This window comes from Camelus bactrianus, chromosome 12 (genome assembly GCF_048773025.1).
Source record: "Camelus bactrianus isolate YW-2024 breed Bactrian camel chromosome 12, ASM4877302v1, whole genome shotgun sequence".
Taxonomy (NCBI): Eukaryota; Metazoa; Chordata; class Mammalia; order Artiodactyla; family Camelidae; genus Camelus; species Camelus bactrianus.
In genome coordinates this window covers 60,367,356-60,511,534 of record NC_133550.1, presented here as the reverse complement: position 1 = coordinate 60,511,534, position 144,179 = coordinate 60,367,356, and the positions used below count along the sequence as shown (strand labels likewise).

Genomic DNA, 144,179 nt, shown 5'->3' with positions numbered 1-144,179 from the left:
CCCACTCCCTTGGCAGATCTCAGCAGAGCCTCGTTCTCTGCCCTCACTCTCCCAGAGTTTCCATGTGATGGGACTCCCACCCCAAGAGAATAGCTGGTGCCAGATATGGAAGAACAGATGCCCAGATGTGGGCCTTGAGCTAAGGTGGGGTGGCCGCTCTCTCGCGGTGTGGCATGAGCAGTCCTGGGACTTCACACAGGACTTACCCAGCGCCAGACCCATCCACGGGCTGCAAAATCAGAGTAAAGGCCTGAGGGCAGCCTCCCTGGGCCCTTGGAGGCGAGAGACAAAGAGAGCGAGAGCCACGTGGGGCGGTGGAGGCTCCGAGACCCCGGGACTGTAGCTGGGCGGGGTAGGGAGGCGCCTTCATCTGCCCAAAGCTCCCATCACGTAGTTGGAAAGATACAGGCATGAGATGTCCCAGGGCACATTGCTGCTCACACACAGTGCTGCCTTCCCTTCCCTCCCTCCACCCCCTGTGACACGGCAGGGCATGCTCATTTGAGGGCCGAGGAAATCAAGGCCCAGGGAGGTGAAATGACTTGTCCTAGCCATGCAGACAGCAAGGAGGGAAGGCAAACGAGCCCCTAGCTGGTGCCTCCTCTGTGCCTGGCATCTCATATCCTTCATCCCTTCATCCTCACAACTGCTCTTCCAGGTGGGCGTGGTTTTGCTCGCTCTACAGATGAGGAAACTGAGGGTCAGAGAGGTAAAGCCAATGGCTCGAGTTCGGTCGGAAAACAGAACCCACGTAGAGCCCATGCTCTTTTGGCCACTAAGGAGCCCTGGTGGGCAAGCAGGTACCCAGCAAGGACACCGTGGCTAAGAATGCTCAAGGACAGGCCTTCCAGGAAAGCACTGTCCTGGAGGACAAGCAAGGAAAACCCACATAATAAACACCATGAACTTGGGGAGTTGGAGAAAGGCCCTCCCGAGAAGGGTGGAGGTCGGTGTTATGAAGTGATGGAGAAGGGCAGGTAGGAGCCCAAGGTTACATTTACTAAGGACCCAGCTCCCAGTAGGGCCTCAGGAAAGGTGAGTTCCCTGGACCTCCTCCCAAGGGAGGTCCTACTGCTACCACAAGCCACCTAGTGAGGGCCTCACTGTGCGGTCAGGTACTCCCCGAGGCATCTGTAGGGTGGCCCGCACCCCCTCACCGCACTCTCCCGCCTCCCTCCCACCCTCCAGTCTTGCATCCACTGCACCAGAGCCCCCGGGATCCATGTCCTGCACAGCCAGTGCTGCTGGACGTCTGGGTCATATCACATCACACCTCGCCATGCTGCTCAGTGCCCCCAGCCAGCCAAGCTTGTCAGCTTCTCCAGGACAGCAGCAAGGGCAACAGAGCCCAGAGGAGGCAGAGAAGGAGAATATGGGACCGGCAGACCCTCCTGACCCCATTCAGATCGTGCTCGCTCTCGAGACCATCTGCTCAGGCAGGCTCGGGCCACACCGGGCACTGGGGCAGAAGCAGCTGGCACCAGGCTGGCCACGTGCTGGCCTCTGGGGCCTGCCCCGGTCAGGAGGGCCGGCTGGCCTTCCCACTGCAGCTGCCAGCCCTGGCTGGGCTGTAGGGAGTGCCAGGCTCCAGGCACAGACCCTCCCTGACAGAGGTCCCGGGGGTGGGGGGCAAGGAAGGACTGTGTGACCTCAGAGGAGGGAAAAGGGGTGTGCGGAAGGGAGGAGCTGCGGTATCCAGTGTGTGTTTCCTCTTGAGGGATGAACACTGCAGGCTGGGTGCAGGGAACAGAGCCCCTGTGATGCCCGGATACTCCCTGGCCTTCTTGGTGTCCCCCAGGGCTCCAGAGACCATTGAGTGAACTCAGTGCCCCCCGGCTGACTGCCAAAGCCCCCACCCGTCCCCTTGCAGCCCTGTAATCCTGGTTTGCCTCAGTCACCACGGTGACGCTGTCCCAATATCAATCTGAACATGTCACCCCATCTGCATAAAGCCCTTCTAAGGCTTGTCCCTAAGTTAATGACCCAAACCCTTGTCCTGGCCTGCACATCCATCTCACCTTGTCCCATCTTGTCCCATCTCAGACACACACACACAGACACACACACACACACACAGTTGGTGTTTTGGTTTCAAAGAGCATCTTTTGATTCTGTGTTTACTTAACTCTTCCGTGTCTCAGTTTCCTCATCTATTAAATGGGATGTTTAATACTGTCTTAGTTTTAGTTACTCCCCAAAATAGGCCCGGAGACTAGGGTTCAGGAGCAAGTGGTTATTTTGGAGGTGACCCCAGAAGCATAGTGTGGGACGGACAGAGGGAGGGCAAAGCCAAGGAGGTGGTCATTGATGGGGTTTTCCCTGCAGCACGGGGCCTCCATATTGCCTGGCGGCCTCTGAGAGGCAGTGTCTGGCTGCCTGGAATTGCCCACTAAGGGAGAGGAAGCTGGGATATTTATCCTCCAATTCCCATCAGTCACTGGGGAGCCCAGTCCTGGGAAGTGTGGACTCCCCAGCATTTCCAGCCAACAGAAGCTGCCGGCAAGTATGAGAACTGTCCTCAAGGCAAATGGGATTGGGAGAAGCAATATGGGCAGGGCACTAATGGCTTCTGCAATTGTGAATATCATTCTCATAGAGAATTAACTGATGTAATACATGTAAACTGCTTAGTACGGTGTCTGGCACATGGTAAGTACCCAGTCTGAGCTATAATAATAATAATAATGTCATTATCGTTGTTGTCATGACTGCTATAAAGCTCTCTCTGACCTCAGGGCATTTACCCAGGCTGTTCTCTCTGCCTAGCACACTCTTCTCTGCTCACCCTCCCTCTACCTGGTTAACATCTGCCTTGCTCAGGCCACATCCCAAATGCCACCTCCTCAGGGAAGCCCTCCCTGATCACTGGATGATCTGTCAGGTCTCTCCCTTAAATGTGCTCAGAGCATCTACTCTGCCCCTTCCTTTCAGGGCACTTAATCACTTGTTATTTTAAATTTAGTTGCAAGATTGTGATTCTCTGCTCATCACTGGTCTCTCCCGCTGGACTGCAAGCTCCCTGAGGACACAGGATGGGTCTGTTTTGTTCACCAAGACATGCCCAGGGCCCAGCATGGTGTTCCTGCACAGGAGATGCCAGAAAAGAAGTTGGTGGAGTAGAAAGAGGAATTTGACTATGAGTGGAGAAACAGGCACAGAATGAAGAAACACAGGGATGTCAGTGCCAGAACAGAGGTAATTACAAAGTGTTCCAGGAATGTGCACAAAAGACAGATTCACTCTTTTCTTCAGTAGCTGTCTCTAGAATACCTATTCTGTGCTGAGCGTGGGGCAGGCAGTGTTATATAAGACAGGCGTTGTCCTGGCCCTCAGGGTGCTTCCCATGCCATGGGAGGTATTCATGCAGGGAGCAAAGCCATGGAGAAAAGGTATGGAAAGACAAGGCTGTGTGCCAAGGAGACCCTGCTTCACTGCCGTCTGAGACAGAACTACAATTCCCAGCATCCTTGCAGCTTGGTAGGATCATGTGACAAGCTCTCACTAGTGGAATGTGGGAGGAAGTGAGGTGCAGCATTTAGAGGCCTGGCTGGTAGAAACCTACCCCCAGATCTTCCACACTCTCTTCATAGGCCTACAGAGCCCAAGAGCAAGGGTTAGCAAATGTTTTCTGTGAAGGCCAAAGGGCAAACATTTTAAGTTTTGTGGGACATCAGGTCTCTGTGGCAGTCAGCTACTCAATGCTGATGTTCAGGTGCCAAAGCAGCTTAGAAGATGTGGAACTAATGGACTTGGTTGTGTCTCAATAAAACTTTGTTTACAAAAACAAGTCCTAGAGGATGGTAGAGCCACTGGACAGAGGATCTCAAGCTCCCATATGACTGTATAGAGCAGAGGTCACCTACCTCACCCCAGCCAACTTTGACTCAACTGTGCTTTGAATGAAAAATACTCTTATGTGTTAACCACTGTGGTGTTGGGGTGTTTTTATAGCAGTTAGCAAATGCTAATGAATAAAAAACCCTCACAGAAGAGATGGCATTCCTGGCCTTTACAGATGAGTAAGGCACTGTCAAGGAGGGTGAGGTGAGGAAGGGCATTCTTAGGGAAGATGGGACCCCTGTGAGCCAACCCATTGAAGAGTGGGGTGGAGTGTGGAGGATATAGTGGATCTTGTGCTGCCAAAGGGACATAAAAAGTGGTCCCAAGGGACTGGGAAGGAGGAACTGGACGTTTGGAGGTAAGGCCAAGGGATAGAGAGGAACCATGACCTTGGAGACTTGCTGTTCCCTACCGCACTGTGTGTTTCTCCCATTTCATCCATGTGGTACCCCTGCCTCACGTGCCCTCCCTTCTCCCACCTGCTTTGACCCCAGCCTTCCTTCAGGACTTAATGAAGTCCCTGCGTGCCCCAGCGGGCAGAGAAGCAATAGGGTTTCTCAGCAAGGGCGCAGACTTCTAGAACAGAGAGTACTGGATGCAAATCCTACCTCTGTCAATAAGAGAAGCCAAAGAACAGACTAGTCAGTATGAAGGAGCCAGGACTTGCTGGGTTTGCAAACTTTTCTCATTCCCAGTCCACCCACATGACAAACAGTTCCCAAAAGGAGAAATGACTTCCAGGCAAAGGTCAAAGCCAGGGACACCATCAAGAAAATGGTGTAAAAATGAATCCAAGGTGTGACTATAAAGGCTTTTGTTAAGACCTCAGAAAGAATTCAAGTGCCTCATAGTCCCTCTCAAACAGACAAAGGCCTTCTGAGGATCTTGGCAGCATATCCTGTAGAACATTTTTTTTTAAATATTTGAGCTTTAAAGAATCTTAAGGGTTGCCCTTGCCAGGAGCCCAAAGTAAAAAAAAGATTCGTGGGTGTGCCTTTTGTTAAATGGAATGAATTACAAACTGATTCATGAGAAACCCAAAAAGTTTTTAAAAGAATTGTTTGGGCTATGAATGAATAGGACAGAGAGAGCACCAAATGAAAAGAGAGCCCTTTGGACCCACAAGTCTCTATGGGCAGAAGGCAGGCTAAGAAAATTACTCAGCTGTAGACATGGATCATTTCTTATGGAAATACAAGGATGACTCAGAGAAAAGAACCAAGACGCTAGAGGGCAGAGTCAAGAGCCACAAGAATCATTCTCAGGTAGGAGGACGAGTACTAGTCAAGAAATTGGCAACATGTGCCCAGATGGATTTCAGAATTGCTATGGACCAGTGACTGCTGTGTGCTTCCTGCATCCCCCCTTTTAGTGGGGTTGTCATATGCCTGTGCCACCACTGTTTGCTGGATATGGAGAAGGCAGAGAACTTGTTTCTTTAGCTCACAGATCTTCCTATTGAGAGGAGTGGTGTTCAAGGAGCTTCACCCAAGGATCTCTGCCTAAGGAGACATGTTTCTGCCTGCACCTGGCTTAGATGACAAGGTCTTGGGAGAAAGGAATGACTATCTTTTGCATGTGGAGGTGTGTATTAGTTTACTAGGGCTGCTATAACAAAATCACTGACTGAAGGGCTTAAACAGCACAAAGTTACATCCTGACAGTTCTGGAGGCTTGAAGTCCAAGATCAAGACCTTCTGAGGGCCATGCTGTTCCTGGCCTCTCTCCTGGGCTTGTAGATGTATGTCTTCTTTCTGTGTGGATCTGTGTCCAAATTTCCTGCTCTTATAAGGACACCAGTCAAGTCATTTTGGATTAGGGCCCACCCTGAAGACCTCATTTTAACATAATCTTCTCTTTATAGATCCCCATCTCCAAATACAATCATGTTCTGATGTACTGGTGTTAGGACTTCAACATATGAATTTGTCAGGTGGGGAGACACAACTCAACATAACAAGGGGATATGAGCTGTTGTGAATTATTCTGGCCAGAGGGCACACTATGGAAGAAGTCTTTTCCAAGGATGTTCCCACATAATCTTCTTACAAGTGACCTTTTGACTCCCCTACCAAGAGGTGGGGTCTATGTCTTCTCCCCTTAAACCCAGATGGAGTTTTGTGAAAGTCTTAGGCTATAAACTATTGCCAAGAGAGTCTGACATGAGCGACAATATATGACTTCTGAAGATAGATCATTAAAGACAAAACAGCTGCTTAGAACCCAGTCACCATGCTGCAAGGAAGCTCAAGACAGCTGGAGAGGCAAAGAGTGGCCAAACTGCCAGATGGGGTCCAGCCACCAGACACAGAAGAGAGGCCTTCAGAAAGACTCTGGCCTCAACCTCAGCCACTATCTGACTGTGACCCACTGAGACCCAGGGTAGGAACTACAAAGCAGAGCCCAGTCACCCCCAGAACCATGAGCCATGAGCAATAATAAGAATAATATATGACTGCTATTGCCTGACACTGCTCCCCACCATTGAATTCAGAACGATTTACAATGCAGCAAAACTGACTGATGCACCTGGGGGTGATTATGGGAATGAGGGCAATGAGAAGGGAGGAGGCATCAATGGGAGGAAGGAAGAGGAAGAAAGAAGGAAAGAGAAGAGCCCCAGGGCAGGGATTTTGTGCGTCTTATTTTCTGAAAAGGCCTGGCACACCCTAGGCGCTCAGTTAATACTCGTCAACTAGTAAATAAACAAAGGAAGGGGGAGAAGGAAGTACTGTAGCTCAGAGTGAACTGAGTTTCTGGATGCACATTTGGAGACAAACCCCAGGATGGACCCAGGAGAGACAAATTCCCAGACAGAGCCCTTGGCTGCACAAGGTCCTCTGTGTGACAGTTGAAGAAGAAAGAAATCGAGTCCAGGTGCATGACCTGGGGCTTGGAGGGCAGTTGGCTCTTGAGCAAACAGCAGCAGGGCTCCCTAGACTGATGACCTCGGGGCAGGATGGGGCAGGTGCCAGGTCTGGGAAAGGTCCTGCAGAGGAGCCAGGCTCTGTGGGCTGGACATGCCCAGGATGGGCTACAGCATCACCCAGCTCTCAGAGGCTGGTCCACCCACTGTCCAAGGCCCCCAGCTTCCCCAGACCTGCCCAAACTTGCTTTCCATCTTGTCAACCAACCTTTTCTCCCCAACACTCCCGCCTTGAGGTCTTGTTTTATCTCACATTCTCTGTTTCTATTTCCAACAAACGGCCCAACCTGATTTTCCAGGTGGTCTATTTCATCCATTGTTTCATTTCTTTTGTCCCCTTCATCCCGTTCTGCCTCTTTCACCAACTTTCTTCTAGGTCTGTCTTCTTCTCTGTTCCATCCACTTACTGTTCTTTCTAAGGCTTTCATTTGTTCTTTTCAGTATTTTAGTTCCTCTAACCCCATTATCTCCCCTGAATCTCTTTTGCTAATTTCCCTTCTCTCCCTTGTTTTGGCATCTCTCCTCTTCCTTACCCATTTCTCCCCCATCTTTCTCATATCATCCACCCTCACTCTTTCAAATTCCTGAGCATCTGCCTCACTCTTTCCTGCTCCCTACTCCTCTCTGCATTTTCTCCTTTTTCTTCTCTTTCTCAAACTGGGTTGTGAATGCCGTCCGCCTCGGAGCAGAACACGCTGTAAAGCTGAGGTTCCCCGAGGGCCAGGTTGTGATCATTTTATTTTTACAACGTCCTTGGATGGATCGAGGTGTTTGTGCAGGATGGGGTCGCGTGCTGCGTGGGAGGGGACCAAGACGGCGAATAGCACTTGCGATTAATGTAGGTCAGTTGCTGAGCAGTGTCCCAGTGGTCCCGGGGACGGGAGAACCTTGTCATCTGGGGCCAGCTCTGCAGAGGTGACTGCGGTGCTGTCTCGGGAACGCTGCTTGGAGGGGACCTGGTGGGAGACGGAGATGGGCGGGCTGCTCTTCTGGAAGCAGAAGAGCTCCTCCTGCTTCTCCTGGGGACCTGGGAGTGCAGGAGGGCCTTCTCTAAGGCAGGCACTGCTCCTTCAGACAGGAGGACCACTCCCCATTGGCTGGCAGACGCAGGAGGCAGCCTGATCTCACCCGAAATGCAGAGAGCCCATCTTCTACCCAGCTCTGCCGCTGTGTTCTTGAGCGAACTGCTTAACTTTGGTCCTCAGCATCCTTGTCTGCAAAATGGGAGCAAGGACATTTATAAAATGGGGAAGAAATAGCATTTTCTTTATATCGTCACCGTGCCAGGCACTTCCATATCTTATCACATCTATCCTTCCAGCATATGAGGCAGCCCAAGTTAGTCTCATTTTATAGATGATGAAATCGAGGTTTAACTGTTCCGAGAGCTAAATGAGATTAGAGATCTGAAAGAGCTCTAGAACTACTGCTGGTTGACAACCGCATCTGGGGCAGATTCTTTCTCCGTGGCCCTTTCTAGCACGGGACTGGAATGGGCAGTTTCAGGCATCCTGGGGAAACAGCAGAAACATCCTCATTTGTTCAACTGAAACTGCTTTGTGCCCAGGAACCATGCAGGGGACAGGGACATGAGGGTGGGCAGAGTAGACAAGGATCCTGTCCTCACAGAGCTCACATTCTAAGAAGGAGACAGACTTCAAGACAAAACCAAACCATACGCACAAGTAAAAACTCAAATGACAGATTATGCAGGGTGGAGGAAACACAGAGTACTGCAAAAAAGAAAAACCAGGGAACCTCATTTAGAGAGGAGGCAGAAGGGAACATCCTTTAGAAAGTTTCTGTTGCAGTCTGAAGGAGGAGCTGGTGTTGTTCAGGCAAAAAGCATGAGAAAAGTATGCTCCACGTTGAAGGGTGAACATGTGCAAAGGCCCAGGGGCAGGAAAGAGTACAGTGTGGTGAAGGAACTGGAAGGTAGCCAGGGGGCCACAGAGAAAGAGCTAAAGGCAGGGGCAATGGCAAGAGGCAGACCTTGAGGGGACAGGCAAAACTAGGTCACACAGGGGACTGAGGATGCATGTGAACCCAGTTAAAGGTTTTAAGTAAGGACTTGACATGAACTGATGTCTGTTTCAAAAACAATCCCTCTGGCTGCTGCGCAGAGAAGATGCTGCAAAGGAAGGAGCAAGAGCAAACAGGAGAAGATATCTGAGCAGATGACAGCAGTTTAAATAAAGAAAATACTCAGACCTTTGCAGTTTGTAAATCTCTTTCACCTGCCCCTCGGAGATCAGTGTGATTGTGCCCATTTGACATATGAGAAAACTGAGTCTTCAGGAGGTTAAATTGGTTTGGACAACATGACTCATCTAGGAAGTGCTGGACTCTGGATTGTAGGTCCAGGTACTCCTATGCCCAGTCCACACATCTTTCCTTTCTGTCATGTGGTCCTAGAAAAATTAAAGACATGGGAGCCAGGGGAGTGCTCAAAAACAAGCTGTTGGGCCTTTGAAATGTGCAAGCTTTGTGCCTCCTTCTTGTTTTTTTCTTATGTTAGCCTTTCTAACTCTTCCTAAATCTTGGTTTCTTCATCTGTGAGATGGAGATAATGACCTTCCCTTTCTTCCAGGGCTATTGTAAGAATTAAATGATGATGAAAGTAAAGCCCTTGGGATGTCTGGCACACAGTAGGTCTCAATCAATGTCAGCTCTCCTTTCCTTTGAAGAGGATGGAGGGTCCAGCCTTCCTGCCTTCAAGAGCCAGTGATATATGCCCACTATCAGGCCATGGACCATGGGTGACAGATTTGACAATCAGCCATGCTACGTGCCCAGCCCAGGCTCCGACCAATGGCAGGAAGGCTGAGTCAGTCCTCCAGGTGCATCCCCGTGCTCTGGCCATGAATGTGTAGAGGAGGCACCAGTCACAGAGCTGCCCTCTGGTCAGGATGTCCCTGCATCGCCCCCAGGAGCAAGGCTGGTTCCTGATTCCATCTCCTTCCAACCACATGCCCATCTCTTGGATTCAACCAAAGGACAGGTCTTTCCTGGGCCCAGGAAATGCAAGAACCTGAGAGCAGGGAGCTTGTCCTTCCCACAGGGGACTTCGTCATCAGCACACGTTGAGTCTGTGCTCCCACGGAGCCTTACAACCGAGTCCCAGGGGCACGCTGGGTCAGGGACTCGCAGCCACCTGACTCGCCCTGTGTTCCTTGTCCATGACACCCTCCTCCTCTCCTCACCCCACCCTTGTCCAGATCACATCCCTCCTAAACACCAAGCCAGGGTCAGTGACAGCCACGTGAAAGGAGCCTATGTCCCTGGATGACCAGAGGGAGCAGAGCCCCCACTCCCCTTGCTGCTGAATGGACTTTAGGCAAATAAATAACTTTCTCTGTGCTAAGGCACTGGGGTTTGGGGGTTTATCTGCTTCTAGAATTACCCCCATTTAATCCTAACGATAACTGCAGTCCAAGGAATAAAGAGCTGCTCAGGGAAAGCTGCTCAGGTAGGTAAGCAGAGAGAGGTAAGAGTGGGAGTCCAGGGGAGCATGGATGCTTATGGGATGCACAGAGGAAGAGCTATCTCCCAGGGAGGCTGGGCTGGAGAAACCAGAGGTAGAAGGAAACCTCAAGGGTGCGGTAGCAGATAAGCTGAGGGAAGCAAGGGGTTCTGGGAGGGAAGAGGCATCAGTAGGTCCAGTGCTACCCAGAGCGCCAGGGACTGAGGTCTGAAAGCATCCCCTGGAGTTAGTAACGTAGAGGTACCTGCTGTCCTAAGCATGCCAACAGCAGGTTAATGGAGGGATGAGGAAGCGGGTCTCAACGGAAACAATTGCTGAAAGCCTGGCTTGAAAGCGCTAGCTGCAGAGGGGTGGGGGGCTGAGCGGACTTGGAGGCGTCCTCCTTCAGAGTGGGGCATGTCACACACCAGTGAGGAAGAGCCAGTTGTAGGAAAGAAAGGCATCATTCAAGATGCAGGCTTTGTTTTGTTTTGTATCTGCGCCTTTCTTCTCAGGCTGCCCCAAATCCTGTTTGAAAGTAGAGTATAAATGAATGATCCAATAAGAAGACACTGTTCATTCCCCACCAGCTGGTGACCTTGAAAGGGTCTTCAGAACCGCCTCCGTCCTCTCCTGGCTTGCTCCACTGTCAACAACAATCAAACACTGACTGGGTGGGCAACTGCCACGTGCCAGGCCCTGGGCCAGCTCGGGAAACAAGGCCAGAGCCCAGCCTCCACCCTCCAGGAGCACACAGTCTGATGGTGCAATGGACGTGACCCCAACGGGACACACAACCCACACAGAGAAATGCACTTGAGGTACAGAAATCATTCTCTCAGAACTTAGGAAGGTGGAGGATAATAGAAGACCTGAGGAAGAGGCAACACCTAATCAGGAGTGCATCATGCAGAAAGAGGCACTGCATGTGCAAAGGCCCTGAGGTATGACGGAGCAGGAGCTTACAGGGGCTTTGACATTGGAGGAGCCTAAAAGTGAGAACTAGAGTAGATGAGATGAGCCTGGAAGTGGGGAAAGGGCCAACCCTTCTTGCAGGATCACCATTTCCTGGAGATTTTAACAATACCTTGCTCAGGGGCATGAATGGATGCTCCCCTGTCCCCAGTTTCAGGGAGAAAGTTGAGGGAATCAGAGGGAAACTATAGAGATTCATTCATAGAGTGTCCACTCTATGCCAGGCCATGTTCCAGAAGCTTGCAGGTGGGCAAAACAGGCAGAGAGCTTCGCCCCTGCGGAGTCGACAGGCTGGCATCAGGAGTCAGACAATAAATGGTAATCCTAATTCTTCTTAAGTAAACTGTATAAGATGTCAGAAGGTGATGTTTGCTATGAAACCAAGAAGACGTAGGACAGAGTGAGGGGGACTGGGAGTTTGGGGTGTCAGTAATGCAGTCCATGTAGTCAGGGAGGAAGGGGCCTGTCAAGCAAAGATGCAGAAGAGGTGAGGGGTGAGCTGCACATATTTGGGACAGAAAAAGCAGCCAGTGCAAAGGCCTTAAGGCAAGAGGACAGCAAAGGGACCCGCATGGCTGAGCAGAGTGGGCGGGGAGGAGCTGGGAGGTATGAGGCCAGGTTAGTGATCCTGGAGACCTCTACAAACCTTTGATTTTATCCAGAGTGAAATGGGGAGACATCATCCAGGCTCAGGCAGAGGGGGGACATGGTCTGATTTATGTCTTCAAAGGGTCATTCCAGCTACTGTGTCGGGAACGGATGGAGGCAGAGCCAGGACAGAAACGGAGAGATCAATTAGGAAGCTAATGGGATAATCCAAGCAGGAGAGGAGGGTGGTTCAACCAGGGTGAAAGCAGAGAGAAGTGATTGATTGTGAATATAGGATTTCCTAATGGATTCGATGTGGGGTGTAAGAGAGAGAGGAGCCAGTGATGACTCCAGGGCTGATGGGTGGAACACAAGAAGGCTGGAGACACTGGGAATCAAGGTGGAGGGAGCTGCAGGAGAGGCAGGGTCGGGGATGGAGGAGACCTGGGGTTAGGATGCATGGAGTTCCAGGTCTCCCAGATAGCCCAGTGTAGATGAAGCGCCTGTGGGAGGTAAGAGTGCAGGAGAGGTCTCTAGCTGGAGGTCGTATCATTGATGGATAGAGGTCATTGGTGAGGATAATGCTGTTTGTCCCCTTATGGTTACCAGAGGGGAAAAGGGGTGGGAAGGGATAAACTGAGAGTTTGAAATTTGCAGATACTAACTACTGTATATAAAAGAGATAAACAACAAATTTCTACTGTTTAGCACAGGGAACTATGTTCATGTCTTGTAGTAACCTATAATGAAAAAGAACATGAAAAGGAACATATGTATGTATATGTATGACTGGGACATTGTGTTGTACACCAGAAATTGATGCAGCATTGTAGGCTGACTAGACTGAAAGAAAGAAAGAGAAAGAGAGAAAGAAAGAAAAGAAAAAGAAGGAAGGAAGGAAAGAAGGAAGGAAGGAAGGAAGGAAGGAAGGAAGGAAGGAAGGAAGGAAGGAAGGAAGGAAGAAAGAAAGGAAGAAAGAAAGAAAAAGAAAGAAAGAAAGAAAGAAAGAAAGAAAGAAAGAAAGAAAGAAAGAAAGAAAGAAAGAAAGAAAGAAAGAGAAAGAAAGAGAAGGAAGGAAAGGAAGGAAGGAAGGAAAGAAAGAAAGAAAGAAAGAGAGAGAGAGAGGGGAAGGAAGAAAGGAAGGAAGGAAGGAAGGAAGGAAGGAAGGAAGGAAGGAAGGAAGAAAATACTGTTTGTCCCCAAAGGATCCAGATGTGGCTCAGGGAGGAGATGAAGTCCCTGTTAGTATCGCAGAGCCAGGATGATTTTCACAAGGAGAGAAATAAAACCATATTAATAGTAACTGGAAAAATTGTGCTTTACAGTGGAATTTGACACAACATTGTAAAATGATTATAAATCAATAAAAAATGTTAAAAAAAAACCCATATTAATAGGAGTAGTGTGTGTATTTCACGTGGTGATCAAACTGCTGTCTCTGGAAGAATCAAATACTTCTGTGTTTGCCTTGAAGAAACTCAGAAGAAGCCAGGCACAGTCACTGCTGAAGAAGCGACCCCTTCCATGTCTCCCCAATGCCATCCTTCAGCCTCAACTTATTTATCTGCAGTATGGGCATATGCTTCCTCATAGGAGCTCTGGGAAAAGTAACCATGATAATGTAGGTTGCTGCTGCTTTTATGATTAGAATTGTCCTTCTCCTAAAAGACCTGGCACATGGTAGGTGCTCAGAACAATAATGATTGTCACTCTTAATAGCAAGGCTGAGGATGACGGTGACGAGGAGCATGGTGAGTCTGGCCCTTCCCAGCTGAGATCCCACCTGCCTATCAGAGAGACCCTGTAGAAGTGGGGAACAAGACGGCAAGTCCCCAGCTTGAGGCCCCTGGAACATAGCAGCAGGGCCAGCTTCCCACCATCACGCCCACCTGCCAGCCTCCCGAGCCTGCTGCCACGCCGTAACATGGTCAATTAGTGCAGTTGTGGTGAGCGGCCATCTGATGTGACTCGAGCATCTGCCTGGTAAGCACTGAACCAAGACTTGTTCAGTCAGGCTGAGGGAGGCTCACCCACAGCCCCGAGGCCTCAGGACCAGGCGTGGCCACACACCCTGCCTGGATCCGACCTGAACCAGCGCCCAAGAGGAGAACAGTAATGCTAACAGCCATGGTCACTCCCTGGGTGCCAGCCTGCACTGGGCCCTGTCCTGAGCGCTTTATAAGTCAGAACTCATTGAGTCACGGAGAACAGAAGGATCCCATCAGGCAAAGGGCAGGACCCCCCAACACCACACTTAGGGTACCAGGCAGGATTATTTGATTGCAGACAATGGAAACCAACTGTGGCTGACTGGAGCTAATAAAGTGGGGAATGGATTTCGTGGAAGGATGTTGGCTACTTCACTGAAGTGTCAGGTGAGCTGGAGAACTAGGGTCCAGAAAGGGCAAGAAATGCAACAGTTCCAGCATCCAGGAAGCCTGAGCTCCTCATCAGCCCATCAGAGCAGTGCTGGAGTGAACAGGCGCCAACTCTTCCTTAGGGCTGGTCTCTTGCTTTTTATTTGGGGGAGGGGGAGATGCTTGTCACTGTATCTCTTTGTTCTTCATGCAAGGTCCGGACAGAGGGTCTTATAGAGACGAGTTGGAGTCATGTGTCTAAGGGAGAGCAAAGAGTACCTGAATTTCGGTACCCCCAAGACTGTGTCCAAAGGGGAAGAGATCATTGCCCCAAAAGAAATCAGGGTGCTGGTACCAGAGGATGAGGAGTTGATTCTGGGTGGCCCCAAATAACTAACGCCTACCACTTCTGGGCTTTGAAGACAGGCCGACCTGGATTCAAATCTTGCTTCTGCTACCTTCTGCCACTGCCAGTTCAGGCAAGCTACTTTACATCTAAGCCATGGTCTCCTCATCTGTAAAATGGGGATAATAAACTCACTGTGAGGGACGTGAGAAGCGTCAACAGATAATGTTCATCAAGAACCTGACAGTACCTGGAGCAGACTGAGTGCTCAGTATAACAGGATGCCATGAATCTGTGGCTCCCCCTGCCCCCTCACCCACCCTCCCTGTTTTGGATTCTAAATGTTCATGGTGGAGAACAGAGGGACTAAATTGTCCAGGGCCATGTCAAAGAAGGTCTGATTCCTGGAGTCCTCAGACTTCCCACAGCCCCAGGGGCAGGAGAGACCAACCTGGTCGGGCAGGATTTACCAGTAAGAGAGCTGCCTGGGGAAGGAGTGCAGAGCGCATGCACAGGTGCCTTTCTATGAGACCAGAGCGTCTGAAACCACCTCCACTGCCCTCCTCCCTAGGTAAGCGAGTCTCCTTCTCTGATGGTTCTTAGCCATTGAACCTGCAAGGCATCCCATGCTTCCAAGTTTGACAATCCCTGGGGACACAGAGAAAGGGACGGAGGAGATGGTGGGGTGGAGAGGAGGGTGCCCACTGCTTGGTATGGCAAAGACTCATGGGTATGCAGTGGCTCGAATGGACATCAAAGTAGGTGGCAAGGACTTAAGTCCACAGGCTAGCCCACCTCCAAGACCAGGTGCCTGGGAGTCAGAGCTTTGAGATGGACCCCCACTTGCCCATGAGAACCAAGAAGAGGAAGGAAAGTCTGAGCTCTGAGCTACCTCTGACCAATACCTCCTCCCTAGAGATTCTGACCTTGGGTACCAGCCTCACAGAGGGAGCTGACAGCTACTGTGTATTGGACAGAAATACAAGCAATACAATGATGGGGGGCAGTGTAGCAAACTCACCATCCCTGACACAGGGCTGTCTGCAGAGGAAGCAACAGGTCTGAGCCACCCAGGCGGGCACAGCCCACTCACCAGGTGCAACAACATGACGAGGTAACCTTCCCCTGGACCCGACTCCAGAGGATGCCCACACACACGGAACCCCTGGTGGTGGGGAGCTCCCAAGTTCCATTTGAGATTGACAGTTTAAAGTGAACAGGAGCCTTAATAACCAAAATGAAATTATTCTTTCTAATAACTGAAAGTGATTGCAAAGTTATGGAAGCAGCCTGAGGTGTCCTGAAGGAAACCAGCAAGAACGACAAAGCTTGACAGAGCAGAGCGGGAGTAGTTATTAGAAAAAATAATACACAACCTTTTCTGTTGACCTGGCAGGCTGAGGTTTCTCTCACAAACTGGCTTTATTAATTACTATTATCGCCCTGTTTCAGGCTGGGAAGCTTCTTTGCCATCCTTCCAGGACACAGAGGAAGCTTCCATTAAGTTGGGAAACTGATGTGTAAACCAAAAAACTGGTAAATTGGAGGCAGTCTTACTGCAGCCTAGTTGATTTCATATCACAAAGTATGTTTGCAGAGAAGTTCACCAGTCTGAATGGTCTAAAGAAACTTCTATAACCAAGATCCAGTAATGTTCCCCTTCTTACAGTATAATCTCATTTCTCTCCTATCCCCAGGCCTTTCCATTTCCTCCCAAATCAAGCAGAGCGTAAGAAGGAGCTGGGAATTTGGAGGCAACAGATACAGATTGAAGACCCAGTTCTGCAATTTACTAGCTGTGTGACCTGGGACAAATCACTCCCCCTTTCTGATCCCAGAAATCTTACTTGCTGTGATCATAATACTCAGCTCAGTTAGTCTGTATGAAAAGCAGATGAGAGACGCTGTGCGGGAGAGCCCCCTGTACGTGGTAACCCACAGACGTGTGAGTTACTACCTTTAGAAACAATTTCAGAACTCCAGCTTCTTACCTGCAACCAGTAATCTGATCCGATACTATAGAAATTGACTCATTCATTCAAGACCAATGGAGATCACTGAAAGATTTTACTCCTGTCTTCTAAAGAGACAGGAAATTCTCTCCACTTGGCCCTAATAAAAGAAGCTTCCAAAAGTTTTTATTTTGCAAGCGCCTATTTTGTGCCTGGCTCCTACCAGTTGTTTAGACACCCTGCTGCTCGGGGGAGCCCCATGATAACAAATACCCCCACTTCACACGTGCGTGTCAGTGGGATTGCTCCAACAGCATGACAGGGGTTTGACCTCAGATCTGTCTGCCCCAAGCCCAGGAGCCCTCCCTCACCTCCCCTGTCTGGCTGCGGATGCTAACGGGCTGGCCTGGCCGAGGTCTCCACTAGTGTGAACTTCTGCTCTCTGAGAGGGACTCTGCTCGAAGGACGTGCCATTCAGGCGTTTCCTCTGATTACTGCAGGATGAGTTTTCCCCACTGATCCTCCTGCCTGTGAATCAAAGCTTGTCTTTTTTTTTTCCTGCTCCCAGCCTAGAGTTTCCGATTTCGCCGTTAGCTCATTGTACAGTGGCAACGTTCCCAAACCTCATTCAGGAAGACTCCATCTTCTGCAGGACTCAGAGGGAGAGCAAGGAGGCAGAGCCCAGGGTCTGGAGTGGCATGGGAATCAGACCACTCCCCCTGGGGCCAACCCAAGGGTGGGGCCTTAGGCCCAAATGTGACACTCTCAGCCTCCGTGTCCTCATCTGTGAGTCGAGGGTCAGCATCCTTAAACCCCAGCAGACCCTTTATGATGTATAAGCTGTAAAACACTAGAGGTGAGTGAGGGGTAGACATGTATTGTGTAGAAATAAAGGTCTTTGGATGCTGTGAATGCTACACCCGTGCCAGGCGTTAGTGGTTTTGCAAACACCGGGGAGCTACTGCAATGTGCCTTTAATGATGTCTAGAAAATGCCCCCTGGACTGGGCCTGTGAGGGTGAGACAGGGGCAAGATAATTATTGGAATTTTGAAATCAAAGACACCAGGAGGTGTCTTTGGGGCCGCTCAGGTCCCCAGTTGTCTGGGTTGTTATTAAATGAGAGAATAATGACTATGATTACCATCTGCTCTGCTGAACGCTCTGTGTGCTTCTATCCCCTCAACGACACCACTGTGGAGAAGATGACGTCACCCCCTCCATTTGACAGATGGGCAAACTGAGACCTGGTGAGTAAGTTTGCCAAGGTCACACACTGGGGCTTGGTGATCCCAGACTCGGATTGACCAGCTGACTCCAAGGGAGCCCTCTTAACCTCCGACTGGTGTTGAGGGAGTGGCCCAGGGAATGTGGCTTCCCTATGCTTCTCACATCATGGATAGGGGGAAAGTGTCCAGCTCAAGCAAAGGAAAGCTGACTCTGCCTCTCCTGGGAGTGGACGAGAGACCAGGAATGGGACTATGGTGGCTGGGAAGGCAGGGAGATGCCTGCAGCAGATGACAGCAGCGGGATGAAGAGGATGATGTGCACTCAGGAGGCGTTAAGAAAGCCCCAGATGCTTCAGTGAAAAGAGTCCTGCGGTCACATGAGATTGGACACCTGCATTCCACGTCCCCCTTTTGGGGAGCCTAAACACACACGAACACCGGCAAGGCACAAAGACCCGCAGCCGTTGGAGCCTGTTGAGTGCACTTTAATGCAGATTCCCAAACTTGATTTGCCACAGAACCCTCATGTCCTCATTTTAATTCTGACTCCCTAGTTACATACAATTCCATGGAATTTACTATGAGGAAGCAAACTATGGGAATAGACTGAATGAGCAGGGTGACTGTATTGTTCTGTACACGTGCATGGCACGTGGTAAGTGCTTACATGACGGTTTGTTGGATGGACCAATGGGCACAGGTGAAGTCAGTGGCCACCTGCTGGTGAGGTCCAGGGCCCAGTGAGAGGCTTTCTGCCACGTCCTCTCTCCTCCACTGCAGACCTTTTTCATCATGGCATCCATTGACCTTACTCTGTGCCAGGCACTTTATTCCATGCTTTGTTTACAATATCTTCTCACAATCGTACCTCAACCCTCAGAGGATCTGAGAGGACAAGAAACCAGATCACAGTCACCGAAAGAAAAAGTGCCAGAACTAGAATTTTGATCCAAATTTGACCAACTCCAGAACTCTCTTTCTTAGCTGCTAGATCTTACTGATGCTCAAAACTCCATTCTCATGCCTTCACCCCTTTGGCTTAAACATCTGCTGTCAAAGATAAATGTGTGATCTCTTCTTTACACTATCTTATCAGACATTTACACTGTAGTATGAATGTATGTGTTGAAAAGAGTATCTGACATGTGCTTATACTAGTACAAATGCCATTACTGATTTCACCACTAGCATAAAATACAACTGTTATCACTACAAATAATGTCTGTAATTCATTGAGCACATGTTACATGCCCAGTACTACTATAAGCACTTTAAAGTTATTAACTCATTTAACTTTCACAACAAACCATAACTTAATGTGATTGGTAGAATTTCTGTTCAACAGAGATTCACTCCCTTCCCCTCCCGCTAGGGAGAGGGTATACTTCCCTGCCCCACTGACCTGCTTTAACCAATCGGATGTTAGTAGATGTGACTCAGTAGGGGCTTGATGTGTGTTGACATGGTTGGACTTGCCCTCCTATGCTCCTGTGTTTTGCCACGAGAACATGCCCAGGTAGCCACTGGTAAATATGGAGAAGACCTATCCTTAATCTACAGCTCAGAGCCCACCTAGCAAGCCCCCCTAGATAAGCCAAACCCAAGCCCACCTGCACCCCGCAGGTGCATGAGTGGAAGAGCAAAGCTTGTTGCTGATGTCACTAAGTTTGGGGGTGCTTTGACACACAGCAATAACTAAGACAAAAAAGTACTGCTGTAAATCCCCATTCTACATATAAAAAGCCTGAGACACAGGGAGATGTAGTAACTCACAGAACTAGCCAGTACCAGAGCAAAAATGTAAACCCAAGTGGTCTGGTTCCAGAGCCTGTGAACACAGGGTAGGGGTGAGAACCTTGAAGAACAATTTCCAAAACCTTGTTAACAAAACAAACCAAAAAAGCAAATAACTGGTCTGTTTATGTTCAGACTTGACGGAAGTTAGAACCTCCAGGCCAGAGTCTGAACGTGTTGGGAAAAATCCCAAGATTGAAGTGAAGTGGAAGAAAGGGGTTTTGCCCTCATTTAGAGCTTCAGGGGCTCTTCCGAGAGAAGAGGTGCAGAGGCGGGGGTGTGGGTTCCATGGAGGGAAGTTCAGGGCACAATGAGGCATCAGGGTAATTAACAGTTGCTAAACATCCATAAAGTTGGCGGGCACCCTCTGGGAAGATGTCACTCACAGAATGCATCCTCCTCCAGCTCTCCGAGGAGGAAAGGAGGAGACACTGGTCCAGGGGACAAGGGAGCAAGGAAAAGAGGTGTCTGCATTCAAGGGTGGTGTGGAAGGAAGCTCTGTACCCTGGGCCATAGAATTCCTCTGTCAAAGGAACTTCATGAACCTCACTTTGTGACTCCCTGTGTCTCAGTATCCTTGCTGAGCCAATAGAGTAATCAAGGCACAGAGGAGGAATATGACTTACTCAAGATAAAATAATAATGAGGAATTTTCCAAGTCAGTAGGAATTCAGATCTCTCTAGAGTCTTGGATCAAACACAGTTTGAGGATGCTGTTAGGTGTCTGAATGGGAGAGCCAGAAAGACCGTTTTTGCTCCTCAGGTCTATGTTCTGAAAGATGGGGAAACAGAAACTCAGAAGGGCCACTGACTTGGCGAGAGTCACAGGGCAAAGCCCACCAGGTTACTCTCTCCCCGAAACTCACTGTGATTTTCACTTCTAGGAACCTACCTTAAGACAAAACCCAGAAACCATTTATGCACCAAGATTTTCATCTCAGCATTATTCATATTCATGAAAAATGGGAACATTCTTAATGCCAATAGTAGGAAAATTAAATCACATTTTTTCCCAATCACACATATCCTAGATTTGAGGTCATTCATCTGCTCTCTGCTTTTGGAAGACTCCTTGGCATTTGAAACCCCTCTATCTTGGCACTTGTTACTCCCTCTGCCTAATATTCCCTTCCTTTAATCTCTGTCTGTAAGCTCCCATCCACCCTTCAACACACACCTCAAAATTATCCACAAAGATGAACAGTCTATCCTTACATGCCCAGCACCTGTCTCAGACCTGGCAGACGAAATTGCTCACTCAGTAATCTACTGGGTGAAGGAAGGGACCGTCTAGTGAAGCAAGGACTAATATGTAGGTCTCCTGACTCTATCTAGAGATGGTTACTTTTTCTGGCTTTTTTACCTAACACCTAAAATCAAAAGACATTTTCTAATGTCTACATTTATGGCTTGGCGTAAACTTTCACTAAATCTCTGGCCAATCTAGCATCTTTGCAGAGCAGTTTTCCCCTAGCATCCTCTCCTTTGAGCCTGTAGCCTTGTTGAAGCCATGACCCATGTGGTCCAGGCCACAAAGAGGTGTAATAGTCAAAGAATCAATCCAACAACCAAAAAATTCAAGATAACTCAAGCTCCTTAGTTATGCTTCTCAGACACTATAAAGGAACGTGTTATCTCCAATGACGTTTGTTAAAATCCACCTTTCCATTCCCATCTGCTTCCTTTATTCGCCCTGCAGTTCCTCCAACATGCTTTCCTCCAAAGCCATGAAAAATTCTCTCAGAGCCCCAGTGGACAGTTTCTTGTCTATTTCCCTCTGCCCCATTTTTTTCATTATTTCTTATTTTACTTTCTTTTTTATATATACTTTTATTGAAGTATAGTCAATTTACAATGTGTCAGTTTCTGGTGCACAGCACAATGCTTCAGTCGTACATGAACATACATATATTCATTTTCATACTCTTTCTTACCATAAGTTGCCTCAAGATATTGAACATAGTTCCCTGTGCTAGTCAGCATCAACTTGTTGTCTCCCTCGCCCCCATTCTTGTGGTGTGTGAAGGCTATACTACAAATGTGCATGTGTCACCAGCCATTTTTCAAGGGAAACACGGCGCTTGGGCACATATTATCTACAGATTGAACTTGACATTGTCAGATACCTACAGATACAAACTAGCAGGGACCGTGGGAAATATTAAGCATACACTCATGAGTTTGATGCAAGCAGTTACCACCAACTGCATCCTTGAGAATCTGCCTTGCAGACGCTCCTCTGACATTTGGGCCACTGGACCACAGGTAAATTCACCTTATCAGAGGTCATCCATGCCTGGTCCCCAGCCTGTCACACATAGTTTTCTGCCTGTCAGAAGTCACTAACCATTTGCTTCCTGTGCTCCCAGTTGATCTGGCATTTTATAAGCAGCATAGATCAATTGGAAAAGTGAATTATCTCTGGTTAGTGACTAATAATAAGATAATAGTGCTATAACCATCCAAAGAAGTGTGTAGGAGCTGCAGAAAATGTGGCAAGAGCAGAAAAAATTGAATCAAGTTATGCAAAAAATAAAAATCAGAAGTGGGTGACTTTGTGAGAAAGCAAAGAGCGGTTAATTTGGCTTCAGAATTAAATTATTCCTCTGTTATAGATGAATTTAGCACTGCAAAATGTAGGAAAATGTATTTAAGTGATCATTGAGCTAATAAATCCAATAAATCACTTTGCTCTTACTGCGATGTCTTAGTGCCTTTGTTTGAACTTATAAACATGCCTTACTACAGTCTGCAGTAAGATCTCATCTGCCACTTTGCTTATATGGCCTGCGTCCTCATCAGCTGTGATCCAGCTCCATCAGACTTCTATTTCTATCTCAGAGTCTCTGCATTTGCTCGTACGCCTGCTTGGACGTCTGTCCCGGATCTCCATGCAGCCTCCCCACCTTCATCCTCACCGAAGGAGGACCCCACCCCCTCCATCTTCAGTTCCACTTTCTCCCACTAATAGTCTTTCTTCCACAGTCCTACTTTAGATCTTTCACAGCCCTTCCTGATATATGAAATAATCATATATATATATATTTAGATAGACAGACAGACAGACAGACAGACAGACAGACAGATTTTCACTTACAAGTTCATTGCAATGAAGAGTAGACGTAAAAGATGTGAAAGGAGGACATGCTGCTGGAGAGCAGGGCCTTGGGGCCAGACAGCTCTGCCACTTACTAGTAAGTTACTGGGTAAGTTACTGAATTTTATGGAGCCACGTTTTTCTCATCTGGGATGATAATATCCACCTCATGGGGCTTAATATGGACTGAACTGAGGTCCCTCCAAATTCATATGTTGAAGCCCTAACCCCTCAATGTAACAGTGTTTGGAGCTGGGGCCTTTGGAAGGAGCTCTAATGATGGAATTACTGCCCTTCTAAGAAGAGCTCAAAATCCCCTCACCCTTCCTCCCTCTCTCTCACCCCTCCTCCCTCCCACCTTCTCTGCATTGTGAGAACACAAGGACAATGTGGCTGTCTGCAAGACAGAAAGAGGATTCCAACCAGGAACCAAATCTGCCGGCACCTTGATCTTGAACTTCCCAGCCTCCTGAACTGTGAGAAATAAACGTCTTGTTTATGCCACCTAGTTCACTGTATTTTGTTACAATAGCCGAAGCTGATCTAAGACAGGGCTATTTTGAGGATTTGATGAATTAATAGAAGTAAGGAGATTAGAACAATGCCTGAAACATAATAAGCTCTGAATGCATTTAAAAACTTTTTTTATTATGGAATATTTTGAATATACACAAAAGTAGAAAGAAGAGTATAATAAATCCCCATTAAGCCATCATTGAGTTTCTATAATTATCAATTCACAGCCAATCTGGTTTCATCTATACTTCCATCCATTTCTCCCACCCCTAGCTTATTTGGAAGCAAATTCCCAGACTTAATATAATTTTCTTCATAAATATTTCAGTATTATCTCTGAAAGACAAGGACTTCTAAGCAAAACACATTATCATGATCACACCAAAAAATAATGAACACGATACCATTGTCACACTTTAAAAATCAAACTTTTGCCTTGGCCTTGGCCACCACTATATCCCTAGACCCAGAATAATGTCTAGTATACAACAGGTATTCAATAAATAGGTGTTAACTATATGAAAGACTTATCTCGTTGCTTTAAAGGTCTCAAATTGTCATATTGGACACACCCTCCAAGTGTCTCAACATCTCTGAAGCTTTCTCTAGTTAGATCTGTCTACCCTGTATACCTTTCCATGCTAACTAGTTTTGGCCTGAGTGTCACCATTTGATACCTCTTCTAGTCCTGCAGGTGGAGGGATAAGATGCAAAAGGGAAAGACAGGAGTATCAACAACAGTTAGCAAGTATCTCCTGCTCCCCAGCTGAGTGCTTGACCCCATGCAAATCGCTGAGATCCAGTGGTGACCAGATCCTATGAAAGAGAAGAGTATTAGGAAAGAACTTGGCTTCTTAGAGATCAAAACATATTAGGGTCTCCATAATCAAGTCCAAATGCTGCTGACGAGGGAGTGATACATAGATCAGTGGAACAGAACAGAGAGATCAGAACTAAATCAACACAGCCACGAGAATCCAATATGTGCAGTGATGGTGTTGGTATCTCAGTGCAGTTGGAAAAAGAGTAATAGTTTAATAAATGAAACTTGCACAGCCAGCTAGCTTTTGTAAGAAAGTTGAAATCTGATTTTACATCATATAAATAAACCCCAGATGGATTAAAATGTTAACAGCCAAAAAATAAAATTAAATAATAAATACCTTAGAAGAAAATGCAAAGATGGCAAGGGCAGTCACATAAAAAATAAGAAAGTCATATTTAAACAGACATTTTACTCCACAGAATTATTTTTGTGGGAATAGACATCATTCACAAGGTCAACATAAAAACAAGAAATTTGATTATGAAATTATTTGCAGCACAGATATCAAATAAAAGGTTAATATTTATAATATGCAAAGAGCTCTTACAAACTAACAAGAATTGAATGAGGAAGATTGGAGTCAGGCAAAGGATAAGACTAGACAGGACATGGTGCAAATCCAAACAGCCAACAAACGTAAGGAAAGGTGCACAAGCTCACTAGCTGAACAGGAACTTGAAATTAAAGCAACTATGAGATTTTGTTTTATCCCCATCAGACTGGCAAAAAATTAAAAATAATACTAACACCTATTGCTAGAGTGGATGTGGGGAAATAGCAGGCTCATGAATTGTTGGAGAAAATACGACTTGTTACAGCATTTTGGAAAGCAGTCTGGCAACATTGCTGAAATTAAAAAAAAAAAAAATACATACACCCTTCGATTGAGCAATCCCACTCCTGGGGATCCAATCCATCGAAATAAAAATGCCAGTTGAAAGGATGTATGTACAAGGATGTTTATTGCAGCACTGTTTATAGAGGGCGGGAGGGAGAAGGAGCAAGAAATAAAATGAATGCCTGTCAGTAGAAGGCTGGGTAAAAAAATGACAGTAATTCCTCACTATGAAATATTATGCTGCCTTTAAAAGAATGAATTAGATCTATTGCGGCTGACTCGGAGAGAATCCCATGAGTGTTGTTGTTTGAATGATAAAGCAATATGCAGGAAGGGTGCCTCATAGGATCCCACTGTGTGAAACCACCCGTTGACCTGTGAATACACACCTGTAAAGTACAAGTGTGTATTTACATGCAAAAGTTATCCGCATGTATAGTTTTGTTTCCATTTGTGGGAACCTGTAGAAATACGCATGTTGTTAATATGGCAGTGAAGGAGATGGGAGAGTGATATATGTCAGCAGGAGGGAGACAATCCAAAGAGAAAAAAGTAGGACTGAGAGAGAGCTGGCATGCCCCACATCATCGCGGTGATGCCCTCTTGCAGGTTATCTCCATGTGGATTTACGTAGAAAGACAAAGGGAAAAGTGAGAGAACGGACCACGCAGAAGAGCATGGCTTGTCCAGAGAAAGAAGAGGAGTGTGGCTGCAACAGTGTGCATGTGGAGACGGGGAAAGAGGGACTGATGTTGGGGGGACAGGTAAAATGGTGGGTGAGATCGGAGGACATGGGGCAGGTCTGGCTAACCATGTGGAGACTCCATTGCAGGCTCTAAGCAGGGAGGTGCTACCATCTCACACATTTCCGGCGCATCTCTGTGAACCACGCAGTGCTGCGTGCTTAATATAAATTAACCCATACTATCCTGAGGGCGTCGCTATTAGTCTTCTCATTTCTCAGATGAAGAAATTGAGGCTCCAAGGGGGAAGCAGTTTTCCCAGGGTCTCTGGGGACTCTAACCCAGGCTTCTAACTCCAGACTCCACGCTCTTTGCAGTATCCATTCAGTTTTGCCTCCACAGCTAAATATAATCCCCATAGCAGAAGGGACAGGCCCAGGTGTGAGCCCAGCAGCCCCCATCAGGACAAAAGACAAAAAAAAAGACAAGAGTTCAGTAGATACCTACTTGTCACCGAGTTGAGGGGAAGGGAGGAGGCAGGTGAACCTCTCCCCACTCAGGGGTGCTGACTACCTGCTGACCAAGACCGTGCCAACGGGCAGAGCTGCGTGCACATCACAAATATGCTGTTCCCTGGCTGTTTGGCTTGGCATGTTCATACCCTGAGCTTCAGTTTCCCCAGAGTTCCTGCAGCTTCATAGGAGAAAGGGTCTGGCACACCATAGGCAATCTTCAAATCAGCAGCTCCAGGGTGTGAAAGCCTCAGAGCTGGAATCAAGACTGTCACCTAGGAGCTGTGTAGCCTTGGGCAAAGCTCTTAACCTCTTGGTACCCTATCTGTGAAATGAAAGCCACAGCAGAACTTCCCACGAGGGCTGGCTGTGGAGATTAAATGACTTCAGCCGATGTGAAGTGTCCCTGGCATATAGGCCATGCTCCGCAAATGTCGTGGGAACTGGATGATCAACAGGATCCCCATCATTAAAGAAAACATGCTGCTGTTAGCCCTTTTTCTCCTCTTCTCTCTACTTCCATGTACCCCATCCCATTCACCAATGAACACAAATTGAGGGCCTGTTCTGTGCCAGACTCTGGGCACGATGCAGAGGTCACAATGGAGAGCACGAGGGACAAGGATCCAATTACTCAGAACTTAGGGCTTATCAGGAAAGACATGAAAAGGTATTTGAGGCAAGGGGGTGAGACCCAAGGGAAGGAGGTTGCGGGAGCCCAGTTAAGGTACCAAGCCTGTCCTGGTCTGGGGACAGGACCCCACCCTGGCTTGTGGAAGCCCCACGTCCACCTGGGAGACAGTGAATTTCAAGCATGTCCTGGAGACGGGTTGCCCTGCTAGTGCACAATGAGTTACTTGGCTCAGATCACAGACTGCTCACAAACGTGCAAGAGACTCCCACTGATGCTGATGGGGAGATTCAGGTACCCATGGCTGATGAAGTGGAAACTGGCGCCCTGAAGAACCGGCATCAGGGGCCAGTGGGCAGGGTCATCGTCCACCGTCATCAGGTTTGGCCAAAGCAGGACATGGTCCTGGGCTCCATCCTATAGGCATTCAGAACTTGGCTACCCTCCCACCCTCCACGGAGCCGCCTTGGCTGTTTTGGCCATTTCCGTAAGGAGCCGAGTCAGCCACATTTATGGAATTGGTGGTACACTTGGCAGTACATAATAACAAATCACTCGTTATGAAAACTTACCAGAGGAGAGACCCCAGGCCAACCCAACTCAGTCCTTATGATTTCAACAGCCCCATGAAGCCACCATTACACCTGTTTTACAGATGAGCAAACAGAGGCACAGAAAGGTCAGTAACCTGTCCTGAGCTCACATAGCTTGGGATGGAGGGGTGGGTGGAGCCAGAACACTAGAGTCTTGGCCCCACCGCCAGGCTGTCAGTGCCCCCACATCCTGGTCTTTGGATCTATACATTAGTGTAATGTCAATTCCTCCTTTCCTTGCATCCCAGGCCTAGAGAAGGAACTCTGTCAGGCTCAGAACCCTTCGCTACTAAGCCACCCTCGGGTGTGACTAATGCCCCTTGAAGCCTATAGGAAAGAGAAAGTTGGCTCCTGAAAGGCAGGATGGTGGGCTTTGGGACTGCCATTCAATTGAAGAAAGGAGCAAAGGTCACTTCCTCCAGGAAGCTTTCCCTGCTTGTCATTTTCCATGCTGTGTTCTTGTTGCACCATAGACCTTCCTCTATCAATTCACATTAAGTCCTTGGTTCCTGCAATGACATGCTTAGTATTGTTCATCTTTGTATACATCCCAAAAAGCTTGGCACACAGTAGGTGTGTTCAGTGCAAGGCCTTCCTTGACCTGGTCCACCTCCCTTTGCAGCCTGATCTCTGCCAGTTCCTCCAGGCACTTTGGCAAAACGGAATTACCTGTAGCTCCCATAAGTGTATTGTGATTGCAATTAAACAATCAATTGTGTAATCAGTGACTTAACGTCTGCCTCCCAGGCATGTGCGTTCCTGGTGGCAGAGGCTGCACCAGTCTTGTTCAATCATGTGCCTTAACACATAATAGGTGCTCAACAAACTTTTGTTGAGTGAATGTTCACATTCCTTACCTTCACATCTACTGTTCCCGCTGCCTAGAAAACCCTTCCTGGCTTTCTCTGCTCTTGTCTTCCACTCCTCCTTCAAGCCCTTGCTGAATAGCCAGGTGGTGTTACCTGCCCTCTTGTGGTGCCCCCGTGCGCCTCCCTCCACCCCCATCCACCTTATATTGAGCTCCGTTGCAGGTCTCACTCTGCTGATTATTTCTGAGCAGGACCCACATCTTTTTCATTTTTGCATTTAATTCAAGGCACATAACACTCAATAGGAGCTTGATGCGTAGCTAATATTTACTTAGGGCTTACTATAAAGGAGGCACTGTGAGTACTCTTTTATTTCATTTTGTTATCAGAACCGCAACTCGAGGCAAGCGTGCTGCCCCATTTTCCAGACAGGCCAGCTGAGACTTGGGAACGTTTGGCCACTTGCCTGAAGCCACACTGCTAGGAGGCATCAGAACTGGGACTCGATCCCTGGGCTCCCCAGTCTGCCTGTGGTCCAGCCCTGCCATCTCAGCAATGCCTCCTGCTCAGTCTGCCTGAAATCTGCATGGACAGCAGTATCCTCCATTTTCTTCCCTACTTGTCACCTCTCTGGGTTCCACCTTGTCCAGGAACCTCTGAAGTGCCCCCCCTAATCCTCTCAGAAACCTCCAGCACCTTCTCCAGAATATACCATTGGCATCTCTGTGCAGAGTTTCAGGCCAACTCTCCCAAGATGTTCCAACCAGGCGGTCCCCATTTCCTTCCTCCTCTTGCCTGCTTGAGCTTCTGTGTTGCTCCCTACTGACCCAGGGGTTTTACCATGCAGTCCACACCTATGTGGTAAGCACCTACTATGTGCCAGACCCCACGTGAGAGGCAGGGAATGTAATAGCAACACAACCAAGCTCCTACCTTTATACTATAAATAAGAAAATAAATGCATATTCGAGGTGAGAGGCACCGCAAAGGGTTACGAAGAGAAATTAAACAGGTAAAGAATGAGGATGAGGGAAGGGGGCAGGTGGGCTTTTATATCGGGTGGTCAGTTGAGCATACTGTTGTGGAAATAAAGGATTGAATCGGCTGCCAGGAGATGAGCATCCCAGGTAGGGGAGCTGTAATGCAAAGGTCCTGGGGTAGGCGTGGGGCCGTAGGATCCAGAATAGGAGTCTGGTTTGGCTGGAGGAGACGGAGGTAGGAAAGGAGAGGGTGAAATAGGAGAGGCTCTGTGGAGGCCCAGCCTGATCACGTAGAATATTCAAGACTCATACTCTCCTCTCCCAAACTTACTCGCCCAAGTGCACTCCCTTCATCTCACTTTCTCCATCAATGGTTGGATTCCTGCTCCCCTAAAAGTCACTGAAATCACCTTTTCTCTCTGCCCTTCTGCCCCTTAACATTCTGTTTCTTGCTTCTCCTCTGCATCCTTATGTGTCTTCTTTATTTTTTTAACTCTGTAACTTTCTTATTAATTTTCTATCATAATTTTCTTTGCTGTAGCTCAGTTCCTGATGAAATCCCACACCAGCCCCAGAGGTGGGGGGGGGACGACACTGGGTGGGGAAACATCAGACTGATTCAGACCTCAGACTGAGGGTTGAAATCCCGGTGGGAAAGCTACTTCTCGGTGGGAATTCTTGTCATGAGCACCACTATAGATGGATTTTTCAGGCTCAGAACTAACCACACACCCTGTTTCTGAGCTGGGCCAGCCCTGCTCCACTCTCCCAGACCCTCTGACAACAGACACTCGGGGCTCCCTGAGGTTTCCTCGGCTGCTCTCAGCTCTGCCAGAAGTAAAACCTGCCCTGTCTCCTAGTATCTCCTTTCCTCCTCATCCCAGAGCCTGAGAGCCCCGTCTGGGCCTCTCTGCAGCGGATGCTCCAGCATAGGGCTGAGCAGCCTTGCAGGTGGGAAGCCTCTGGTGATTCACGGCGGGCTGGATTTGCGATCGAGGGAGCAGAGCCGTCCAGGGAGGAGCAGCCTGGAAGCCAAGTCAGTGCTGACCTCCCACGTCTGACTCCGGAACTGCCTCACCCGCTGTCCGCTCCCAGTCCTCTCAAAGCAGCTGGGGGCCCGCTTCCACCTTTCCCAGCTGCACGCCCCATCCCCACCCCCACCCACACCTGCCAAGCACCAGGGGCTTTTAAAGACCTGTTCCTACTATTTTCCAAATGCATATGTGTTGCTTAATCCCCTTAACCATAACCTTAATCTCATTCACTCAAAAACCATTCATTGAGCACCTACACTATCCCAGGCACTTTCTAGGCACTAGGGATGCCGCAAGGAACAAGACAGGTGTGCGCTGACGTCCTGAGTGAGGTGGGTGTGTAGGGAGAGATCTCAGATAATAAACAAGGGAACACCAAGTTGCAATAAGTACTGTGATGAAAACAAAACAGGTCAATGTCATAGAGACTGACATTTTAAATTGTGTGACCAGCAGTGCCTCTCTGGGGGTGATACTTCAGCTAAGACCTGAGTGATAAGCTAGACATCCAGGATTCAGGGTGGACAGCACCCCAACAGAGGGAGCAGCAAGGGTAAAGAACTTCAGGTAGGGACAAACAGACGAGGAAGCTCAGAGCGGTTAGATCACAGTCCAATGTCACACAGAGAGTCAGCAGCAGAGCTGGGATTCAAAGCCAGGTCCTTCTGGCTCCACGGCCTGCTCTCTTTCCATTTCATAGCTTCTGTCTGGACAAGGACATGGATGCCAAAGGATGTCTCACCACCCCACACACAGCATTCTCTCTGGATTCAGCCCCAACCGCCTCCCTGAGGTTCCTGATCCTGCTTCAAGTCTGTTTGCGAGGCCCTCCTCTCTTCCTTGACCAGTTGTGATCTTTTCTCCTGGCATTTGATGGTAAGCTTGTCACCAAAGCCATCTGAGACACTCCAAGACAGAAAAAAATATTTTCTGCCTGGACTTCCATAGCATATGTCTTCATTTTGTTCATTCATTCATCAAATATGTCCTGTGGACCTACTATATGCCATTCATGAAACAGAAATCCCAAATCCAGAGAGATTTGCCACAAGAGGAGAAGCTTGGAGCTCGGGGGCACGCAGAGGGGAATGCCAGACACCCCAGATCTTCCTGGGCCTGGGTTGCACTGTCTTGGAATTAACTGACTTCTTACTAATCTCCCTGATTACAGTATTTCAATCTTAACTGCCTCCATACCACCTGAGCACGTTGCCAGACCCAGAGCAGGCATGCCTTTGGGTTTTGATATCAATAAAGTAATTTGTTTTTATCAAGCACCTGCTGTGTGCTAGGCACTACTCTAAGTGTTGGAAATACGGCAAGAACACAGCAGACCCAGATCCCTGCCTTCATGAGGCTTAATTCAAGTAGGGATAGAATGTCACTGAATGGATGGTTCTCATGTCCAATTACTTAGTGGACATGCTGAGGAGAGATAGAAAGAGAACAGAGAGGAGGCAATAGCATGGAACAACACTGTGCACATGACCAAAGCAGAATTCTCCATTTTCCCTGTTTCATGCAGCCCCTATGCTCCAATCTGCCTCTTCCTCAGAGCAACGCATCTCAGTCACGGACACCAATATTTATCAATTTTCTCCGCAATATTCCCTAATTCCTCCACTTCTTTCCATCCCCGTCGCCACATGCTGGTCCAGGCCACCGTTGTCTCTCACTTAGAGTCCAGTAATAGCTGCCTTACGGTCTCTCTGCCTCTAGGTTTGGTTCTCACACTTCTTATCCCACCAGCCTCCTCCAGGTGGCTTCTTCTGCTTCAGCCTCCTTCCTCTGGCCTCCAGGCTCTTAGCCTAAAACATTTCCCATCATTGTCTTTAGATCAGACATACTTAGCACGTATTCCCTAAAACCAGCCAATCCTCTTTTCCCATGCATGCACACTTCTGCACTTTTGCACGTGCTGTTCCCTCAGCCTGGAATGCCCCTTCTCTTCTCAGCTCTCCTCCGTCCTCCCATTCCCATCTTAGCCTAGCTGACTCTGAGTTAATCTCAGTTTAAATGTCCTATCCTCCGAGAGGATGTCCCTCACCCCCTAGGTTGGGTTTAGTCTCCTTTTCTGTGGCCCCATAGCATCCCTCACCTAACATTCTCCTCAGCTCAGCATGGTTATTCCTCACCTGTCTGCTCCTTCTGCTTGTCTTCAGGCCCTTGGAAGAAGGGACCACATGTCTCCTGCTCAACATCCCCAGGAAACCTACTCTGTGTACCTGACACATAGTAGGTGCTTGATTTGTTAAAAGAATGGATGAACAAATGAATTTAAACTGTGAGACTTGGATTTCATAAAACTTGAAGCAAAATGTTCAAATCTCTGCTGTTTCACTTAACTTGATATATGACCTTGGGACTTGGTTTATAGCCTCTCCAAACCTCTGTTCCCCTATAGGAAAAGATAGTAATATGCAGGATTGTTAGAATGATAAGTGTGAAAATCTGTGTGAAAACAACTTGCATCTAGAAGTTACTCCCTAAATGCTTGCCAAATCTGTGGATGAGAAGCAAATAGCTTTGGTGTGATACTCTCATTCAGAAAGGTCATATCTTGAGTCAAGGCACAGTGGTTAAGATATAGTCTCTTTGATGAGCTGCTGAACTAGACTCAACTCTTCCACCCACTCCCTATCATTCAGAATCTTAGGCCAGCTATTCAAACCATTATGTGACTCAGTTTCCTCATCTGTAGAATGTTTCCTTCCTCCACAGGATTGTTGTGGGACTCAGCTTAGATCGGTGCCTGTTGTCATTACTTTTAACACATAACACTGACAACCACACTGCAAGGCACCTGCCAGTGGTCCTCCTTAACAGATAAAGAGAGATTTCTAGAGAGGTGAAGTGACTGCCCAAGGTCATACAATGAGGAAAAGGCAGCCTTGTGCTTCAAGGCCGGGTCTGCTGCACCCAAATCCCATATTATTTCCACTCCATCAAAAAGGGAGCTCAAAATAGGCCTGTGGCATTTCAGCTAATTTCTCTAAGCCCTTACCAAGTCACCAACCACAGGCACACAAAGCTGCTTCCCTAAGAGCATCCATTCAGCAATTGCTAAGTATGTGTGCCTGGTGGATCCAAACCGTCTAATGGGGTTTGCACCAAACCAGCCTGGTCTGCAGAAACCTCAGGAGAGAGCTAGGTTAAGATGAGGGAAATGGAGTGGTACATAAGTTAGATGGAAGAAGAATTTGGAGACCAATCTGGATTTAAATGGGGGGAGGAGAAATGCAAGGCAAGCCACGTTAATTGAGTGCCTACTATGTACCAGATACACCACTTAAACCTCACTATAATCACTCAGCCCTTATTTATCAAGCATCTATTATGTATCAAGCCCTGCACTAGGTCCCAAAGACATAATGGTGAACAAGACACAGCTATTGACCTCAAAGGGCTCACAAGTCAGTGTGAAGCTGACACATGCATGAAATAAAGTGCTACAGATGGGATGGTAGAGTCGGAGCAGGGCGCAGTCCTGCTGAAAAGCAGGGAGTACCAGGGAACAACTTCAGAAAGGAAGAGGCAAAACTAATGTGCTCATTTTACATATGGTGAAACTGAGGCTCTGGGAAGCTGGCTTGTTTAAATCGCACAGAGGCAGGCTGTTCCCCCAGGCCTGCTGTGTCTCCAGAAGTGTCTGTTCTCTCCACACCATCTGCCTAAAGCTGTTACATCCCCTCCATCAGCCCCTTTCCTTTTCTCAATGATTATCTGGCTAGAAGATTAATCAAATGCTGCTAAAGCTGCAGCCACTGTCCGTGGCTAAGATGTTAGCAGGTTCTGTGGACAAACAGAGGCTTCTGAGCCTCTGTTACTGAGCAGAAGATTCAGGGGTTGGTCAGAAAGGGATGGGGGGAAGGAATAAGAGGGAGGGCTCTATCTCTAGTCTGAAGGGACTTCTTGGACAAGTCAAAGGCAACCAAGGTGACAGGAGTAAGTGAGAGCAAACTTCTCAGGCTCATGTGGCTGCACCCAAAGCTCTCTTCACTGCCCCCAAAAGGTCCAGCCCATCTAAGAGGCCTTCTTGCTGGCCCCTCACTTTTTCCTCAAAGATGGAAGCCAAGAAAATCACTCACCTGAACCACTCACTGAACTTGCTATTTTCCTTGGTGAATGAGATCAGCAGATCAGTACCTCTTCCATCCCAATTCCCACCCATATCCTCAAAGGACATGAAACCAAACCAGAGCAATCCTCAATCTGCAAATGTAGCTCTTGCTATACCCTAAAGGTACTTTAGCAGAGTTTGCTGAAGCCTTAGTCCTGTTCTCCAGACACCAGGACCCTCTCCCAGGTGCCAGGAGCACAGCATTTACCCCTCATAGGAGTCCTTCCCTTCTGAGAAGTGAATACAGAGTAAGAGAAGGAAGTTTTATATAGAGTGGAGAGATAGGTAGTTTTTCTACATCAAAAAGGAAAAATGCACCAGCTGTATCTGCAGACCAACTCTGGGCTAAGGGAAAGAAGTTAGCAACACCAAAGAAAGTTTGTTTTGAATTCAGTCATCTTTCATATGCTCTTTGATAATCACCAAATCACTGAGAAATTGTCAAGCAAATGATCTCCAGACAAAAATGGAAGGGAGAAGAAATTATAGAATATTTGAGCTATGAAATTGAAACATCTCTAACCCCCAATTGACCCATCAGACTCACACCTCTCTCTAGGCTCCTCCCCACCAAAATTAAAAACAGTGCACCTACATCATGCCTCATGTGCTCTCCCCACCTAACTATGAAACTGATCAGAGAGAAATACAATCAGTAGCAGAAGGAATCTAATGGACTTCTTTTTCCAGGGGTCACATTATCGAAAATTTGCACAAATAGAAACAAGAGATGACGCTTTAATTAGCCCAGGATAACGATTCTGCTGAAGAGGGGAAGGTTGCGATGTGTCTCAGTATTCACAGCAGGGAGATTCTTATCTCTTCCAATCCAGTTTACAAATGACATGGGAAACTTAAAAGGACTCACGTTTCACCCAGTTCCCCGGCAAACATATTTATCGTTGAGATGAAATCATTGCCCGAGCTCCAACTGCCAGCCAGTCACCCTTTTGCACACTTTTCCATGAATAATCTTTCCAAAATGTCTCCTTGTAGGAGGAAGATTCAGAATTTCACGGAAAACTACAGAGAAACACACACAGTGCACTACACACCCCTTGTTAGCCAGAAAGAGACAAAGAGATGAGAGAGGAACGACCAAAGGGAGACAGAGCTAACAAAATAAAACAAATCCTCCAAACAGCAAAGTGAAAATGATTTAAAAGACACATAGAGACGGTATCTGTAATTACCCATCCAGGCTATATTTTCACGGCTTCCAGGCAAAGAAACGGCTGGTTGAAGTTTTGTGCCCGTCTAATTGTGATGGGAGGGTTGTATTTGAAGCTCTGGGCACGTAGAGATGGAATGAGAAGGAGGCTGAGCTGGAAGAAACACCGAGGGGGGAGGGATGGGGAGCGAGTGTGAGAGAGGGAGAGGGAGCGGAGCTATCTCTAGCTACGCCTTCCTCTAAGCTCCGGGAGCCCAGAAGAGCGCTCATTTTAGGATTTGGGAGAGGGGTAAAAAGAGGAAAGGCAGCCCGTGCTCCGCCCTGGCCTTGCTGTCCCCGAAGGGAGGGAGGACTCTGGCCCGCGCCCCCCTCCTGGCGGGCCGCCCCGGGAGCCGGGGAGCGCGCGAAGCGGGCGGCGCAGGGAGCTGTCCAGTTCAGCACCACCCGGTAATGCAGTAGGTGGGAGCGCCTCCGCCGGGGGCCGAGCCGGCAGGGAGTGGGGGGGGCAGGCGGGCGGCCCATCCTGCAGCAAGACGCCGGCTCCCTTGTTTCCAGGAGCTTTGCAGATAGGGGGAGGGAAACCCGCCTCGATTCTCCGGGAGAAACCCCCTCCCTCCCCCACTTCGCCAACACTACCACAGCCACCAACAACAATAACCGCCGCCGCTGCTCGTCCTGCCGCCGCCGCCGCCGCCGCCGCCGCGCCTGCCCGCCCTGCTGCCACCGCTGCCGCTGCCGGGGCAAAACCATGGAAGGCGAGACCCCCGCACCTGTTCAACTGACATCAAGGGCTTACAGAATACTGGGAAGTCTGGTCTGAAACGAAAGCGCCAGAGACCTCCCAAGGAAGAGAACTGGCGGAGCAAAGGATTTTCATGGCGCAGGCCGCAGAGCCGAGAGCGAAGACGGAAGGTTGCATCTCGGCTTTTACAATCTCTAACTGTCTAGGTCCCGACCATGAGAGATTGTGTTGAGAATGCGGCTGTTCCCTGGTTCACTGTGGAAGCCATCTCCAAATTAGCTATCACATATGGAAACTGGAGACCAGAATTTTAGGAAAAGAGATTAAGGCATCTCACTTGGGGGGGTGGGGGGGTGTCTTTTTATTTTTTCCTTTTTTTTTAAATCACTGCAGCTGGAACAGTTTCTGATCTCAAAAGGCAAGCCTCTCTTCCCGTGTGATCTTTATAATTTACACTCTTTTCCGTGAGCTTTCTTACCTCCTTTTTTTATATCTCTCCATATTCTCTATTCACACATATAGCCATTATATTAGTAGTGGAATTATTTTTATTTTTATTTTTTTGCTTTAGTACTCGCACCCTCACACACACTCTCCCGAGAACCAGAAGTCGGTTGGGTGTTTATATAATGAAGAATTATGGGGCTGTTTGATCGAGGTGTTCAAATGCTTTTAACCACCGTTGGTGCTTTCGCTGCCTTCAGTCTGATGACCATAGCTGTGGGAACCGACTATTGGCTCTACTCCAGAGGGGTTTGCAAGACCAAAAGTGTCAGTGAGAATGAAACCAGCAAAAAGAACGAGGAAGTTATGACCCATTCTGGATTATGGAGAACCTGCTGCCTGGAAGGTATTTGATTTCCCATCTCCTCCCCTTCTCCACCCCCCTCCCCTTCTCACTCCCCCTCCCCACCCTCCTCCAAATAAGTCCCCCTTACATTCCACCATTTTCTTACTTCACTCCTTCCACCACAGATCAAGGCTGGTTGGGTTAGTTTCAGAAGAAAGAAAATCAATAAGCAAAAACCATACTCAACTCTCAAGCCTCTACCACCCCCCTTCCCCCAAACCTCTTCATTGGAATAATCTCTGATATGATCAAGACAACAAGAGATTGTCTTTAAAAGTCAAATGTGCTCCACCTGCTTTGGAATCATTAGGATTTGCCTTTTGAAGTAGCATTGCCATCTATGAGGGGGTAAAAAATAATTGCATCTCTCAACTCTGCTTCTCTTTTCATAATGAAGAATTCCAAAATGCTCTCCCTATTCCCTCCTCCTCCCTTTACTCCCCAGAAGTCCCAGACACAGCATCATCTGCAAATCTCCTTTTAAAAAAATCTGTTGTTTCTAAGAAACCTTATTTGGTAAATCCTAATTATTCCAGGATCGCAAGTTGAGTTCAAGAGCATTTCGTAATGTCTATGAGCCACACATATCATTCGTTCGAGGCGACCGGCTGCGTCTGTGTATGTGTGTTTTAACGTTTACAAAGTCTAAAAATACGTACGTCTCTCACAGGAAACAAGCCCAAGTTCTAATAAACAGCAATTCACTGGCAGGTTAGGCTGAGAACCAGTTCACTTCCACGCAGAGTGACATGTCTGTTATCCAGAAGAGAGTAGAGTCAGCACTGCAGCCAGCTTGGGAATCAGACATTGTGCAGGGAGACCGGGAGGGAGGCGAGGGCTTGGGAGGCTGAGGGAGGACAGGGGGGAGCAGTGGGGCGGGGGTGTCAGCTGTTTGCCTTGATCTTGCAGGATCATTGGGACATGTGTGCCTGTGCATGTGCTGTAGGCAAAGAGGTCCCCACAGTGTAAAGGCTGGGAGATCAGGGTACAGATGAAAGCATGTGCTTCTGAAACACATTAATAAGCACAGGGGAAGAAGAAAAACAACTCCTGCACGTCATACAACCTGCATTTAGCAACAGACTTTAATATGAGGGACTGCATTTGAGAGACTATGTCTGTGTGTACAAGCCACAGCCACCCATAGAAAGACGCACAGATTTACATGTTTCTGAGTGGAAAGGAAAGCTTATGTTCTATGCTTCTGATATGAACCAATACGGAGGCCGTTTGAGGCAGCGTCGGGGAACGGGGACTGCAGGATTGTTTGTTAAGCTCAACATGGGATGGTGATGCAGGGAGTTGAAGCCAGGAGATGGAGAAGAAGAGAGGGAAACAGAAGGAAGACGATGGGAGAAGGAGGACTGATGTGGCCCCAGGGTCTAACCCAAACTGAGCAAAAGCCACTCTTTGGGAAATGGTTACGTCTGGGAAACGGCAACAATTCCGTGCCCCCGCTCCCAACATTCTTGGTGCAAATGGTTGAGTGATGGCTGAACATGTTTTGAATAGCTAAGTGACTTCATTGAGCGATGGTCTATTTGACGCATACTGCATTTGGTGCCCTTTCTCAATCCAAACTGCTGCCTTGAACATAGTCTGCAGAGGAGCTCTAGGCTGAATACTATATGCTCTTCCCCAGCCAGAGAATCAATATCGGGAAATTAATAGGCACTGTTTTAAACATACCGCTCCTTTAAAAAATGAAGAGCCTTTCATGCAGCTTGTCATTCACAGTGGAAAGACTTCCATTTAATTAAACATTGATGGCAGACTTTTATTCCAAAAGAGAAGAAAAGCAAAGTGAATGAGGATCGCTATAGGGAAATGATCATAGTAGCAATTTACCTTCCTCGGATTTTAGTTAGACAGATGGAGATAGGCAGCCAAGAGATTAGAGGAAAGACAGGACATGGTTTTAGGAGAAATATTCCCAGAAATTGGTGAGTTGGTATAAATTACTTTCTTATCAGGGTTTTATTTGCAAAGTCTTAATACTGTGATCTTTTAAACATTTTATAATTCCCGGAAGGCAAGAGGACTAGAGGTAGCTTTGGATCACTTGTGCATTAAAAGTCTTAAGTATGTTCATTAAAATTTTGCTTGGCATCCACATTCCCAAATGTGCTGCCCACCCCATTCACCTCTCTCTCCAAGTCGCAACCCCAACTCTTGCTCCCTGAATCATCCCTAAAAGGGTTGGAATTGCAGCACTTCCCAAGAATTGTGTGATGTGCACGGGAGCCCTGCGTTTGGCTCCTCTCCCCAGGATTGGGCCCTCCAGGCAATGGGGAAGCAGAGGGGGCGAGGGGGCCGGACCAGCTTCCCTTCAGAATTGCTATTCCTTTTCCACTTGCAGCCAAGGCCCAGGTAGGAAGGGTGGGTATTCAGGGCCCCAGTTCAATCTGACCTTTAATTTCCAAAGCCTCTGTCTATATGGGGTTTTATAGGCCTGGGACCCCTTTAGGAGATTGGGCCTTCATCACTTAGGAAGTGGTTTGAAGGTTTTAAGCCACACATTTTCAAAGACTTGCCCTGATTTCCAAAGACTACAAGTGCCCTAATTCCCAAAGGTTGGCGTAGATGGTTCTTGTGGGGCGTTTGTGTGCTGGCTTTTTCGAGCATTCAGAATAGGGTCGGCTTTTATAGAAATCAAGTTGTCAGGATCCCCCAAACTATGTATTTTTTGTGAAAAATTAGACTTTCACAGAAGTTCCCCCACTACCTGTTTCTTGTGTTCCCTCCCTGTACCCAAAAAGTTGTGAACAGATTTCAAATCTTCTCCCCAGGATGCTCCTAATGACTCCAGGTGAAAAACAGCCCTGTCTTCTTATGATCTCTTTGGCTCTCGGGGTTGCATTAGGGCTTTTTGTATCCTGAGATGATTTTTTTCATTCACTTCTTGATAAAAATTAAGAATCAGAAAATATTTCCTTGCCTCTCTGGCTGCTTCCTTTGGAATGAATTCATCTGCTGAGGAATGAGCAGGGACAGGACCACCTGTTAGTGGGAGACACAGCAGGGAGGGGAGAGGAATCAGGAAGAAACCACAACATTTTTCCCCCTCTGCAGAGTAAACAGCAGTAGTGTCTCTGTGTGTGAACTTGAAACTCCTAGCAAACGAGTGACCTTAATGGGATTTGAGGGGGTGGGAGATGGTCTGCACATGGATGGATACAGGGAGGTGGAGAGCGATAGGAGAAGTTCTCAAACTTTTCAGGAAAGCTGCTTTAAGAGCCTCCAAATGGAAAGATGAATTGGCTCTTTCAGGGAAGAGTTCAATAAAATCTTCAACAGGAACACTAAAACGGCTTTCCCAAGCATGATGTCTCTGGGCCACGCACTGGCTTGCTGCTCAGGATATTAACCTCTGTTGTCACCAAAAGGAATCATTGTCTCCAGGGGCAGCAAAAAATTCACTCTTTGTGTTTATTCTCTCCTGCCCTCTCCTGCCCACTGTCTGGGCTCCATGCCTCCCCCAGAGGATTCCCAGCCCTGCAGGGGAGGAGCCAGCAGCAGTACAACATGGTCCATAGCAGAAACGCAGCCTCCTCTCTCCCTCTCTCACACCCTTCCTCGCTGTGAGGCAGAGCAGTCATCTTTCTCTGTCTAGACTGTTCAAGTCCTTCTGTAGAATTCCTAAGCTCCTCTGCCTTCCTGGCTTCTCCTCTCTTCCCCTCCACATGCTGCTTACTCACAGTGGCTCTGCCATCCGTTCTCCAACCCTATTCTCTTTAACTCAGAAGTGTCTCAATCTTCCTGAACTATCTTTCCCAAGTTCCCAATTGCAAAGCCTTTGCTTGGCCCGCAAGGTGGCGAGTGCACCATGCTGGGTTCAGCCACGGCTCTCTTGTTCTGCAGAAGGAAATCTTTTATTTTAGGAATGCCCACTGCCTTTCCCAGACACTCTTTCCTTTAAGTGTGGATAAGCTGAGTTTGGAAGTTATTAATGGACCTTCATACCGTGTACATATCTCTCCATAATCTCCAAGATAATTTGACTCTCTTTAGGTACGTTACATACAGTAGGTGCATAAAAAATGTTAATCAATTGGATGATTCAGAAATTCTTAAAATGATTGAAATGAATTCAAAGATCATAAGGACATGTGGCAACCAAGTAATCCAGAGACAGAGAGAAAGGGATGAGGAAGTCAGGATGATTTATTTGTTCTTCCTGGAACTTCTCTTTTAAAAGAATAATAATGAGTCATGAATTCAGTATTACAAAATAAGAGAATTCAAAAGGAGTCAGTTAGTGGGTTGCCCAGCTCCTCATTAGCTAAAGAAAAATTATCAGTACATTCAGCCTCTACAGGGAAGGAAAAAAATAACCCATTGATTTTCTTCCCTCTTCAGCTTTTATAGTATGCCAAAGTCTAGTTTGATCTTAATACTCATCAGAACAGACACTTCGGGCAGAGAGCAGGCATCATGGACCATCCCTGTTTAGCTTCCCTGAAACCTTCCCCAGAATTGTTCACTAAACCTCCCCACCAAGTTCCCAGGACCTCGAGAAATTTGCCCAGGATCTTAGGTTCTGATCAGCAGTTTTCCAGAGAGCCAGGCCCCACATTCCTAACCCTTCTCACCTTATAGGACAAAGCTGACTCCTTTACTGAGGAACCAGCCCTGCAAGCCATAGCCCATTCGTATTGCCCTCCTGCCCCTCCCTTGATAGGTAAGCAGACTGGGGCACCAGGTGTGATGCCAAGGCCACATGGGCAGAAGGTGGCAGAGCCAGAACTTGAATCCAGGCCTCTTATTCTACCCTGCCAACTTCCAGAAGGCTCTACGCACAGACTCTGGTCTTCTGCGGTCTTGTGTTCATATTCACTGCCAGCATGGATTCTATTCTGTCTGCGATCTCACTGAATGTCCCCACTGAGCGCCCAGCCCAAGCATACCCGGACACCTGAGTTCTGACCCACCTGACTCCCCAGCCTGCCACTCCCTCCAGCCACCCACATCTTTCAGGGTGACAACTCTGTCATAATCCCCTCAGTCCCATGAGGCTGAGGGAATGCAACATTGAACTTCAGGCCAGACTTACCATACGCCTCCTTGGTTTCGCCCTTCCATTTTGAGAGTGTCCTCCATGTAAATGACCTGTGAGGTTTATGTTTGCAAGCATTTTTCAGAAGATGGCAAATTTATGTCCCCTGAAGTCATGGAATTTTTCAGATGCAGCTTTGTGATGTATGGTCCTGTTGAAAGAATTTTACAGCCACCCAGACCTGGGTTTGCTTCAAGCACTGCAGCCTTATGAGTTATGTGAGTTGGGGCAATTTACTTAACCTCTCCAAGCTTCAGTTACCCTTTCCACAAAAGGAAGTATAATAGCCTTCTCACAGAGTGGCTGGTGGCTTAGGGATTAAACCAATGCGTGTCTGTCATCTTCTTTCGTGACCACCAGGTTTGAAATTACAGTCAACAGCCCTACCGCATATCCCTCATACATCCTTTTGTTTTGTTTTGCTTTTTTTTCTTTTTTTACATAGTACTTCCCACCTTCTGGCACACTATGAAATTTAGAAATTTACTTATGCTGTTTGTTGCCTGTCTGCACCACTAGACTGTCAGCCCCATGAGGGTAGGGATTTTTGTCTGTTCTGCCCATTGCTGTAGCCACTGCAGTTATGATGGTGCAACATGTTAACCCACCTTGGTTGGCAAATGAACAAGCCCACCACTGTCCACTACAGGGAGGGCACTGAAAAACGGTGGGCCCTTCGTATCATCAAAGGATTGTTTTTAAATTACAGACCGTAAGCAATGGTGGCAGAAGCATCTTTTTTTTTTTTCCTGACATTCCAAAAAATAAATAATGGACTCAACACAGAGAAAAGAGAGAAGAGGGAGACAGGGAAGGAGAGAAAGGGGAATGAGAGAGTTTTGACACACAAGGGACAATAACAAAGAAGGATAATCAAAAAAGAAAGTGATCGGAAAGAAAATAAACACTGAGAAGGAGGCGCTGGGGGGTGAACGTCCTCTAAATAGATCCTGGCCATGCTTTCCTCTGTCCACATCATCCAGAGTGTCTGTCACAAAGCTCCTCGGGGACAGCTTCCCATGAGTGTTCGCTTTCAGGTCAGTGGGGGAGGAGGAGGTATATAACCTGACTGATAATGCAAGAGATTTTTTAAATGGCTCAAATTTCATTGGTTCTATTTGGCCATGAATATATATATAAGTACTTTGGCCCCAAAACCCTTATTCAGATGAAATATGCATTTTTAATTTCCAGATTAGTTTACAGCCACAGATCAAGCAATTCCATCACTTGTTTATTTTGTTTGTTAAATCTTTGATGAGTCCCTGCAACATGCCAGGTGCTGGGCCAAGGATTGGGGTCGTGGTAGGAAGTCGCTTCCTTCAGGGTCACTGCCTTCAGGGTCCCTAGAGCCTTCTGGAAGAGACAGATCCTACTTCAAAGCTTTCTCCAAAGTATACAGAATTATAAGACTCAAGGCCGGTCACATGAGACTGTGAGTTTATGATATTAAGGCCATTCTAATCAGAGAAGGCTTCCCTGAGGAGGTGAGAGGTGAAGAGGTATCTGAAGCATGCATAGAAGTAAACTGGGTAAAGAGAAGAAGGAACATTCTAGGTTGGAGGGCAGCAGGCGCAGAGGTCAGTGAGGAAGAGTAGGGGCAAGTAATGGGAGGAGGCCAGGGTGGCTGGAGGACCCAGATTCAGGGAATACCTGGTGGGGGGATGATGCTGGATGGAGGCCGAAGCAGAAGTAGTTAGGACTCAAAGGTGTGGACTTTGTTGGTCTTGATAAAGAGTTTTCTTCTTTGACTTCTGGCTTCTTGCTTATAAGCTGTGTGACCTTGAGCTGGTTAATTCTGTCTCTCTGCCTCATCTATCTAATGAACCTAATAACGCCTGCCCCTAGGGGCACTCCCCTTTTCTTCTTTGTCATGCTCTTACTACTTCCTCCCAGATCTGAGCCTGGTGGTCACTTTGGCCTCAAAACTTACCATTACAGTGCAGAGAAGGGAGGAAATAGATTGGTTTAGCTCCAATCAACAAAATTCAGTGGAGGTGTTGACAACTGGTGCCAATTCTGCACTAAACATCGAGAGGCAGTGGTGAATAAGCCTCACCCTCCCTCAGGGCTGTCCAGGTGAGTCCCAGCAGGGAATCCCAAAGAACAGGCATCTCACAAAATGACTCCACTCCATGCAAGACATCTGACATCGCCTGCTGCCATCTCTCCTTATCACCCTGCCACAAACTTAGAGAGATTCCAGGCATCTCTTACAATCAGTTAGGATCATCAAGGATTTGAGCTGGAATTGGAATGAAGCTCAGTCAAATCCATCAGATTTTTTTAAAATAGGAATGAGAATAGAGAGATGCGAACTGTGTTCCCAAGGCCAAAAAATGCCTGTTATGGAATCGTCGGTGAGATCTATGACCTCGCCAGAAGCCTGGCCCTTTCTCCTAGGTATCTAAAGGGCTCTCATCTCCCAGTTCCATCTTCTCTTAGTTCTGACGCCATCAATTACAAAAATGAACTATCTCCTTGAAGAGCTTTCAAGGGAGGGGAACACAAATTTAATGTACACATCAGCTGTAAAACACTGTAATTTCAGAAACCTTTGAAACTTAAAACATATGCCTCAGCATCAAAGGAAGATGGTAAGCTGTCTTGCTGGCAGAGAGAAATGCAGGCGAGGTGCTGAGAGAGCCCAGGGAATATCTCATTGTGTAGTAGTGCCTGTCCCATGACTCAGGAAGCAGCACAGAGAAGCATGTGGCCTTATGAGTGCTTTTCTTGACGAGGAAAAGGGCGATAGTTGATCTTTGTTCCACAGCTGTTCCCCGACTACTTGCCAGGTGCTGTGTGAGAGTCTAAGACAGAGTCAAAGTCTCAGTCTCCCCTCAAGGAACTTCTAGTCTAGTAGAGAAAATATACCAGTGAACAGACGATGATGATGGCCCAGCATGAGTCAGAAGCACAGGGGATTCTGGGAGCACAGAGACGGGGGAGGAGGGGATGCCAGGGAAGATGGGGTTCTGAAGGATGTGTAGGAGTGAGCAAGTTAGGGAGAGGAAGCGCACTTCAGACAGAAGGAACAACATGTGCAGAAACATAGATGCCGGAGCGGCCATGCCAATGGTTCAGTGTGGCTGGAAGGTAGAAGACAGGGAAGGCACAGTGTGGGAGGCAGTGGAGACGTGATTTCAAAGGGACAGAAATGGCTCACAGGACAGTTTGTGTTTCCGCGTGGAAAAAAAGGGAGGCCTATAGAGGTGGTAAGCAATGAGGGTCGCAACTGGCTTTGCCCACTAGTGAGATCACTGTATGTTCAGAGACCCTAATGGATGTGATCGGAGTGGGTGAGACTTAAATGGGAAATTGTGAGGGGGGAGCCTTCCTGACCAGCCTGTCTAAAGTAGCCTCCTGTCCCATTACCCAATTTTATTTCCTTTTCTAACATTTTAACATTGACTTTTTTCTTTTTACTTGTTTATGATCTGTGTCCCACTAGGAGACCATGAGTAGAGGCCAGAGGCTGTGTTGGCCTTGGCAATGAAAGCGTGCTTAGGAGCTGAATGTTGAGTGAATGACTAGGGAAATGGTGCCTGCCCTCAGGGAGCTCCCAGCTGGGGAGGGAGGGAGGTGGGCTTTTCAACAAAAACTCCAAGCCTCCTCTTGACCCATTGTCCCTCTCAGGTTTGGCTGGAACTGCAGCAGAAGGACACTTGAGAAGAGGCTAGGGTTTCCCTAACACCCCGCAATCTGGGGTGCTCTCTGGGTGCCTCCTGGGCCACAGCTTTGCCACAAAGCTTCAGGAAGCTGATAAGCCACTGCGAGCCTGTTCCCTCCTGGGCAGCTGTCCCCTTTGCTCGCAATCCAAATCCTTGCGTTATCACCTGGCCCGGAGGTACTGACTTAGCCCTGGGTCAGCCTCTGAGGAGCTGCCTCCCCTTTTTCCTTATTGACACTATATTTATTCACTCTTCCCTGAACTTCCTTGACTTTGGGGAGTCTTCCAGCTGCTCACAAGGATGCGAAGGATTAGGTACAGATCCCAGATGCATGGTTGCTAAGGGATCAGCACCTTGCTTTGCTGCTGCATTCACCGTGCAATCAATTTACACATCCCAGGGCCAGCCTCTCCCCAGTCTTGCCTTGGGGCAAAATTCACTGACGACTGGCTGTTCCTGAACCCTAGACCTTTCTTTGTCCCAGCTTTGTCCCCATGCTCTCCTTTCTCACTTTCTCTGCGTAAAGTCATTCATTCTTTTCTGCCATGTTTTTCCCTCAACCTGGATCTCTGTCTGCACGAGTCATCTTCTTTATCCTTCTTGACCTTTCCCTAAGACAGAACTCTGTTCCTGAATTTTCCTCCAATGTATTTTGCAAAGGTTATTTTGAAAAACGACTATTCTGGCATTAACACCAATAATAACAATAATAATAACAAATCACTCATTGAGCCTTTCCTTTGGGCTGAGCATTGTTTAGATGCTTTCAAGAGATTAGCTTTTATTTAATCTTCACAATTTTGAAGGTATGTGCCGTGATACCCATTATCTCCATCTTAAGAGGCTCAGAGAAGTTAAGCAACTTGCCCAAGGTCACACAGCAAGTGGCAGAGCTGGGATTCTGACCCAAGCCTGTCCAACCCCAAAACCTGGGCACAACCTTCTATTATATGAATTATATTTACACCTTCCCCTTGGTCCCCAAACCTATAAATACATTTCTTTGAGAAGCTGAAGACAAGGCTGAGCAGAAAGTGCTGTTTGTACTCTGTGCATGATTAAGAATTCCAAACTTTGAAGCTTAAATTAGGATGTGCTCTTTACTCAAGGCTGAGTAGGGAAAAGTGGAGGGGTTGTCAGGTTTTCCCTTCGGCTTTGAAAACAGAAGGATGCCTCAGTGTGCATGAACAGCCCTCTCTCTGCAGTTTGTGGAAGGGAAGGAGGTAAAGTCATGATATTCCCTCTCCCTGGCCGTCTGCCTAGAGGTCCACCCCAACCGCATTCCACTTGTCTTCAGGACTCAGCTAAGTTGTCACTTCCCTTAACAGTTCTGCCACCTCCCACCCTGTTTCCTCCCTCTTTCCTTCCACAGCATCTATGCATGCCTCCAACACAGCATCTTCCGTCTTCTCTGTTGCCTGTTTCCATTTCTGCCTCCACCTCCAGACCACGAGTTCCCAGGTCCATTTCTTCAACAAAATGTACTCAGTTACTGCTGTGCGCCAGTGACCGCCCTAGGCTCTGGGGCCCCGCCCTCTAGGAGCGATGGGGACACAGGCAAGCACACACAGGGGTGGAGAGATTGTTCCAGGAAGAGGTGTGAGAGGGCATGGGGTGTTTGGGGGACCTCAGAAGGGTTCTAGTATTGCTGGAGGACCAGGTGTGGGAGGAGAGGAAGGGGAAGGTATTAATACTGAGAAGTGAAATTAGACAGAGATGGTTCACATGTAAAGAAGCCAAAGAGGAGAATTTTGAGAAGGAAATGATAGGATCAGGTTTGCATTTTATAAGGATGGCTCAGGAAGCCGTGTGAAGTTGAGATGGGAAGAAGAGGAGGACAGAGCAGGGAGTCCAGGAAGGAGATGATCACAGAGACCGGTGAGTGATGAGACAGCTGACCCAGGGCAGGGGCAATGGGGCTGTCAAGCAGAAGAACAGACATCAGAGGGTCCACAGGACCTGGGATGGTTGCTTGTGTTGAGTAAGGAGTGACAGTGAATGACCTCCACTGAGACAGGTCAAACAGGAGAAATTTGCAGGAAGAAGATGGTGCCTTTAATCTTGGATAGAGTGATGCCACACCTGTGTCTCCAGAGCTTTGCCCAGTGCTTGGCACATAGTAGGTACTCAGTCACTGTTGAATGAATGAATATAGGGAAAAAAACCTTGCATCTGAGATTATGGTGCATATTTAATCTCAGATTTTCCCCAGCATCATCATAATGAAAATGCGCATTATGTTCTAGCCAGGCCTGGAGTTCGGGTCAGCTCTGGCATCGGACAGACTGGGTTCAAATCCCGCCCCCCCACCCCCACCCCTTGATCCCTTACCAGCTTTGTGGCTTTGGACAAGGAACTTCACCTTTCTAAGTTGATTTCTCCGGGTGTAAATGGGGGAAAGTGTATCTCACGCATGAATTGGTTGTGAAATTTTAGTAAGATGCTCCGAGGAAAGTGCTTAGCAAGATGCCGGTCCATAATAAAAACTCAGTAAATGCCAGGCGCTGTTATTATCGGTGGGGGGGGGGTTACTATTGATCATACCAACAGTTGCCCACGGGGACCTGCAAGCGAGTTATGTTTGGCCCTCAAATGTTCTACAAATTGAGAATTTTCCTATAAAAGCTCTGTCTTTGGCTTCCCTTGGGGGAAAAAAATGTCAAGAGTTTTGTAACCCTGGGCCCCCTTCTGGCTTGGAAAGTCCCCAAAGCTCCCGAGTGTCTTTTGAGGCTGCTGGGCTCCCCTGGCCTTCCCCTGGCCTTCCCCTGGCCTCTGTAGGCATCCGAGTTTGCAAACGCTCCTCTCTGCCAATGGCAAATTACAGGCAGAGTCTTTGTCTTCTGAGGGCTGAAAACGTAAGCAAAACACCACCAGCCCAGGCGGAGCGTCGCAGCTAACAGAGTGAATAAAGCCATGCATCTGGAAATAAATGCATCAACGTTCAGCATTCCAGGCAGTGCTTGCTGATAAGATTCAGGTGGAAGGCGATCCTCATCTACTCCCTTTTACTCAGCATCTCTAGGGTAAGTTGTTACTTTTAAAATGAGAGGCTCTCGCCCATTTTGTGCCACCCTCACAGCTTCTTTTTTTCCGAGGCTGACATTTTCTGACCTTGACCCCAGTTCGGAAAGTGCACCCTGTTGTGCCGATCACGTGGTGGGCTTTATTCAATAACTAAATGGTAGACGCCAGGGAGACAGTCTACCGTTGTTTGTGCTAGCCGAAGAGAGAGAGAGAGAGGCGGGGGTATTTCCGGAGAAGGTGGGATTCGCTACTTAAAATTTTTACCTCCTATTAAGGAGACTTCATAGAGAAGAAGGGAATTTCACGTGTTTCTTAGTAGAAAAAAAAAAAAGCCTAGCAATATCTCTGAAAGGACGTGAACTTAAAGACACGCAGTTTGATCTGGGAGAATGGTCAGATCTGATCCAATCTGACAGTTTTTGCATGTTTGATACGTTGGGCCCCGTGTTAATTCGTGAGGCACAGAAACAAGTCAGCTCCTATGGGGGCTGATCTGCCTGATCCCCTCCGCTAACAGTACCCAGCGTGTTCCCAGTCTCTCTTGTCTATTTTATTTTCTTCCTCACAGTTTACGTTCCCTGAATTTGCCTACAGTATATATTATTTCTTTTCCAACCAGAATATAAGGTCTATGAAACCAGGACCCTTTTCAGTCCTATTTACTCCAAAGCCCAGGACTAAGATCAGCACCTGGCACCTACTAGGTGCTTAGTCAATGTTGATTGGATGACAGAAGACATATCCCTGCTCTGAAGAAGACTGAGGCATAGAAGAGACAGGCATGTACTGAGATCATTCCCAGCGATCTCAGGCACTGTGAAGGCCTGTGTCAGGGCCAGACAAAAGAGCAATTCTATTTGGGGAGGTGGGGAAGGGGTCCTAAGGAAGCGCCCTCTGAAGTGGGTTTTGGAGGATGAATAGGAGTTTGCCAAATAGAACAGAGGAGAAAGGCCCAAAGCAGATGAAAGAAATTAAATCAACTGAGGCTGCCTCTTAAAGAGTAAGGGCAAGGAGAGAACGGAGCACTTCTGGGTCTAAAGCAGTACTTCTCAAATTTCGGTGTGCACAGTGATCCCCTAGGGATCTATCTTGCTGAACTGCAGACGCTGATGCGGAGGTCCAGGTTGGGGCAGAGCCTGTGTTTCTGGTTCTCAGGTGGGGCTGATACCACACTTTGAGAAGCAAGCCTTTGGAGCAGTGGGCTCTGATGAACATGGAGCTAAATCCTACCTCTGCCACTGGCAGACTGGCCCTGTTTCCTCAGCTCTAAGAAGATGATGACCACCTTCCTCCTAGGCACCAAATAAATTCAAAGTGCCTGAATTTGGAAAAGCTGTCAGTTCAGCCCTGAGCACTTCATATCAGTGTATTTCAGCTAATATTGGCATTAATGGCTAAAGGTGATTGACTAGAGGTGTAAGAGAAAGGGACGATTTTCCCTAAGAACTAATGTGTTTGAAAGTCCCCTGTGTGTTGGGCCCATCCTAGGGACCACTCATGCATCACCTTCCTCAAGCCACACAGCACTCTATAACGTGGGGGTAGTATGGTGTCACTTTGCCAGTAAGAAACCAGGGGCTGTGTATTCATTTCCAGCATTCCACACGTGCGTTCGCTGCTGTAACAAATGACCACAAATTAGTGGCCGAAAATGACACAGACTTATTGTCTTACAGTTCTGTAGGTCAGAAGTCTGAAATAGGTCTCCGTGGGCTAGAATCAAGATGTCAGCAGGGCTCTGTTCCTTCTGGGGGCTCTAAGGGAAAAGCTGTTTCCATGCCTTGTCCAGTTTCTAGAGGCCACCCACATTCCTTGGTCAATGGCCCCTTCCTCCATCTTCAAACCCAACAAGTCAGACAGAGTCTTTCTCATACTGCAGTCCTCTGATGCTTATTCTTCTGCCTCCCTCCTCCATTTCTAAGGACTTTTATGACTATAGGGACTCCTGGGTAATCCAGGATAATCTATTTTAAGGTCAGCTGATTAGCACCTTTAATTCCGTCTGCAAATTTGATTGCCCCTTACTATATGAAACATATTCACAGGTTCCAGGAATTGGAACCTGTACATCTTTGGCAGGTCACTATTCTGTCAAGTACAGGGAGTGAGTGCTTAAAGAACTCCCCTAATGTCACAAGCTTAGAATCTTTTCCCTGGTAGGGATTTTGGAGCTTTTATCAGAATTAGATTTGACTATAAGCAACAGGAAAAAAAAAAATTAACAGTGGCTTATACAACAAAAAGTTTATTCTCTCTCAAGTAGACTAATCTGGAGACATGAAATACAAGGCTTGTCTGGAGGCTCCACAAACTGGTTAGCAGTTCAGTCTCCTACCAGCAACCTGCCCCACCATCTGTAGTGTGTGGCCTTTGACCTCACAGTCCAGAGTGGCTGCCAGAGCTCCAGCCACTGCCTCCACATTCCAGGCATCAAGGTGGAGGATGGCACAAAGACACAAAGGCAAAAGGCACCTGTTGCATAGCTCTTAAGAAGTTTTCCTGGAAGATATCACACAACATTTTTGCTTCGGTCTCATTGGCCAGAAGTTTGTTATGTGGGACCACACATTAGCTAGAAGGAAGTCTGGAAAACATAATTGTTATTCCAGATAGCCACCTGCCTTGTGAAAAATGAGAGATTCTATTGCTACAAGGGAAGGAAAGAAGGAAGGCAACTAGCGATGTATCCAGGAAGCTCACCTAGTCCAGACCCTCACCTTATAATCCAAGAACTTGAGGTCCAGAGAGGGGAGAGACCTGGTGCCATGGAGCCAGCTTGCAAGAGTGCTGGGTCTAGAACCCACATGCCTTGGTCCCAGTCTAGCGCTTAGCTTCCAGCACCTCACACAGTGCCTGGCACACCATAGGAGGTGAGTAATGCTTGTGTAACTGAAGGGATCTGGCCGTTCCAGTGCACCAGCAGTCCCCTCTGGACCGCACACTCTGCTGCTGCCTCTTCAGGGCAGATGCAACCCCACATTTAGGAGGCCTGGCCAACTTCACTCCAGGATCTCTTCATCCTCCTTCCTCCCAGCTTACATCCCTGCTTGCACTGTTGGATAAGCTCTGGGCTTCTCTATCTGTCCCACAAAGTCCCATGAAAGGGCAGTGGGATTTGGCAAAAGAGAATTCCCAAATAGCACTGAGAAATGGAGATTATTTTCCCCTTTGGGATTTTCTGTATGACCAGGAGATTCTACTTAGAGATTTATATCTGGGGTGGGTTGTGGCAGGAAACAGTTTCTATCATCTTGGCATTCCAGTTTTCATTCTGACACAGTGAAGGGAGGGATGCGGACTGATCAAAGCCAGAAGCCACGTGGCAACCCTCGCCTTTTTCCCACGGGCTGCAATGCCAAAGGAGCGCCACTGGCAGCATTTGCTCCCCTGCCAGTTCAGACATGCACAGAGATCTGTGTACTCTCCCATACCTCTCTGTTTTCAAGTCCTTGTCCACCCAACCAGACAGTAAGGGTCCTGAAACATGATGGTGTCAGGTTGGCCTCTGTGCCCCTTGCCTGGCGTGGTGCCTGGCACACGTGGACACTTGGTTAAGAAATGGGGGATTGACCAGTTGGAATGAAGCAGCTAAGGCAGTGTCTGGCACATGGTGGGCTCTCAGCAAAATCTTTCCATGAATAAAGGAAGAAAATGAGGACAGGAAGAAAGGATAGAAGGACAGATGGAGGGAGGGAGGGAAGGAGGAATAAATTGGTTGAAGTCTTGGCTTGCCATAGAAGCAGCAGCTCAGAGAAGAGGCGACTCTCCCGCCTTCGGTCCTGGAATAGCGAGTCCCTCCCCCAGGGACCAAGTTCACAGGAAAACATGAGAACCCAGAAGGTCTGTTTCAAAGGGCTTCCCCTCCAGCTTGAGAGCACTGTGCCTTTCAGGCTTCCCAACAGGCCTCCGCGGCCATGGTACCTGATGCCAGGGCTATAAGGACGTGACCAGAGGCAGAATGGGTGGGGCGGCTGATATGAGGGAAAGAGGGATGTAGGGGAAAAGGAACCCCCTCCCCAACCCCATGCCTAAGTCAGTGGCTTTTCAAGCCAAGGGAGAGGAGGAGACAGGGACAGGAGGGATAATGGGAGGCAGAAGCTCAGCACAACGAGGTTGGTGGGGGAGGGGCGAGAGCATGGAAAGGATGGGCAGAGGAGACCTGGGCATGGAGGTCTGTCTGCTCTTGGAGCAGATGGAACATGGGGGCCAGAGAGTCCAGGACAGCTGGTCAGAGGGAAGAGGAGCAGCACAGAAAGTGGGGAGGGGCCTGCCTCTCCCCAGGCAGGGACAGACACCCTTTCCAGCTCCAGAAACACTGCAGAAGGAGAACTCGCTGAGACCCGGAGAGCAGAGAGAACCACTGGGCAGGGCATAAATACTTGTGGAGTGAGTGATGAAGCCACAGACCCTGTGGCCAGGGCTCAGGCTAAAATTCCAGGCCAGACGACAGAACCACACACTGGAGCAGCCCAGGACCATAGATTTTCCTTAGAACCCAACCACTTCCTGCCCTAGTTTCTTCCCAGATGGATTCGGCAGCAGGATCCAGCAGAAAGAGCCCTGTTTGGGCATCAGACGGGCCTGGGTTTGAATCCTGATTAGCCCTGGATCCTCAGGCAGGGTGGCTAATCTCACTGAACGGCCATTTCTTGCCTGCAACATGAATAATAATATTTAGCAAGCAATGTGTTATAAAAATTAAAATAATCTGCATAAGGGATTTGCACACAGAATAGGGGCTCAAAAGATGATTGACGTTGTTTTAAATCAAGATATCCCATCCTTCAGTATTTTGGGTACCACCTGCATTATTTTTGCCATATCCAGGTACCACCTATATTGTTATTAATCAAACACCTATTTTTAAATTGATCTCAATTTTAGCTTCATTCTAAGCAATAATATCTAAGGAATCCCTGGTTTAATGCTCTAGTTACATTTGTGACACACATTAAAAATACTCAGATTAAATTTGTTTAAGTGTTCACCCCTAAACCAACTAAGTTCATCTCGGATACCAAAATAGCCCACCACTCACTTTGCAAGAGCACCATTGTGACTAATAAACCATCCACCAGCTTTGAAAGAGGGAGAGACGAGTGTCCATCCATCCCCATTACTCATCAGCTTTTTTCTTTAGATGATAAAGGGGCAGTATGATGGAACGCGAAGAGAAGGTCAGAGGCCAATCCTTAGAAATTGCTTGAACTACAAGAGCCGTTCGGTGGCATCAGGAACCCTTAGCTCTTTGTTACAATCTGACCCATTCTTCCCTCTAGGAAGGACAGTGGTGTGGGTTACAGTCCACAGAGAGAGAGGCCGTGAACCCGCTTCCCTTGTTGACACGCTGGCTTGAGCTAGAGGGTCTTCCCTTTGTCTTCCTGCAGGGTCTTCAGGAGATGCCCCCTCCCAAGACCACCAGAGTGAGAGGAATTAGCTCTTCCCTCTGCATCTACCAGAGGTGAAGGGATTTCCTTCTTTACGCTAGAGTCTTTTAAACATAGAGGGATTTGCCCCTAGAGTGAAGAGGCACTATGAGATTTCTCAGTAATGATTGTGACCGGGGGCAGAGGGGGAGAGGAAATTCAACCTTTTAATAACAATGACAACTGTCTCATGACAGCAGTGGCAGAAAGGATTTGGGGGCATATAGGATGGGTTTGAAATAATGTGATCAGAAGAGTCTTAAGGGTCAGGAACCCAGATGTGGGGTCAGAGCAGGGAACACCGGTATCTCCTTCCTTACCTTTGGTCCTGACTCAATCACTTTGTTTGGTGGGCTTCACGCCCCTCACCTAGGAAGCACGCTCTGAACTTGAAGTGTTGAACTTCACCCCGAGCCTGTTTATCGGGAAGATCCAGCACTGTCTCGTTAGAGTTTAGACTACTGAGAAGAGACAGTGATTTCTTAAACAGTTGAATGAAGTAACACATTTATTAAAGATATAAACTAATTTCTGGGCATTAATGTGAGGGCCTGGAAATGAATCACAGGGTCTGTGCAACCGTGAATGGAGAGACCAGGAAAGAAAGGCAGGAGGCCTCAAAGAAAGAGTCGGGAGCAGCATGCCTCCCCTTCGGAGGGGCCTGAGCGATCATGGACTAGTTGGCTCTAAGAGCCCCCTTTGGGATGGCAGGCGTGGGGGAAGTAAGTGTTCTCGCAATGAAGCTGATGGGATTTTAATAGCCAGACAGATGGTCTGAGAAAAAAAGAAGATTTTTTTTCAAATGAGGGAAAACACTTTCATAGCTTCCCTTCAATTAAAACAAAATGAGAGCCCTCCGTGTTGGGAAGATTTATCACCATTATTAGTATTGTCACTTTGGAGGTCTTCTTTTTAATAATTGCATGATTGAGCATCAATGATAAACTAGGGTAGTATTTTCAAACAAATCAGAGGGTGTATCTGTCCACTTTCAATGCAATTATTATTTTGGCTTCATTGGATCTCACAGTTTAATGATTCCCAATCATTGTGTGGTTGTCCTGATTTATGTAATCAAACATTTATCACTTATTGGATTTTTTAGTGGCCAGTCTCCTAACGACTGCAGGTTCCATACAAGCCATGTGTGAGCCACCAGCAATTCTCAAAATCTGTTATCACAGAACCTGGGAAGAAGAGGAAATGCATAGAAAGGAAGTCTTCAAAAAGAAAGAGGATAGAGAGGGAAGGAAAAGGAGAAAAGCAACACCTATTTGAGCACTCAAATGTTTTTATTTTATCCTCAGACCAACATGCAGAGTCTGCTTTAGGAGCCCCATGTAGCCGATGAGGAAACGAAGGAGCTGAAAGATTAATTGCCCAGATTCACACAGTTAACAGGTGCAGAGGTGAAAGTCAGGTTTAGGACTCCCTCTTTGCCCTCTTTACTCCAGCCTGGGACTTTCTTCTCTAAGCATCACCAAGCTATGGGGAACATCCCCATCCGTGGAGATGGGCTGTGTCATAGGGCTCCTACAGTGAGTAAAGAGGCAGCAAATTCACCTGGGAGCACTGCCTGCTGGCCTGCCTATGTCACATTCCCCTAATTCAATGATCAGATTCCCCTATGGGCTGAGCACTGTAAAGATAAGTTGATGGTAGAGGGAGAATTGAGCCCCAAGAGCCAAAGCCAATGCTTTGGCTGTACCAGAAATACACACCATGGAGAGAGGAGGAAGTGACATTCCACATGAAACATGCATGTGCCGAGCACACATCTACCATGGGCTGGCCACTTTGGGGGCTACTGTGTATACCTTATTTCATTCAATTTCCACAACATTTCCTGTGTAGCAGTGATTACCGTGACAAAGATGAGAAAACTAAAACCAGAAGAAGTTAAGTGATTTTTTTTTCAGGCTAATTATTGGTGGAGTTGGAATTTAAACCCTATCAACCCAATGGATTCCAAATGGTCAATTTTGCTTCAGCATCTGGGTCATGAATTTTGCTAAAAGACAAAAGGAAGAAGTGGGAGAGATTAGGGATATGACCCAAAAAGAGATTGAGAATAAAGGCGGCCCAAGGGGCTATGGATTTAATTCCTTTCCAGTCCAAAAGCTGACACTCCAATTCAATTCAGCAGGCCTTCACTGGATGTCACCAGTGTGCACATCATGGTGCTTAGGTACCAGAAGCTGATCAAAGATTTGGATTACTGCCTTCTTCCATTTTAGAAACATTTCCTCTAAATGAAGAATTGTACTTTTTTCCTCACAAATGATTAAATAATTTAGTTGCTCTTCATCCTGCAGTTTCCAAACATAAAGAGTCTGGTATCTTTACGAGGACATCGGGAAGCATTTTCAATATTCTCAGGTGCTGCATCAGTTACTTTAGACTGAGGTTTAAACCAACTACAAGTGATGCTGGAGGAATGAAGAAAAAGGAAGAGTCACAGAAATATAACCAAAAATAGAAAAAAAATGAGAGGGAGAGAGAAAGAGAGAGACAGATCTTGAGCTTCGAACTTATGAAGAAAAGATAAAAATTCTTAAAATAATTTTTAAAATAGGAAAAGATTTTTTCTATTTTTCTTTCTTATTCTTTATAAAGGCTAGAACTGCAAATATAGAGGATGACAGGGGGAAAGAATATAAGAGGTAAAGATCAGGATCGGAGATGTTCACATACAGTGGTGGTAACGGTAGTGGTAACAATGAAGGTTGTGATGAAGATGGTGATGGTGGTGGTGGTGATGCCAAAGGTGACTAACTGGGTTGAAACTGGTGGTGATGGAGCTGGTAGTGATGATGCTGATGGTGACAGTGATGAAGAGGTAGCCATGAAGGTGGTGGTGCTGATTATGATGATACTAGGGATTAACATCGTAACAATGGCTAACATTTAGAACATTATTCACAGTATCCAAAGCCTCTCAACTTGCATGACTTCATTTTAGAAGAAAAATCCTATTCACATCAATATGCTAGATTTTTTTTAAAACAACAACTATTTCTAATCCTACTTCCACCCTAAGTATCGCCCCAACACAACCAAGTTCAGAGAAAAAGAAACAGTGTGACGGACTCTTTCTGCATCAAGCATTAGTGGACATTTAGACAAGGATGAATGGACAGTTATGGAAACTAGAGCAGTGCCACAAAAGCCTTCTCCAGTCTTCCCTCAACCAGTCGCCCCTTCCCCAAGGTTATTCATCCAAATTAGTGCCCAAAATTGATAGTGCGTAATGCCCTTGTCAGCTGATGGCTCTTTAGCAGCTTTTATAAAATGCATAAATGATTGTGGTCTGGTTCCAGTGGATAAATAAAAATCATTTGTGATAATTGAAACATATTTACTTTTTAATTAGGTAGCAGCCAAGAATGAGGAGTCCACGGAGAGTCATCTCCTATAACCTCTTAAGGAGTCCTACTGATGTAGCAAGGGGGGTGTTCAGTGGCAGGTGCATTTATTTGCTCTTTTCCACACTTTCCAGTAAGGACCTTTTTGTCCCTGACTGTCAGTCACCCCACTTCACTGGAACTATTCACACATCATATTTTTTATAAAGAAAGAAAATTCAAACTGCTGACAGATATGCTGTCAACAAGATGATTTCTTTAAAAATAACCTAATAACTGCATATCAGATGAAGTCACAGGCAGCTGTACCGTTTCCTCTGGCCATGCCAGGTCCCACGGTAATTGTGTGCTCTGGGTTGTGCTGCAGACTTTAATTGGGAATGTTGGCTGTGTCAGAGGGCTGGACATTCCAGCAATAACACAGAGTGTCCTTGGGAAGAGCAGGGGCAAGGAGATGGGTGACCTGAGTAGGGTTTGTGGAGTGGGAGAATCAGGTCATGTCACACCATCCCCGTGAGTGTTCTCAAGCAGAGAAAAGGTTGACATGCAGAAGTGAAGCTGGGTCTTCAGTACTTTTAGAGAAGGGGCTAGTGTCCTGTGTGCAGGATGAGGAGGTAATGGTTCTGGCTCCGGTCCATTGGGATGGAAGGTGGGGAACAGGTGTGAATGATTAGCATGGAGGCGGAAATTAGGTCAGATCCGTAGTGTGGGGAGGTGTAGGGGGAACGTTATCGCATGTGCATGGCGAAGGATGGAGGCAAATTGGGTCACGTCTTTGTGGAAATGATGAGAGAATTGGGTCAGAACTGTGGGGGAGAAGGCTCGAGAATTGGGTCGAGTCTTTGGATAGAAGGGGGAACTGGGTCAAGTGTGAATGTGTGGACAGAGGGTAGGTCTAGAAGGTGATCTAGAAAGTGGGCTGATTCTCTAAGATCAGAGGTGGAGGAGAATGAGGAAGCAACTTTGACTCACACAGGGGTTAAAACTTGAACTTCTGAGTTGTGGTCATTGCCTCCCAATTCCATTAACTTGTTGGCTATCCTCCTGTAACGTTAGACAAAGTAAGGTTTTCTTACTCTTACCCCGAATTAGGTGTCTTAAATCTCCACCAGCACAGGATGCAATTCACTCTTCTGTACTTTGCAAGCTAGGTTGGCGTTTGGGAATGTAACAGTTCCATAACTTGATGTGGCCTCATTCCACCTGGGACGTATGTCTGGTGAGCAGCCCACCTCCCCTCCGGGTTTCCACTCATCAACAAACCCAACACCAATTCCCTCTTCTCTTCAACCACCAGCATCATCATGGCATGATCACCACATGACTTGGCGCCTCAAAATACATTTTGTAAATAAAAGCTGAGTAATAAGTTCATTTTAGCAACCTCCACACTGGCTTTGTTTGAATCCATGCAATCATGGGGCAGTCGAACCACAATAATACTCTAAATTGTACCTAAAAGGAATGTACTTTTATTAATTAGCTGCGTTCCCATTGGCTACTTGGTTGAATAGAACTATTCTCAAAGCCAAAACAGAAATGGGCAATTCACAGCTCTGTCTGCTGTGAAGCTCTACAGAGAAAATTGATTAAATCCACAGAACTTTATTATGATTGAACAGAGAGCCACAGGGTCAGCAAACGCCAGTGTATATTTCTCTGGTAATTTCAGTTTCATTTATGCCCATGTGGGTTAAGTAGGGTTTCTATTGAAACGTACAGTACACCCATGACCTGCCATGTCCTCTGGGGACCTATGTAAGGAGTTATAATGAATCTGCTTAGATAGGGCTACATTGGTTAAATCTGCATTTCAGCTTCTTCCGAGAATTCCCTATTGATGTGGCTCACAGTGATTAATGGGATAAGCTTGTAATAGGCTTCTGTGGCATATGGACCAGTCTGATCATCCCAGAGGAAGATGAACGTGTGGACAGTACAGAGGTGGGGAAACCGTATCATTCTCCGTGGACCAGAGAATGCTTAAGGGAGAGATTAGAACGTCAATGCTTCTTATTCTTAAGATGACATTGGTGGTATTTTGGAATTACCAGGATAGATACCTGACAAATAACACTTTTAGATCAGATCATTTGACTGGTTTTTCTTGACTCTCAGAATCTTTGGATATAGAAGGATCTTGCAGATTCTGAAAGCCGTCGTCACCAGGAAATGAAGAGAGAGAACAAAAAGGGAGTCATTCTCTCTGCAATTCAAATCAAACCTTCAGTTTCTTCAGCAGAGTTATTTTAAGTCATTCATTATTATTTTTGCTCTGAAGCGGAGGCTGTTTGATACTGTAAGAATGTTAGAACCAGGAAGAGTAAAGAGGACACTGAAGTATTATTCTTGCTGCAATTTCAGATGAATCTGGTGCTGACAAAAGATTTTTTAAATACACACACGCGTGCGAGTGCGTGCATGCATGCACAGAGACAGACACACACACACTTCATGTTATAAGAAGCAGAAAGAGAGACAAGTCTTCCACCAGGCAGCTGAGGGAAACGAGGTCCCTGCCGTTTACCCAGGACACTCACCGAGGCTGGCCCCAGGTGTTCCCAGCAGTGGGGTAGACAAAGTGGCGCTGGATGTGGAGGCAGAGAATCTGGGCTAGAAGGCGGTCTGCATCTTCCGCTTCTGAGCATAAGGACCTTGATCAAGGCTCTTCACCTCGCCAAGCCTCCATTTCTTCCTCTGACAGACAGAGAATGCAGAGAATATCTAGCACTTCAGAAGCAAAAGGCGTCCAAACCCCTTCCCAAAGAGCCCCACAAGTCAAACCTCACAGTAGCCCCATGAGGAAGGGGATGTTGACACGATGGTCTAAGGCAGGGCTCCACAGCGTGGATCTGAGCATCGAATGACTTTAAATAGGAGCCAGCTGGTGTCCTTAGGCCAATGGTTTAGCCTCTCTGAGCCTCACGTTTTTTGTTTGCAAAATGAGTGCTGTTGAATGAGGTCCTAAACTGGGATCTATGAGTGACAGGTGGTCGGGACATGTCAATGGTGGCCATTTGCATTGGACAGGTGGCAAATACTCTTCTAAAGAGAGGGCCGTGGTCCCAACCAGAGAAGAATCTGCTGCCGCCAACCTAGATTTGGGTTTGGAGGGACTTCCAAGACAGTTGTAATGAAAGGTCAAAGTGCACGACAGGAAGGGCAAGAGCAACTTTGTCTGCAAAAATGCACGTGGGGCAGCAAATATTCCATGTCTGGCCTTCCCAAGAGATAGCCCAGGAGGACCCCACCCCACAAGGATTGGAACCACACAGTGTTCTGTATCGCACAGGCCTGGGGTGGCTGGTCAGCATCCACCGTGGCCCAGGCATGTGGATGTAAATCTAGTGCATCTCTCTGTGCCTCCCAAAATCAGGGATGGGAGCCACATCGATTTCCTAGGGTCATTGCGAGGATTCGGCTTGATAGTGCCAATGGCACACTTCCGGAGGAACCGTGGCCACTCCTGTCACTGTGTTATTATTGCTGTAGTCACTGTTGTTAGTGGTAGTAAGAGAATATTAAAACCAGCCTTTCTTTTCCTTCTCTCTCTTTTTCAAATATCTCCCTATGGAGAGAGAACAGGTGGGGCAGGATGCTGTAGTCACAAGGGAAAAGGTTTAAGGCAGGAGAGAGAAACAGCAGTCAGGGAGCGTGTGCTGGGTACTTCGGAGCCCTGACACTGCTATGACAACTGTGCCTTCCACTCGCAGGGTGACATCAGAACCCTAAAGTAGCCCAACAGGCCCCCTGGATATTTGATGGCACATGATTCTTACTACTGTTATCCAGACAGTGAGACTCGCCATCTTGGAAGTACTCCCAGTGCTCTGAGAAAAGTCAACATAAAAAAGTGGAGTGTGTGTGTCACAGGATGGAACTCAGTCCCACCTGGCTTTAGAATCTGATCGGAGCTTACCTGTTGGGTCAGAGAAGGAGGAGCGGGGAAAGGACTATTCATTTTTGATCTCGCATCTTGGAATCTTTGGATATAGAATGATCTTGCAGATTCTGAAAGCCGTCGTCAGAAAATCAAGACAGAGAAGAACAAAATGACTTTATTTCATCCTCTCACCAACCCTATGAATAATGAGAGTGAGCATTGATTGAGCACTTACTGTATTCCAGGCACAGTTCTAAATGACTGACTTGTAGAGCCTCATTTTAATCTCCAGAACAACTTTTGAGACAGTTATTGTTAGATTATTGAGACAGAGATGTTATTGTGAGTACTTTTCATTACGACTGTGTTGGGAGCCCCTGCAAACCCGAATCTAGGCTGGCAGCGTACACATAAAATTATGGCAGCATAAATATATACTAAAACTTGTCTTACAGATGAGGAAACTGAGGCTCAGGGAGATTAAGTGACTTGATCAAGGCCACACAGCCTTAATTAGCAGGGAGCGGGGATTCAAGTCCAGCTCCAGAGCGCCCACTTGGAGCCTCCATCGCCCCCTCTCCCCTGCAGCCTGGCACAGAGAGTCAGAGCATGGCCTAGGGAGTCCAACTTCCTGTGTTCAATCCAGCTCATTCAGTGGCCTGCACTAGGGTCCCAATCACAGGTATGGTTTAAGAATTAAAAGAGAATGAGTGAGTGTATCCTGGCTTTATCTGGAGGAAGCATTTGCCAGAAGAGGTGGAACAGTTTTCCCATGGTTGCCCTTCCTCCTGCTCATAAGTAAGAGAGCTAAGAACACAGCCTGGTCTGAGCCCACCACGTGGCACCCTCAGCCGGGACCAACAGTAGCCCACAGCTCTCAGCTGCAGAGTGGGTACCAGCTAAGCCATCTCTTCCATCACCAGGGCTGACCTGGTCAAGCACGGGTGCCACCAAGTCTGTCTTCAACTTGATCATGAGGGAGGATGGCCACCAGCGGCCCCAAGCCCTGTGACCCACACACCATCGAGTGCAATCTAGAAAAATTCATATGGGACGCCGCTATCAAATCACCCTGTCCCCCTTATTCACAGGCATATCCCCCTTCCAGAAGCACACTGCCACCTCTTCCGCCTGCCTGAGTTTTTCACCTCCTGGAAGTGACAAGTTGAGGGTACATGTGTGAAAACTCCAGTGCTCCACAAACTGTAAGGTGCACTGCTCAAGAGAGGTCGTGGTACAAAGGCTGGGACCTCTGGGTGGAGTCCGCGGCCCTTCTCTCCCCATCTGCGCTCACCTTTCTCCATCTTTTGGCAACAGTGCAGCAGAAAGGAGGCCAGCTCTCATTTGCTCTCTCCCAGGGCTTGGGACCCAAACTTCCCTTCTCTCCCCTCTCCTGCCTCTCTATCTGCCTACCCTACTCCAGACTATTCTTCCCACTGGAATGATCCCTCCATGGAGATGCGTTCCCGCAGCATTTAAGAATTTGTAAGAGATCAATATATGTCTTCTGCAAGACGTCTGTCTCATAGGCAGGCTACCGTCCACATAAGAGTTTTACCGATAGTTCTGACATTATTTGAGTTCAGAGAATTCAACTTCCAGCCTTCTCTCTCTCCTCCTAATCCTTACAGCCTACTCAGATTGATTGATGGCCTTCCTTTCTTTCCCGGACCCCCCTTCCCTGCCCCCACCATCTTTGCTCCTGTAGAGATCCATGCTTTCCCTCCTTCAATGCATGTCTATTAAGATGCCAGTACATGTCCAGCCCTGTGTTTCGGGATCAGAACAGTAAGGTAGGCACCGTCCTGAGCCCCGCACGGAGCTTGCCATGCCCAGGTTTGCTTCTCAGACTTCGATGTGTGCCAGTCTCCTGGGGTCTGATTCAAACACAGTTCTGGTTCAGTTGGTTTGGGGTGGGGCCCTGCTGTAGGGAACCCAGTGATGAATAATGACAGTGATGTCCTGGGAAGCAGAGGGTTTATTGGGAGCCTGGGGAAGGAGGACTGATCGTGTGAACTGAGAACTGGAAGGAAACTGAAATTGCTCCCAGGTTCAAGGTCACCCCAACAAGCTGGGAAATCTGACATCTTAAGACCCAGCTAATCAGAGTGGCTGCTATCTGCACAGAGCCTCTCTGAAGCCAGCCTGTGGAAGCCCCTTCACTGCTTGTGGTTTCTCAGTCTCCTGCCCTATTCAGAAGGTAGCCCCACCTGGCGTCCCTTCCTGGCTTCCCTGCCAGGTTTTCCCAACAGGTGTAGCTTCGAGGTCTGTGTTCATCTTCTCTCTCTTACCTCAGGTCTGAGGAAGTGTTTCTTCTCTTTCTGAGAATTTGGTCTGTTTCTTTCTTCCCATCACTCCTTGGTGCCCTCCTTCAAAAGTGCCCTTTTATTTTGGTTACCACCATCTTACCCCTCTCAGCCCCTCTCCCCATCTCAAACCTCTTATCTCCAGGAGCATACCTCTTATCTCCAGGATCATACCTCTTTTCTCTTCTCTTCAAAGAGGCTAGCCATTTTGCCCATGAGTCCTGGGCAAGCAGCTGGGAGAACTTGGAGTTCCCCCCATATTAATAGCAGGAGATATTTGTACCAGTGAGCCTGGAAAGGCGATGAAGCTCCGTCCTAGAGAGCCAGGAGGCGGGGGCTCCATGCAGACCTTTGGAGTGTGCAGCTCCAGCCAGAGCAGTGACTTAGAGCGCAGATGTCTCCATGTGTCCCAGAAAACACGGCCAACCCTCTCCTTTTGGTCACAGGAAAGCTAGGAACACACGTATGTTCAGAATACCCCAAAATTGCTTTACAAAAGTGAGATCCTGACAGAGATTTGCCTTAAGATGCTGGGGGAGGTGACTGTTTGAGCCTCTCTCTGGAACATGTCAGCCTGTAATCTCCCATCAGTCACAGCCCTCATCAAGCAAATGCCAACTCTAAGCAACGGCCTCAGGAGAGAATATGAATTATTTAAACCAATCAGCTGTCAATGAGCGGAACCATTATGGGGGTCGAATCCAAGGGGAACATAGAGGTATTTTTCAGCCTGCTTGGAGATTGTCAGATTAATTTTCACTTATTTATTTCTGGCCTTACAGAAAATATATTACTACAAGGTCAAAATATCTTTCTATAACTTTAGAACTTCAGAAGTAGAGAGATAGAAATCAGTAAAGAATACAGATTTTGGACCTAACCTGCAATTCTGGCTGCCCTGCCTCGTGGGCAAATGATGTAAACTCACTAAGCCTCAGTTTCCCCTTCAGAGTGGTAGGTATGAGGAGTCCCATCCTGGGAGGGTGGTCTGGACATTAAGCAACTTGTTAGTGAAGCCTTGTATTTTAAAAGCTCAATTATACGGTTATTATGATAATCATTCTTTGCATCACAGCCCAGCAAGATTGCCCTGTTACAAAGATACAAACTTAAAAATAGATCTCTCCAAACAAGCCAACTAGTCAGAAGGTGTTAAGCTATATAATCTATATTTCTACTTCATATTTAACTTTATTTGTAATTGACAGCATGATTTGTTAAGTTAGGTCAAACTTGGCATCATGGAACTTTGGGTTTCAAAAACTACATGGGCACGAATCTATTGGTTTTTCCTTAATTCTCTCTTCACATTTGCTTGTCCATCAACAGTCAGTCAGGGTCTAGCCCAGCACCCCAGTGCTGGTTATGGTGTCTGGTATACAGTAGATGTTTAATAAATGTTTGCTGTTGCTTTTTTTCTTAATGAATGAAGCGTGTCAGGAGAATCTTCTAGTTTGATCAGTGTTCTGTTGGAGCTGAGAAGCAGAGAGAGAGAGACTTGATACCTATATTCATATAGTTTATAATCTAAATATGGAAAGGAAGTGATCACACAAGCATGCACACACACACACATACACGCCCACTCACGCACGCACATGCATGTGCACACCACCCCTGAGCTGCCTAACATTAAAGCAGGTGGTTTGGACACCGAGTGCAACAGGAGCTCAGAGAGAACTTTCTGGCCAAGTCAGGATACAAGCCACACCTTGGAGGATGCATGGGGGATACAGATGGGAGGTAGGCGGGCATCCTGGGTTGGGTGGGCAAGAGCACAGGGTGGCAGGGACCCTGGATCACCATCACCCTGGAGCTCGGGTTTATGCCTGGGAATCCACGTGCTCTGCATGACCAGAATGAAGACTGGGAGTGGGAGCTGGGAGATAAGGATGAGGAGGAAGAAGGGGTCTGAGAGCCACGCAGAGGCGCCAAAGTCCCCGGAAGCAGTGATTCTCGGTCCCCTGCCTGTAAACCGGGGATAATGGTATCACCTGCCTCCCAGATTGTGCAGAGATCTGAGGAGTCCGTGGGCCTGAAACACTTGGAACAGCACTGGGCATGGGGCTGGAGCTGGGAGCCTTGCTGTTTGGTGGTGGTGATTAACCTCTTCCCTGAAGGCTTTGAGAAGGAACAGCGTAGATGAACTGTTTTAGGAAGCCGAGTCTGGCAAAGCAAAAAACCAAGATAATTACCAGATATTTAGGCCAGAAGAGAACTGATTAGCATAGCTCTGTAAGGCACACTTAACAACACCCAGTGACCTAATTTCTCAAAGGAGAAACACGAACCCTCGCTTTCTTCCTCCCGGTTACAGAAGTGATGGGAAGGCAAAGGCAGCGCTCCCTCCCCCGGCTCTTCGTCTCAAAGGGTTTTATCCAGCGAGATAATCGGAACAGCCTTTCACGGTTCTGCGTGGACTTCACATTTCCCCATAACGGGGCATGCGCTCACTTGTAACAATAGCAGGTTGCAGGGGCCCCTTCTGGCCCGCACGTTCTCCTTTTTTAATGCTCCAGATCCATTCAGCAGCACGAAGGCACGATGCTAAGAAGTGGGCAGGACAGGGAGTTCAGAAACAGCAGGGCCTATGTCCTAACTGTCGAGTAAGGGGGACGGTCATGTGAACAGCTCAAAACAATGAAATTATGAAGGAACCTGGGCAAACCCTCTGGAGGGCTCAGTACAGGCACAAGAGGGAGCAGTGAATTCCAGGGTGGACAAAAGGGTCAGAAAATTCTCTCCAAGGAGGGTGTTGAGTCTCAAAGCTGACTCCATGTGGCATATGGGCAAGAGTGGGCGGTCCTGGCAGAGGAAGAATTACCAGCAAAGCGCAGAGAGTAAAAAGCAAGGTGCTGGTAGGAGCTGCTGGTCATTGAGTCCAGTGGGAATTCAGGGATGGACAGACAGAGCAGTGATACAGAAAACTAGAAAGTCCAGCAGAGGCCAGATCACAAAACACCTCAAATGCCAATCTTTCCTCTGAAGGCAACCAAGAGCCTCCACTCATGGTTTTTAGAAATGGGGGTCATATACACAAAGGTCAAATAATGACAACACCTCGTGTTAACTGAGAATCTACTATGTGCCCAGCACATTGGTTCATTCGATCTTCATGACAACCATGAGTACGGCACTATTTCAGTCCTCACTTGGAGATGAAGAAATGGATGCTCAGAATGGGCTAGTAATCCGCCCAGGGTCACACAGCTTAGGAAGGGCTACACTAAGCTTCAAAACTAGGCAGCTTGGCTCTAGGGCCCACATGCTAGTCACTAGTCTCTACTGTTGCCAGGAAGATCACTTTGCCTGCCCATGAAGGGGACACTGGGAGAACAAGCTGGAGGCTTGGAGAGGTTGGAGGAGGAGTTTGAAATAAATCCAGCAGGTCACCCAGATCTTCACTATCGCTTGCCTCCAGCAACTCTCCTTCCTTTTGACAATTCTCTTCCCATCAACCTCTCTGCTCCATCCTGGTGTCCTTCCGGTGGGACCTCCCACCCTCAGCATCTCCCTCCAGCCACCAGCCTGGTCTTTCCTGGGGGGCCAGTCTCTCAGGGTACCCAGCATCCCCTCAAAAGAGCTGAGTTACATAATCAGGAATCGATTTCTTCTGGGTCTATTCTCTTTACATTTCAGCCTAAAACACGTGCTTTTCTCCCTGGAAATTCCTGTCTTAATTTTGCTTTCTTGTTCAGTAAACATTAGGAGATGATGCTTAAGAGATGACTCCGTTTTATTACATTGCAGCCTAGCAAACATAATCGAATTAGGCAATGCCTTATTTGAGCACACTTCAGCTGCATTCTTTCTCCCGGACTGCACTGTCTCTCTCAGCTTGGCTTTCTTTTTTTTTTTTTTTAAACATTTTTTTTTTATCGAGTTATAGTCAGTTTACAATATTGTGTCAATTTCCAGCGTAGAGCATAATTTTTCATTTATACATGAGCATACATATATTCACTGTCACATTCTTTTTCTCTGTGAGCCACCACAGTATCTTGTATTTCCCTGTGCTATACTCAGCTTGGCTTTCTTACTTAGCTTTGAGCAGTAAGTAGAAAGAGAAGGGGCCTGGAATCTAGAATCAGATTCCAGGTCCACAAACCTGGACAGGCTGATCTCTCTGAGCTTAGATCTCTTGTCTAGAAAGTAGGGGTTCGGGTGGTGTCCACCTGGTTTACTTTATAATGTGAAATTAACCCTATGACATCCCGGCTCCTGGAGAAACTCTCCCACTAGAACCCTGAAATGAGTGTAAGCTCCAGGACAGTGAGAACCTTGGTAGTCTTGTCCACTGCTGCATCCCCAGTGCCCAGGACAGAGCTTAGCACCGAGTAGCTGATCAATAAGTATTTTTGAGTGAATGAATGAATGTCAAAATACGCCTCTCATTTCTCAGTGCACATGCACGCACGTGTCTGTGTCTGTCTGTCCCCGCAGTTTTCTTGGCTCTTGAGTCCTTACCGTAGAACTTTTCAATTCTGTTGTGCTCTCCTAAACCTACCTTGCATTTCCTAAGTCAGTGGAATGAGGTCTGCCTGATGCCAAGTTGCAAATTTAGGGGGCCACCTTCATGCAATGCCCAGCCGCAGGGAAGGAGGCGTGGGAAGCAGCATTCAGCTAGGCAGTGACAGCAGAGCTGCGGCGGATGGAGATGCGGGCACTGGTGACTGGGTGTGCTCCTCAATGAACTCAGGTGTGACCCCTCCTAGGCAATATTGGTGCTTGTCCCTGCAACGGACAGCCTGGTTCCTCCTGAGTCTCGTCAGGGCATCTGTGCCCTTGGTTACAAGCGGGCCCATGTGACCGAGGCCCGTGTCCTGGATTCCTCTTGTCTTCCAGCCCCCCACAGATGGGAGCTGGGTTAGAGCCGCCTTGTTCTTGCCCAGGACACAGCAGGTCCCCGTGACGCGGCCCTGCTAGACTCTGAACAGTATCAGACAGTCATCTAAGGCGCCCAGGGATGCTGAGGACTGTGAGCGATGCAAACTCTTTGGATGTCTGCTTCCCACAGCTTGCAGGAGAGGCCCCCTTGCGACACATTAATAAAGATTAAAGGTCTCTCTAGTCCCTGTGATCTTCACCATGTCAAAGGGAAAGAGTCATTTTTCCATCCTTCTCTCTGTCATTTATTAATATTGCAGGGTTTTGCTCTAAAAAGGAAAAGCTCAGGATGCCTGGAGAAGATGGGTATTCTGAGCACCTAACTTTCATATCGCTTTGTTATTTCATCTCTTACTTATGCGTGCAGCAGTCATCAGAACTCCAATTTCTCTGACTCTGGGGAGAGTAGGGATCGCTTTTTCCTCTACAGACCCCTTGGCATAAACCAAAGACCTCTGGATTCAGGGGCTCCAAAGGAGATTGTGTTCACAGAGAGCAGAACTGTCTAAAATTTCACGCACAAGGGGAAAATGCAACCTAATTGTCAACGCCATATTTTCTGAGCATTCCCTCTGTGCTAGGCACTGGAATAGGCATGCATTGACAGACTGATGCAATGGGCACTTCTCACAAGGCTTCTGCTCCTAATGAGAACTTGTCTTAAACCAGTGAGGAGGCTGGGAAACTGGGATATTTGATTGAGTTCTGCTTTTTTTTAAAACTATTATTATTCTAGAAACACATCATGAGTGCTCAGGACCCATTCAATAACCACTGTTTGAATCCCTACATCCCTACGTGGTCTCTCACAAAAACACCTGCAAGAGGGATATTGGTATGCCCATTTCCCAGATGAAGAAACTGAGGCTCAGAAAAGTTAAGGAATTTGCCAGAGACCTCACAGGGAGTGAGGGTAGAAATACTGCTCAAATCTATTCAGTCTGAGTCCCAAGCTTATCAGGCCACTTTGCCTCCAAAGCCAGAAGTTTCATCCTCTGACAAATTCTAGCCCCCACCCCCACCTCAGGGGCCCTTAGTTTGGTGTCCCTTTCATTTGGTGGCATGAAGTGGAGCTAGTTCCAAAACAGCTCTGCCTTCCACCAGGCTACCCATCTCTTCACGCAGGAGAACTCTGAGACTTCAGAACGACAGCATCGCCGGTCAAGCTGGCTGCTCTTAGGAACAGAACTCAGTTTTGAATTCCCCACTCCAGGCCCCATGCTCGGCCCTAACACACAAGACCACGCTGAACCCTCCTGAGTCCTCTCAGTGTAGGTGCAATTATCGACGCCATTCACAGACGAGGACGTAGGCAAAGGAGAAGTTGAGTCAGCTGTCCCAGGTCACTCAGCTCAGAGGTGGCAGAGGTGGAATGCCAAGGTCACGCTTTTTCCTCTTTATCATATAATCTTCAACTGAGTAGGCACCATGTTTCCATCTGAAATATGTCCTCAGGAGCCCAGCATTTAAATTTTGCTCCCCGACCAGCATGGAAGGAGTGGAGAGGCCAGCAAGGTGTTCAGTCCTCATGTCAGCCCAGTTCCTCGTGCAGTTTCGTGACCCTGGAGACTTAATCCAAGTCTGCTCTCAAAGTGGGCACCTGGGAGAGTCCGAGCACGAGGGTGATTGATTTCACAGTCATGGGGCTTGTGGCCGAGGAACATCGCGCCCTGCGGAGGCCTGAGCTCAGAGAACACATGCTAATGCTGACACAGGACATCAGCACCCCAGCCAACAGCTCGTAAATGCTTATTGTCCACCAAGCACTGAGCAGTGTTGCCACCAGATCTCATTTTTTGGGGGGGAGGGTATGAGGACATTCATTATCACTGTATTTTAAAATGAAAACATAGAGTAATAATCATTTAAAATCATGTTCTTAATATTTATGGAAAATGGAATCTATGTAAGTGGGGAAAAGGCAGCTTACAAATTGGCACATATAGTGTTGTTGCAAAGTACATCAGCTATATATATGCATACATTTTAAAGACTGTAAGATCTAAAACAATTCTTTTCATTGACGTATAGTTGATTTTTTATTGAAGTATAGTTGTTAGTTTCAGGCGTACAGCAAATTGATTCAGTTATATAAGATTCTTTTTCAGATTCTTTTCCATTATAAGTTATTACAAGCTATTGAATAAAGTTCCCCGTGCTGTACAGTAGGACCTTGTTGTTTATCTATTTTATATATAGTAGTGTGTATCTGTTAATCCCAAACTCCTAATTTATCCCACACCCCCTCTTTCCCCTCTGGTAACCGTAAGTTAGTTTTCTATGTCTTTGAGTCTGTTTCTGATTTGTAAGTAAGTTCATTTGTATCTTTTTTTTTAGATTCCACACATAAGTGGTATCATATGCTTTTTGTCTTTCTCTGTTGGACTTACCTAACTTAGCATGATAATTTCTAGATCCATCCATGTTGCTGCAAATGGCATCATTTCATTCTTTTTTTACGGCTGTTAAACAAATATTACTAGTGGTAATCTCTGGGCTAGTAATTGACATATTTTATTTCTTTATACTTCTCTGTATTTCCTAATTTTCTCAATAAACATGCATTAATGTTATACTCAGAAAAAAGTTATACATTTTTATTGTTTTGAATCTACATTTTATTTTATATTTACATTACATTAATTTGCAATCACATTGCATTATAAATGTACATTACAATACATTTCCATTCTTTCCTTTTGGTCAAGTAGAGTAACTTTTTGGCACCATCCTACCATCATGTTAACCATGTCTCATTTAATCTTCATAACCGTCTTGTCCTATGACACTTCCATTTTCCAGGTGAGGAAACAGAGGCACAGAGAGAGTGAGTTATTTACCCCAAGTCACACAGCAATTGAGAAACTAGAAAGAGGCCTGATTTAGAAAACCAGGGGTGAGGGGGCGTGAATAGGGACTAGGGTGCATGACTGTCAGGGTTATTCCCATTGGCCAACTCACGCCCGTGTTTATTTCACAACCCGCACCTCCCAATCCTGGGTGCACTCACTGTAAGGTGATTTGTGGGTGAGAACTGGGCCAGCGAGGCACACAGCCTGCCCCCTCTCGCCTGGGCAAGTCTGGGGGTCAGGCAGGCTGGCAGAGGGAAGGAAGCCACTAAGCTGGAAGTGGCAACGTCTTTGTTTGTGCGGGAACTCGGTGCCATGTGCTCAATTCCGCTTGAATCACGTTGGCAAGAATTCCAGGAGCAGCGTGGAGTTTCCTTGTGATTTTCCAAGACAGAAAGTGAGAATGGGCTGGAATAAAACCAGCAATCGAAAGCATCAGAAGGAAAACAATGCTGAGATATGGCAGATGCCTGTGCATGCTTTGCACGGAGGGCCGCTGCTTCAGGGTGAGTGCAGCTCAGACCCCACGGTCAGGGTCACGGGACTCTGTCTCCACCGGGGTCGGCAAGGGTGGGGGGGATTTCCTGTTAGATTCAAAAGGGAATTCAGCAAATTCTTGGTGAGCAGCCCCTACATGGTCCGAGGTCCTGTTGTGGGCACTGGGGACGGGAGATGACTCAGGCACATCCCTGCCCTGCAAGTGCTCACGGTCTAATGAGGGACAGTGACACATTAACATACAAGCGCATACAATAAAGTGGCACAGCTGTGTCCTGGGCCGTGAGAGGGCCACCTGGTAGGCTGAGGCTTCCTTGGGTACTAGGAACAGAGTCGTGATGAGCTTGTGCCGGTCCATCCCCCAGAGGAGGCTGGGCACTCAGAGCAAGCAGGGAGGTGTGAGGCCACTGGGCCACTGTCCTCTGCAGCTCCGGTGGCTGGGAGCCAAGGTGAATGAGTCAGGCTCTTCTGGGGGACTGCTTACTCAGACCTCCAGAGGCAAGAGCAGCTCTGGGGGCCTCCTCTGGGGGCGGCAGGCTGGGGGAGGGGCAGCGTGGGGAGTTGAGTTATTCAAGGTGGACCCTCTACCTGCTAGATTCTAGCAACTGGCACAGGGGTGATCTGAACACAGGTCCATCTGATCCCAACAGCAAAGCCCACTCCAGCATGCCAGAGTTGTCCCTTCACCATCCAATCCCCGCCTTCACCCCTTCCCCCGGAATGACCCCCAGGTCCTGCTTCTTTGATCTCCCTCCCTCCCCGGCCCAACTGACCGGCTGCCCCCCAGCCTGGTTCACAGGAAAGAACATGGAATTGGAGTCACCCTTACCAGCTGAGTGACCTTGGGCAAGTTACTTTAACCTCTCTGAGCCTCAGTTTCCCCATTTATAAGATGGAGACAGGAGAGGCATCTAGGAGATAAGGCACATGAAATGTTCAGGGCGGAGAAGGCTTTGGCCAGCGTTACCTCCCCTCTCCTCTCCTTTTCTCATCTGTGAGAAAGGCCATGGGGATCTCCACAGTAGATGGGCTTCGAGCCACATGTGACCCCCCTCCACCCGCCCCCACTACCTCATGACTCCAACCTGGCCTCTTCTCTGATTCGAGGTCAGAGCTTGTGTTGTGACAAGGCAGGCTGTGGTCCAGGACCTCACCCTCAAAAGGGTGGAGCCCTGCCTTCCGGTTTGCCTTAATAATGCGTCAGGAATCTCTCAGCGGGGCAGTGTCCTCACCTGTAGGGAAATGGTTGGTATTTTCTGCCCACACCATCTCTCAAGATTTCCAGGGACCACAAGTTTCCTACCCACTGTGTAAAGCGGTGTTTTCCCTTCTAACTGGATGCCCTCTTGGAAAGCCGCACGTTAGCGTGAGAAGGGTCCACGCTCTGGAGAAACACCTTCAGATTCCCTTTCCCCTCTGCTGACTCCTCTGCAAACTCAGAGGTGTTCTCTCAGCTACCAGGACAGACAAACCCCTTCCCTCCCGACTCCGCACCCAGCCCTTCTCATGCTGGGCGCCATCTTATCTTAAGTCTGTGTCAAAGCCAGTCCCTGACCACCCAGCCTAGGGAGCTTCCACCCAACTTTCTTTCCCATCCCTTCACAACACGGTCACCATCTGTGATTGTTATACTGATCTGTTACTTTGTTCTTGGTCAACATCCCATCATAGATTGGAAGCTCCAAGAGGGCAGGAACAGTCCTGCCTGAGCCACTGCCGGCTTCCCAGTAACCCAGCAGGGCCTGGCACTCAGAGGGTGCCGGATGCGAATGCATCAGAGGAAGGAAGGAATTAAAGAAGAGATAGCAGAGAAAGACAGGTGTAGGTCTGAATCCCAGCTCAACATTTAGAAGCCATGAGACATGCAGTTAACTATCTAGGTTCTGAGCTTCATTCTCCTCATCTGGAGAATGGGAAGAATAATAACCATTTCCGGACGTTTAAGGTGCTCGCATATGTGAAATGCTTAGTATGTCCTGAGTGCTTCACTCCTTTGCCCTTTTTTGGTGAGAGGGGCATGTTCCTTTACCATCAAGGGAAACATCTGACCTTGGTTCTTGTCCTGGTTTGAAATCCACAGCCCCAGGACCCATCTTCCTCCCAATCAAGGTTAGACTGTTTTCCCTTTACACCTGCCCACACTTGAGTTCACTGGCCATTTTCTTCTTCACTTCTGTGGCTTTGTGAGGTCTTTGTTCATGTTGGTTGGCCCTGTATTTGCTCGAACAGCTTAAGGATTCCCACGGACCATGCTGGCAGCCCTACTGCAAACCCATACTTGCTGTAAGCCGCCATCAGAATATACTTATATGTGACAACCCAGAGGGATGTTCTAGATGACCCCCTAGAAATGACACGTCTATAGGCTTATCCCACGGAACAAAGTCCCTGCTGGCCCACTGTCTTCTTTAAGCCTCTCGAGTCCCCCACGCTCAGAGCGGCTGCAAGTGGACAAGGACTGGAGAATTGCTTTGTGCCACCAGGCACCAGAACCATGGCAGGACTTTACCACCTGCCTGGGTCACAAGGGCCCCAGAGCCCTCAGTGCCTGCTTGATATTCTGGAATTAGAAGCTTCCACTCCCTGGGTCATGGCAGAGAAAACACACAAACCTCAGAACATCCTTCTTCATCACAGCACTGCCCATTCACAGGCCAATCTTACCATGCCCAGTCAAAAAAAGTTTCAAGATTTATAAAAATGAAAACTTGATACAGGTTAAAAAAAAGTTAAAGGCAGAGTGTAAACCCAATATCTAGCCCCATCCAGTTTAGGAAACAAAATCTTATCAAGATAAACTTCTCAATCCAGGGAATATTCATCCAAGTAAAGGCAATTCCAGCCCCAGGGTCCCCCAGCCTGACTTCTCCTCTCAAGCAGAGGCTTCCCTGAGCCCAGGTCAAGTTTCTCTGTCCTCGACATGTGAGCCATATGTGTCTTCTGAAGCCAGTGGCTCTTTTCCTTTGAGGCTGAGTTCTGTATACCCACACATCTAAACATGAAGCATAGTCTCCCCTGGTTTTGATCTCCTATGGAACTGAAGACGTGGACACCTTGGTTCTCTTCTGCTCAACTGTCCTTCCATGCCCAGAACCACTTGGTCTCTCCTGCAGAAAGCAAAATGGCAAGAATTAAACATTAATCCTCCACAATTAAGCCACAGGTGCTTCACACATATACACAATCATCTCCGCATGATCGTAGTAAACATCAGAAACCAAGGCACGTGTCCTGGGGAAGCAACCACCCATTGTCCGCAAGGGCTCTCAGCGTTCATTCCACAGATGCTGTTGGGCACTTTTATGTTCTAGGCACTGTGCCAGGGGCTGGAACACAATAGTGGGCAGAACAAACCAAAGTTCTCACCCTCATGAAGGGCCCTCGTTCTACGGAAGATAGACCGTCGATAAACAAATCAGAAAGCCAAATGTAGGTCAGATGGCAGTAAGTGCTACGGGGAAGAATTCAACAGGGAAAGAGGCTGGGGAGGGTGAGCAGAGGAGCTGCAATCTGACGTGGGGAGGCCAGGGAAGGCCTCAGTGAGAACAATCTAACTGAAGAGAGGGAAAGAGCCACAACGATATCTTGCACAGAGCCTCACATGACAGGAGAAACAAGAATGTGCTCCGTGTATTTGAGAAGCACGAAGAGGACAGTGTCCCTGTAGCTGGGGAGGTCAGGGAGGCAGTCGGGGCCAGATTGAAAAGACTTTCTTTGGCTTTTGTTGTGAGCATGATGGAAGCCATTGGAGCGCTAGGAGTGGAGGAGGGTCACAATCTGGTTGGTGAATGGGAACAGATCCCAGGGGCCAGAGCCATAGGAAGACCAGTCAGGAAGCCATTACAACAACCCAAAGAGTGAGGATGTGGCTTGGGTTGGGAGAGTTGGGAGGAGGTGATGAGAAGTGGTTGGATTCGGGCTGTGTGTTGAAGGTAAGGCCCACAGGATTTGTTAGGGACAACAAATGTGTGTTAGGAGAGAAAGACAGAAGTCAAGGATGGGTCTAAGTTTGGGACCAAGTGAGTATCATTGGCAACTCGCCAATGCATCATCTCTTCTATCCCTGAATCATTTATAAGAAACATAACAAGGGCCCAACACTGTTTCCTGGTAACATTCATATTCCTGCTCTTCTCCATCCCAGAAATAATATATTAGAGTCATATTATTAGACTGCTCCATCCTAGGCTGCCTGAATATTTTCAGTAGAACCTTGATATGGACCTAAGTGAAGAGATTTGAAAGACTTAAGTCAATCACATCCATTGGGAGCCTCATTCATTTTGTTCAACAAACATTTACCTAGTGCCTAGCATGTGCCAGCAACTGTGGTCCTAGCAATGGGCTAAATCTATAAAGAGCAACAAAACATAGTTGGTCTCTATTCTCCAGAGCCTTGTGGCCAAGGAAGGGAAATAAACATGTAAACTGATGAATTGCCATGGGAGGGTGGGTTAAGTAGAACCAAGAACAACCAGGTGTGGGGATGTTAAGAAGCTAGCTAATTGCAGAGAAGAGGAGGAAGGTTTCACTCAACCCAGATTTTTATTACTTAGCTAAACCCTCAGGTAGAATAGTTGATATTCCCATTACAGGAATGATTTTTCCCTGCATCCAATAGCTTAAACTTGTGTAACCCTAACAAATAATAAAGCTCTGAGTGGCTCAGCTCTGCAGAGAGTCACATATGAAGAAACCAGTCAAAGAGGAATTTTAAAAGAATTTCAATCCAATCTCTACTCAGGATCCCTAAAGAACATTAAAAAGGAGCCAATTTATAATCCACAGAAATATTTCTCACTTCTGCAGCTTCCTACACCAAATGCCAAAATCCTCCCACCCCAGTCCCAGCCTTCTGCTGTCTCCTCTCCCCAAATCACAGATGCCATTCGTCAAGATGAACCTGGGCTTCCTTGGCAATCCTTTCCCCTTTCTGTCTGCCTTTATGTTTCTCTCAACACTTTTCTTCATTCTGCATCACAAAGATGCAGACATCAGTATGGTAAGAACTAACCTGGAATGGAGAATAGCAGGAATATGTCCCATCACATTGGTGTATGAAGGCTGCTTTCCTGCCCTTGATAACCAGAGTGCCCCATATGGAGAAGAAACTCAAGCATCTGCAGCACAGGCCCCAGCCAAAGCAGCCCCGTGTCAGCTCCAGCCAGCTGACGCACTGTAGGCCCAAGTTTTCTGGATCTTTCGATTTTTCAAAAGAAGCCAAATATTCAAATGTTTATGTTAAACCTCATGTGTTTTCAGTGTTAGCAACCCATTCAATTTTTTCAAAAAAAAGAAGGAAGGGAGAAGAGAGAGAGAGAAAGAAAGAGAGAGAGAGAGAGAGAGAGAAAGAAAGAGAAAGAAAGAAAGAAAGAAAGAAAGAAAGAAAGAAAGAAAGAAAGAAAGAAAGAAAGAAAGAAAGAAAGAAAGAAAGAAAGAAAGAAAGAAAGAAAGAAAGAAAGAAAGGAAGGAAGGAAGGAAGGAAGGAAGGAAGGAAGAAATGGAAGGAAGGAAGAAATGGAAGGAAGGAGGAAAGAAAGAGAAAGGAAGGAGGAAAGAAAGAGAAAGGAAGGAGGAAAGAAAGAGAAAGGAAGGAGGAAAGAAAGAGAAAGGAAGGAAGGAAGACCATGTGGGCCAACTCTGTGCTTGCCAAACAAAGCATCTCCACATATAGCCCGGGCCCTCCAGCGTGGGGGCAACATTGTGTCTTGGCCTTATGGCCAAATGCCATCATCATGCCCCTGAGGTGTTTCTGTCTCCTTGGGATGGGTTTGAAAATCAACTCCCCAGTGAATACTCAACATAATTTAGTATCTCAGCAGGGCACCTTGCCCCACATTCACCCATTCGAGCAACAGTACTGGGCATCCACTGTGTGCTTGACGGCAGCTTGCTGGGCAATGGGCTGCAAAGATCTCAGAAGTGTTGTCCCTACTCTCCGACCTTACAGTCCTATGGGCAAAAGAGACACCAATCAAGAAAGCACAGTGATCACTGTCCAGTCCCTGAGACGACAAGTCTTACAGAGAAGAAGCACCTGGGGGTTTGGCCGTGACAGTAAATATTGGAGAGATTTAGCTCAGAGGTTCAGGAAAAGGCCTGAGATATGAGGGTAAGCAAGAGTTCATAGAGTGAAGGGTGTTCTAGAAACATGGGATGGAAGGGTTTACGTGTTAAAAAAAAAAAACAACAAACAAGCAAGCAAACAAAAAATCAACAACAACAGCAACTAAAACCATGTTTGCAGGGTCAAAACAAGGCCAGAGAGGCTGCACTGCTGAGAGGCAGAATGAGAGGATGTGGCAGAAAAGGTGGACAGGGCCAGCTCAGGCAGGTCCTTGAGGTCATGCTAAGGACTATGATCTTCCTCTTGGGCTCTCTGCCCTGTACAAGGCACTAACTATGGGGACTCTTTGGAGGGGACATATGGGGACGTTTGGAGACCTGTTAGGAAGTGCGTTACAAGGAAGCATCCAGGTAGTCTGGCCAAGGGAGGTGCAGCGAAAATAAAGAGGAGAGAACAGGAACAAAGTGTATTTAAGGAGCAAAATGGATGGAACCTGAATACTGGGGCCCAGGGAAACCTATGTCAAGGATGACTCCAAACTACTGGCTAGTTTAACTGGGAGAACTCATTTATTTACAAATATTTCTTGAGTCTCTGCAACTTACCAGGCTCTGTTCCTAGCACTGCAGTTATAGTGACGGACAAAATAGACAAATGTCCCTGCCCTGGAGCTCACTTCCCAGTGGGAGAAGACAAAAGTAACAAAATAAGTCAAATATAGATCATGTGGCTAGGACCAGCTCCATAATTTGTGGGACCAAGATCAAAACAAACTTGTGGGATCTCTCGTCTAAAAAAAAAATTAAGAATTTCAAGATGGCAACACTAAAGCATTAAACCAAGTGCAGGTGCCTTCTAGGCACAGGATCTGTGTGACTGCACAAGTTGTACACTCACAAAGCCAGCCCTGTGTGCTGCAGAGAGACCAGGGCCAAGAAGAAAAATTCATCAGGGAAGTGGGCTAGTGCGTTTCTGGGGAAGGGAAGTTGCAATTTTATATAGAATAGATAGGAAAGTCCTTAGTGAGAAGGTAACATTTGGGGGAAAAAATACCTGAAGAAGATGAGGGGTCCAATAATACCTAGGGAATGATAAACAAATAATAAATATCTAGGGGAAGGTGTCATAGCCGGTGCAAAGGTCCTGAGACATGGATATGCCTGCTGTGTTGAGGAACAGGAAAGAGGCCAATGTAGCCAAAATGAAGCAAGCAAAGCAGAAAGGAGAAAATGATGAGACTAAAGATGTATGGGGATGAATGGGGTTGGGGGGAATCACATGGGGTCTTATAGGTCACTATGAGAATGTTAGCTTTCTCTCTGAGTGAGGTGGGAGCCATTGGAGGGTTTGGAGCAGAAGCCTGACCTAAACTGACCTATATTTTAGCATCATGACTCCAGATTGAGTTGAGAATTTAACGAAGGGAGATGAGGGCACTAGGGGAGAGGACAAGTACAAAAGCAGAAAGACGAGTTGGGAGGCTGTTGCCATCATCCAGGCAAGAACTGGAGGTGTCTTGGACCAGGGTGGTCCCAGAAGAAGCTGTGAGATGTGGCCAGATTTGGGGCACATTCTGAAGATTAGAGTTGATTCAAGATTTGCTGGCTGATTGGAAATGGGGTGTGAATTAGCGAGAGGAGTCAAGGGTGACTCCAAGTTTTCTGGCCTGAGCAACTGGAAGGATGGGGCTGCCACTTCCTGAGAGGAAGGAAGTTGGGGGAGGAACATTTGGGAGTTGGAGAGAATCATGGGCTCAGTTGAGGACGTGCCCAGTCTGCCACCACTGAAGTAAGGATGTTGAGTTGGGAAGGCCCTGAGGTGGGGACAGCAATAAAATTAAAAAGGCAAGAACTAACTCACACAGGGCTTTAGAAGTCATGGAGGGGAATTTGAGTATTTTTCTTGGTGAAATGGGAAGCCATAGAAGAGTTTTAAGTACCAACTAATTTACTTTCAGAAGATTAAGCTGACTACTGAGAGAAGAATGAAGGAGAGGGGTGGAAGGGAGAAGACCCATGAGGAAACCTCTGCGGGGTGGATGGTGGTTATGATTAAGACGATGGAGTTGGAGAAAAGGAACAAATTTTGGACAAGACTTGCTGGTGGATGGGATATGACTGCTACTGGAGAGAGGAGAAAGAAGCCAAGACGATTCCCAGGGGTCCACCTTGAGCAAATGTAGATGGAGCCATTTACTGCGATGGCAAAGAGGAAAACTTCAATTGGATACAGAAATGTTGGTTAAGGTGTTATTTGGGCAGGGAAATGATAAAAAAAAAAAAGTTCATCTAGGGAATCCTGGAGATGGAAGGATGAAGAGGAAGGAAGGAAAAGGGTAGATGGTTTGAGGCAAAGAGAACCACGGGTTCCCATTGTGGACTTGTTTGGGGCACACTGAGCAAGGCTGTGCTGGAACATAATATATGAACAGTGGATGGCAAGACGAGCTAGAAATGCTAGCAGGAGCCTAGTGAAGGGGAATCATTTATTTCATATCAGAGATATGGGTCCTGAGGACAGTCCATGTCAATGAATTCTTCATTATCTATTTCACTGATAAAGAATCATCACCATTCAATTGTATGATATTATATTTTTCTGTTGCTTGATTTGTAAATCGTATGCCCTTCATAATTTTTTTATTTGTATTTCATTATGGGCTTCTTGGACACTTGCCTTGACTTAATGGAATCGTTTTATAAAGAGATGAACTTATACTGGGAAGAGAATTGGATCATTTCTCAGGTTGATATCACGGACTGCTGATAATAAAGCTGCTTGATGCTGTTACCTGGCTGATCCACATCTTCTTGGCAGTTGGAAAATAGACTTTTGAGCATATAGATTTCTCCTCTGGATCTTGCTTTATTAGACAAATATTTTTAATTTATCCTGGAGTTGTCCATTCACTCATTCACTCAACAAAATTTTTGTTCCAGGGAACCCTGAGCTCTGGGGACAAAGTGGCTCAGCAAACAATTGCGCCAGTTCCTGCTGTCATGAAGCTTAGACACATACTCACACACACAAACTACAAAATGTGCTAAGTGTTGAGAAAGAAATGTACTGAGAGTTAGGGGAGTGTGTAACCAGAGGTTTAGCCTGCCTGGGGAAAGCTACACTTTAAGGGATGATGGTAATTTGAAGAAAGGTGAGGAAGAAAAGGATGTTCCAGGCAGAAATAACAGCATGTGCAAAGGTCCTGAGGCAGGAGAGCAAATAGAGATAATTAAAGACTAAGAAGGAAGGCATAGTGCCTAGAGCAGAAAGTAAAGCAAGTCTTGTGGAAGGCAAAACCAAGGAAGAGGTTTATTTTTATCTTTAGAGCAATGAGAACCACTGAAAGATTTTAAGAAACTTAGAATCAACTTGATAAGATTTGCATTTCGAATGATCCCTCTGGCTACAGTGCAGATGAAGCAATAAGAAGGAGCAAGAATGACTGAAGGCAGACCTGTGAGGAACCACTGCTGCTTTCCAGATAAGAAGTGATGGTGGCCTGAACTAGGATGGTGATAGAGAGGGAGAAAAGTGGAAGGGTTTGAGAAGTAAAACAATAGGACTGAATGCAGTTAAGTAAGTGACAGCCTCCATAGAAATTTAAAATGAAGATATGCCAGAATCTTTTGACTTATTATTTGCAAAATGGCTAATCCACTAGGAACAAAAATCCATGTGGAGCTGTTGTGAACTGACAGTGACTGGATGGTTTGAATAAATAGCATCATTGTCTTCCCCCCACCACCAAGCAATCAGACCACCATACCAAAGGCTATAAGAAAATATAAAATAAAGGTCCCTACCTTATGAAGTTAACACCCAGATCATTTATTCATTTTTTCCTTTGTTTACTATTATGTGAGAAATCTCATAACATACAAGAGATTATGGGAGCCCAGAGGAGAGACCATTAATGTCTGGAGCTGGGAAGGGTGCAACAGAGGGAAATAAAAAGTGGAGAAAGCTGATGAAAATCTCAAATAGAATAAAAAATCATAACACTAAAAAATCTAGGAGATGTGTGGTGTGACTGGAGCTCAATGTGTTGAGGAATAAGAAAATGGCCATTACTCCAGATATGGGTTTTACATTTTATTCATAGAAAAGAGGCAATTATTTGCTCCATTTTACAGACTAAAATAGGCTTCTTAGATTTTATGGGAGTTTTAAAAGCAAATATAAGTGTTTGCAAATCAATTTTGGGGAGGCTACAGATAAACTTGGCTGAGGAGCTACGAATGGTAGTGATGATAGCATTCTTATCTGATTCAGATTTCATCACCACTTGAACAGCTCCCAAACAAGGTCTGTGTTCTTCCCCTGTGTAGTGCTAAATTTTACTTCAAGTGAATTTTCTTTTTTTCAATATGCCAGTATTGATGTCATTATCTCAAACTTGAGTTAGGAAAGAGATATCTTAAAGAAAATGGGTTAGTTTCATCCAACAGTGGCCAATCATACCTATACCTATAAGTATTTCCCTATAAAACAGAGATAAATAGATAATTTTTTAAAAAGAAATACACATATAACGATGGAAAGATACTTCTAACATGAGAGTTTGCTATTAGTCATTTCACATTTTTTTTAACAAAATCAAGCCAAGCCAAGCCAAGATTTTTCATAGCTTTTTAGGGTGAGAAACCCAATACATAATTTTAATTATTGAAGTTTGTATCTATCCCTAATTTCCTTTGTTTCTGCTTTATATTTTTATTTCAACTTAATGTTGCTCAAACTTTAGCATTAATTAATGGGAGGGGTGTTCTGTACCCCCAAAAAACTGGCTCTATCCAGGAAATTCTGCATAGAAATATGTATTTGAGCTTTTGAAATTTGGATACACATAGTCGCTTTTTATAATGTTTCTTTTCACATTTGTTTAACTGTGGATATTGGAGTTGAATGAGGAGGAGGGTGCAAAAGTGAAAGAAGAAATGCTTTATGTACATTTCCCATTATGAGATTCCTGTAGCTCTAGAGATACAATGTCTCCATGAAGTGATTTAACACCCATAAATGCCAATTGACAAAACATTATCCACTGCTATCAAGGAAAAAATATATTCTCCCTCTTTCCCTACCCAATAAGTAAACTTTGAAAACAATTACAAGCACATGTAATAATAATACAGAAACTTGCATTTCTATAGCAACTTTCACTAGAGGATTTCTCAGTGCTTTGCAAACAGTAATTAATTAGACCCCCTAACATCCCTGTGAGGGAGTCAGGAGACATGGGTATTCAGTAAAGAACCCCCAACAATTACTCGCTGTCACCTCTGGGGTGGATGAACAGCTGCTGTTTTAAAACTATACAGCAAACAGAATTTAACATTTTAGAAAATGGTTGGAGTCAGAATTCCAAGATGTAACATAAAATTGGACTTGGTGCCAGCTTTTTGTCTTGTTGTGTAAATATGAAAAGAAGGATGAGAGCAAGACACAGTTTTCTAAGTCATCTGCCATCACTGCATCCCCTAAGGCTAGATTTACCCCTTGGCATGAAGTAACTGGCAGGTTTATCATCCCCGAGATGACCCCATTACCAAGCAATTTTGCCTTAAGGAATGTAACAAACTTTCTTAACAAATGCATATACAGAACTTTTTATTTGCCAGGCTCTGTCTTAAGTGCTTAGTAACTTAAAACTCATTTGATCTTCACAGAAACTCTTTCGGGGATGGTTTTTGTTTTGTTTTGTTTTGTTTTTACGATTTTACAGGTATGGAAACTGAGGCATAGAGGTTTAGGAAATTTACCCAAGGTCACTCAGCTAGTGAGTAACTGAACCAACATAGTCTGGCTCCAGAATCCTTCACTCTGTGCTACCTTTCAGGGTTGGCATCACTGGAAATAAACTTGAACTCTTGCAAATTGGCACATTTTCTCAACTCAGTCATGTAGGTTGTATCTTTTTTCAAGGAGAATTTTTTTTTTTTTTTGACTCACCTGGTTACCAGAAGTAGTGATTCAGAGGCAAGAAGCCAACCTGAGAAAAAGAAAAATAAGCGTTGCTTGTTTCAGCACCTTGGAGAGCATCTTTCAACCGCTGTCCCCTCCAACACAGTGGCTCTTGGAGGACTAATGAGGTTCCACGATAACAGGGTAAGCCTGAGTACAGGCAGGAACCAAGCTAATGGGGATTTTTTAAAACTCATTTCTCTTACTACATCTTTCCCTTAAGATGACAGAAAGTAAGTGCAAGACTGTCAGGCCAGTTTAGTCCAGATCATTTTGAGCTTGGGACATGACAGCTCTGGTTTTCCGATTTGTGGGCTATTGGAATGTCTTTGGCCTAAAAGCTGATGAGTTTCATACTTACCATCCAATTTCCCGACTACATATGCATTTACATCTCTCTTCTTTTTATTTTTTTTTTCTTTTTTCCTCCCAGATCCCTGGCAGAAGACTATCTCCTAGGGCAATTAGGCTTTTGCCCAAGGACGATTGTGTGCTTTTTCAGCCTACCCTATAGAAAAGGCAGTAAAGTATATGTTAAGAGCACAGGCTCTGAATTTAGACTGCCTGAAAATTCATTTCAGCTCTGCCACTTTCCAGCTATGACCATGGGTGAGATCCTTAAATTTGTTAAACCCCAGTTTCTCCATCTCTAAGATGGGGCTAGTAGTGATCACTGAGTCATAAGATTGTTCTAGGGCTTAAATAAGGTGATATGATTGGATAACAGATTTTATCATAAGAAATAGGGAGAGTAGTGATGTCCTTTTCCGAACAATGAGATTCATGTGACTGACACACTTTCCCTCTCTGCCCTGGCTGTCAGGGAGCTTTGGATCAAAGTTCCCACTTAGCTCTGGCAGCTCTCTAGGACTTTGGACTGCCCCTTGGTATTTCTTTTCTTCTCCTCTGGTCCTGACCTTCACTTCTGATTGACAACTTCTTTGATCCTGATTCTTTTGTGATTTTACTCTCCGTATCGTTTCAGGTCACTGCATGAAATGGATAGATAGATGTAGATCATTAGACTATAACTCCCTAGTGAACAATGAGTTTTGCCTGTTTTTTTTGTTGTCATACTGGTAAAAGTCTAGGACAGTACAAGGCAGTCACATCTGCCCATAACTGATGCTCAGAATAATCCTTTTGCTTGGATTTACTACAATCACTAGCCCAATAGATTTGCAGTGGTGCTGGGTTCACTGGCTGATATAACTTCATTAATTATCCATGATTCCATGAGCCCTTGCCTGGCAGACGAGCTGCAGGGGACGTTTCAGTGACAACGTTATTCACAGTACAGTCTGTCTTTCCCATTGTGTAAGGACATAAAACGAGGAAGCAGAGCTGGAGGTTAGTTATGGAAATTCCTCTTCATCAAGATAACTAATATTAAGACCTCAGCTGGTACAGGCCCCTTCCCCAAAAAAGCTAACAGGGTTTGACCAATGCAGTAGAAACAACAGTAGTAAAATTAGTCGCAGCAAAAATATGCCCTTCTGACTCAGAGACCCAGTGTGTGGGCGGAGCTGTGCCATGTCTGTGATGGGGAGACTCCCCTGGGAAGGGCTGGATCCTTCCCTGTGGCACAGCCAAAGGCTTCCGTGCTGCTGCTATTTGGGACAGATTATTAGGCAACATGAATTCACAGGAGGGCTGGGAGGGGAGACACTTGGTCGAATCCACATCCACATCACTGAAGCTAACACAGCCTCCAAATCCTCACCAGCCAAGTTCAACTCCAGTTCAACATAACACTTCTTGAGTGCTTACTGTGTGCCAGGGCCAGGGAATCGCTAGATGCAGCAAATTTCCAGGCACTTGGTTTAAAGAAAATAGTAAGAACTGGAAAAGACTTTCACATGTTTCCCTCTCTCCTCCGCTTCCTCTCCTTGGTCTGTCGGCCTTGGTCTTAAGATATTAACAGCCTCCCAAGTTGGAATCAGCTTCCCTTCTGATTTTTGGAAGAAATCCAGTCTACCCTCTTTTCTCTCTCAGCAGGTGTTATACACACAGCAATTCCAACCAGGCAGGAAATGCTTTTCTTTCTCCCCCTTCAAGAAATCTTCCAGTTCTGGTTCTGTTATAAGAACCTTGCATTTGAAGCCTCCCTGGGAATAAACACACATTTCCGATAACTCTGAAGATTAAGCCAATGAAATAAAAATTCATTTTTGAGACATAAACTGTAAATGACCGGGGTTTCTCACAGAAATATTGGCACTGTGGTGGAGGCATGGGGGCCCTCAAGTTGACAGTAATTTGCTGCAATATGCCAGCAGTCCTGAAGTCATTCAATAGACAAGACATCATCAAATACCACATCTGAATTCTGTTCATATTATTAGAATGAAAAGGGTAATGCAATTCAATTGCCTGGAGAATCATCGTACACACAGACATAAACAGAGCTGGCCAGAGGCAAAATTGCTTAGCAAGTGAAGTTTGTCTAGAGTCCCTGGCTTGCCTTCCTTTGCCCTCCCCACTCAGGCCTCCCTTGTACAGGAATCCCAACCTGCTGCCCTTCCCATGGGTATTTGCTCTTTTAATGTTCTTTCTAGTTGGATAATGAGGGGATTAAACATCACATTTATCAAACACCTACAATGGACCATGCACATTTTCCCAAACAACATTAATGCTGGTTGCATATTACACAACTATTCATTCAAAAAATACATATTGACTATCTACACTGAACCAGGCACGTGGCTGGGTAGCAGAGACCCAGCAGAGATCAAAAATTCAGACCCTCTCCTCGTGGGCTCCACACCCTAATGGGAAGAAAGAAGCAATGAAGTCACAAATATACAAACATTTGCCAGGGATAAGTGTTACGCAGAAAAATAAAGAAGAGTAGAGGATTGTGACAAAAAAGGGAATGCTAGATGATACAGGGTGACCCTGGTGGGCCCCTCAGAGGAGGTGGCACTTGAGCAGAGCCCTCAGAGGAGATGAATGAAGGAGGTGTGTTGATATCTAGGCCAAACACTTTCCAAGTCCAAAGATGCTCAGTGTGTTCCAGATGGAGGCATGTGGGAGACAGCAGCGTGAATAAGGGTAGAAGCGGAGGGAAGTGGGCCAGAGAAGTGAAGGTCAGACACGGAGGTGCTATAGGCTAGGATGAAGAATTCACTCTGAGGGACATCGGAGGCCATTGTGGGGTCTAAGGGGAGGAGCGATGTTCCCTGACTTGAGTTTTCAGAAGCTCGCTCTGGCTGCTTGGTGAAACACAGCCTGTATGGGAATAAGTGTGGAAACAGAGGCCCATGAGGATAAAGTTGCAGTTATCAAGGCAAGAAGTGAAGGCAGCCTGGACACGAGTGAATTAGAGGAGGTGATGCTAAACAGTCAGACTTCACCCTCTGATGCAGGGATTATGGTCTCCATCTTGCAGGTGAGGAAACTGAGATACAGAGAAGGTAGGTAGTCGCTCATGGCCAGTTGGTTAATAGGCAGCCAAATTGAATCCTACAGGCTGGCCAGCTGCAGAAGCCTGGCTCCCTGGCTCTGCCACAGGCGTCTGTTATTGGGTGATGAAAGGCTGTGCTCCTTGGTGAAGAAATTTTACACCCCCAGAGAGCAGGAAGAAGAATTTGGGGAAGCTGGGGGTTTTTCTGGGCCCTTGTAAGCTCACTCTAGCCCTTGCTTTAAAAGGGTTCCATCAAGAGTCAATAATAATAGTCACCACATATCGAGCTATTGTTACAGACTCAGCAATGTTCCACGTGCTTCCCACTTGTTATTGTAACTACTGCTCACAACATTGCCCATCAAGGAACTTCTCTTACCATCCCCATTTCACAGACGAGGAAATGAAGGGTCAGCTATATTAACTGGTCCAAGTTGATAGAGTGTGGATGTGGACCCTGGTGGTCTGGTTCCCAGAGCCCCTACTCTTGAACATCATACTATTTATTCCTGAAAGAGATGTTTACTTTTCAGCACTTTTGTACTGAATTTTGGGCTTGGAGACTAAAGTTCACACGACTGGTACACATTTCAGCAAACTTCCATTGACATGAACTTGGGGGACATTGGAGAGTGTCCAGGCAGGGGTTAAATGCCCCTCCCCGAGGGTGCCACCAAGGCCTTCTTGTGCAGGGTGAAAGCTGGATGAGATGGCCTCAAGGTCCTCATCCATCTCCAAGTTGCTGATAAATCTCTCTCCGTGTTATCACTGGCTTGTCCATCCTGGGGCACAAATCTTCCAGATGTTGGGAGAGAAGAATTGAGTAGCCATTAATAAAACCACAGCTGCCAACTCTCAATTTTATCTGATGGATGACAGAGTTGTTTCCAATCCTTCATTCCTCCCAGTTTTAGGAGGAAAGGGGTAACTAGAAGTGCAGGCTAATATGGGGAGAAAAGGATGGGACCAGGGTTGAGAGTCAGGAAGGATGGATGCGTAGGTAGGGGGATTCCCAGAAGACAAACTGAATTATTCTGGGAAGAAAGGGTGGTGTGTGCCCCTCAGGGAGAGGGAGAGATGGGAGAATGCTATTCTCAAAGTACTACAATCCCAGATGTCCCCAGAAGACCCTTTTTGCTCTCACCCTAAAAACTTTCCCTTCTTTGTCCACCTTGCCTCAAGAGCACTTACTCATTTATAAGCACTCCCTTAATCACCTCCCTTAGATGGAATTGACCTAACTCCTTCGTATGCCCCATCCAAGTAATAAAAACAAACCATGATAACAACAACATTTTCTCTTTATTGAGCTTTGCTTTTACATACTTCATCTCATTCAATTTAGCATCAGAACAGCCCTGCAAGATGCATATGCTTATCTCCATTGTACAACAAGACATTCAGAGCTCAGACACATGCAGTCACTTGCCCAAGGTCACACAGTAGAGGAGCTGAAGGGACAGTGATCCAAACTCAGAAATTTGACTCAGGTCTTTGCTCTCCATGTTTCTACATCTACCCTGGCCCACCCCCAACTGAGTCACTAGAGGGCTGGCACTTTTCCTCATTAACTTTTGCATCCTCAGCACCTAGTTGGTACTAAGTAAATATTGATGGAGATGACGCACAGATGAATAAATGGATGAAAACTGAGTTACAATGAACTGGCTTCTATAAATATGCTCATATGCACTTCCATTGTCAGAGACAATGCCAACATTTAGTCATTCGACAAATTTGAAAAATGCTTATTGGAAATCCACTACATGCCAGACTGGTGAGATCGTGGGGAACAGAACCATCTGGATTCCTAACCTTGAGGAGTTCATAAAATAGAGGGGGAGAAAGACCAGAAACAAACTAACAGTTAATGCCGTGTCACAAAGGAAAAGATATTTGCAAATTGATAAAGAAGGAGCGCAGGATACTAAGGAGAGGACTATGGTTAGACAGGAACCGTCACTGTGTAAAAAATATTTAAGGCTGAGTAAAAGTCATCCAGGAAAAAAGTAGGGGGGACAGAGTGTTTCGTGCAGAAGAAATGGCATCTGTGAAGGCCCTAAAGGAGGACTAAGAGCTTAGAACCTTCCAGAAAGTACAGGGAGACCAGTGTCAGTAGAGCCAAGGGTGGAGGAGATGGAAAGAGACGCAGCAAGAGGCACAGGAAGAGACTTGTCTACCACATTGAATATTTTGGCTCCTAGCAAAATGGTGATAGGAACCCTCTGAGGGGTGAGAAGTAGGGACATGACATCTTCAAATCTGTTGCTGCTATGTGGGCGTGGGAACCAGAGAAGGAAGCAAGAAGGAAATAGAGAGACTGATTAGGAGGCTATTGGAGTCATGCCTGTAAGAGCCATTGGGGTCAGGCATGGTGAAAAGAAATGGATGGATTGGAGATCTCCTTTGTAAGCAGGATATTGAGCACAGAAGACAATGTTGACACAACATTGGCACAACTGGTCACATCCACTACGTAGTAAAGGCAGTGGGGACTTAGGAAACAGACAAGATTCTAATCCACAATCTTTTATGGTTATGTGGTTGTAGACAGGGCATAACCCCTTGGACCCTCAGTTTTCCCATCTGTAAAATGAGGCTAAGAGAGCCAGCCTCCCAGGAATACTGTCATTGAATGAGACGTAAGGCAGTGCAGAGCCAGGTGACCCTCCCCAACAAGGAAGCATCTCTTTGCTACCTCTAGATACCAGTAGTCTGACTTCCCGACTGCCCTCCTGATTATTGGGCTCTACTGCCCTAGTAAACATTTTTTAAGAAAGAATTAATCCCCATATACTCCATGCCAAAAAGAAAATGCAGAATGGTCTTGCAATAGCCTACCAGCCTCATGCCATTAATACTTGTCACTGACCACAGCCTCTCATCACTTTAGCAGTAACTCAATTACCAGTCCCTGCGCACCTTCAGACACAAAGCCTCTCCCATGGATCCTCATTGTTGTCTTGAGAAGCTCAGGACACAAGTCAATTTCTTGGCCCTAATGAGAGCTTTTCAACACCTGACAGTAGCTATTGAGCATGTGTTAAGTGCAGCCTTAAGGCCACCCAGGCTGCCTCCCAAGACGGAGGTCCTGGCTAGCCAGTGGCGTGCAACGGAGGGTCTGGCATCAGAGCCTCACACAGCAGATGTTGCCGCCTTCAATGGTGGCCCAATTATGATGTTAGCACTCTGGACATTAATCCATGGGTCCTTGCCAGTCAGGACCTGCTCGGCTCTCTGGTTTAATAACACAAGTCCTCTGGGGAGGATCAAGGAAGGGTCTTGGGAAAGCCACGCTTTCAACTGCTCAGATTCAAAGCCCCACTTCTCCTCTGCATCACATTCAAGGCCTGAAGATGTCCAAGGATTTTAGCAGCATGAATGCTGGCCCCAGTCACCAAGGAGCAATCAGCAAAAATCGTTATTGCAACTGAGACCCAGAAAATTAAATGTCTTACTCGAGGAAATAAAACACATTCGCAGGAGTTCCCTGAACTGTTTCCTGTTACCCAGGTGTTTGAAATGTGTTGAATAAATGGTAAGCTCCACAAGAGTAGGGGAAACAGCGCAGTGTCTGGCACATAGTAAATATTTTTAGCACAAATGACTAGCCCTGATTCAAATTCAATGTCAGAATCATGCTCTATGGCTTGACACTCAGTTGTATAAACATAGAATATCCACGCTGTATTATCAGCAGTAAGTGTTCTTTAACACCTGGCTCCTCACTGTCCAGAATGACCTGAGCCACATTTTCCCTTGCCCAGTCTGTGTGTAAGCTACGAAGCAGGTCCCAAAGGCACCTAACCTAGATGCAGGACCATGGGCAACTTTCTTTGAAGTGATTGAGTCTATGAGATCTGGAAGATACATATACAAGAACCTGGCAATGGTGCATTTGGAGGTGAGGGAGTGGGTTTGGAAAATGCATTCTGAGCTTTCTGTCTTTGAGACATCCAAATAAAGACATCCTGTAGGCAGTTGAAGACATAGGAGTAGAGTTTGGAGAAGTCAGGGGCAAAGTCATAATGTAGGAGTCATTCTGTGCAGATGGTAATTTAAATTGTGGACTTTGATGGGACTTTCAAGGGACAGATTACATCTAAAGGGTCTACCACGATTTATTTAAGCATTCTCCTGATATTGAACATTTGGGTTGTTTCTGATCATTTGACATTGTAAATGTCCCAGTAATGAGCATCCTTCTTTTAATTTACAGCTTTTTCCATATTCTAGGTTAATTTTCTAAATACCTTACCTTGCTTACATGGTTAGCAATGGATGACTGCTGAGAGAATGAATACATCATGTGTCCAAAATGAAACAGAAATTCTTCTTTGATTGCCCACTCTTTGAGGGGCCTATGTAGCTGCTCTCTTCCCATATAGATGATTTATTGTCTTCCCTGACTAGCCCAACCAAAGGGACCTTCTTCCTCTGAGTTCTAATGTTTAATCCTTGAGACACTCACTCCATTCTTGGTTTTCAGAGGCTCGATATTTTAGGATACAAATACACATGAAGGGTAATTGTCTTCCCCATTGTAGGTATCTGGAACTTGAGATTTGGGACTCTATTTTACATTTGACATCCTCTTGCAGTCTAGCAAAACCTCCATAGGGTTGATGTGTGATGAGTATTGTAGATTACCTAAGCAAGAGGATGGTAAGAACAAATATCTATTAAACCCCTGCTACATACCAAGACATTCTGTGAGCTTTAAACAAAATGTATATCACCCCCTCCCCAAAAAATCTTTATACCCACTTTACAAATGTATTCGGATAATGGTGTCTGATATAACAACTAAACACCCAAATCCCAGTGGCTTAATACATAGAAGTCTATTTCTCACTTGCATCTGTTTTTCACTCTGAAAGTCCAAAACAGGCAGCCCTCCTCCAAGCAACGATTCAGGGACAGATGCCTTTCAATCTGTAGCTCCACCGTCTTCAGCACACAGCTTCTGAAGGCAACAGGTTCCTCTGCCTCAAACCAGAAGAGAAAAGAGCATGGCGGATGGCCCAGGAGAGGCTCCTATGGGCTAAGCCTGGAAGTAACACACCTCACATTCGTCACATCCTACTGGCCAGAACTCAGTCATGGGGTCATACTTGACTGTGAGGAAGGCTGAGAAATGCAGTCAGGGTGAGTGTTAGACTACAGGGAAAACAGGTTTGGGTGATCATAGCAATCTCTGCCATGTGATGGTAGAAACCAAAGCTCAGAGATATTAAGTACCTGATGATACTCAGTCTATGCACAGGAGAGCTAGGTTTCAAACTCCAGGCAGTATAACTCCGAAGTCCTTGCTTTCTCCACCATGTTCTGCTGATTGGCAGCAATCACTGGGGGTGCTGTCCTTCTGGGACCTCTGAGATGCATCTATTTGGATCACCTTGGCAACTGTTTAATTTCACATATAACCCACCTTCAAACTGCAGCAAGAGTGACAGATTCACCCTAAACCCAAGTTTCAGGTGTATTTCACAGATGCATCCTCTGTTTCTTCCAAATATGTTACCGGTGTTCTCCTTCAAAAAGTCAGTCAACTCACTGACATGCCCTCACATTAGGTAGGCACATATTCCTATTCTGAAGTCTCTGCCTTATAAACTTGACATATTCAGATGTTATGGCTTTTATCGTGAGTAAATTAAGGCTCTTAAAATGTCAGAATGTTTTTGTTTCATTTGACGTTCACCATAGGTCAAAATGCCTCCCAAACAGACGTGTCTAAATGGCTGTCTAACCATATCGCTCAGGATGGCTTTTTAGGAAGTCTAGGACATCCAGGAGTGTGGTGATCTGAGGCTCTTGAGCATCAGTAATTTTGTTTGGATCTCTTCCCATGTAAGCAATTTACAGAGCATCTGCTACTCTATGGATCGTGGGCTGGGGGAATCAAAAGTCACTGGCTCTCCTTCTTGCTTTATAAGCATGAACAGTAGAATCTTAAAGTTGGGAAAAATAATGACACTAGTAGTAACAAGAGCAGTAACCCTCAATGAATGCATTCATTCAACAAATACATATTGAGAACCCACTTTGTGTCAAACACAGTTACAGAAGCTGGAGATACAGGGATAGAACAGGGATCTTGTACATAAAACAAGATCCCTGTCCTCGTGGAGCTGATATTCTAATGAGGGAAATGTACAAATAAATACATAATGCACTGAGTGGTGCTGAGTGCTATAAAGATAGATTAAGGAGAGAGGATGGAGACTGATGAGGTGGGGGGTTGTTGGATTATACAGGGTGGCTAGGGACAGTTTCTCTGAAACAGTGACATTGAACAAAGACCTGAAAGAACAGAAGCAGTGAGACTCTAGGGAGAGTGGATAGTCAAGAGCCTTGAAGGAAGAGTGTGCTTGGAATTTTCCAAGAAGAGTAAGGAGATCCAGTGACCTGGGAGAGTGGTAGGAGAGGTGGCAGAGAAGATTGGGGGAAAAGGGAAATTGGCTAAAGCCTTATAGCCCATGATAAGATGTTGGGCTTTCTACTTGAACTGGAATAAGGGAAGATAGGAGGAACCGACAAAGAGACTGAGATGGAGTAGCCAGTGAGGTAGGAAGACAGCCAAGCAAGACGGTACCTGAAGGCAAGTGAAGGAGTTCAAGGAGAAAGTGGTCAATTAGATCAAATGCCACTGATTGGTCAAGTAAGGTAAGACAGAGAACTAACCATCAGATCTGACAAGCAGAGGATGCTGAAGATGAAAGCCTGATGGGGGAAAGATCGAGAGAGAATGGTAAAAAAAAAAAAAAAAAAAAAAAAAAAAATGAAGGTCTCTCTCTCTCTCTCTCATATATACATATCTCCATCTCCATCTCCGTCTCTGTCTCTGTCTCCCACTTCTCCCTCCCTCCCTCTCTCACCCTTACCATTTTCTGGGCACAGAAGAGAATTTTTATGAGTTTCCCAGTTTCATTCACAGGACCACCTTTTTTTCTCTCCATTTTACAATTGAGGCTCAGAGAGACAATGCAGGTCCTAAATGTGAAAGCTGGGCTCAGCCTTTACGTGTGCCAGACCTCAAAGCTCCTGTCTTCTGTCCTCTAGGCTAGCCATGTCTCTTAGAGGTCGTCTGGGGCAACCAACACAAAATGAATTTCCACTTTTTAAAAAATCTCAGAAAATAGGTCATTCAGCCTCTCTTTAAACAATGTCTGAATCATTCTAATGATTAGCATCTCTCTTTTAGATTTTTAATTAAAAAGGTTCCATAATCCACTCTGGTACACTACCACACCATGGAGTGTGTTCTTCAAGTAAGTTCTTCCTTTCATTACTCCACTTCCTTCCTTGTTTAAAAAAAAAAATAGTTTTATTTGGATAGAAAAACAGACCTATAATACCAACTCTTAGAACAGCATAAGCATTGGAGTTCTTTATCCATCTCATACTCCTGAGATAGACAGGGGTCTGAGCTCCAGACCTAGACAGAAAGCCCATGTGTCCACTGGAAATCTGCACCTGGATGTCCTACTGGCCCTTGTATCAGTTTAGATGCTTTGAACTGCAATAAGGGAAAATGCAACTCAAACTGGCTTCATGATAAGGAAATGGGTGGCTCGTGTAACTGGGTGGCTCCAGCCGGTTTGCCTGTTTCTCTCAATATCCTCAGGGCAGTAGCAAGACAGCTACGGTGATTTAGGGCTACACATCCTCAAAGGACACCCAGAGGACCGCAGAGGGTCACTTCCAGATGCTCACAGGTAAAAGCAAGGAAGTTGTTTTCCCAAAAGCATCCAGAAAACCTCTCCTCCTATCTTAATGACCCAAGCTGGTCACATGACCGTTCTCCTGCTAATCATTGGCCATGCTGTGTTACCTGCCTAGACACAAGAACCATCCCCGGAGCTGGGAGGTGTGGTCGGCTTCCCCTGAAGGACACAACTGCATGGAAGAAGGGGAAGGGAGGCAGGTGTGAACAAAATCAGTATTCAGTGAGGAAGGAGGAAGGGCCAAACGGATACCAGGGGAGCAAGACACCACATCAATTACACTTGAGTCCATAACCAAGCTCCTCTCCTCAACCTCCCCCAGGCTCTGCATTGCATTGCAGTGAACAGAAACACCATCCCTGAACTCAGAAACTTCGAAAATAAGAGTTCACTCTCTCCCTCATCTCACACACGTTAACGAGTCACTGTGTCTTACGTCTTCATCCACTAAACAGCCCAAGCACCTGCCCACTTCTATTCATTCCACCTTACTTCAGGTTATCAGTTCTGCCTGGGCTGTTACAGCAGCATCTTAACTAGTCTCTGCTTCTGCCCCATCCTGCAAATAAACTACCTGGAAGCTCATCTCTCAGAAGATGAAAGCTGACAGTGTTGCTCTACTTTGTAAAGGCTTTCATTGACACCTGGGTCTTCAGGGTGGCATCTGGCTCCCTCACGGGGCCAGGAAGGTCCTTCATGACCACTGCCTGCCCCTCCAGCTATCTCTATAAAATGGGGTTTATGCCATATTGAACCATATGTAGATCCTCAAATGCTTGTTATCCTTCCCACCCCACCCCCAATAAATGGCCACCATCTACTTGCCACTCAGGCAAAAATCCTAGGAGTTATCTTTGATTCCTCTCCTTCTTTCTTCCATTAAATCTAATCCTTCCATGGATAATGTTGATTCTACCTCCAGAGTATAGTTCCAGACTGTCATCTTCTGTCCTTGTCCACAACTAACACCTTGACCCAGGCCACTATGACTTCCCATAGAGCCTATCACAGTAGCTGAGCAACTGGTCTACCTACCCACTCCTGCCCCTTCCAAACAATTCTTAAAGTCCTCACCAGGACCCGCAGGCATTCTGCGATCTGACTCCTGCTTACCTCTTTCACCACGTGAGCTCCTTCCACTGTTCCTCTCACTTACTGCCCTTTCTTCTGGTCCTTGAAGACACCGAGCTTAGTCCCATCCAAAGCCCTTACACTTGCTGTTTTCTCCACCTGGAATGTTCCTCCCCAGGTCTTCATATTGCCGACTCAGGGTGTAACATGGAATCATCTCTCTGACATGGCCTCCTGGCCACCTTCATCCCCACCACACTCTCGGATCGCATTATACTTTCTTCACAGCACATCAGTATTTGAAAGCCTCTTTGTTGATTTGCTTGCTTACTTCTTCATTGCATTTCCCCTAGAATATAAGCTCTCTGAAGGCAGGGACATCATCTGTCTTGTTCTTCTACTTCTTGGGACAGTGCCCAGAACACAGTGAGAGCTCTATATATGTGTTGAATGAGAGAATGAAAATAGCTATTCTACTGGCTTTTGTGCTTATCACCTGACCCCCTTTACCTGCCTAACTCCTTTGCATCCTTCAAACTCTGTTCTGCAAATCATTAGCTTGCATGTGCATGCAGGCATATGCATACACACACACACACACACACAGAAACATACACACACAGACACACACACACACACACAGAGTTGCCTCTCTTCTACCTCTCACAATAACAGCCAGCATTTACCTCTTTCACTGTATATAACACTCTGCATTATAGCTATGGCTCCTCCCCCAATGCTCTGGGCTCCTTGGGGATGGGTCTATGTCCTTCCACTCTGCATCTCCATCACCCAGCTCATAGCCATCACAGACAAGGCACTCGGTGACTGCCTAGTAAGTGAATGAAAGAATGTATTCCTCACTGATAGTTAGGGTTTCTATCATTCCTTAAAAGATAAAATTAGACCTGTATTACCCATTCCTCTCAATCAGCCTCCAAGTTTGAAATTTTGGGGGCATCCTCAATTCCCTCTCAATGTCCCTTTAAGTCTTCACTCTTGCTGTAACAGGCTAACACTTCTTTGACTTATTTGGGAACTGGAGCCTCCCTTGACGTTGTAATTCCGATTGGTTGCTATTTGTTTTGACAGCTGTCAGAATTTTTTATTTTGACCAAGCTCTCTCTGGGGTTTACTTTACTGGATCCTCTCAATCTAACACCTAGAAAGAAGAGAAAATGACTTACCTGTAAATCTTTTTTACTGAAGATGTACCATAAACCAGACCTCCTTTCACCTCTCCCTTCTCCTCTGAGATTTAAGGAGTCTCAGTTTTTACTGTTGTCTTTACCACTCATTAGGAAAGGACAGAGCAGTGGGAGCCGGGAGAGGCTTATTAGCTCCACCCAGGAGGGACTGCTGGGCTCCAGACATCCCTGCCAGTGGACCCAAGCAGAGGGAGCATTCAAGGGAATTCTTGACAGTTTCATATGAGAAACACATACCAAACTGAGGAAATTTACTATATGATACACAATCACAGAGCCAAACTGACAGGCTATTTTCTCCTACCTGTTCCTTCTGTTTGATTTCTGTCATGTACCCACGGGCAAAAACATCAGTTTCCAATGGGAAAGAAGAGCCCTAACTATAAATGAAGATTTCTGGGGCTCCTCCAGAGAGAAACTTTTCTTGCTCATTTTAGCTGGTATGTCCACCCATAAGAGGTGGTGCAGAGTTGAGGCATTTGCAGGAAATGAATATTTCAGAAACCCAAACAGACATTTCCTCTGCCGTTTACTCCCACCCGCCTCCTCCAACATCCATCCAGACTAGAATGTTGATTAAGGTCAATGGGAAATTGCTCAGCTTCATTTTGTCTCTGCACATACTAGTCACTGTCTATTGCAAAAATATCTCGGTCCCAATCATCTATTCTTTTTAAAAATAGCATGTTTTATTCTTTGACTGTACAAGGAAAACATACTCATTATAAAAAATTCAATAAATACAGAAAAATATAAAGAAGACACTTAAAATAATTCACCCAGAAGTAAGCACTGGTAATATTTTAGAAGAAATACTGAAAGTTCTTTATCTTTTTTTTCTTTGAACGTAGATATATATTTTTTTATTGAGGTATAGTTGATGTACAATATTATATAGGTTTCAGGCATACAACATAGTGATTCACAATTTTTGAAGGTTATATTCCATCTTTAGTCTATTTAGCCAACATATTGGCCATATCCTCTGTGTTGTACAATACATCGTGTAGCTTACCTATTTTATACATAGTTGTTTATGTCCCTTAAACCCCTGCCCCTATCTTGCCCCCACTTCCCCTCTCCCCTCTGGTAAACACTAGTTTGTTCTCTATTGTAGATATAGATCCTAATCAAGACTCAGATCACTTTGGATACATACTTTTATGTTCTCTTTTTTCTTAACATCAGATCAAAACTTTTCCCATATCCTTAATCTTTGAAAATACGACTTTTAATGGGCTAATTTTATTTCGCTAGCTTTATGGTTCATTGCAGATAAAATAAACCCAAAGAAGTTATCAGGTGACAACAACCTAGCTACCCCAAAGTGACAAGTGAGTCCAAAATTGAAAAATTAGAGTTCTTCATGCTGTTTTCTGGATGTCTTCATGGCAACTCGCCAACAGGCAAGACTGAGGTGAGTTTCAGGTAGCTAAACCTGGGAATGCAGAATTCAAAGCCCAGCTGTGGGTCACAGTTCTCTTTAGATTGTGGGATAACAGGCTGTTTTCACTTCCTTTTTTAGTTCTTTCTGTACAGACTAAATCTGTTACCATGAGCATGCCTTGCTTTTAAAATCAGAAATAAACCATAATGTTATTTTCATTTTGGAAGCAAACAACACCTAATTATATATTTACCCTGATTCTCTCAGCCTCCTTCTCTTTCTCTCTCTCTCTCCATGCACACAAAGCCAGGAGTCCCATTCCCATCTCTGATTTTCCAGGACCACGGTCTCCACCCCAACTCATCCCGCTGCCCTCTTCTCTGCCTCTCCGGGATCCTGGGCAGACAGGAGTAGGAGAAGGGGGCTTTGACTTGACTCCTCCCTCTTGCCCTGTCCAATCCACTCATCTTGAGCCTAATGCCAGGAGCCAGCATTGCTCAGCAGAAAGGAGGCAAACTTTGATGGAAACAAGCTTCTGATGTCACAAGGGCTGTGTCACTTCCTGTCTGTATGGCCCTGACCCAGGCACTTGACTTCTCGGAACCTCAGTTTTCTCATCTGTAAAATGAGGATAAGGATACCTAGTTTGCAGGATTATGCCAGGATTAAATGATATCATCTCTGACAAAACCTTGCGCCAAACGATTTTCTTCATCATATGCTCACTGACCACCCTGGGGGGGTTAGTTTTACTCTAAACTTGTCCGTCCTTCCTCTGGCCATGGCTAAGCCTGAGATCTCCTTAGCTACAGCTGCCAACTCTTAATCAGTCAAGACTCTTCTCCTTGGACAAAAGGATACCTTTTAACGTTGGAGCCGGAACTCTCACAAAGGACCTGGAGCCTGGTTTTAAAAGCAAAACATTGAGTAGATGAGAACCAAAATATTACTTGACTCTCAAGAAAGCTCTCTCCTGTTGGTTGAGGTTCAGCTTGCCTTTGCAGTGAAATCTACAAAGATCTTCCGTAAATATTGTCTTCATTGATAAAGAAGGGACCAGACCAAGGAAACCCTGACCATTTCTATTTTCTAATCCCACATTTCATCTGATCAAAAAATAAGAAAGAGGAGGAGGGGGTAAAGGAGGAGAAAAAAGCAAGGAGGAAGAGGAAAAAATGAGAAAGAGTGAGATAGATCAGATGAGTCTCTTAAAAAACCAAAAAATGTGATGGGGGTAAAAAGAAAGAAACATTGGACAAGAGTGAAGTAGGTCAGTGCTGTCGTCCTTTGCCAGAAAAGTGGGCTGGTGCCTAGCGTTCAAGTGACTGTTCAGAGGCTGAAACAAGTGAGACTGAGAAATAGCATTAGAATTTTCAGCTCTTAGTTGGTCTGCAAGTGACACTAATTTCAAAGATGTCCATGAAAATGTATAACTGGTTTTAAGTTGGTTGTAAGACAGCCAGCTCACTCTGCTCAATTTTTCCTGTCTGTGCCTTTAAATTCTCAAGCAGCCTGTTACTAACACTTGTTTTCATTTTTTTTCTTTTCTCCAAGAAAATGACTAGAGGTAGAAAAAAAAAAAAGCAGTTTGTCAAATTACTTTCAGAAGGTTTTACTAGAAATTATTTTTTTTAACTGGAGTTAAAGATAAACACAATTTCTCCAAAGCTGAGCTATTTTTTTCAAATCAGACAAAACATAATACAGTTTCTTTTCTCAGAATCCAGATTAGCTGCGATCGTGGGTGATTATCTGGATGTACTACAATACCATTTGCAGCATAGAGCAGCCTACTAGATACATTGAAGCACCATTCATTCATTCCACAGTAACTGACTCAACACAGAGTTTGTGAGAAGGGCTATCTGGACCCTGGGAACACTGACTAAAGCAAATGAGGGTACCAATGCCCTCCCTGAATGACCCTGCCCTCCAACAAGGGGATGGGCAGGTACACAAGCAAGTAGAAGGCAGAATGTGATCTCCAAGTTGTAGAACCAAAAGGATTATCTCATGCAATCTCCATTTAAAATGAGGCACAGAAAGGGGAAAGGACTTGCCCAAAGTCACACAGCAAGTGATTGGGAGCCAGAGTGAGTTTCCTGACTCTATATCCAGTGCTCTTTCCTCTGTATAAAGAATAGATTTGGGTTTAAGTTTTGAAATGTGCTCCAGTCCCACATCTGGGATTGTGCAAAGCCTACTTGAGCTAAAGAGATGCACTTTTAACACATTTTAGGACCCTAGCCTCAAAGGATGCTAAATCCAGAAGGGACCCCCAGGATCATCTGGCCCTGTGGTTCATAATCAAGAGGGCGCATCACCCTAGAGCTACCAAATCAGAGTCTGGGGGTTGGATGTCTTCACTGCTTCTTAGTACCTTGAAGGGGCTTGTCAGACCTTTCCTGGGACACTAGGAATGGGTTTGGAGAGGGGCCAGCAGAAGGAAGGGACAATCAGGAGTTAGGGAAAAGAGGAAGAAATAAACACGGAGGGACAGCTTAGGGTGGTGGTCACTGTAATGAGCTTAGGATGCAGACAAGCCTGGGTTCAGATCCTGACTCTGACCCTCAATCTGGGTGGCTTTGGGTGAGCAGCCTGACCTCTCTGGGCTTGTCTTCTCATCTGTAAAATGGAAACTTTGCATGTCCCTACCTCACAGGATTTCTACCCAGGCTCAGGGAGCTCAGGGGGATATCGCATGGTACCCGGCAGGCAGTCAGCACTGGATAAAGATGAGCCACTGCTCCCATCACCGAGTGGGCTTAGAAGGTGCCAGAAACCTCTGCCTGGTTCACAGCTTCACCTCGGGCCATCCCGTTGCCTTACACACAGACGACCAGAGCTCAAAGGTGGTGCGTGGTTTGGAAATTATTTGTGAGGTGTCTAGAATTCCAAATCATGAATTCCAGGGAGCCTGGTCCTTTGACACCTGAAACTCGAGAGAAAGGAGCTCCTGGCTCTAGGATCGCAAGGCTTTAAGAACTGATGTGTCTTAATGATACAGAGTGAGGAGTCAGCAGGTGGGAGCAGCTCGGCCCTCAGAGGACATGGAGGCCAGTCCCACTGTGGAGGCCCAGAGAGGTCAGGTAATTCACCCAAGGTCACACAGGGTGTTAACGGGGTTAACAAGACAGAGCCTCAGTCTCTCCCTCCCGACAGCAGAAGTGATCATTGGAATTACTGAGAGAATGCAATGAAAGTTTGCAGTAGGGCATTTTGCACGTGACTGGCCCACAAATGTCTCAATAAACAATACAAAGGGAAATTTACATCATCATCAATATCATCATCATCATTACTACCACCACCACCATTATCATCAATATTATTATCATCAGTTTTTAAACTATTCCCCAGAACCTCAATCCAGTTCCCTTTCTGGGGCTTGAAACTCACTCCTCCCAGGCTTCTGAACCAACTAACCATTAACAAAGTCATTGACAAACTCTGGGCTACACCCTGCTGTTCTGACTCACTTGACCCTCACCGTGAACATTATATGGTAGGTACTCTTGTCACCTCGTTTCTTAGATAAGGAAACTGGACACAAGGCAATTAAATCACATACCCAGGATTACACCACCAGGGAGGGCCACAGCTGTGACGGTTACTGAGGCAGTCCTGCCCCAGCACATGAACACCGAATGCTATATACTCTTAACACGTCAAAACCTGCTCCAAAGTTATGTCCCTGTTACTTCTCCAAATTCTAAAGACTGTGTAAGGAAGATGTCTTGCCTTTTGAAGTAATTTAGTGTCACAGCAGGTCTGGCCTATAGGAAGGGTCTAAACATTGTTTGTTTTTCCCATTTGAGTTCCAGAGATGAATTTCTGCTCTCACTGGGCATTTTTTGGCCCTGGCCCCAACAACCGATGGCTTGCTGACCTCACTTTTCCTAGTCTAAGAGTAAGGAAGAAAGGTTTAGACCAATGGCTCCCTGAGTGCATTCCCCAGACCATTAGCACCTGGGAACTTGTTACAAAGGCAGATTTTCTGGCTTCACCCCAAACTCACTCAATCAGAAACTCTGGGGTTGGGGTCCAGCAGCCTGTGTTTTAACAAGCCCTCCAAGACATTGTGGGGCACACTGACAATTGAGAACTGCTGACGGAGTGATTTGTGCCACACCTGGACTGTGCCCAGTGAATACTGGGGACTCAAGAAATGTAGGCTAAACCAACTGGCCAGGTCTGAGTCTTCCCCTCCACTGACTAGTGAAGCAACCTTGAGCAGGTCACTTAACAAATGCTCTGTTTCAGTTTCCCCGTTTCTTGACAGGCAATGACAGTACCACCTGCTTTGTAATCGTGTTTGGAGGGTCAAATGAGATCATAGATATAAAGCATGGAGTAGGGTGAGCAACAGATAGCGAGTCCTCAGTAAATGTCACCTGCTGTTTAACTGCTGTTGTTGCTGGCGAACACACGAACCAACGTGCACACTTAACAGGATGGAAAACCATGTGGCTTGCCTTGCAAACCAGCAAGTTCTGCTTAAATGGCTGGAGCGCCAGTTGTCTTTTTAAGTCAGCTTCACTGGGGAAATATTTACTGAGCATCTACTATTTGCCAGTGCCTTTTTAGGCTGTGATGCCGGAATGAATAAGACTGTCCCAGGACACTGTGCTGTACACCAGAAATTGACACATTGTAACTGACAGTACTTCAATTAAAAAAAAAGACACTGTCCCAGGAGACAAATGGAGCTGCTCTTCGGGGAAAGACAGAGACAGGCATGTGTCCTAGTACCCGTGGGTGAGTGGAATGGAAAAGGAAGGCTCCGGGGTGTGTGTCTATGTGTGTGTGTGTGATGTAAGCACATGCATGCACACACACACAGACTCTACTTAACCTTTTTTTTTTTAAGTAAAAAGCACATATGGGCATCAGGAATGGAATTCATTCTCTTCTTCTGACTTCTTTGTCAATTTCAAGAATGATTTCAATACCTATGCCACAGTGTTATTAGTCATTAAGCTTAATCCAAAAATAAAAGTCATCTTTGCCCTCAAATTGCTCCCATCTCTTAAGATGTAAGATTCGTAAAGATAAAATATGTGACCAGAACAAACCAGCATGGACCGGGTGGCAAAGCCAGCAGCCAGGAGCAGGCTTGATGAAGGCAGCTCTCGCTCTGTGCTTTCAGAAGTGGGGAAGGCTTCCCAGAGGAGGTGCAACCCAACTCAGCCTTCCTGAGGGATAAGACTTGAATAGTAAATACTGTATTCCTTCTTTTTAGAGTTCCTACTAGCCTCTGGCCAAATGCAAGTGGTGCATAATGCAAAATGACCTCGCACTGGCTCATGGGCTCAGTGATACAACACCACACACTGAGTATTTAATATGCATGCTTCATGTGAGCTCTGGAACAAACCCAGTAGGTGGCCACACATTGCTCCCAGCATCATTTTACAGATGAGCAAAAAGAAGCACAGAGAGATTAAGTAATTTGCCCAAGGTCACACAGCCAGCAAGAGGGTTTGCTGGCATTCAAATCTGGGAAGCCTCACTCAGAAGTCTATGCTCTTAAAGGCTTCACCACATCATAGAACAAATGAACTGGCAGAAGGGACCAGAAGAGATGTTGCAGGTGGCAACTGTTTATTTGAAGGAAAAGGGAAAAAAAACATTAGAATCCTTTTTCTCCAAGTGCATTTATGTGAACACATTTCTTCCCACACTGTAAGCCTCCCTCTGCAGTCAGGGTTTTGCTATTGCTTGGCTGAGAATCATTCAGTTGCCTCCCAGAGGACCACCTGCTTTAAGTTCCCATGCCAGTAAGGGATTGCTTTTCTGAGCCACTTGCCCTCTGCAAACAGATTTGGAAGATTTGTGCTGAAAGGTGAGAGTTGCATTCCTTGTCTTTGCTAGTCTAATCTGAGCGCAGTCACAGAGGACGGGGAAGGATTTCCCAGAGTGAAGTCTTTCCTAGACTCACGGTCCAGGCGCTGTGTGTGTGTATGCACACATGCGTATGTATTTTCTAGTTGATGATAATCTTTCAAAATCCACTTATGCATAACTGGCTTATCCAGATCTGTAGAGGCCCCTTTGAACACCATTTCAGTGCTGAAAGTTGCCTTTGTGTTCACACAAAGCAACGACCCCAAGTGACAGCTTTTAACTTTTAACAGGTTGATAAACATGTCCAGCTGCCACTCCACGGGCAGGGATGTCCAACTTTCAAGTGACAGCAATCGGCCCTCAGCTTGAAATCGTTTACGTTGCAAAGACTGAACTTCCCTCTTGCAGTCTGTGGCAATGGAAGGTCAGACTTCTTTAATTATCTGATAAATTTGAGTTTACATCACAAAAGTCATCTCATGGAGCAGGACATTTGTTGCCCTGATGGTCACAGACCAATGAGAAAAGAACAGAAGCCAAAGTGGAGGACAGACTCTTGTGAACTGAGTTCAAATGATATGGTGGTGGTCTTTATGTATAAGGGTCTTGAGTTCATTCAAGGGGAAACGGTGGTAGATGAACAGAGAAATCACTTGGCACATATTGGCCAAAGCATAATGAACTCAAAAGAGGCTCCAGCAAAACAGCATCATTCATTGCATTAAATCAGTGTTGTTCATCTGAGTTCGATTAGTATGTCACCTCTGTATTTCCTTGGTAATTTTGTTTGTGTTTTACTGTTGTATAAGGGCCACAAACTCTTATGCTGTGAGCATAAGGAATGTGTTTTTACATCTGAAACGTCAGAATTTTTAAAAAACTGTCATCTCGCGGAACCATAAGAATTCTATTCACTTAGTACACCCTTGCGCTGTTCAAGTTTGAGAAATAGAATTGGGCATAGAATTGGGAGCTGGACGGAACTGGGTTTAAATGGCTCTGGCCCATGGCTGTTGCATGATATTGGACAATCCTTTATCAACCCTTCTGGGCCTCAGTTTCCTCATCTGAGTGGTAGGTAGTGAGAATTTTAAAAGATCTTTTAAGGAAAGTGCCGGGCATGTAGTAGGCACTCAATAAAAGTGAATTTCCTTTTCTCTAAGTTTTATCTCCATCTGCATGCCATTCTGTTGTTTCCCTCCTATTTTCAAAACTGGAGGATAGTCCAGGGAGAGCAGCCACAGCTACTGTCAGCGACATCTCTTGCTTAAGCACGTCCATTTCATTCTTTCTGGCCTGTCAGGAGCAGGGGCAGGCAAGCCCCAGTGGCCATCAGGACAGCAGAGAGGTGGAGGGGAACTGAGCCCAGATAGCTGCCACCTGTCTCCCCAGGAAGGGGAAAGCCAGTCACTCGTGTGAGGGTGGTGAGCAGACCTGGCAACAAATCAGGGCAGCCTCTGCAGCCTGGGATGTGACAGAAGAGCAGCTGCTTCGGAGGTGCCCATCCGGGCACACTTGGCTGCTTTCCTCCAGGCTCCACCCAGGTTCCAGCCCAGCTGAAGACATGGCCATATGGCAGCAGGCTTCTCTTCGGAAAGAAAGGGGAGGTCAATGCTTCCAAGACCCAAGGGAGCAAAGTCACAAAGGAGAGGCTGGCAGTGTCCCAGATCCTAGTCCTGGAACCCATCCAAACACCACCAGGTGCCACCAGCACACAACTCAGAATTCACCACCCACCCCCTCCCTTCTGCCCTCTGCCTCTACCTAGGATGATGTGTAGCCACATAAAATCAGACAGTCGTTCGGCATGTGTTAATTCGTCAGCTACTATGGCCAGGTAGCTGCTGCAAGGACTTCATGTTTATAGTCTTTGTAAGCAACTAAAACAGGTAGGGGTTCTAAGTTTTAGGCTGCTGGCTAACAGAGTTACCAGACCCCAAAATGGGGCAGAGTGTTCAGTGTAAGTTATCTCATTGAAATTCTCAAAAGCAGAAGCTATTATTCCCTTCTCAGAACTCAGGGGCTCAGAGGGGTGATGAAGGCAGAAGTTAATTCTTGTCTGATTCCCAAGCCCATCTCCATCCCACCACACCATTGCCTTTTGAATTGAAGAGGGAAAAGAGATTGATGTTTCAGTGAACACCTACTGGCTGCCAGAGATGGGAAATTTTATGTAGTTTTTATCTTCATAATAAGCCTATGAGGTAAATATGATTATACATCTTTTTTGGGTGAGGAATCTGAGACTCACATTAAGTAAGTGACAAAGCCAAGGTTCACACCAAGTGTGTCCACTTCCAAAAGACCATGAACCTCTCCTCCCTCAGATTCCTCCTACTGAGCAAGTCTCCAGATAACAACTTTTTCATCATGACTAGATTGATATAATCCTACCCATTATCAACTAACTTACATTAAGCACCAACTTTGCTTTCAGCTCTATGCTAGGCTTTGTAATAATTTTTTAAAATAGTTTCTGCTCCTGGTCCCCAAGGAACACCCCTCCAGATAGGTAGATGAGACATGAAGCGCGAAGAGAGAGTGTAAAATACACCAGTGCTCTAACAGACTGGATAATGGGGAAGTATCAGTCTCCCTTTTCCTTGTCCTCTGCCCAGAAAGTTCCTGGTCATCCTTCTGGTCTCTGCTTCAACACAGATTCCTCAAGGAGGGCTTCACTGAACCCCAGACTGGGTTATATCCTAGTTACCCATTTCCAGGATTCTCAGAACTTCCCCTTCCCAACACCCCCGATATGCACCATCTCTTGGTTAATATCTGTGTCCCCCACCAGTCTGTATCTGTCCTGAGTACAAGAATGGTCCCCTATTCATTCTATCTCCCCAGTGCCTAGCATCCCCAGTGCCTAGCACAATGCTGAACACAAAGTAGAAAATAAATCATGATGCAATTAATGAACAATGGATTCATCAGGAAAGACTTCATGAAGGAGGAGGGATTTTAGTTGTGCCTTGAAGAACATGGGAGACTCAAACAGATCATGAGAAGGGAGATGCCCATCCAGGCAGGGAGCACCTTATATGCCAAATAAAGCAGGACATGGGGCTGTACCAACTGGATATCCACAAAGGGACAAAATGTATCTCGACCCCTACCTCACACCATACAGGAAAAAAAATTCCTAGCGAATTACAGATCTAAACGAGAAAGGGAAAACAGTAAAGCTTCATCCAGCTCTCTATTAGCAATAGTCTAATCTTCAGGGACTTACATTCTCATTGGGAAGATAGAGCAACAAGAGCAACTGGAGACAATAAAATCCAGTGCATCATAAGGCTCTGCTCTGTATGGTGCAGCCCCACCAGGATAAAGCTCAATAGTAACGGACAACGCTTTAATGTAAATCTTACCTACAACACAATTGCATGAAAAATACATCCAAAATGCAAGGAAAGAACTTTTAACAAGTGGGAACTTCAATTAAAATTCAATATTAAAATGGCTCAGCAATAACAACTAATAGGTAAAGAGTTCTTAGAATGTGCCAGGCACTTCTCTAAGCACTGAACCAAATTAACTCCTTCACAGCAACTCTATGAGCTATATACTTTTCTCATCCCCATATTACAGGTGAGGAAACCGAGGCAACAAAAGGTTAAGTAATTCCAGCCAAACTCTTAGAAAAAGAGAATACAACAGTGGTTGCCAGGGGCTGAGGAAGGGGGAAATGGGGAGTTGTTTTTCGACAGGTATAAAGTCTCAGTTATGCCAGATGAACAGATTTCTAGACATCTGCTATACCACATAGTGGCCTCTAGATAACAATACAGTATTGTGCACTTCAAAATTTGCTAAGAGGGTAGATCTCGTGTTAACTGTTCTTACCACCAAAAAAAAAAAAGGGCAAAAAGGGGGGATTGAGGAAACTTTGGGAGGTGCTGAGCGTTTCTATTACCTTGATTGCGGTGATGTATCACAGGTGTTTACAATCATCCAAACTCATCAAATTGTATACGTTTAACATGTGCAGTTCTTTGAGTATCAATTATATGACAACAAAGCTGTTTTTAAAAACTAAAAAAAAAAAAAAAGCTAAGAAATTCAAGGGCATTGTCATTCAAAGGATACCAGATTTGGAGTCTTTGGGGCAAGTGAGCCCTGTGTTAGAAAAATAGGAAGTGAAAATCTCTCCTACCATTAGGCAGTTGTAAGGAATAAATGGGGGAATTAACATCAACACATTTTTTTACCTTTCAACGCAGTTTGCCAGTAAGGTGTTTGTTTTTTGTTTTTTTTGTTTGTTTGTTTTGTTTTGTTTTGTTTTGTTGATGCCCACTGTGACATTATTTCTTTAGAAAAAAGAAGGCTAAATCAGAGCATGCAAAAGATTCATTCACGTACCCCGTCATTTTTCGTTGAGCACCTGCTATGTGCCAGGCACTGATTTAAACACTGGGGCTGCAACAGTAAACAAAGCAAAGCCTGGTTCTTGTGGCTCTTCTATTCTCACGAGAAAGACCAGTAAAAATGCAATGAGACATCAGCTAATGATTAAACAAGAAGAGAAATAAAATCTGCTAAGGGAATAGAGGATGGTGATCAGATGATTTTGGTTCAGAGACCTGAATGAAGCAAGAAGGACAGCCATGTAGATGCAGGGCAAGAGCACTGCAGGGGGGGAGACCACAAGTGCAAAGGCTCTGAGGGGGAAGCCTGCCTCGTGTGTTTCAGGACAAACTAGGAATCCAGTGTGGCTGGAGCAGAGTGAACAGGGGGGAGTGGCAGCTGAGTGTAGCTGTCACCACAGACTAAACAAAGTGGAGCCCCTGTAGGTGTGGTACCTACGAGATACACAAAATGTACACACTAGGCGGCAACTCATGCAGCTTGCTCACTGGTCTTTTTTGTGTGCGATTCCAGCCAATCACTACAAACCCTGTGCACACTTCCTCCTAGCCAATCCAGTGGAGCCTTATATGCTGAAGTGGGCGTATGGCTGAAAACACATTCTATTAATTCCTTCCTTCCGCAGACGTGTCTGAGCACCTGGTGTGTAAGCCAAGGCCTTTGCTGGGTGGTGGGAATGCATTGTGAATAAAACGCCTACAGTCCCTGCTCCAATGGCAGGCACCCTCTAGTGAGGAGGAGAGCAAGTAAACCAAGTCACGGTGCCTGGTGACAGAGGCCCTTGCTGCCAGCCTGGCACTGCGCAAGGGGTGAGAAAAGGCACAAGAGAAGCTGGGAAAAGAGAAATCGGTTCTGCCCCCAGGCAGAAGCTCCCTTCCTTCCTGTGCAGTAGGTCCAGGCCATGTGTCAGTGCTGCCAATTCCACATCACAGCTGGTAATGGGCAAATGGGTTGTTGCAAACCACAGAAAGTCCCCAAACCTCGTTTGAGTCAATAGATGCAATCTCTTCCCTCCACAAGCCTTCCACTAGCTGCACCACAGCAGAACTGACTGTGGCATCACAGTTCCCACGACTTATTGCTCCCAGTACCCCGCCCGCTCCCTGGCAAGGGCTGAGATGGTGCCTGGGCACGTCTGGAGACACAAGAAGGTAGGCAGGCCACCCTCTGCCTAAGGACATGGTGGTAAACACAACAGCTCTTTAAGAGGCGAGGAAACAGGCCATCTCAAGGTGGTGGGGGAAGTGTTACCAAGTTGGCGAGCATGAAGGGCTATGGGAAAGAGAAAAGGGGTGATGTGGGGGAAGGAGCAGACTTCAGGGAAGACTTCCTAAAGGAACTGATGAGTAAACTGAAAGCTGAAGCACCAATATGAGGCATTGGGTGTGGGGGCGGGCAGAGAGGAGGGAGTTCTAAGCAAGAAGAAAAGGAAGCCCAGGCAGAAAGTATGTGGAAAAGTCTGAGATAGTAGCAAGCATGTGGAGCGGCTCATGGGTGTCAGGACAGCTCAGGGTGGCTGGGGCGTGGCTTCTGGAGAGGGATGAGGCTGGAGAGTTAAGCGGCAGTCAGACTGTGCTGGATCCTGAACACCTTGCCCAAGAGACCTATCCCATAGGAATGGGGAGCCATCAAGGGTCTTTAAGCAGAAAAGAAGCAGCCCAGATTTCACCTTTTGCAAATCACAGTGGCTGCAGGGTGGATGGCAGACTGGAAGTGGGTAAGAGCAGTGCGAGGAAGCCAGTTGGAAAGTCAGTAGTGGTATGAGGCATGAATGATTCAAGATGTGCTAAAGGACTGGTGATTAGACGAGAGTGAAGATGGAGAGGTAGAAATCAAGGGAGACTCTGAGATTTGCGGTTCGGGAAACCGGCTGCATGAAGGGAGGGTTTATTCAGAGAGAGACTCTGGGAAGAGAGTCTGTGGGGGAAGGAGGCAATAAGTTCATATGGAGGTTCAGATATCTGTGGGATGTTCGAGAGGGAACATCAGTGCAGCATAAAGTCCAGGGTAAACAGATTTGGGTTGGAAATAAAAACTCATGGGTCATCAGTATGTAGATGAAAATTGAAGTCATGAGATGAGCTTCTCGGAGGAATTTACATAGAGTGAAAGAGAAGAGAGCCAAGGGGAGAGCCCCAAGGACACCACATGAACAAGACAGTCAGAGCAAGAGGAGCTTGCAAAGGAGCCTGGCAATGAGCAGGAGGAAAACCAGGCACCAAGGGAAGAGGTGAGTCAGGAGGCAGGAGTGCTGGGCTGGGTCAAATGATGCCAAGAGGGCACAGCGGAGGTGAGCAGATGTTGTAGGGACATGTGTAAAAATGCCTCCCACGCTAGCACTCAAGGAAAAGAAGGTGTTGGAAAGCTTTGTACTCTACTTTTTCATTACCCTCTGCTCTGTATGAAAGTACAGGTGTGAAACCAAGATTCATTTAGTGCAGTGTTTCCCAAAGGATGATCCAAAGAATCTGCCCCATGAGGTGAAACACACACACACACACACACACACACACACACACACACACACAGAGTCTCTAGGGAAATGAATTTTTTAAAAGATTCTGCCCTATATTCCTACATTAGAGTCTGACAATGCAATTAGCATAGTAAAGGCTCAGAAAAGCCCTACAGTAAAGAATCCTATTTAACCTCATTTAACCCAGCATTGCCCCCAACTTTGGCAATGGAACCCCACTACAGTGTATCCACTACTAGCATCTCTTGGGCTGGAATCAACGAAACACACTTTGGAAATCATAGTATTCACGGAGAAGGGTACATCTAACTGATGAGATGTCTGCAGCTGGAAAACCACTAGTAAAACACATTCTCTCCCACGTTTAGGACAAAAGACTTCCTTGGTCTGGATTCCCTCATTATCCATTGACTTAAAATTTATGGGGTACCTGCTAAGTCGTGGCATAGCCTGGAGGGTGATGGACATGGTACATTTAGAGAAACAAAATCGAGGAGACATGGGGGAGGGCATTCTTCGGACATACATGCTTGTGTTGATTATACTATTGATTGTATTAGCAAAGTATCCAAGCAGTTCCTGGTCAGTTAGGAGGGACAGAGGAAGAAGCATCACCATGAGGTGACCTTCTCTCTTCTAAGAAGTTATACAGTTTGGGGGACCAAAAACAGTACAGAAAACATTGAGTGATAAGGCAAGAATACTGGTAAAGACCATTCTCAAAGTGGTTGTAGTCACTACCATTTATTAAGCACCTATTCTGTGCAAGCATTTACACCATAGCAATAAAGTAACATTTACTGAATTCTTACTCTGCACCAAATACTTCCCTAAGTCCATTAGCTTATTCATCCTGCCAATAACTCTGTATATATTTATGATCTCATTTTTTGGACAAGGAAACTCACTGAGAGGTGGCATTTCTTGCCCAAGGTCATGGCTAGTAAGTGGGAGAGCTGAGATCTGAACCTAGACAGTCTGGTCCAGATAGTGTACACTTAAACTATACATTCTACACCCCTTAAAAACATCCCACTGATAGTTGAACTTGGATTGCTGGAGTCTGAACCTAAAGTGCTAACCATTACACCCAGGAACCACCCACATTATTTATGTTCTTTGATTTTCACAACAATGTTTTGATGTAGGTGTTATTATTAACTCATTTACAGAGGAGGCTCAGAGTACTAACACAGCTCGTAGCCGGCAGCACTTAGGATTTTAATTTGTGGCGTCTGACTCCAAAGCTCCTGCGACAGGTCTATAACCCCTTTCCACCCAGACTATTGTCACTTTCAAGGCTGGAATTGGGGTGATAGTCAGCACACTGCATGACTGCTGAGACCTCAGACCCTGGCCAGACAGGGCGGACGCTGGCCATGGTGCTGGAACAGCATCCTGGAGACACTCAGTGTCAGGATCCAACACTTTAGTAGCCGGTCGGGGTGGGGGGCGGGAGAGGGCAGTCGAGGAACTCCTGAAGGAGGGGCCAGTGTGACCAGGGCAGTGGGGGGGAGAATCTGGGGTGCTTAGACAGCAGCCTTTTTCCAAACCCATATTTGACAACTAGTGTAGCTGTATCAGAGATACCTGCAAACTGTCAGCCTTGGCTGGGATCAAAAACATGACTGTTTACCAGTGTCCAGCAGCCTGGGCCTTCCATGCCCCTGGGGTCAGGGCCAAGTGGACATGAAGACAGTTCTCCAGTCCACAGATTCCTCACTTGACCTGGGGTCATGGCCTTGAGCCTCACATAGTTTAGGGTTCATTTGCATCATTCTACAGTCACATGCTGCAGCCCCAACCCCAGCAAACAGGCTTCCACACACAGAGTGGGCTGGGACCCTCCATTACCTCTACCAGAGCTGCAGAAAGCAGTGTTCTTGAGCTAGAATCTGCAGACAGCGAGCTTCTGGCTCAGTGGTGCCATCCCAGCCTGAGCAGCCCCTCCTGGGCGCTGGAGATCCAGCAGACCAGACCCTGAAGTAGGTGCTAATTGAAGGGCATGCGAAGCCCTCTGTGCATGGTGAATCTAATTAAGTTCTGACATTACATCAAATTGAATCCTTTTATTAAACATTAATCTTCAGATTCCAGAGTGTCACAACACCACATTGTTTTAAGTGACAAAAACGCAAACAGTGCCTTCCCAACAGCAATCAAAGTGCTGCCCTTAGCAGCCAACCGTGGGACAGAGGCTCCAACAGGGCAGGTCTTGCCGGAGCCTGCTCTTCCTCAGTGGGGCCGCAGAGGCCTTGGGGGATCCCCCCAAGAGTTTGCCTCCATCTCTTCCACACACACCTGGTAACGGGTACAACCAACTCTGCCTCCCTCCTGATCTTTGTCTTCACCAAGCTGTCTGGATCAGCTGCAACTTCTCTCAGTAATTGTCCTCATCTCTCAAGAACCCCTTTCTTCTCGGGGATTGTGGTAAAGAGGCAGGAGGTGGCCTGGCTGTCTCATCTGCTCCTCTCTGAGTACAGGCTGGCTTTAGGGAGCGGAGCTCACTGGGTGCACCCCTCTGTCCTCCTCTAACCCGTCCCTCAGACTGGGAAGGCTTCAGAGCAAAGATTCTGATTTTTTTTCATCCTATCTGCTTCCCTAGAAGAGTGGTGAGCACAGAGAAGGCTGCCAACGTGTTTTTTGATCAATTAATTAATCAATAATTGAAGACCAAGTCTTACCCTCAGCTTTATAGTTTCAAGAACTCTTTTTGCAATTTCCCCAAAGGTGATTGAGTTCTGGAGGACTGATTCCTGACAGTCAGACTCATGAGAGACCCAATGAGTCCCATGTTTCCATTTCTACAAATGGCTTCTTTGGGTAGGATTGGGTAGGATTCTTTGTCCTAGGGAGAGGGACAATTCCAAGAAAATCACAAGCTTCAAGGGTGAGTAGCCTGTCTTCCCACTGGATGACTGATCCAGTTCTATTTAAGCACCTGGCAATAGGAACACTCACATTCTGGTCTTTCGTGCTTTTCTAGGTATGACAAGGCTCACCACTCTGGTGATAACAATGACCATAGAAATTGATAACAGATAACATCTACTGAAAGCTCATGGCATGCACTGTTCTAAGACCTTTATATATATATATGTGTATGTTAACTTATTCCACCCGCACAAGAACCTGTGAAATTGGTGGTATTATTATCCCATTTTACAGTGAGGAAACTGAGGGTCACAGCACTTAAGCAGCTTGCACAAGGCTCCATTCCCAGGCAGTATGATAGCATCAGTCCTGAGTTTATGTTGAAAAGAGTAGCTAATATTAATCAAGCTCTATGAACCTCCAGTTTCTCATCTGTAAAATGGGCTCAGTAACAGAACCTATCCAAGGGATGGATGTGATCACTGAATCAGGTGAGATGTAAAGTACTGGCACAGAGAGGATTTTTAATAAATATTACAGAGTCTCCCACACCCACTGAGAGAGAATGGAAAGTGCACAGTTTGATCCCTGTCCTTGGTGCATGTGGAATGCTATTAGGAAAATGACACATACACTCGTGAAATTTGAAATGACAAGAAAGCAATACAAGAGCTGTCACGAGGCAGCCTGTGGTTAATTGCCAGATGAGTGATCTTGGAGGTAAAAGTGGAGTTGAAAGGAAGGAGAGGCCGCTCTGAGCTGCGGGGTCAGGGAGGGATCCTTAAATCCCAGCTTCCACAGGATAGAAGACCTCAGAATCCCCTACTCCACCTCCCAGTTACTGCAGAAATGCCCTCTTCAGCTTCCTTAAGAGGCTGCTCACCATCTTCTTCTTTAACTCCTCCAGTGACAGGGAGCTCACTCCCTTGGGAGACAGTTCTGAAATCACAACACTCACCCAGGTACTGATCCAGCATCTCCCCTTCAGTGGGCCAGGCTAGCGCGAGCTGCAGAATTGAAGGAGGTGGTGAGTGCCTCCTTAAGTTTGGATGCTACATGACCCTAGTACCCATCCTGCCTGTACATCCCTACCCATGGCTCCTAGCTCTCCCTCTGGAGTAAAAATGGCATTGTTTTAAATATAGAAGATGGGAGAGCTTGATTCAGCTGGGAGGGAATGTGTAAGCAATGGTGAGGAAAGGGGAAAAGGCAAATGCTTTTCTGAGTCCAGCGTAGCTAAGAGAGAAGAATCACAGCAGAAAATGTGGGAAGCTTTGAGTCCAACTGGACATAGCTGGGAATCTGGTTCTTAAGATGTCTGCCCTTTGTGCTGCAGACAATGGGATTCTTGAAGATTTCTGAGCAGAGGAGTATGCTTGGCTTGGAAACAAGAGTGTGGTTAGATGGGCATCCCCAGGCTTATGGATCCTCATTGCATGAAACGTTTTTATCTTCATGAGTCAGTGGTTTCAGTGGCATTCGATCACTTTGGCCTGGATCTCTGCCGTGAAATTGAATGTGCCTCAGCAGATGAAAATGAACCACAGTGGGGGCTGGGGGAAACCGGCGGTCAAAAAATTCAGGTGGATTCTGCAAAGTGAGAAAGGCCACTGGCATTTTCTCATTCCATGGAGGCCTTCATAAGATGCTGGTGGGAAGGAATGCCCTTCAGATGCCAATGTTATTGGGACACATCCTGGCAGCCAGGCCCCACGATCTGTGTGCACAGAGTAGTGGAAGACACGGTATCTCTGTAAAGATTTTTTATTTCCTAACACATCCTATGGGGCAGGCATAGTGTCTCGCACTCTTCCCATTATATTGTTCATTTTTACAACAACCTAACCCCCTTTTACAGAGGAGGAGACAGAAGCTGAGAGGAGGGAGGTGACTTACCCAGGGTGGCACGACGAGTGAGTTTTAGAACAGCAGTGTATCCGGGTGGGCAGAAGTGTACACACGGAGGGACAACTGTGTGTCTCTTTCACTAAAGGATGCCCATGCTAATCAGCCTGCACCTTGGCACAGGGTTTTGCAATTTACCAAGTAGGTTTATTAACTCTCAATTTTATCACATTTCATCTATTCAATTACACCCTCAGGGAAGCAGGACTGGCCCATTTCCCCATTTTACAGATAAAAAATCTCAACTGACTTCATATCCCCCACGTCTCTCCATCCCCATGCCTCCACTCCTGCCTGGGCCACCTCCATCTCTCATCTGGACTACTTTCATCACAGTGGTCCAGGCAAGAGATGCGTGGCTTCAGTGGGGCTCATGGCTTCCAGTCTTGTCCTTCTAGTCCACTCCCCACACAGCCACCAGGACCTTCATCCCAAAACACAAGTCTGGTTACACTAGCCCCCTGCTTAAAACCCCTCAGTGGCTCTCCACTGCTCCTAAGTTCATACTTTGAATGGCTTATTAGGTCCTGAATAATCTAATTGAAGCTACTATCTTTCCAGGCTAGTTTTAAACCACCCCACACACACACACACACACACTTATATCCAGCCCAACCATCTGCCCTTCAGATAAACCAAAGCTCTTGGCCACAAGACCCCAACCTTACTCTCTGGTTAACTCTTGCTCTTCTTCCCAACACCTCCCCACCCTCCCTCTCATCTGCCAATTTCCACTTATCTTTTATGGCTCATCTGAGATGGGGCTTATTCCAGGAAGCCCTCCTGACAACCCACCACAACTTAGACAGAGCCACGTACCTTCCTATCCACACTCCAGCATCCTGTGCTCTTGCTGTAACAATGTCACCTAGAACCCCACTGCCTGGGGTCAAAGCCCAGCTCCTTGGCTCACATTGTGAATCCTTCGATGCATTTCTTCACCTCTCTGAGCCTCTATTTCCACACCTTCGTGGTGGAGAAAATAGTAAGAGGTTTTTTTAGGATTAAATGTAAAGAGCTTAGCCCAGAACCTAGCTCATGGCAGCTTCTCCAAGGGGCACCCACGACCATCCCTACACTTGCTGTTGGTTTCATTCTGGTTCATGTAAGTTAATTATGTGTCTCAGTGCCTTCTAGACACCGTTCTTGGGGACGAGGAATCCTGCTGTACTGATCCCTCTCTACCACCATGCCCAGCTCAACAAGTGAGTGGGCACTCAGTAAAAGTTTGAGGACCAGCTGAAATATTGAATAAATCCAAAAGTGAATGACTTGCTCAAGATCCCATTGTAGAAAGTGGCAGAAAGACAGCTCAAATGCCATCTCTCCACTACACCTCGAGCTTCTCAAGATGAATTTAGGGATGTTGGCACATGACAGTGTTTATCCATTACCTGCCTACTCCTGAGGCTCTGGGGTTGACAGAGTCATTTGAACAGTCCTGTTCCACAGGATCGATGCATATCAGGTTCCTGTATCCCTGGGCCTGCCTCCAGCCGGGAGCAATCTCAACACAGCAGAGTAGAATCAGTACTCTCTCTGACTAGTCCGTGAGCTTCTTGAAAGTAGGGACTGTGTGTGATCCATTTAAGCCCCCAGCACAAGGCCCAGCAACAGGCAGCAGCACTTGACCTGCTGGGTGCCAGGCACGGGCTAAGTCCTCTCAATGCAGTGCTTATGCAATTCACAGACCTAGGAGCTAGTCTACTGTCTCCCCATTTTACAGATGAGAAGACTGAGATTCAGGGAGTTCAGTGATATAAACTGGAATGCGAACTCAGGCGGCTTGCCTCCAGACTCTGAGGCTAACCACTTAACCTTTGCTGCCTCTCCAGCAATGGGAGCTGAACTAACAGAATTGTATTGGGGAAGGTTCCTTCATGGCCTGTGACAACACCCAAACCTAGAGGTCTACCTTTTACATTTTAGGTTGATTTGTTACCTCTGTGGAGGGTCCTTAACCTCATCAGGAAAAGGCTTTCAACCACATTGTGGTGCTTGTGGGTCTGAGGCTTTCCTGTCCCCAGGAGCCTGCTCCAGTGCCAGCACTATGGGGAGGGGACAGAGCTGCAAGGCTGTGATGAAGGGCCTTGGAGTTCAGAACCCAGGTCCTTCCAAGTTCTCAGTCTTGGAGAGGTCATATCAATCTGCCAGCCAAGGACAGCATCCCTGCTCATGAGCCCCAGAGCCCCGGGTGTAGGGCCCTGACCACCATCTCTGGGGCCTCATCCACAGTCTCTAAGCACCAACAACCCTGGTTCACTTACCATCACAGGGATCCATTCACTCTTCCTGTCTGAAGTCGAAACTTGTACCTCCTTCCTGGCTCCCTTGTCTAAGGCAGATTTACTCCCTCCCACAGTCATTCTCAGCGGTGCCCCGCCCACCTCTTCCCTTATTCAGGGCCACAGCCAGCACTGAACCGGAGCAAAGTTTATGCTGAACAAAGAGGTTGTGAGGAACGCTGAGACAGCTTTCAATTCATTCATTCGTTCAATTAGACACTTAGCAAGCTCCTGTTAGATGCAAGCACCGAGAGTTGAACAAATCGCCCTCTTTAAAATGTGTTTAATATTAAGTACATACAAAAGGCTATTTTAACATGTGTGATTACATTCATTAGGATTAAGTTTGCAGCAAGGGTTTTTTTTTTTTCAACTAAAATTTAAAGGATAGTTAAAAGATCGTTTATTTTTCTCTCATTGCCCAACTCTGGGGATAAGATGTTCAGGAGATAAGACACTCCTTGGTGGCATGGCCCAGATGCCTATATCTTACTCCACCAACATGCAGCTCTCCAGGCTGTGTCATGGACCAAGATAGCAACCAGAGTTCCATGTTCCCCGTGCCCAGAGGAAAGGCCTGAGAAGGGCACGTGCCACCCCCAGAAGGACATTTCTCAGGAGTTGCTCCCTCCACTTCCACTTCCATCCCATTCTTCAGAGCTTGGTCACATGGCCACCTCTAGCTGCAAGAGAGGCTGAGAACTAAGGGCTATATTCTGGGAAGCCATATGTCCAGGCAAAATATGGAAGACAGAGAGAACAGGACATTAGGAAACAGTCAGCAAACTCTGCCACAGCGAGGTATAGAAAATAATGATAAAATGAGGGCCTGAGCACCCACCAGAAGGTCAAGAAATGGAGCATCTCAGTGCATGGACGCTCGCGTGTGTCCTCCCTGCCACCACCCCCGCCCCTCTCCCATCTCGGGGCAACACCCCCTTGAGTTCTATGTTTTTCGTTGCTGGCTTGACTTTACAGTCTCACCACAAAACAACCTACAGTCCAGTTGTACACGCTTAACTCTGTGAAAATGGAATCTTATCATCGATATTTTTTCCACGGTTTGATTTTCATGTTCAGTATTATGTGCATGGAATTTACCTGTGTCAACATGCGTAGCTGTAATCTACTCCCCTTCACAGCTGTGTAATATCCAATGATATTAATATACTCCAAGTTATAATCAGTCTTCTAACAAAAGAAATGAGTTGCTCCCAGTGCTTTGCTGTTGCAAGCACGGCTGTTAGGAACATTTTTGCACACAGCTTCTGATGCATACATGCAAGAGTTTTCCAAGGCAGGTGTATAAGAGAAATTGCTGGGTTTGGGGTTATATACATATTCTGACATTGTCAAATAGGCTTTTAATAAGAGAGGTGCAAATGTTTCTGGTGTCCCAGGGGTTCTAACAGTTGGCAAAATGTCCATCTGTTCAGGAGAATGGAAATGTACAGTATACTCTCTGTCCACGCGCGCACACACACACACACACACACACACAATGATTCGCTCATTTATTTATCCATTTGTTCAATAAACATTTGTTATGTAGCCGTTATCATTAATTATAAGACACACCATCAATGTAATAATGATTTTTTGGGAGAACAGAGACACACTGCAGTCAATGAACCCATCAGTGACAAGACACATCCCAAGTTCACTGAAATGTGCATCTGAGCATCTTGGAATCAAAGGAAATATGGTATGCTCAGGAAACTCTCTAGACGAAATTCTACCCTCAAGGAGCTTACGGATTTGCAGCTATTTGTTCCCAGACAATAATACTGAAACACAAAATATGATCAAAGCAGATATAAAGTGCTCAAAAAACAACCCAAAGTGTGATCTGCTAGGGACCCTGCAGCATTGGCATTGCCTGGGAGCATGCAAGGAATGCAGAGTCTCAGGCCCCACCCCAGACCCACTGAGTCAAAATCTGGCTCAACATGATCCCACAGGGATCCCTATGCCCATTAAAATCCAGAAGCACTTCACGGGGCATGGGGAAGAAAGAGTTTTTCCAACTGAGGGCAATCACGAAAGGCTTCCCGAAAGAGGTGTCATTTGAAGAAGAAAGAGAAAGAAGGACTACATTCGTTTAGTGCCTGCTCTGGGTTAGGAACTGCACTAAAGGCCTCCGCTTCTATCTCATTGAGTCCTTGGAATCACCCCGCAGGGATTAATATTCCTTTTCTACAGCCAAGGAGGTGGAGACACAGAGAGGTCACATGACTTGCTCAGGGCCTCAGAGCTAATAGCCAGAACTCTCTGAGTCTGGGGTCCAATCTCTTCCCCATATCAAATGGAAAGAACTAAAGAAGCAACTGTGGAGACAAGAATGACAGGAATCAGGACAGGATATCCTCCTGGTGGTTGTGTGAGCAATGCTGTGCCCAGGACTTCTTGGGGGCAAGAGCTTGGGGCACAAGATAGGGCAGACTCAGGGAAGGCAGGTAGGCACAACGGACTTCTTACCCCTCCCTAAGTGCCTTTGTTACCGAAACAAACTTGGGTCTGCTTGCCCATGCGCAGTAAAGCCAATCTCCTGACCCCGGGTTGTGGGGAAGGAGAGTGCAGCGTTTATTGCAGGCGCCAAGCAAGGAGTCCAGGCAGCTAGTGCTTCAAAGACCTGAACTCCCTGACTGCTGACTCCTGAACTCCTCGACTTTGTTTAATGGCTGAACTAGTACTATTTTGTCTTGCTTGACTGTTTTCCTTTCTTTCTGCATTTTCTCACTTCTCTGATGAAATGTACTCTTTGGAACTCCGGGAGACTAAAGTTTTTCTACAGACCAGAGGCAGGTGGAAGACATGGGCAGGGTTGTGGCGGGGTCCGTTCTGGGAAGGCCCCATGGGGTCCTGCTCAGTTACACCTGCACAGGTCCTAGTACATTGCAGGTATTCAAAACAATTCAATGAATGAATGAACAAGGAATGAGCAAACTCACTGACAGCCACAGAGGCTGTTTCAAACCCTCCAGCACCAGCTGATGGCAGCGCTGCCTGGGGGCTGGGGTTCCCGGGAGGGACAAGCCAGGCCTCACCCACCCATCCTGAGGTTTCCTGAATCCCTGCCGTCAGGGAGGGCTGTGCCGGCAAAGCAAAAAGCCAGGAGCAGAAAAGGTTTAAAACACAGTGAAAGCAGCTTCTTACCAAACCCTTCATTTGCTTCACTTAAAAAATTACTTAGACAGCCTCCTCCCTAGGCGTCAGCGGGCCCCCTCTGCGCGCCCTCCCGGCACCCGAGCCGCTCTCTCAGCCTCTCACGAACATGTGGAAAATAAAACAGCGTCTGTTCAACACTTAATGACCAGGTTTATGAAGGGCTTATTGTATCTCAAAGAAATGAGACAGCAGTTGGGGTTGCGAGATATCAATGTGCTTTTTACAAAGCTGATGAAACCTCCTTTTAAACTACTTAATACCTACAAGCTGAAATTTCCAGTCTGAAGCGGTAAACTCCTGGAGGCAAGGCCGTGGCTGCCTAAGGCAGCCTTCCCACCTCGATTTGCCCTGGAGTCCCTGGGCCCTGGGGTCCGCGCGGCACCGCCGGCCCTTCTCGGGTGGGGGTTCAGTGAAGATTTCACGGTTGTTGGGCCCCTTGGCAGAATAATCTTTTATATTTCATGATGGGAGCATCTCCCCCACATCCTCACTCTCTGAAAGTTCAAAGCCAATGTCTGAGTGGGGAGTGGGCTGTGAGATGCTCTCTCCTCTGTTCAGCCTGGACCACAAGCCCCTGAGGGAACTGGCCCTAGTCCCCTCCACCCCCCTATCTCCTGCCATCACCCTCACCCATCCAGCCCCCTCAGTGGGACCAATCTGCTTGTAAATCTCCAGTCCCACAAAGATGCCATGTCTTTGTACCAGCCAACCCCTCCCATGGGATTAACCTCACCCTAACCATTCGTCCAGGGGTGTGCTGGTAAAAGTTTAATGACTGGTTCTCTGAGAAGGGGGAAGGGGACCTAGATCTGTAGTGTTTGCCAATCATGCCCCAATACACATACACACACACACACACACACACACACACCCCTACCTGCTTCAACTGACTAACATCTTCTTGACCTTCTGAGTCAGCTCAGTCCCCTCCTCTACAGAAGGCCTGGGTCAATACCCGCACATGCCTGGATACACAGCTCTCCATGTGCTCCCAACACCCTGCCTTGTCACAACACATGGCATCTGTTGTCTGTCTCCCATAGATGGCATGCTCTGTAGGGACAGAAAGCATTTTTTCCCTCTGTGTCCTTGGCAGGTTGTACAGAGCATGGCATACAGTTGGTGCCACATAAATGTTAGCTAAACAACTATACTCCCAGAAGGTCTTATACATCCCTCTAGTACAGAATGTGAGATGTTGTATTCTAGTAAATTATGTGCTTTCTGTCTTTCCCCCGAGACTGTGAGCCCCAGAAGAGCAGGAATCAGGTCAGATTTCCCTCCCTGACCCCAGGGCCAGGCCCTTAGTCATCCCTTAGTCTTTCCCCTGGGGACAAAGCCTGCCCAAGAATGAAGCCAACTAGAGGAAAGCCAAATAGAGATGGTGAGAAACACCAGATTTTTTGAGCACCTGGATCCACCTATGCCTGAAGCTACATCAATACTTTTTGCTAATCACCAACCAGAAAGAAATAGAGCAGGACTCTAGGCTAGCATCAGGAAAATAAGGTGACACCACTCTTCAATGACTGGAATGACATCCGCCAACACAGGTCTTCTACCAAATTTAAATTCCACCAAAGGTGATTGGTTGCCACTGGTGGCACCACCCCTTCATGGGTCTCAGCACCACGGTAGTCATACTAAGTCCAGAGGCACAGAGCGCCAAGTGCTCCTGGAGACCTCTTAGGCTTCCAGCTGACCCTCACAGCCTCATCGTCACCATCAACCTCAGAGACCACTGAGACCAATCCCATCACGACCTGGGACCCAGTTTACCTGGCTCATTCCTCACTACTCATCATTGTCCCTCAGGGCTCTGTTCATCCCCTAATCTGACCCATCTCCAACTCCCCCAGCCCCACAAATCCTCGCCCAGGGATGGGTGGAAGGGTGAGCTCTGTGCCGCAGGCAAATCTGGCTCTGCAGGGGGAGCACCAGAGCCAAAGAAGAACAGAACCTCCGTAGAGCCCTGAGTGGCAGAGCCAGGCTGCGCTCACCCCACTGCCCGTGAAAGCACGACCTCTAAATGTTCCAACAGTTCTGATGGTTTCTGTCCTTCTCACCACCACCACCCCGACTCTACCACTCCCAGTACCCACACTTGCGAGGACAGAGGGCTATTTCCTCAGAGACGTCCTCCAACTGACCAGCATCAGACAGGTTAGGAGAAAACTCTGTACCACTGAGATGGAATGACTCTTCCTCTAACAGAGAAGGGCCGGGAGCATCTGGTGTGATTCCCTGTGTCAAATCTCAGTCCAGACAGGGCCATCATTTAGCTTGTAAGAGCCTCATCATCAAAAGATCACACCAATAATTTCTAAAAACCAACCATTGATTTGGGGCTTATTAGAATAATTTGATGAATCATTTGCACATCAGTGTTTGACTTGGTAAGCAGTTTTATCAGCTATACTTGGTGTGTGTAGGAAATAAAAGTGGACATTTAGTTTTATCTTCGAAATAAAAGTTATTTAGTTTTGTCTTGTATATTAATTTGTAGGAGCTTTGCTAAACACTTTGAATGTCATCCCTGAGCCACCCAGTTCAGGGTCTTATCCTTGACCCTGGCGTTATCAATAACCACGCCCCCTCCACAGTGTCTTTTGCATCTGCTCTCTGACTCCCATGCCCCACCCTTCCAGCTCACTCCTGTGAGCATCTCCCTGAAAAAGTTCCGTGATCCTCCCTAGGCTTTCAATGCATTGATCCCCCACCTTTTCACTGCCCTCTTTACCAGCTTAGGGTCTAATCCATTTTCATAATCATTCCCTTCCCCCCTTCCCTTCATGCATTCACTTCACAGACCCCCATCCTGATTAAAGAAAACCCTCCAGCTAGATTGCAGCCACACGCTAAATGTGTTCAGAGAAAACCACAGAATCTCAAGAGGGACCTTCAAGCCACCCCTACACATACACCTCATGTCATAAGCCTGGTCCATTGCCTCTCCCATTCTCCTGGAGAAAAAATTCACTTCCTTCTTGCTTCCTCAAACCTCCAACCCTTCTACCCCTCCCTCGGTCTCAGTTGATGATTCTGCCTCCCATTTGTCAGGAAGATAGAAGCAACCAGTAGAGACGTGTCCCAGGTTCCCACCATGTCTACCCATCTTCTGCATCTGTATCCACAGGTGCCCCACTCCCTCCAGGTGCAGTGGGTGTACCCTTATCCACCCCATCTAAGGCCAACCTTGCACCTGTGTCCTGGGCCTCATCCCCTCTCATGTTGCTCCTGCATTGCTCCATCCCCTCCCTGGGTTATCAATTGTCCCTCTCTTCTAGAACATTCCCACCAGCATCACTCATGCCTTAACCCCTCCCCTCGACACAGCGAGCATAGCAGTAGACACCCCACTAGTACAGTGCAGGAGGGCAAAGGGAGGTTGAGGGAGGAACAACAAAGGATATGGTGGTAGCACAGGAAGCCAGACTGACATGTGCAAAGGCCCCATGGCCGGAGCACGCGCGGCAGGAAAGACAGCAGAGATGGCATGTGCACAGAGATGAAGGGGAGACCAGACAGAAGTCGGGGGTCAGGCCCTGTTAATAATGTTGAGCTTTTCTTGAAGAGCATCAGGAAGCTGTTGAGTGTTTTAAGCTGGAGGTGACTTGAGCAGATTTGAATTTTCAAAGGCTCACTATGACTACTCTCTAGAGACGGATAAGAGTGGGTACAAAAAGGCCAGTGGGGAGGCTACTGCACTCATCTAAGGAAGCAAGGAGGGTGGCCTGGCGATGGGTGTTGCTGTTGTTGGAAAGCAATCGATGAGTCTGAGAGATACTGAGAGCTAATGCAGACAGGGCGTCGTGATGGATGGAGCCTGCAGGGAAGAGGAGATGTCAGCGATGGTGGCTGGGCTCAGGCCTGCACGAGGGAGAGATGGAGAGGCACTGGATGACCTAGTTGGTGGCTCCAGAAGACCAGGCTTGAGGGACAGATCATGAGTTCCGGTTTGGACCTGCTGAGTGTACGATGGTTTGAAAACATCCACCGGGAGATATCAAATAGGCAGCTGGACACCCAGTTCTGAACCTCACAGGAGAGGTCTGGGCTGCTGATTATTTCACACGGCCTCTCAACCAGCATCTCTGGAGCCCTTCTCCTGTGACAGGACCTAGCGGTCCACGGATGACTGAGGCCCGGGCTGGGGCAGCGGAATAGCCAGGCTGCATGGGGAGCAGGTGCAGGCGTGATTCACCAGCCCTAAGTGGGGCCCCTTAGAAGACAGGCGTGGAGGCACCACCTACCAGCCCTTGGCTGGGGGTTGAGCAGCGCCCCCAGTTTGTAAGGATCCTCAGGTCGTGTCAGTACTGCTCTCTGCACCTCACCTCCTGCACGGATTCTTTGTAAAGATGCCTGGCACCAAGTTGGTGCCTACGAAATATTTGTCAGGCTGAATGGAGAGAGAATGAAAGTGCTTTGCAAAGTGCTTTTCAAATACACTGATTTGTAATTTTAACAATGGTGAGGGTATTTTATACTCTTAGCAGCCGGTATGAAGACTCCTCTCGGGAGAGAGGAGTGTGTGGTTGGTTAGGAGGAGGGGGAGGCCCCTGGTTAATGCACCAAGATGCTAAGAGCAGAGCCGGCAGGTGCTCAGGACAACAGAGGAGGGGGAGACAGCAAGGGGTGGGGCGAGAGAAGCAAGAGGAGAGGCTGCCCAGCACACTTCGGGAAGTGGCCTGCCCTTTGGGAGCATTTTGAGTGAAACGCTGTGCTCTTCAGATCCTGCAGAGCTTCAGTGAAGCTATTCAAAGTCCCGATGTGCTCTGGGGAGTGATTTTTCTTGCAGAAGTCAAGAAAGGGAGTGAATTTGGTACAGAGACAGTGAAGGGGGGTTTGGAGGGTGAGAGCCAACCATCTTCTCTGTAATGCATAGTACAGAATTATCGATACAATATAATAATAGCTAGACATATCTACAATACTTACGTAAGCACACCTGTATCCTGTAGATAGCAGCTGTATGTGATACATACGAGTCTGTGTAATAATGCCTTCAAATTCCTAAATAATCCCTATAGTATATATTTTTAAAAACCTACTTTATGAGCTATGAAGACTCAGGACCTTATAAAGAAAATAAATTGCTAACATGTATTGAGGACTGCATTAATTAGGTTATATTAGCTCCTATCAGAAAAATCCTGAATGTCAGTGGCAATGTAGTTGAAGTTCATTTCTCTCTCCCATCAGTGCCCCCAGCACATTTACTACCGTGCCAGGCACCGCTCTGAACACTTTATATGTGTGAACTCATTTAACCCCCACGACAATCTGTGAAGGAAGAACTCCTACGATCTCCACTTTCAGATGAGGAAACTGAGGCATCTCCAGGCTGCTGAGCCAGACGCAGGCAGTCCAGCTGCAGTACCTGCCTCTTACCCACTGTGGTCACATCTCCCAGCACAGGTCCAAGTATTCAGTCATTCAGAGAAAGTGAGCTGACATCTGTCGTGCCTGTGCTGGTGTTGGGGATACGATATGAATGAAACAGACAAACGTCTCTGCTGTCAGGAAACCGATGTGACTGTAAATTCTATTCTCTGCATGAGTTTGTATGAAGATTGCATTCAATGGTTCATTCATTCATTTAGTGATCACTGCTGGAGCTCCTCTGGGCACTGGGCAAGTTTTTCTCTGAGCACCTTCTCAGCAACCACCAAGGAAACTGTTAGAAACAAAAGGTCTTCGTTTGAGCCCTGAGCCCATCATTTCCTGGCCACGAGGACTTCAGTCATTTAGACTCCCTGAGCCTCAGTTTCTTCATCTGTGAAATGGAGATGATAGTATCCCTCTCGCAGGTTGTATCTTAGTCCAAGAGACCGGCAGAGGGCGCAGCCACCAGTGGGGGCTCAACCCAGGTGGTATTTCAGAACTTACACGGGCTCTGTCCAGTGAATTCCATGTAATTGCAAATGGGAAGATGCTTTACCAGCTCATCTAAAGGGCTGTGGGAAAGTTCGCCAGCCTCCATCTGGGGTCTGCCTTCTTTGGAAAGCGATCTGCTTTCTCGCCTGTAAAACGCGGGGTGACTCCCTGCTGGGCTGGGGCATAGAGGCAGGTGCACTGACGTTCATCAGCCTCCTCCGTGGCAGTCCCCAGCCCAGAATCAAACCTCCACCACCTGCCAAGCTTCAGCTAATCCTCAGAAGCCTCGATGCAGAGATGGAAGGCTAGGTTTTGAAGTCTTAAGCCTTAGATCCTCTCCGCAGCACCATGGGTGTGTGTGTTTTGATTCACCAGGCAGATGTCCAGACAAAGTGATACCTTCCTTTGTGGGTGAGGGAGAGGGGTGAGCCAGCTTCAGAAGAGAGAGGAGTCAGGAAGCGGCCGGTGGGCACTGAGCCCCTGGAGATGATGCTGTCTCACAAGTACTTTTTCCCCTTGTTTTCTAGGGAACTTCAAAGGTCTCTGCAAGCAAATCGATCACTTTCCAGAGGATGCAGATTACGAAGCTGACACAGCAGAATATTTCCTCCGTGAGTGCATGCAATTTTTTATCTCCCTCTCGGTGGTGGGTCCTGCCCTTCCATCCTTCGAGAGCCCAAGGCCTGGACTATCTAGAGGTTCCTGTCATGGCAGAGGGCAGGATAAAACTGAGCCTCCCTCCTTCCCTCCTGTCCGGAAGTCAAACCTTCAAGCATGCTGTTCCCTCTACCTACAACACATTTCTCTCCCCGCTGTCTTGCAAATTCATACTCATCTGCCAGGTTTCAGCTGAAACATCACCTCCTCCAAGAAGTCCTCCAGGCCCCTCAAGGGCTCCCCAGAGTACAGCACCTTTATCATGCTTTGTCTATTTGAGCAACCATCTCTCTCAACTAGTGCCAACCAACTCCACTAGGGCTCTGGTAGGATTCTACCCACCTCTCACCATCATATTCCCAGCCCAGTGCCCGGCCCGTATAAAGCACTCAGTAAACATTTCTTGAATAACTGAATGAAGACACCCATCAGGCAGTGCCAGATTGGAACTTCTACTGAAACAGTCAATGAGATTTTTTTTCCTTCCTCCACAAGTCAAGGCAAAGTTAAATCCTGATGTAATAGCTGTGATCTTAAACCCACCTGAGACATATTATCAAGAGAAAGCATTTTGAGGCCCAAAGAAAATCTCTCAAGAGTCAGCAAATACTAACAAGGTAAAATGTTCCCTGGAAAGGGATTTCCAGGAGAGGGCCTGAGGGTCCTTGACGCCTGGAACAGCAAAGCCATCCTAAGCAGAAGTGACTGAAAGCTCTGCTCCAGGCTCTCAGGCAGCACTTCCTGAGGGGGTTTGTTCTCCCAGAAGCGCCTCCCCCTTCCACTCCTGCACAGCCCCTCCTCCGCTTCTACCCCCAGGTGCCCTTCCTCCAGGCCATGGAGGCGGAACAAAGCCTCCCTCCCACCCCATCCCCCACAGCAGTGGTTAGTTTCACCCCTGGCTCACTTTTATGAAAAATGTAGGAAGCTTTTTATCATATGGATCACCCCTGTCGCTTTTGATAATTACTCCTCGCATCAAACCCAACTCTCAGGTCAGCCTGGAACGTGGGTTTCACTGTGGAACACGAAGCCTGCCAGGCGGCGGGAAGAGAAAGGAAGAGAACATGATGTCATTTATGGATTTCTTTTTAAAGGGGGGAAAATATCTTATAAGGTTCATCCTTCCCCGTTATGCATTCCTGCAAGGCACTGCTCTTAGGTGGAATTCCTAAAGGGTGGGTTGGTCATCATTCCCGGTTACCAGGTCTGGGGCTCTCAAAGGAGGCTAGCGGCAGCATAAAAGAAAGTTGAGCACCTTCTGTATGGTGGAGGTTGTGCTCAATGCTGGGGAGGTCCAGATGAATGAATGAGACGCAGTCGGTGACTGCACAGCCTGGCGGGAGGACCCTCAGAGAAACAGCTAGATTTGGGAGGCAGGGCCCATAGAGATGCAGCCCGAGTGTGGAGATGGGGAGGTGGCAAATCTGGCAGAGGCAGGAGTCTCACTGGCTGAGCACAGCGAAGGTGTGATACTTTATCAGCTGGACACCAAGTGCATGGGGTGGGAACCTTGTCTCATTCATTGCTCTGCCTAGAACAGGTCCTGGAATACAGTGGGTGCTCAGTCAATGCTGTTTGCTAAATAAGGAAAGACAGGATTCTTTAGAGGCTATCCCTACCTACTCTCTACCTCCATTTCCCTAATTTTAAAGAGAGAACTGTTTAGAGTGTTTGGTTTATTTTGGTGTCTCTGGACAGAAGACTTGAATATATGCTAGCAGTGCAGGATTCCGAGGGTCTGACTTGAGTTGATTCAGTCCAACAATATTTTTTGAGCATCTGTAACAGAGATCGGCCAACTTTTCCTGTAAAGGGACAGGGAGTATATATTCCAGGCTTTGTGGGCCATAGTCTCTGTCCCAACCACTCAACTCTGACCATGTAGCACAAAAGCAAATATGGAAGCAAATGAGTGTGGCTGTGCTTGCTCCAATGAAACAACTTTACTTACCAAAAACAGGCAGCAGACCTCACTCGTCAATAGTTTGCTGACCCCAGATCTGTAATATGCTAGTCTGGGACTAGACAACAAAGGAAAGTTTTTAAAGTTGGAAGATATGAATTCCTATCATTCTCTATTAAGCTCTAGCCTGGTTGGCTAGAGAAGCGACCAATCAGAGCAATGTGGGTTAGAGCGTGGAGAAGGAGGGGCAGGCGGGGGGGGGGGGTTCCTTAGATAAGGTGGTCAGAGCAGCTTCTCTAAATGAAGAGCCAGAGGAAGTAAGAGGATTTCTGGGAAGCAAGTACCTTCTAAGGCGGGAGTAAGGTGGTCTGTTTGAGGATCAGAGGGCAGACAGGTCTGGCTGAGCACAGGGCATGAATGAAGGGGCGTCTGCAGCATGAGGTCGGAGAGACAATGGAGGGCCAGTATCATGTGGGGAAGAAATCCGATCTCACTCTAAGTGTGACGGGAACCATGAGCAAGGGACACGGACTTGGAAGGTCGGTTCTGGCTGCTGGCAGGGAGGCAGGGAGGCCAGTTGGAGGCTGTTGCAGTCATCCCCGGGAGAAGTGATGGCCGTTGGACCAGAGAGTTGGCTGCAGTGGTGGTGAGAAAGTGAGAGTTTGGGAGGCAGAGCTGACAGGGGCAGGAAGGCTGAGTGACTAGGGGTGGCCTGTGGGACAGGACACTGTGGGTTTCCAGACGACAGTAGAGGACTATGAGGAGGCACTGGGGTGGAGGAGCGGAGAGGCCCTGGGTCCCCTGTGGGTGACAGCACAGACTCAGGTGTTCTCTCCGGCTGAGGTAGGGAGCCATTGGAGGGTCTGAGCAGAGGAGTGACACCATCTCACATTTAACAGGACCCTCTGGTTACTGTGCTCATAAGAGATTGAAATAGGGCCAGGAGAACAGTGAGGAGCCCGTTACAATGATCCATACAAGAGATGACAGCAACTTGAACCCAGGTGGTAGCAGTGAAGGAGGTGGGAAGGGGTCAGATCCTGAAAATATTCCCATGGGTCTGCATACAGGATTTTCTGAAAGGCTGCATGTGGATTTCCCAGGGACAGGAAGCAATCCAAGATGACTCAGAAGTCGGCAACCATGAGGGGAGAGGGTTGGGACTGAGAAGGACTAGCGCTCAGTGTCGGCCACATTAAGGTAGAGAGGCCCACGGGCTCCCCGGGGAGGTGTCCTGGGGCCTGGGACTCACATGGCAGGACCTGGCCGGGGACAGGGGTTTGAGAGCTGTCAGCATGTGGATAGTATGTAAAGCCATGAGACTTGATGAAGGCGCCAAGGGACTGGTGCAGAGAGAGAAGAGGTGTGGGAACCAAGCCCCAGGATGCCAAGGCTTAGAGGCCAGAGAGAGAAAGGGCCCCAGGGAAGGAGCTGAGGAGGGGTGGCCAGTCAGGCGACCTGGGTCACTCCTGCATCCTCGATCTGCCAGCTGGACAGAGCATCTGGAGCAGGGAGGGAGAAGGGAGAACGCCAGAAGGGCATGGCTGGCCAGGAGCACAGAGCTCATCTCCTGGGCGGGCAGAGAGGGCAGGCCTCGCTTGCTCTGTAGCCAACAGGCCAAGCTTCGGGCAAATCCAGCATCCCTTGGAGGACCAGGAAGGAGGCTTCCGCTTAATATCTGACGGGATGAATGAATGAATGCACGCTCTTCCTCCCTAGTCCCTATGGGTATTAGAGGCATCCACAGCCTCTCCTGAACCACAGGGTCCAGGGGCTCCTTAGTGAACAGGAGGAACAGCTCTAGCCGGTCCCCATCATCAACCTGGGCCCACAAAGGTGGGGCTAGTATGGGCCCTGCCCACCGACCCCTAGCTTACCCAGGAAGGAATGTGACCAGCCTGTTTTTCCTGAGCAGCTCCGTGGGGCAGTCGGATGGGTTGGCTGTGGCACCTTCCTAGTCCTGTCCCTCCTTACCAAAGCTTGAGGATCTGGTGAAGAATGGAGGCGGTGGTGACCGGGGTGGTGACTTCCTATGACTCTCAGTGTGTGTTGGTGTGTCCGCGTGTCTGTCTCATGCACGAGGGCATGAGTCTGTGCTGTCTTCTGTGTCTTCTGGGGCCTGCACATCCATGCGCCTGAGTGTCTATCAATCTGAATATAAATGGCTATGTGTTTGCACGTGTCTGCCTGTGTGCACGTGGGTCTCTTTGTGGGGTGTGTGTGTGTGTGTGTGTGTGTGTTGTGTCCAGGAAATGGAAAGTGGGATTTCCCGGCTGTCCCAATGTGATTTGGAGGTGGGGAAGAAGATACAGAAGAATTTAGTTCCCTTCCACAATCATGTATTAAGCACCTACTGTGTGCTGGACTCCAAAAATCACTGTCATGTGGCCCAGGACTGCAGGGTGGGCTGAAGCTCTCCCCACTCCACAGTCAGAGCCTGTGGTGATGGGCCCCAGGTTGGCTACTGTCCCTGACATACTCTGCCCAGGGGCAGGGGAACGGGTGGCACCCACAGGCCACATGCACACACATGCATACACACGTGTATGCACATCATACATACATGCTGCAGTATCAGAGCCTCGCCACATTAATCACTCTTTTTCCAGGGCTGGAAGTGAACAGAAGTGGGGTGGGAAGGAGGGCTCTGGGGGGGGCCTATTTCTTCCCACCCAAGAGAGGTCTTACCTGAGTACACTTGAACTAGGAGTTGACACCTTCCCAGAGTCACTGACCACCTGAGAGCAAGCATAAGCAGGAGGAGTGTTCCCGGGGCAGCTGCAGGCCAGGGACAGACAACTGTCAGGGAGACAGAGGGGACATCTGTACGGGAGGTGGAAGGCAGCCAAGACACGGAGGGCTGAGGATTATTTGGGGGCTAAATTTGCGGACCTCTGCCACCAGTAGAAAGCAAGAGACACAACAGCAGGCCTTAACACACGCTGCCCAGATTCAGATCCGGCTCTCCCACTTCTTGGTTAATTCCCCTGGGCCTTGGATTCCTGGCAATGGGGATGATGTTCTCCGGTACTTTCCCAGGGTTGTAATGAGGCTTGAGTGAGTCAGTATAAAACATCTCTTCACTCCAGCCCAGAGCATCATAAGCACTCGGAAGGCATTAGCCATTACTGTGTATGTTACACAGTGAAAAGTACAAAGGATAAAGATGAAGCAGGGAAGGGAGAGAGGGAGTGCCGTGAGTTTTCAGTAAGTGGTCAGAGAGGTCCTCACTGGGACGGTAACATTTAAGCAGAGACCTAAAGGAGGTAAGGGAGTGTGGCTGGTCCTGCAGATATCCTGGGAAGAGCATTAAGGCAGAGGGAACAGCCAGTGCAAAGTGTCTAAGGCTGGCATGTTCAGGGCTGCCAGGAGACCATGCAGTTTAGCAGAGGGTGTGAGTAGTGAGTGGGAGGCCAGGCCAGGCCAGGAATTTACTCTGAGATGGGACCATGGGGAGGTTCTGAGCAAAGAGGCGTGGACTAACCTCATCTCTCCACTTCTGCTGGAGAAGTGACCAGTAGGAGATGGCCATAATCCAGGCTGGAAATGTAGGTGCTTGGACCAGAGCGGAAGTAGGGGGTCATTGAGAAGAAGGTGGGTTCTGGAGCCAGCAGGATTCACTGACAGGTAAAGAAGGCAGGTAAGAGAAAGAGGATTCATGCAAAGTCCTGGCTGGGAGACTGAACAGTGCTGCCCTTTTCTGAAGCCAGGAAGAGCGAGGAGGCTGGGTTGCAGGGAGGTGACTGCTCCATTTTCCGACCTGCATGTCATGATTTCTGTTATGGATTCTTCTTTCCCACTGGATGGTGCACAGCTTAGGACACTGAGACGAGTAGCTACAAAGAGAGAGTCTGTTCCCACCCACATCCCACCCCACCCAGCACAGGACCTGCCCCCAGTCTGGTCTGGGAGATGTTTGCCAAGTGAATAAATGAGGAATTACCTGCCCCTCTATAGCCACCTGGCTGTTTACCTTCCTCCCAGAATGAGGATGGAGATGCAGGGTCTCAAGCTGAGCCAAAGCCACCCTTCCCAGCCTCAGAGAACCCCCCTCCTCCCTGTTCCATCTCCACCCCCCTCTGCCCTCCCCACCGGGCACTGAAGGCGTTCCTAGGTACCTAGGTTGGAAGGTGTGGGGGACACCAGTTGTCATAGTCTGAGCTTGGGACATGGAGTGAAAGGTTCTGAATTCAAGATGAGTTCTGCTCTGTGGCCTTGGAACAGTTACTCAACTTCTCTGAGCCTCGATGAATACCAGTCCCTCAAGGATACAATGAGACAAGAGTAAGGGCAGTGCTTTGTTAGGGCTCCGCAGCTGCCCTAGGGGAGGGCTGGAGGAAGTCCACCATCCCCTCCTTCTCAGGTTTAGAAGTGCGGAGAGACATCCTTCTAGCTCCTGGAATGTGGGAGGTAGTCACTCCCTGAGGGTCACCCAGCCTCACTCTCCCATTTTGCAGATGAGGGAAAAATTGAGGCCCAGAGAGAGAAATGACTTACCCCAGCCCAGGACACTTTCTGGGATGCCAGCTGCCTCCCAGATGGTTATGGGGCTGATTGCTCCTGTCTGCTACCTCAGCCCTGCAGCCCTTTCAAGCAAAATTGTTGAGAGGGACATTCCCTCCGGAGGTCACCATGATGGGCGTGGCTAAACTGCAGTGACCACACCCCGTGGTTAGGGAACATCTAAGCTACAGCTCTGTACTCATATGCGTGCGACCAGTGCACACACTTCACAAAACAGCGCCTCCCCATCGCGCCCTCCACACATGGAGACAGCTTCTGTTCTGTCCTGGTTCATTTATTTAAGTGCTGAATGCCGCCACCACCACGCTGCCTTCGCGACCTGGACTTTAATAAACACCAGTCGAGGTAACCCCAGGCCCATGAGAAACAGCAATAATACGCTCTGCTGTGTGAGAACTAACATCTCCTGGTGCTCGGCTCTGGGTACCCGGCACTGTGCTAATTGCTTCAAATGCGTTGACTCATCACCCCTCATTGCAGCCCTGGGAGCTGGGTGAGCCGATCGAGCTAGGGGATGGGGGTGGGGGGGGCAACGTAGCAAGTGGGATGTGCTCAGGCCACTCTCCTGAGCTCCTGCAGCCGATCACCAACCCCAGGGACCACAGGAAGTAGGAAAGCATCCAGCATCTGCACAGGTGGCGCCAAAGGAAGCCCGCTGGGCTCCAAAATTCCTTTCATAGGTCAGTACGTATCACAGACATTCATTGGACACTTGGCTATGTGTGTGCTAGGCCTGTCACTTTATAGCTTCATTCATCTCACAACAACTGTAAGATGTAGGTACTGTTGATGTCCCCATTATGCAGAGGAGAATGGTGAGGCACAGAGATCACACAGCCAGTGCGGGGCCGGGGCAGGAGGGGACCCCAGACGGTCTACATCAGGAGCCCATCCTCCGAGCCACCACTCTCAACAGCTCTCCTTCCTCCATCCAGAATCTCCTTTCCCCCCTCCTCTTTCGTTGAGATCTCTCATCTTCAGGAGCACCTTCCCTCTCCCTCTCTCTCCCTCCCCCTGCCTCTCCACTTCTCCCTTCTCTCTCTCACCTCCTCTCTCCCCGGTCTCTCTCTTTCACACACACTCTCTCGTACACACTCGCTCTCGCATGCATTTACAGCAGCCTGACCCCTTTCACGGTCCCTGGCTACCCATCCAGCACAGCACGGAGGAGGAGAGGGGGAGAGATGCCCCAGAGCCTAGAAGCTCCCCGCAACCCAGCACATCTGCGATTCTGTCCTGTTAGAATCGATCAAACTCCAGATGGAATAACAGGCATAAAGAGCTTAACGCCTTGTCCAGAAAAGAGGAAGCCAGCCCTCCAAATACCCAACCATGATGACTATTTTGATTAAAGGCACAACCGGCACCTGGCTGGCCTGACTGAGTGGTCCTGGGGCAGAGGTCTTGGAGGCACAGGACCATCAGGGACAGGCAGAACCTTAGAGTTCATCTGGTCCAACCTCATCAGAGCACAGACCCAGAGGAGGGAAAGCCCACCCTCAGGCCCGTGAAGAGCCAGGCAGAGTGGGCACCAGGCTCAGGTCTGCCCACTCCCCCCTGGACCACTCCCCTCCCCACTGCCAGGGCCTCTGCGTGCAGCTGTCCGCCTGCCCTCCAGCTGTGCCCACCGGGAAGAGCGATTCCATGGCAGGACACCATAGGTGCCCGGCCCCCAGAGCGCTAGATCATGAAAAGATGTGTCTACAGGATTTGGCCAAAAAGATGGTTAGTGAGGAATTGATGGCTGAGGCCACCCCCTCCAGAAGACAAGATGTCATGCCCTCCCGGGTACTTATGACACTCTTCATTTCTGTCACCAGCATAGAAAATAATACATTGTGCGTAGTTGACTAACATTCTGTATTTTCTAAAGCTTCCGCCTTCTTCCTGTGGAATCACGGTAACCCTGTAAGGTAGACAGAGTTTGGTTTTTCGTCTCCATTTTACAGACAAGGAGGTGGAGGCCCAGGGACACTGTGAGATTGGCCCAAGATCTTCCCAAGCCAGTCAGCAAACACTGGGGCTCCCCAGGCTTCAAGGCTAGCCCCGCTTCTCTTCTGTGCACTTCTTTTCTGCGACCCCCGCTTACAGCTTCAGCCCAGACTGCATGCCTGAGCCCCTAAGCATCCATATCTGAATGCACCCCAAAGTCCAAGTGTCTCAAACCAAACCTTGATTTCCCTCCCTTCACCCCTTAGACTTCATCCTCTCCTAGTCTTATAAGTGGTTTTATCCAGCCAACCGGTAAATCTGAAACTTAGAAGTTATCCTCAATGCTACCCCCTTCTCCACCCTGAACATCCCTCAGATCCACCCACCTCTGCCCATGCCCTTCGTATTCACCCTGGTCCAAGCACCACCAGCGCTTGTCTGGTCAACAGCAGCAGTCTCCTCACTGGTGCCCTGTAGCAACCCTTGATCCCTTCTTTGTTTATTCGCTTCTTAAAATGCAAATCAGATCGTGACAGCCCTGCCTGCTTTGAGGCCTTTAAAGGAAACCCGTGAGCCCCCATATGTCCTGACCCCGAATCCCTTAGAGCACCCCTAGGCCCTGCATTAACTCTTCGTGAGCCAGCTCTTTTAAGTCCCCACATGAGCCATGCCTCTTCCTTGCTCAGTGCGCTTCCTCTCTCTGGAACCCTCCCCACCCTCTGCCTCGCTTCTGCCCAATCAGCTTCTCCTTATCCGTCGACCTCAGTACCGACATCACTCCTTCAGGGAAGCCCTCCCTGAGCCCCACGTGAGCTCAGAGGATGCTCTGGGAGGCCTGAAGCACGGGGTGCAGTGATTAGGCACACAGAGCCGGGAGTCAGGCTCCCTGGGCTCACAAACCCAGCCCTTCCATTTCCTTGCTGGCTGGCCTTGAACAAAAGGTTTGACCTCTCTTTGCCTCAGTTTTAACCTCTGTGTGATGGAGGTAATTAAAGTACTTATTTCATGGAGCTGTAAATGAGAATTGATGGGTTCATATATGCACAGTGCTCAGAACAGTCCCTCACTGAATCCCCAGTGAACATTGGCCATCTACATGTGACATCAGCCTGTCACTTGCCTTCATGGGGCCATATGGGTAGCTTTCTTGCATAACACTTCATCCTGGTTGCTAATTACACATTCCTCTGTGCTGTCTCTCCTTCATGAGAATGCAAGCCCTATAAAGGCAGGGACCTGCTTTGCACCCCTATGTCTTCCATGCCCAGCCTGGAGCCAGACACGGTGACTGCCACTGTATTTATTCACTGGACTCACACCTAGTCAAAAGCAAAGCATCTCCCCACTCTGGACCCCACAGCTTTTCCCCAGTATAGTGTATGATGCTCTCGGCCAGGGGAGGCCAGATTTGGCCCCCCGACTGTTTCTGTCAGTAAAGTTTATTGGAACCCATCCACACTCATTTGCTCATGTATCGTCCATGGCTGTTCTCACGCTACAAGGGCAGATTTGAGCGGTTACAACAGAGACCATATGGCCGGCAAAACCAGAAAGATTTACTATGTAACCCTTTACAGAAAAAGTTTGCCAGTGCCTGCTTTAGGTGTTTATAATCTCCTTGATGCCAAGGTCTGTGGGTTTCATGCGGTTGGTGTGAGGTTTAAATGGGTTCATCCATGGAAGGCACTTAGAACGGAGCCCAGCAGATAAGAAGAGCCCCAGAAATGTTATAGATGCTATGTAGTTCCAAGTGCAGAGGAAGGAGCTGATATCTTTGCCTAAGGAAATCAGGAAAGGCTTCATGGAGGAGGGGACTTTGAGCTGGGTTTTGATAGATGAATGGAAGTTTGCTGAGTGAAAAAGAGCAGGAGAGACATTCTAGTAAGAAAGCTCGGGATGTCAAAAGTCAGAAATGTGCATTAACACGTCATGGGGAGTTGGCTGTGGCTGGGCAAGATGGAACGTAGGGGTGGGCAGAGACCAAGTCCCACAGGGCGCTTCGGGCCTCATGAAGCCCTGGGGTTTGATCCTTGAGGAAGTAGGGAGCCCCTGCAGGGCGGTGAGCCAGGAGGCGGCTTGCTCCCTCTCCCTCCCTCCCTAGCGTTGCCGAACAACCCCTACTCTGGTCCTGTGTCCATAAACCCCTACTCCTGTGGGATGTCCTCTCTCCTCCCTCCTACATCCCCTGTCTCACAGCCACGCCACTCTCTTTCCCCAAACCTCCATGTTCTTCAGGGGCTGTGAGGGCTTCGAGCATCTTCCCGATCCTGAGCGTGATTCTGCTCTTTATGGGTGGACTCTGCATCGCAGCCAGCGAGTTCTACAAGACTCGACACAACATCATCCTGAGTGCCGGCATCTTCTTCGTGTCTGCAGGTAACAGCCACTGAGCCAAGCAGGCCAGAGTCCAGGCCCCCCCAAGTGGGGCGAAGGCTGAGGTGTGGGTACACGGTGGCTGGGACGAACTGGCAGAGACAGGAGGGGAGAGGAGAGAGAATTTCCAGGCCTTGCAACAGGTTGAGTTGTAGGGAAGGCAGGCTGTGCTGGGGCTGTCACCCCATAGCAGTGCCTGAGCCCCCACTCCAGGAACATCCCTAGACCCGGGCCCTGAGCCCAGTGGCCCCTCTCTCTCCCACCTCCTGGAAAAGGGCTCAAATCCCAGGTCCCTCTCAGGACATTGGGACTATCCTCACTTGCCCTCTCCCCTCACTGTCCTACCCAGGTGGGAGCAGGCAGGCACCCGAAACCACATTTCTCAGCCCAGTTACATGACAAGTCACACTGGCTTCAGCTGCCAGAAAAGGAACACGGGCTGCAGCACGAGCCGATTACTAAGAATGACTAACATTTAAGCAGCTCTTACCACGTCCCAGACTCCAGCAGCTCTCTCGTGGAATATCTCATTTTAATCCTCTCCGTGGCCCAACAGGAGTATGTCCTATCATTACACCCATTTCACAAATGTGGAAACTCAGATGAAGGTTACCTTGCTGAAGGCTTTGCATTCAGGCAGTCTGGCTCCTGGAGGCAGTCTTAACCCCCAGCTACACAAGCTTCAAGTCCCTGTGCAGCCTTAAGCAAGTTACTTAACCTCTCTGTGATCTGTTTTCTCACTTGCAAATCCGTTGAAATGTACTCAGCAGTGAAGGCAGGTAGTAAATGCTCAATAAATATTATTATTATTATTACTATTATTACTATTACTACTACTACTCAATACATTGTAGAATGCCTCCCTCCCCTCTCCCTTCTTCCTGTATCTGTTTCCATTAGCTCTTCCTTTGTGGCGCTCCCCAAATGGACTGATAGAATAGTAAGGTGATGCTGGTAACATCCCTCTATACCCATCCGTCTGTTCTCCATGAAAACGCCGGACCAGGGAAAGCCCATCCAGCTGCCGTGTCTTTTAATCCTGCCCAGTGCCTGGCATCCTCCTGGGAAGCTAACCTTCACTCTCTCTGCTTTCCCTTCGCCCCGCCCACCCCCAACCCCGTGCCCGGCAGGTCTGAGTAACATCATTGGCATCATAGTGTACATATCTGCCAATGCCGGAGACCCCTCCAAGAGCGACTCCAAAAAGAATAGTTACTCGTACGGCTGGTCCTTCTACTTCGGGGCCCTGTCTTTCATCATTGCCGAGATGGTCGGGGTGCTGGCCGTGCACATGTTTATCGACCGGCACAAACAGCTGCGGGCCACGGCCCGCGCCACGGACTACCTCCAGGCCTCCGCCATCACCCGCATCCCCAGCTACCGCTACCGCTACCAGCGCCGCAGCCGCTCCAGCTCCCGCTCCACCGAGCCCTCACACTCCAGGGACGCCTCCCCCGTGGGCATCAAGGGCTTCAACACCCTGCCGTCCACGGAGATCTCCATGTACACCCTCAGCAGGGACCCCCTGAAGACCGCCACCACGCCCACCGCCACCTACAACTCCGACAGGGATAACAGCTTCCTTCAAGTTCACAACTGTATCCAGAAGGACAACAAAGACTCTCTCCACTCCAACACAGCCAACCGCCGGACCACCCCCGTATGAAGCCCACGGGGGGCCTCGCCAGCGCCGCCGCCGCCGCCGCCGCCGCCGCCGTCGCCGCGCCGCCGGGGTCCCAGGCAGAGCCCGGAGGAGGGGCCCGGCCCCGCCGCCGCCGGGGTGGGCCAGGGGGTGGGGGGAGGGTGGGGGGATACCAAACCATCCATGGGGGGTGGGGGGGAACCTTCCAAAAGCAAAAAAACAAAAAAAAGAGAAAAACATAACAAGTAAATTTAAAAAAAAAAAAACAAAAACAAAATATAAGAGGAACAAAGAAGCAAAATCATAGGAAATGTGAAAAAAATATAACCGAGGGAAGGAAAAACAAACTTTAAAAAAAAAGCGAGAGAGGATAAAAATTTAAAATAGAAAATAAATCTAAAAGCAAATGCATGATTTCCCATGTACCATTATTTTAACATTTAATAAAAACCAATTTAAATGAAAAAATAAAAGGGAACCAAGATAATATTAAAGCAAAATGTGAGAAGGAGCAGAAAGGAAGGGAACTGTCCTTTGCATTTATATCAGGGGTTTATGTTACTTTTTTTTTTTTCTTTTTAACGCGGGAGAGTTACTTTTCTGTTCCCTTTAACCCCAAGCGGGCTCTGCCTCCCTGGGCAAGTGGGGGGTGGAGACTCAGGGCCCCGGGGCCAGGTGAGCCTCTCGGTCACTGCCAGGTGCCTGGAGCCTCTGGATGGATGCCCCAGGAACGCTGGGCAAGCTCAGTGGCTTGCAAGCCGGCTCCACCCAGCGTTGATGGGGCAATTGTAGGCCTCCAGGTGACCCAAGAGTCCTTGGTCCCTCCTGTCCGAAAGGTGCCTGGAGGGGGGTGCACCTGGGGCTTGCCCAGCCCTGGGGTTCCCAGTCCTTAATGGTCCTTAACCCACTGTGATGACTTCCTAGGCCTTGAGGGAAGGGAAGGAGAGGGATGGCTGCTGGTGGCTTGTGAGATGCCCGGAAACCCCGGAATCCTCAGGGTGAGCCTCTTGGGGTCACCACCTCAAGCTCCTGTCCTTGGGGGCAGGAGATGCCCACCCCCCGGGGGATATAAAGCATCTCTCCCTCCTCACCCCTCACCTCAGGGCCACACGATGACCCTGGGGCGATGGTGGACCCCCAGATTCATAGGCCCTCCAGCCCCTTGGGAAGGGGGCTCACTGACCTTTTGGGGGTCCTTGGACTCGCTGAAGCCCCCTCAGGGCCCAGCAGGTCCAACCATGACACTGCAAAAAGGTTTCTTTTTACAAAAGAAAAAGGAAAAACAAGTGGTGATTTTTTTTAATAAAAAAACCACAGACTATAAATAAATGTAAATATATAATAAGCGGATTTACTTGCAAGAAAATCAGATAGTATTTTTCTTTTCATTCTTTTCCAGCTTTAAACTGTGAAAACAAAACAACAACAACAAAAAAAAACGGGGTGGGGTGGGGGAACTTAAAATTTAGCAGGGAACTTGTAAAGAGAAAACAGAAAACAAATATACAAATCCATTTAAACAAAGAAACAAACAAAAAAGCTGCTGTGAGAGATGAGAGCTGGGCTTCAGGCAGGAAGGAGAGGAGAAAGGCCCTAGGGAGCTGCAGGGAGTTGTGATGAAAGCTCTCTTCCTTATACCAGGAAGGTGCTGCTAATATGGAGGAGAGAGAAACAGGATGGAGAATTCGGTCTACACGAGGGAGATCGCATGCCCCACTCACACACTCACACACACGTGCATAGTCCTCGGAGACCAGTGCTAGCATCACTCACGGGGACACTCACTCAGTCCAAACCCTTCCATCCCCTTCCACAACCAGAGGCAAGATTCATGCCCTCCGAAGCCATTGACAACAACAGCTCCATACTGGCCTTTATGCTCACGCGTGCCCTCCTACCACACTACACACACACATGTACACACGCACACACCTCACTCACATGTATGGAAAGGGCACCAGTTTAGAATCCAGCTCTGGATTCTGGAATCTTTTGCTGCGTGGCCGCTCTGGGTCTCAGTTTCCCCCTGTGTAAGCATGTGGATGCGCTCCAAAGGTCCATTCTTATTCTTGGTGTCGTTGACTTTTAAGATCTGCCACCTGCTCAGAGGAGGAAGCCAAGGGATGACCAAAATAGCCACCATCCAGCCCCCAGACGTTGAGAACATTCCCAAACCATCAGTCAGCCGCTCAGCCACACACACACACACACACACACACACACACACACACACACACACACACACACCATATGCCTCCTCACTGTGCTCCCAACCCCCTGTCCCCACATTCAATGTCAAAGCAAAAATACACACACGTGAGCAAACGTCTTCTGTGGTTCAGAGAGAGAGAGGGAGGCACCAGAGGTCCCCAAGCCACTCTTCATTTTGTGTCCCCCTTTCTACAATGCCATAACCCGGTCACAGAGAGCAGAGGGGACTTCCTTGCAAGAAGAGATCAGCCATCAGGCTTCCCCCAGTGTCTTCGGGGATCAGGGAAAAGAAGGCTCCTTGGAGGTTTGCTGGGAAGGGTAAAGGCTGAGGGAGGCAGAGGAGAGCTTTACAAACTTTGGTCCCAGCCCAAGGACCAACCCCAAAAGTTCAACTGAGACTGTGGACTGAAGTTTGGGGGCATTCCACATTGCTCCCCTTTCTCCTCGGGGCACCGAGGGACGGTGCAGACTGAAAGGAAACCCATCGCTTTCCCAAGCTCAGATTTCCTGCCGGTCACTCTGCTGAAGGTGGGGGCCCCTGCTGCCCCCATCAGCACCACTTGGTTTGTCTCTTTCTTGCCACTGGCCTGGTCTGAAGTTTCTTTAGCTGAGCTCATGGACTTGTGGGGAGTGGCTGGAACATCTTTGGGGGCTAGCACACCCCCGGCTGCCCTTCCCATCTTTTGTCTGGGAAATGAAAGCTCTTCTCTCAGGTCAGTAGCAGCCGGACCCCTGAACTCAGCCTGAGCCAGTAGACAGAACATCTGCCCGCCAACCCAGAAGTGCATGATAGGCCACAGGGGGCCCCAGGACAGAGCAACAGGGGCCAGTGCCAGGTGTGGTGCAACCCAGTACTGCTCCGTCTGGGCTGAAGTCACAATCTCTCCCTCCCCACTCCAACCTTACCCACTGCCCCACCAGATTCCAAACCTGAAAGGATCAGGGACTAGAGCTAAGGGAGAAGCCGTGCTGAAACAGCAAACAAGCGGGCACCATCCGAAGAGGAAAACTGCCCCAGTTCTCTGAGTGCTGGCAGAGTGTCTGGGATGGCAATCAGAGCTTCTTCCCAGGCCGTGAGGCCTGGGGCCTGGGTCCGCTGGAAAAAAAGCCATCCGGGTGTGGAGTCAAAGGGCTAGGGGGCCGGGAGGGAAGGAGCTGGGATCAGGACTGCCAGGGCGTCGCTTGCCAGGGTAGACGATTGCTCATGTCCAGCTCAAACCAGTTCAAGAAACCAACCTCCATTTTATTTTGTTGGTGGGTCCTTTTTTTTTTTTCAGACTGTTAACAGAAAAAAAATTTTAAAAAGCAGAAAACTAAAAAAAAGAAAAAAAAAGAAAAAAATCCTGGTACATGAAATAAAGATTTTTTTTTATAGCTTGGTCCTCACTTCAGTGGATTTCTTTAATTGCTTTCCCAACTCCTGGCATCCCATTTCAAAGCATCCTAAAACCTAAATCTGAGAACTA

General features: G+C 47.3%; 1 protein-coding gene across 1 annotated transcript; it reads left to right on the top strand.

The window, feature by feature from the left end:
* The first annotated feature begins 36,412 nt into the window (after positions 1-36,412).
* On the top strand, positions 36,413-140,588 carry CACNG2 (calcium voltage-gated channel auxiliary subunit gamma 2). The gene is made up of 4 exons (XM_010960418.2): positions 36,413-36,870; positions 127,999-128,082; positions 138,723-138,863; positions 139,991-140,588. Exons 1-4 carry the CDS (start codon positions 36,660-36,662, stop codon positions 140,524-140,526), a joined length of 972 nt encoding a protein of 323 aa, XP_010958720.2. The 5' UTR covers positions 36,413-36,659; the 3' UTR covers positions 140,527-140,588.
* Positions 140,589-144,179: the final 3,591 nt, after the last annotated feature.

Excerpts from the sequence above, each read along its gene's own strand:
- CACNG2 (XM_010960418.2), top strand. The coding sequence starts at position 36,660 with ATGGGGCTGTTTGATCGAGGTGTTCAAATGCTTTTAACCACCGTTGGT. Across the intron at positions 128,083-138,722 it reads CACAGCAGAATATTTCCTCC|GGGCTGTGAGGGCTTCGAGC; the intron begins GTGAGTGCATGC and ends CATGTTCTTCAG. Across the intron at positions 138,864-139,990 it reads CATCTTCTTCGTGTCTGCAG|GTCTGAGTAACATCATTGGC; the intron begins GTAACAGCCACT and ends CGTGCCCGGCAG.